Source organism: Sinohyriopsis cumingii, chromosome 8, assembly GCF_028554795.1.
Source record: "Sinohyriopsis cumingii isolate HCF-2022 chromosome 8, ASM2855479v2, whole genome shotgun sequence".
Lineage (NCBI taxonomy): Eukaryota > Metazoa > Mollusca > Bivalvia > Unionida > Unionidae > Sinohyriopsis > Sinohyriopsis cumingii.
In genome coordinates this window covers 20583473-20727651 of record NC_142968.1, presented here as the reverse complement: position 1 = coordinate 20727651, position 144179 = coordinate 20583473, and the positions used below count along the sequence as shown (strand labels likewise).

The window sequence follows — 144179 nt, the reverse complement described above, 5'->3', positions numbered from 1 at the left end:
CATTATCAAGGCAATATAGAATGTTGTATTAAAAATACCACTCACCATCTTGATTCATTATCAAGGCAATATAGAGTGTTGTATTAAAAATACCACTCACCATCTTTGATTCATTATCATGGCAATATAGAGTACTGTATTAAAATACCACCCATTATATTTTATTCATTATCATGGCAAGATAGAGTACTGTATTAAAACTACCACTCACCATCTTTGATTCATTATCAAATTCAAGGCAAGGTAGAGTACTGTATTAAAACCACCACCCACCATCTTTGATTCATTATCAAGGCAATATAGAGTACTGTATTAAAATACCACCCACTGTCTTTGATTTTTTTGAATTCTTATCAAAGCAAGATCGAGTATTGTATTAAAATACCACCATCTTTAGTTCATTATCGAGGCAAGACAGAGTACTGTATTAAAAATACCACCCACCATCTTTGATTCATTATCATATTCAATGCAAGGTAGAGTACTGAATAAAAATACCACCCATTGTCTTTAATTCATTGACAAGGCAAGACAAAGTACTGTAATAAAAATATCACTCATTGGCTTTGATTATTTATCAAGGCAAGACAAAGTACTGTATTAAAAATATCACTCATTGTCTTTGATTTTTTGTCAAGGCAAGGCCGAGTACTGTATTAAAATACAACCCAGTGTCTTTGATTTATTATCAAGGCAAGATAGAGTACTGTATTACAAATATCACTCATTGTCTTTAATTCATTGTCAAGGCGAGACAGAGTACTATATTAAAAATACCACCCAATGTCTTTGATTTATTATCAAGGCAAGATAGAGCACTGTATTAAAACGTCACTGATTGTATTTGATTTATTATCAAGGCAAGATATATGTGAAGGAGCAACTTTCTGGCGATCTATGAAGTACACATTAACTTGGTCCAGATAACAATTAATTAGATTTATGGGGACAGGCGCGTATCAAATCGCCATACTGCCATGATCGGTAATGTCTTTTCGATGGGAGAATTTTATTGTTAATTAAGTATTCGTTTATTTAGCCAACAGAAGACTGGTGGAGACAAAAGCTAACTTCGATTCCATAGTGTAAGTGTCAGAATTGAAAGATACCAGAACGCTGTTGATCACGACGTTGGCGTCTCGGGAAAAAGGCGGCAGATATATTTGATTCTGATTGGTTACGTTAAGATAAGGGCGCGTCTTTCACACGAATCTCTTTGGACATTAAATATTGTCTTCATCGAAATTCACACCAGTCAAAGCTTTTCTGCAAGAGAAAATAAGTGTAAGAAGACTCCATGAGTAAATTTGGGAGAAATTCTCTCGTAAAACTGTTGTCCAAGAGGACTGTTGTCGAGGAAAACCGACGAACAAATTTGGCGGTAGAAGCGAGGAACGCTTGAAAGCTCAAAGGGAGAAAATAGCTCCTGTAACGTATTATCTCTGAGACTTATCTTATGACGAATTATCTCTGAGACTTACTTTGAGACGTATCCTGTGACGTATAATCTCTGAGACGTATTATCCTGAGATCCAGGTATGTGTGAATCTACGTGCTACGCAGAGTTGAGGGCCGATAGAAGGAAGTCGAAGGAACAGCTACAGTGGAAGTGGAGTGAACCTGAGAAGCAGGTTATGCAATTGTACAAGGTATTGATTTCGATTGTTCACTCGATCCTATGATGAACTAATTCTATCAGTATTATTTCCAAAAGCAGAGTATATTCGTGATGTAATGAATTCTCACAGTTGTTTTATGTAATTGATTAAATTGTTTGTTTACATGTGCGGGGGCTCGTGTTGTTCTGTTCTATATATCTTCTCAGATCTCTATCTATTCCACCTATAAGTTTCAACCCTTATATTTATATTTACTTGAACCGGGCAATAACATCGAGGGCGGTCAACCTCATGATAACGAGAAACAAATTAAGCGGACACATTGAAAGAAGGTAAAATCCGCAAACCCACAAACCTCCTGCAAGAAGAGGGTACTTTGTGTAAGGTTTCTACAAAGTAGACCGTGGTCGCTTACAAGCTAAACCTGCTTTTTTATTGTTCTGCTGGCTTGCCTTTGTTTTGATTATGTACTACGATGGAAGCAAAAACTTTGCAAAGAGGTTCAGCTAGCGATTTATAGAACACATTCAAGAAAGGGCATACATTTCAAGTTTGTAGTCACATCAGTCAGTGATTTAATGTTTTAGGGAAAAACGTTCAGCAAATGTATTAATAAATGGATTTTCATCAGTCTCTTGACACATAAACAGTTATGTTGTTTCTTTCTTTCTGTTTTAAAAAATATGTGTATGTCCAGTGAATAACAAATTGAAATTTTCTTTACAATCAAAATTCAAGTGACGCTACTAATATGGAAAATAACCAGCTTGTTTCAAAACATATTTAGTGTAATAGTTGTACTGTACTTTTTGAACAATCATTATCTTTGACATTATAACATTTGCTGTTTTCTTTTTTAAAAAATCAATTAATTCCTTAAAACGTACAACGGTATCAAGGTTGGGAAGCCTTGGGCTTGCCAGTTAAAACAAGTACGCATCTTGAAAATTAATTATGTATTATGTATTGTAAATTGTAAAGGCCATTTTCATTTAACCACTAGCACCATAACGAAGCCGACGAGATGACTCATAGTTCACGTGACTGGTACGCAGAGGCGTAGCTATGATATTTTGCGCCCGGGGACGAACTATAAAATTGGTGCCCCAGCCCCCTCCCCGTTTAATCACATTTTTGAATATTACCCTTGTTTACTTATTATAATGTAACGTTGTAAGCCTCATTTTGGCGCCCCTGTACCTTGGCGCCCGGGGACATATGTAGCCCCCTGCCCGCCCCCCCCCCCCCCCCAGCTACGCCTCTGCTGGTACGTACGCAAGTCCAATGTGATGGTCAGTTTTTGGTTTTAGTTCCTAACGAGTTTTTGAAGTTTTTCCATAGTTCAGTGTGTTTCCTCTCGTTGTTCAAGAATCCCGTAAAAGACGGACTATGTTATTACTGTTTCTTTTATAATGCACTTAATGTACAGTGTTTCTTTTCTACTGCAAATTTTTAATGTACTGGTCAGCACTGCTACCATAATGTGGATGGTGCTCTGCATGCAAAACCAAAAAGCAGCACACCGTTACACATGAATGTTTGCACAGAAAAAAGTATGGCCGACCGTGCACCGTTACATATGAACAAAAGCGGTTCGTTACGGCAACTATATCTATATATCTAGTAGTGATATGGTTCATGGGGCTGTCCTTGAGTAATCTGTTGGAGCTCACGGGACTGCAGAGCAGTCATTTTGATTAGTAGGGCTAGTTTCGCCTTCTTCGCTTTGACAATCACGAGAAGGAAACGCACTGCAACTTAGTATTGATCAATCATTTCAACTATCAGGGCTGTTTTCGCTCTCTTCGTCATGAGCGACGTCACGTGACACAAGTTTGGTCGCTGCGGACCAGATAAATAACCCGTGCAAGTAAATGAACAGTTGTGGCAGTAAACAATCTGATCCCCTCCAAAACCTCTCTAGTAATGATGGCGGTAACATCCTCTAAAAAGCACACAAATAAGCAGATGTTTCAAACATAACAAATTGATGATAGCAGCGAGGAATTCTCATTGATGATGTCTCACTCGGCAACAAAATGTGGAGGGTGCTACCAATTATACCTTTTATGCAAGTACATGTATGGATTCCTTTGTCTTTATCTCCCAGCTGAATAGGGATTTACTTTCCAGTCATATTAACATCCCTGTCAGTTTCATGGCTGGCGAACAGTCGTATTTCCAGAAAGGAAAAAATTAACTTCTAACAACTGGATTTTAAAGGCTTTACTGGAATGTAAAATTGAAGGTGACTAGTTTCAAATAAAACTTTTTCTTGACCCAAGAAGGATGGTTTACAGATTAATCCGCAAAAGCAAACACAATACGTATTAAAAAAAAACTTAATTTCAGAGAGAAACGTTACAATCTGCCATCAGGTTTATGGGAAAACAGACTGTTGGTTTGCCTACATTTATTTAAAAGATGCATATTATTCTGTTCTAATTCATGCTTTATACAGAGTTTAATTATGCTGCGATAGCGTGCATGTAGTTTAACATTTACTTGCCTTTCAGGCGGGTTGTAGTCTGCTCTTCGCGTATTCGCAAATTTATTAAATCCTATTTTTACATACACTGACGAGTTTACTGAAAGCAGACACATTGATTGTGTAAAAAAATGTGCAAGACACCACATTTGGTTTACAACATTTTCTATTCATTATTCAAGTTATTATGTTTGTGGGATTCATTTTTAATTCCTTTCAGACGACTGTGTACCTTACACTGGCCAGCAGTCGCTGAGGAAAATGTCCTTCCCCATTTAGTATTTCGCTAGGTTGATCGGAAAGGTTATTAGTGAAACTGGAGTGCCATACCCGGTACACGGCCAGCGAGACCTTGACACAAGGAAGGCCTATAATTTCCCATAGGAGTGAATTGACAGTCCTATGGTTTTGAGTGACAAAAGGTCGCAAACGTTTTCACGTGTGGATTTAAAAACGTGCATTTTATAGTTCGCCTTGTCTCTTTACCTCTGCCTGACATTGTTTTTAATAGCTATCAACATCTGGTTGGGTGGATGTAACTATGATTTAGCTTATCAACAGAGGGTCATGGTCATAAGAAGAAAGGCTGCAGCACAATATTTAAAAACCGAGCTTCTTCATTTTACAATGCATCTTGCTGAGGAATTATGGATCGGCAAGTAACACTGCGCATGAACAATGCAGTTTACCCTTAGGTTCATTAATAAATTAGGGGTTTGGGCTGAGGAACATAACAATCTGGCATTTTAAAATATGGGAATGATGTAGAGCAATATATGTTTGACTCACTCAGTGTTTGGCGTCTGTCAAGTACATCGAATATGATGGAGACTGGTGTTATATCGCACAGTTTAAACTATGATTCTCAAAGCACGTTGCGGCCTGAAAGTGTCCAGGCAATTCAACGTAGTTTGGTAAATATGATGTTGACCTTTTGGCCTCAAGACCAGATTGCCAGCTGCCAAGATATATTTCATACAAACCAGACTCTCAAGCTTTGCCTGTCGACGTCATTTCTGCATCTTGGAGTAATTTCACTCTGCCATATGTGCTTTCCCAATTCAGTGTTATTCTTAGAGTTCTAAAGAAGTTGGAGGAGGGGAGGAGGTGATGATAACACCAATCTTTAGTACTCATTCATGGTTCCCCAAACTACTGTCTTTGGTGTTCGGTATATAATGCTCAGAATGTCATATATTATGTTTCTTCCACACATCATTATGCATCCATTAAAAAAGCTTCGATTGGAGGTGTTTCGGATAGGCTATGGAAAACAGAGACACAGTTAGTTTCTGATATTTTATGGTCACTTGGAGACAATCATCACGATCATAATCTCGAACATAACTCCAGTAATTGCTTTGCTTTTATGACCAAAAACAGATCTTTTCATTTTGCTCATTTGTACATTTTGTTTTGAAATATATAGTTACACTCTTTCTTAATGGTTAAAGACAGTACTATCAACTCTGATATATCTGCTACTAGCAAAGTTCTAAATTTGTCAAATGGCTCAAATTACTCGCAATGTCCATTGCTTAACGATCATAGGATATGAGTGTTTAAGAAGAGCCCTAATATACCAAGGAATGAAGACACAGGACAGGAATGTAGACACGGGACAGGAATGTAGACACGGGACAGGAATGTAGACACGGGACAGGAATGTAGACATTGTACAAGAATGTAGACACAGGACAGGAATGTAGACAGGACAGGAATGTAGAACATTAGATGTTGATATTGTGCAAAGATACTTACCATCACTTTCTCCTGTTTGTAAACTTCCCTTAAAATTCCCCTCGTACAAAATGGTTTTGCTTCTGGCCAAAGAGGTTAAACCCTTTATTCATATGATCATAGAAATTTAAATGCAAATAAGAACATAGTTATGTTTATAATAGGTGATCTTAAACAATCATATGCAGGAAATCGTTTGGGTGTAATTCGTAAAGCAGCCAACGTTCCAGTCAGACTGAACTCATTAACTGTTGTAGATATTTCGGCTGGACAAACATTATTAGGAATAATGAAACAAAACTATTTTTAAGTTATCAGGCCCCCTTTTCTGGCTGTGAAAATGGACATTATTCCAAGATGGCTAAAATTCACATTTCAAGCTGCTATAATCAATATTGATATTTTACTTTATTTAGTACAAGAAATCATTCACTAGTGCTACTTTTCCAGACAAGGTACATCTGGCTAAGACCTGTATGCTCCTGAAATATTATCAGAAACTAATCGCTGCTGTTGACATTCAGTGAAAAACTGTTTGAATCAGCCCCATTCCATCGCGATTAAATTCAATGCACGCCCTTGCCATATTCAGCTGAATTTGCCTAATAATCTCTCATGATTTACGATGCACTGTGATTCGCCCTTTCACGCTAGTATGCTTCCGTCACAGGATAGACTTAAGACATCTCGTGGGGTCCCGTAGGGAATGAAAGCTTCGATGAAATTTGAAAATTAAACGATTCTTAGCAAGTTGAACTTCAACCTGGTACCCTTAGGGATCACATCATCGTATAACGCAAATGCCGCATCAGATCTTGCAAATATATATTATGTTGATTGGAGAGCAGTTGATGCAACAAATGATGCTTTTGAGATGTCAGGTAGAGCTGCGGATGCACTTTATGTTAAGCAAACCGGTAGCACAATTGAAGATGCGATCGATATAGTTGACAATAAGATAACATCTACGTGTGTACCTGTTTCCACATCCAATCTTGTAAATAAACAATACGTGGATAGTGTTGCCCAATTGCTTGCGATTGGTGGTACAAGACGAGCTAAAACTAGTGTCGGTTACATCCGGCATCTAGAAGATACATTTTATAGTCGTTTGGGTTTTATAACGTCTGTATCAACTCATCATCAGGAAAATGATCCAAATTATGCGTTTGCGTTTAACAGTACTATATTTGGCGTATCAGAGCGGATCACAAACGGAGAAACATCAAATTTTTGGATCAAAATAAAGTGTCCAGCGGCCGTTGCAATATGGAAATTTCAATTACGAGGTCGATCAAATGTTGATGTCGGAGAAATTTATAGCTGGAGATTAGAAGGATCGAATGATGATTCAAAATGGTCTACGCTGTATACGGCATGGAATTTTAATGTTAGTATTTCTCGTCAATTTACACTTGATCATACAGTAACCAGAAACAAGTACTCGTATTTCCGGATTTCTCTTGTCAACGCTAAGGATCCATAACCAGGTTTGACGACGTTTCAGATATAAACAGCTGACGATTTAATATGATTGTAATATATAATATCTGTTTATCATCGATCAAAGTCGCAAAAGAGTTTTGAAATTCTATACCAAACCCGAAAACTGAGATCGAAATAGCTGAAGTAGATCAGATGGACCCAGAGAGTGCCGAGGAAGCAAGAGCAACAAATATAAACGTTTGAGTGAAATAAATCAACTTTAAATTCATCCGGTTTAAATGAGAATAGTGCCAACTTTGGTAGGGTTGCAGGAACGACAGGCCCTCTGCTGGAATACGCCATAAGAGACTTTAATATAATCAATAAATACTATCCTGTAACCGACCGTGAGGAACAGCGATTAAAGGTTGAAAAGTTGTTGATAAATATGTCGATTGAGCTAAATATAGAAAATCTTTTGATGATGGACAAATCTAACCTTGTAAAAACGAAATATTATGGTGGTAAAAAAAAACAGAACAAGAACGACTAAAAAGGTTCACAATGATTTTAACAAATTAGCTGAAACAAGAAAACATAAGGTTTTAAAAGATCGTAAGTTCAAGACATATTTTCTAAGCGTGGGGTATTCCGTGTGTTAGGTATCATGATAAAAAGACGTTGGAAATGGTAGATAATAGTGTTGATACTAACCTGCTAACAATATCACACCTAGTTTTAATAGACTTTCTCACCGGTAATATAAATGTATAACGTATCTCATATTAATACTGCACTAGACACAATATCAGTAATTGGGCATATTATTGAGTTATATGACGGTGTCGAACGAGATTTATTTTATCAAGAGCTTGACGATCTTACAACTGTTAAACCTAGTATTGATGAAGATTATTACGCGCATCATAGTTCTAAAAAGATTGTGTTGAAAACCTACAAAAAGAAGCTGGAAAGTTACTGACAGAACTACAATACAAAAATATCAAATAGCTGATTACTGGATACCTAAACATACCCGTTAATGACATAAATATAGAAGAAGCAGATATTCGCGGTCTTTTGAGTTTTGCAACAGCATATGCTATTCTCAGCAACATCTAGTACTTAAAAATATTAAACTGGGACAGTTATGTTATGTTGTCAGTTATATCGATGAAACAGAAGATATCTATGGTGTTAGAGTCAATGATATTACTAAAATACCAACAAATTTTGATCCTCCATTTTCATCCTCAGATCGTAAAGTTTTAATAGATAGCAGATATAATGCGATCTCATCGGAAATATAGGATAAGTACATAGCTTTTCTTGCTGATCCTGGTAATAGTAAATTCAGTGCTCTGGTTGATAAAGCTGCTGCTGAAAAATAACTTCGCTACGTCAGTTGAAATAATACATGAAAAAGTTTCATAATGACAAAATGAAATTATTGATTTCAATAATATCTCATCAGGTCTCTCAGACAACGACAGAGAGGACCTGTTCAAATACTATACATACTATCATAATAACTTTTCTGTATCAGACGGGCCAGGATATACTACTGTAAAATAATAGGCGTGCTGAATTACATTCCAATGATACTAACAACAACTAGAATTGCGTCAGCGGGCGGAACTGCAAATCCATTACTCTTGATAATGTCAGGGGCAGGTATTGTATTATCAGCAATAAACAACAAGATCGAGCCCAAATACTAGAACAAAATACGTCTTGTAAAAAAGCAATAGCTATCTACAACAAAATTCTTAATCAACTTCCAGCTTATATCAGAGGTGAGAAGTTTATTATGTTAGATCTGATGCCGTAGCTACGCATCAAAAATGGTTTGCTTGTTGATATGATACCGAATAGAGTTGTGAAATACGAAACACGATATTCATTAAATTTTATGTGAATTTCAAAAATAAGGATAGTAAACTTTTGTGTGAAATATGAAAGATAATGGAAGATATTACAGTAGAGGATACTATTTTAAAGATGAAAAGAATTCTTTACCGATGTAAGCATATGATAATTATGCTTGACAATGAAATGTACAGTATGTATTTAAAAAAATAAGATAAAGTTGTCTCCTATTCGCAAGGAGAATTCAGATTATTTTGATAAAATAAATTTGGTTACAGATTCTCTATCTGATGTTATTGATAATCTTTAAAATCCAATATCTCAGGATAAATATGCTCATATTCCCATGACGAGCTGAAAAAATTGATATGTCGATAGATCAACAGTCTCACATGGAAATTTTATCAAGATGATAGAACCTGGCTGTCTCATCAGTGATAAGATTAATTTATATTTATTTTGTCATGACGATGAGTCTTACATTATGGGTGATGCTAAGACGTTAAAAATATAAATACAATTGGCTGTGTAAAATTTTGTGTGAATGTCAAAATAAAGAATAGTAAAATTTTGTGTGATATATAAAATAAAAATCGCAGTAGTTAGCATAAGGAATCTTCTGAGCCAACCATATTTTGTTTGACGACGATGATGATTTCCTTGATAGACCATTGTCACGGAATTGTATACATCCTTTTATTCATTAAATAAATGTACTCGGGTTTCGTGTTTTTGTGTACAACTATACCTGAGGGTGATTTATATATATTGTACAAAGATTGTGATAGTGAGTTCGATTCATCCTATGCCGCATGTGCGAAGTGCTTTCGATGGGAAGAACCGAATACTTCAAGCGCACAGACGATGTAATGCGGTATTGTCTTTGTATAAATACCTCACTGTAGGTCAAAATCTTTACACCACGGAACGTTTTGTCAGTGAGCAGTCTGCTTTAAGGACTTGCACATCTTCCGCTGTAGAGGTATGTGAGTTATTAGTTTCTTGTGTATAAGTTATAACTATTGTACTACCACGTCTATTTTCGTATATTTTCTATGTAGCTTTAGCTTACGTAGTATCATGCATATTAGTAATATATAAAGTTGCATTTTTATGAAACGTTTAGTACCGTAGGATTCTTGTCGGGCGCAGTTAGGTTCACTTCTGAACTTGTGTATTGTTTTGTAATTATTGTGCAGATAATGTAATCTGTGTAGCTTACCGTATATAACGTCATTATGTTTTATCGTATGTGCCCCTTTCATGCATAGTACGCGGTGTTAGGTGTAATTCCAGCTGACCAGAGTGACCAGAGTGATTGCAGTCGCAGCTGTATAGCTGACCAGAGTGATCAGAATTATCTGAGTGATCGGAATCGACGTGGTACCAGCAGCTGAGCAAGACATAGAAGTTGACCATACCAGCTGTGAAGCTGAACGATAGCAGCTGTAGAGCTGAGTAAACAGTGTTGATGGTCGAGTAGCAGGTGAGCGAGCGGCTGACCGAGATTGGTGGGCGCTGATTACTTAATTGACCAACCTAGAATACTGACTGCTTGATTGACCAGCGTGACTGGTAGCCAAGTATGCTGGTGGAGGAGTGTGTAATTCCATACATGTAACTTTTAAGCCGTGGGCTAATCTTTGGGGTTTGTAATACCCAGTGTGTTTTTGGGACAGTAAATATACTTTGTACATCTGCCCCTATGTTTTCATCATTTTCATTATTTGAGTGAATACATTTTTACTATATGAGTAAAATACCACAGTTTTACTATCTGAGTAAAACACTCCATTCTTTCGTTGTGAAATCACTGTGAATCATTCACCCCTTGTCTTTGTACTTTGTAAGGTCATTTATTTATATTTTCATTATTTAGTTTGTGCGGATTATGTTGATTGATCCAATATTTGGATATTAATCATAATTCTTTTCTCATTCAAGTCATTCGTCATTAAACATTGTATTTGTATCATCATCAAAAGTGTTATGTTGCCAATCCGAAATCCCACCCGGTTATGTTGTTACAAATGGTGTCAGAAGTGGGATTATCTCGGGTTTAACGGAGCACTTACATTATTTCATTATTCTTGTATGAGCTTTTGTGTGTTTCAGACGCTCTTGACAAGACAGTGAGGTTAAGTAGACACATAACATTACTTTATTTTTCGTACACATTTCATGTTTTTGTTGCCATTCGAGAAGGAAAATACGGTTCGTTGAAATTATAGTAATTGTGAATTTTCTGCATAATACTACACTTTAAGTTGGTCATATCACTTTTTGAAATGTCATCAATGAAAGAACTTGTAGAACTGGGGAAACAGTTTGGCTACGAGGCGGAGTGCCTTAGAAATTTTGTTTGTGAAGAAGAGGCCAGGGAAAGGAATCAAAGGAGAAAGGAGAGGGAAATATAAAGGGAGAAATTAGAGATAGAAAAGAAATCCGAAGAAAGGAAAGGGACTTTTAAAAAGGAGAAGATATAATTAGAAAAGCGGGCTTGGAAGGAGAAGATAGAATTAGAAAAACAGGCCGAGAAGGAAAGGATAGAATGGGAGAGTGAAGCAGAGAAGGAAAAGATAGAGTTAGGAAAGCAAGCAGACAGGGAAAAGGTAGAACTGCTAAAAGAAATAGAGGATATGAAGTTACAAAGGGAAAAACAAGTGAGGTTAGACGCTTTGGAGATAGAAGATATAAATAGGGAGAGGGAGTATCAAAGAAATTCTGAGCTATTGCAAACTAAAAGGGAGTGGGAACATGATTTTAAACTGAGAGGTCCAAACTTTCCCCATTTGAGGACGACAAAGATAACATGAATAGTTATCGAAACAGGTCCGAAAGGTACTCCACTGTACAAAAATGGAAAAAGGACGATTGGTCGTTTCATCTTAACCGCGTTGTAGCATTAGACGTGTATTCGCGTTTATCCGCGGCCGATTCGCTGAATTACCTCGCGTTGAATGACGCACTTCTCAAGAAATACGAGCTAACCGAGCAAGGGTTTCGCAAGAAGTTTAAATATAGCCAACCCGAGAGAGGCGAGACATTTACCCAGTTCGTCAGTATGACGCGCAATTACTCGCATCGATGGATGGAATGTGGTAAAGTCGTTAAGACATATGAGGGTCTTATCGATTTCTTGATGCGGGACCAACTCTTGACAACTTGTGGCAAGGAGTTATATTTGTTTTTGAGGAAAAAGTCCATCACGAATATGTATGACATGGACACACAGGCGGATTTATTCGCTGAAGCTCGGGGAGGTTCGCAGAATGTGCTCTCGCGAGACAGCAAAGGTGAGAATCAGATCAAGGACCCAAAACCCAGGGAACCGGAAAAACCTGGTAGGGATAACAAGGGAAAGCATAAGGACAAGCAATGTTTCACTTGCAAGGAGTGGGGACATATCTCCCCCATTTGTCCTAATCGGAAGGGACCAGTGCAGAGAGTCGCGGTGGCCATTAAAGGCAGATGGTCGGTAGAAAGAAAACTCGATGTTCCCAGCAGCATAAACGGTAAGCAGTACACGAGCTATTGTTGCGTGCAGAGATCGGTCGTGATGCGATCCAACCAATCGGCAAGTGTATTTTCCCCGAGGCAAGGGTACCGACGGCAAAAGGCACTGTCAACGGACAAGAAGTGACCGTTTTACGAGACACAGGTTGTACTAGCGTAGTCGTGAAACGGAGCTTCGTCCGGGATGACCAATTGCTTGGGGTTAAATCACCTTGTATGCTACTAGACCAAACAATCGACAACGTTCCTGTCGCAAGGATAGATATCGAAACACTTTTCTTGACCGGGACTGTGGAAGCGTTGTGCATAGCCAACCCGATCTATGAACTTACGATTGGCACTGTACGGGGTTCTAGACTCCCAACCATGTCCGACTTCCGATTCCCGATCATCCAAGCAGTGCAAACCAGAGCTCAGTTAAAAGAGAATAACAAACATCTACGTAAATTAAAAGTACCGTGAGTCATTAATGATACCTGCCGCGAAGAATTTCTGAATGAAGAACGTGACGCGTCTTTACGTGCAACCGCGGCGAAAGCATTATTGAGTACCGTGAATAAGTATAAGAAGGGGGGGGGGGAGCCTCTAGATTTCTACATCGTAATGGTTTCATGTATAGAGCGTAAGTTCTTTCAGCTAGTTGTTCCCCATAAATTTAGGTCGCATGTACTCAAGGTGGCGCACGAATCGAGTATGCCAGGCCATTTGAGTATGAATGAAACAACGGTTACACTATAACGGGAATGTTATTGGTCCAAGGTTAATAGTTACGTAGCACGATTTTGTCGTTCGTGGAAGGTTTGTCAGAAGACGGTCTCAAAGGAATTGGACACTTGTCATTGACATAGAAAGTAGGTCCAATCTGCAGTAATATTACAAAAAAAAGACCTAGTCAAACAATTGATAAAGGGGTCTTGAACGTAGTATGTGTTGCGGTGATAGACGACGATATGTCGTGTGACGAATCGGAATTCGTCTCCAGTACAGAAACACCCATTGAATACTCTACTGACGTAAGGAAAGATGGTACTGACCAGATCAATGTAGCCCGGATTTATCCGAGCGTCAGGGTACGCAGATCTTGGAGGTGTTGTCCCAATACCCTGACGTGTTTACGGACAAACCGGGCCGTACTGGATTGATTCAACACGAGATCAAGTTGAATACCTCCGAGTCGATCAGGATTAAAGAATATCCAATACCCTTTAATGCGCGGGAGACAATCAACGAAGAATTGGGGAAAATGTTAGATCAGGAAGTGATCGAACATTCCAGTTCCCCGTACTCGTCCCCCGTTGTGTTAGAAAAAAAGACGGGACAAACCATTTTTGCATTGACTTTCGGCAACTAAACAAAATCAATGTGTTCGACGTAGAACCAATACCATACATAGAAAGTTTATTTTCAAAGTTGGCAGGTCACAAATACATTTCCAAGTTAGACCTTACCAAGGGATATTGGCAGATACCAATCGCTGATAATGCTCGCGAGTTAACGGCATTCGCGACTCCCAAAAGGTCTTGATCAATTTAAAGTCATGCCTTTAGTCAACGCCGGTGCGTCGTGCGTTCGTCTCATGCGTAAACTTTTAAACGGTATGGAAAACGTAGACAGCTTTGTAGATGATCTCTTTATTTATACATATACCTGGGATGAACATGTTATGGTATTAAGGGATCTGTTCGATATATTTCACACTGCAAATCTTACAGCTAGGCCCACCAAATGTAGTATAGGGTATTTTAGCCTAGAATGCTTGGGACATCTTGTAAGTGGACTAGGCCAGTTGAAACCTCACCCAGATAAAATAGGAGCAATCAATATTGCCATAGAGAATATAGGAGACTTGATCATGATTTCAGTCGACTCTTGCTTGCTTGTGTGAACTGAGTTGTCTAGATGTTCCTCTTTGAAAACAATGCAGACATTGAAAACGCGTTTTGAATAATAATACAAAAAAATTATATATTCTCCATCCGGGTATTTAGGTGTGGTCCTTATTTAGCAGGGGTAAGAACACAGTTGTACGCTCCAATAATGTTTTTACTTTTAAAAAAGTCGTTAGAAATTTTGTTTACCTCCAAAACGTTCATGGAGCTGCTCCAGTATTAATAATTTCATACTCTCTCTCAAAACAATTGGACGCGTTTAACAGTAAGACCAGTATATTCGCCGCATCCAATAACTTAAGGGTGTCTCTGTAAGGGAGATAACAAACAATAGCTGAGCACATCAAAACAGAAAAAAATACCCTTTTATCTTTTCAATTTCTTTTATTTTTCTTTCTTGACTTTTTAAAAAAATCATTTTTTTAAAATTTATGAGTGGAGGGATAACGTTGTACGACAGTGTTATAAAATATTATCGTTTCGCCCTTTTTAGGCTGTGTCGGTATTTAAAATTACCGAACCTGTCTAGTCGAATTATGTTCGGGGGAATTCCAAGTGTAAACGACACGATTAGAGTTGCTATATATAGAACTGCATGGAGTGACAATACCATCATTGAAAATTCATTAAATTTAGACTACTATTGAGATTGAACAGGTAAAAATGTATATATTTTGGACCCATTACATTACTTTTATTACAACTGGTTAAGATTAAAAGATTGAAGCTGACAACTTAGGAAGAGACGAATTTTTATTGAACCAGGAAGTTGGAAAAGGGGAGAAATAGTACTTGCGGTGTGTATGCTGGACACCTCCGTTTTGACGCACGTGAACACATTTCAGAAATATACTTTTTTCATAGTGATATCTATCATTACTTTAGAAATAGTCGTTATTTTAGCAAAGTTTATTTAACAAATGACGGTATATATGCCATCATACACTTTTTGGCATGCGCATGCTTTCAACCAGACGATCATTTGTCGGAAAGTTCGTGTATATCATCACCCATTTTGACACACTTCATGGAAGTACTTGTTTCCTCTGTGACACCATTACACATATTCCCCTGTAAGTAAATATGCAATAACATCCATAGCATATAGAAAAATGAAGTTTGTTGGAAAAATTACGTAAATTTAAATCAGTATTCCTAAAGCTTTTCTAATATTTTCCCCAATTTTGACTTTGGAACAGATTTTGGTGCCCAATCTAAAAGGATAAAATTGTTCACTTATAATAAAATAAATACTTGTATTTATTTTTATATAGTTGTACAGATTGAAAAACTAAACTCTCAATACTTTCTCATTGCAAGAAACATAAAACAAAGAATCTGTTCCAAACACAATGTGTTCCTACATCCACGTGCCAGACTCCAAGCATACCATTCTTCTTTATTCCCATGTGCAATTAGATTATGCTGCTCCTGTGGCCTAGTGGTTAGTGCATCTGCCTTGGATGCGGGAGGTTGTGGGTTCGAACCCTGGCTGAGTCATTATCAAAGACTTATAAAAATGGTACTTTGCATCTGTCTCGCTTGGTGCTCAACATTAAGAGGTTAGTGTTACTATTAGGATTGATCAGCCTGGTGTCCACATACTGTGACTAGGTGGGACATCATGCTACATATGTGGCATGATGTGCTAGATGTCACTATAAACTGTCACACTGCAGCTGATATCGTAATGATATGACTGAATTTTTTTAAAGCTTATTTAATGTTAAAAATGCAAATCACACACACATACACACACATGCAATTAGATTGTGGAATATGCTGTTACAGTCCTTTGTTCTACCAAGGCATTGTCAACTCTTGTAAATATAGATACTATGGCCAGGCTTTAATTCAGCTTTTAAATTTGAAAAAAAATGGCTTTTAGTTGTTTAAAGAGTTTCTTGTACACATATGTAACTTCCTTTGTAACTTCCTGTAGTGCAGATATATGGAGGCATTCTGTGAATGTTACAAGGAACTGTTTATAGTTATTTCTAGCACTGGGGCATCATGCCAGAGACATTTAGCATCATGTCCCACCCAGTCACATTATCCTGATACCATGTTGACCAGTCCTAGCACTAACCTGTTAATTATGAGTGCCAGGTGAGCAATGTTCCCTCTAAGCTGCATGTGGGCATGGTCACACAGCTGCTCAGAGATCCCCGCACAGCTGAATTGTTCTCCACTCAAGTCACCTTAATGCTTGCACAATGCAGCTGAATTGTTCTCCACTCAAGTCACCTTAATGCTTGCACAATGCAGCACGCATAGCATACACATCTACCATTCGCTTAGAGGGAATGTTGCAGGTGAGGCAGCTGCTAGTATTATTTTCACAAGTCTTTGGTATGACACTGCCAGGGTTGAAACCAGTGATGTCCTGCATCTGAGGCAGTGCTCTAACCAATTAGGCCACTTGAGTGGTCTGAGGTAGTTTTAAGAAGAATGCATACAAGATTTTCAAAGATTGGTTAAAACTTATGGTAAGCTATTTGTCCATTTTCCACATAATACCATTCCAACTTTGGATAAATATCTTAAAATCCTTAAAGAATGCAGCTATTCTTGTGCTTTTGTGAGGAAGTTCCCAAAACCTGCTGTAGTTAAACTGTCTTTTCATTACCAGACTGTTTCTGGACCATCACTGTTCTTGTTGCTGAACTTAATTACTATAGTGGTGTTGTGAAGTAAGCTGAGGATAGACCTTGTCAAGCAATATTCTTCTTGTTAGGTTGAGGTAAACCAGTTCTCAAGTCAAAAACTGTCTTGCCTAAACAAACTTCACAGGATGTTTAAATAAAATGTTTGATATCCTCATTTCCTTATATTTGATTATTAATCTGGCCTTTGTCCATGCATATTACAAACAAAATTGTCCAGATCTTATCTGTTTTATGTGAGGCACACAATATGATCTGTCCAACTTCATGTTAGGTTGAGGTGAACCAGTTCTCATGTCAGAAACTGTCTGTGGCAATATGTCATTTATGATGCCTGTACACAATATATGATTTATGATGCTTGCACAAAGTATGTGATTTATGATGCCAGCACACAATATGTAATTTATGATGCCTGTACACAATGTGATTTATGATGCCTTTGTGTGTGTGTGTGTGTGTGTGTGTGATTTGGATTTTTAATGTAGCTTTAAAGAAAATTTCAGTCACATCACTATGATGTCTGCATTGTGGCAGTTTATAGTGATGTCTAGCACTGGGGCATCATGCTGCAGAGATGTAGCATGATGTCACAACCAGTCACATTATCCTCACACCAGGTTGACCAGTCCTAACACTAACATCTTTAAATGCTGAGCACCAAGCGAGGCAGCTGTTAGTACTATTTTTATAAGTCTTTGGTATGACTTGGCTGGTATGATGCCTGTGCACATATTTTATTATAATTTATAAGGAAAAATATTACATATATATCTGAATATTGTATATATTGTTGTTTGCCAGTTATAGGTATGCTATTGTTGTTTGCCTGTTATAGTTACGCTGCTGTTAGGAAATTAAGGTAATAATCTAGTGTTGCATAAGAGGTTGGGATTTTTTTTCAAAAATGTTTTATTAATCAGCATTGCTTTTAATCATTGTTATTAATAAATTGTTGTTATTGATCAATTATTGTTATTAATCAGTTATTGTTGTGAGTCTTTGTTATTAATCATTTATTGTTATTAATTATTTATTATTATAAGTCAGTTGCTTTTAATAGGTACTTATTATTATTAGTCAGTTATTGTTATTAATTAGTTATTATTAGTCAGTTATTGTTATTAATTAGTTATTATTATTAGTCAGTTATTGTTATTAATTAGTTACTATTATTAGTCAGTCATTGTTATTAATGAGTATTATTATAAGTCAGTTGCTGTTAATAATTAGTTATTATTATTAGTCAGTTATTGTTATTAATTAGTTATTATTATTAGTCAGTTATTGTTATTAATTAGTTATTATTATTAGTCAGTTATTGTTATTAATCATTAGTTTTAATCAGTTGTTGTTATTAATGATTTGTATTAATTAGTCACATGGGACAAACTGATTATTGATGATAATTTAATGCTCACTTTAACAGCTCTAAAAATACTGACATGAGAACTGTTGAATTTAACAGTACAGTTGTTTCTTATAATGAGAAAGTATTGATACATTTGCATTTTAAATTTGTATACATATATAAAAATAACATTAATCATTTTAAATTTGTATAAATATATAAAAATAACATTAATCATTTTAAATTTGTATAAATATATAAAAAAAACATTATTCATTTCAAATTTGTATAAATATATAAAAATAACATTAATCATTTTAAATTTGTATAAATATATAAAAATAACATTAATCATTTTAAATTTGTATAAGTATATAATAATATTATTAATATAAATTGGCTGCAGATCAAAGGTAGAATTTTAAATTCAAATTGAGTTACAATTGGTCAACACCTCAGCGTTCATGAATTCCCATCATCACATGACTGGAGATTTTTTAAATGCATTGAGCTATAGCAATTATGAAATGTATTTTCAGGCATGGCTGGGGCTACTGTCAACTTGGTTGGTTTTCATGTGATAAAAGGAGACAATGTTCTGGTATCTGACAAAACAGCAACCTGGAACCCAGTGGCCAACTGGGCAATTGCTTTTAGTAAAGACCCACTTAGTGTTGGTGTGCCAGTCATTTTAGAAATAGACGGAAGTGGGCACATTGGCCTTGGAATCATTCAAAGAGATCCCAAGGTACTAAAAGATAGACTGCTTTCTAGGCCCCAGGATATCCAAGAATACTCACAGATCAACGAAGTGAAGGTCCACAAGCGTAAATGCAGTATTAGATTTACCATAGAACCAGGAGGGGAGAGGATTGTGACTAATTACAGTGGTAAAAATTACAAACAGACTATCATTCCTGGAACAAAAGTCTGGCTTGCCGTCCATGTCAAGTTTGGAGATATTACACTGAAACTGAGACATGACAGAGAAGGTATCTATAAACATGTTTTGTACTACCTCAAAAAATACTGGAACTTGTAGGATTGACTTAAAAACTCCTTGAATTTTTAACAAATCGGTGTGATCCTTAAAAAAGTATGTGAATTTGTTTAAATTTTGTAGAATTAATCTGACGAAATATAAAATGTTAGAACCACCTGAATGTAGAATTGGCCTGATGTACATTGCATGTCATCAATAAGCGGCTAAATTAGTCTAATGAATACAAGAGCCACATTTGCTCAGTGGTTAGAGTCCTAGACTTGTGACCCAAAGGGTGTGGGTTTGAATCCTGCCAAGATAAGATTGATTTAACTGTCTAGTGTGTCTTTGAGCAAGTCATCTTGAACTAATTCCTTTATATGTACACTGAATAACCTACTTGTGTTGATGTGCGATTAAGCAGCAAGCAAAACATTAAACTAAATAAAATATACCACTTCAAACTAAATAAAATATATCACCTTGGAAGTTCAGAGCTTTTGCTATTTTTTTTCCCCAAAAATAATGAATAAATAAATAAATGAATAAATAAAATGGAAATAAATTGTTTGATGCACATGATATTGATTGTTACCAGATGGAATAACATCTCGTTGCAGTCGTGGCGATTTTTACTAAATAGTTGATGGTAGGGTAATTTTTGTTTCCCCTAATTTTGTACCTAGGTAACCTATGGGTCAAGTTCAGTTTAGGATGTTAAGAAGGTAGGAAACGTGTGTACGGACCACTATTATCACTTGGGCCTGAAAGGATATTATGAAGGTAGGAAAGGTGTATAGGGACTACTGTTATCATTTAGGCCTGAAAGGATATTATGAAGGTAGGAAACCTGTGTAGGGACTACTGTCATCATTTAGGCCTGAAAGGATATTATGAAGGTAGGAAACCTGTGTAGGGACTACTGTCATCATTTAGGCCTGAAAGGATATTATGAAGGTAGGAAAGGTGTATAGGGACTACTGTTATCATTTAGGCCTGAAAGGATATTATGAAGGTAGGAAACCTGTGTAGGGACTACTGTCATCATTTAGGCCTGAAAGGATATTATGAAGGTAGGAAACCTGTGTAGGGACTACTGTCATCATTTAGGCCTGAAAGGATATTATGAAGGTAGGAAACCTGTGTAGGGACTACTGTCATCATTTAGGCCTGAAAGGATATTATGAAGGTAGGAAACCTGTGTAGGGACTACTGTCATCATTTAGGCCTGAAAGGATATTATGAAGGTAGGAAACCTGTGTAGGGACTACTGTCATCATTTAGGCCTGAAAGGATATTATGAAGGTAGGAAACCTGTGTAGGGACTACTGTCATCATTTAGGCCTGAAAGGATATTATGAAGGTAGGAAAGGTGTATAGGGACTACTGTTATCATTTAGGCCTGAAAGGATATTATGAAGGTAGGAAACCTGTGTAGGGACTACTGTCATCATTTAGGCCTGAAAGGATATTATGAAGGTAGGAAACCTGTGTAGGGACTACTGTCATCATTTAGGCCTGAAAGGATATTATGAAGGTAGGAAAGGTGTATAGGGACTACTGTTATCATTTAGGCCTGAAAGGATATTATGAAGGTAGGAAACCTGTGTAGGGACTACTGTCATCATTTAGGCCTGAAAGGATATTATGAAGGTAGGAAACCTGTGTAGGGACTACTGTCATCATTTAGGCCTGAAAGGATATTATGAAGGTAGGAAACCTGTGTAGGGACTACTGTCATCATTTAGGCCTGAAAGGATATTATGAAGGTAGGAAACCTGTGTAGGGACTACTGTCATCATTTAGGCCTGAAAGGATATTATGAAGGTAGGAAACCTGTGTAGGGACTACTGTCATCATTTAGGCCTGAAAGGATATTATGAAGGTAGGAAACCTGTGTAGGGACTACTGTCATCATTTAGGCCTGAAAGGATATTATGAAGGTAGGAAAGGTGTATAGGGACTACTGTTATCATTTAGGCCTGAAAGGATATTATGAAGGTAGGAAACCTGTGTAGGGACTACTGTCATCATTTAGGCCTGAAAGGATATTATGAAGGTAGGAAACCTGTGTAGGGACTACTGTCATCATTTAGGCCTGAAAGGATATTATGAAGGTAGGAAAGGTGTATAGGGACTACTGTTATCATTTAGGCCTGAAAGGATATTATGAAGGTAGGAAACCTGTGTAGGGACTACTGTCATCATTTAGGCCTGAAAGGATATTATGAAGGTAGGAAACCTGTGTAGGGACTACTGTCATCATTTAGGCCTGAAAGGATATTATGAAGGTAGGAAACATGTGTAGGGACTACTGTCATCATTTAGGCCTGAAAGGATATTATGAAGGTAGGAAACCTGTGTAGGGACTACTGTCATCATTTAGGCCTGAAAGGATATTATGAAGGTAGGAAACCTGTGTAGGGACTACTGTCATCATTTAGGCCTGAAAGGATATTATGAAGGTAGGAAAGGTGTATAGGGACTACTGTTATCATTTAGGCCTGAAAGGATATTATGAAGGTAGGAAACCTGTGTAGGGACTACTGTCATCATTTAGGCCTGAAAGGATATTATGAAGGTAGGAAACCTGTGTAGGGACTACTGTCATCATTTAGGCCTGAAAGGATATTATGAAGGTAGGAAAGGTGTATAGGGACTACTGTTATCATTTAGGCCTGAAAGGATATTATGAAGGTAGGAAACCTGTGTAGGGACTACTGTCATCATTTAGGCCTGAAAGGATATTATGAAGGTAGGAAAGGTGTATAGGGACTACTGTTATCATTTAGGCCTGAAAGGATATTATGAAGGTAGGAAACCTGTGTAGGGACTACTGTCATCATTTAGGCCTGAAAGGATATTATGAAGGTAGGAAACCTGTGTAGGGACTACTGTTATCATTTAGGCCTGAAAGGATATTATGAAGGTAGGAAACCTGTGTAGGGACTACTGTCATCATTTAGGCCTGAAAGGATATTATGAAGGTAGGAAACCTGTGTAGGGACTACTGTCATCATTTAGGCCTGAAAGGATATTATGAAGGTAGGAAACCTGTGTAGGGACTACTGTCATCATTTAGGCCTGAAAGGATATTATGAAGGTAGGAAACCTGTGTAGGGACTACTGTCATCATTTAGGCCTGAAAGGATATTATGAAGGTAGGAAACCTGTGTAGGGACTACTGTCATCATTTAGGCCTGAAAGGATATTATGAAGGTAGGAAACCTGTGTAGGGACTACTGTCATCATTTAGGCCTGAAAGGATATTATAAAGGTAGGAAACCTGTATAGGGACTACTGTTATCATTTAGGCCTGAAAGGATATTATGAAGGTAGGAAATGGTAGGGACTACTGTTATCATTTAGGCCTGAAAGGATATTATGCAGTTATGAAACATGTGTAGGGACTACTGTAACAGTTATCATTTAGGCCTGAAAGGATATTATGCAGGTAGGAAACATGTATAGTGACTACTGTTGGGTTTTTTAGGCCTGAAAGGATTTTAAAAAGGTAGAAAACATGAGTAGGGACTACTGTTATCATTTAGGCCTGAAAGGATATTATAAAGGTAGGAAACCTGTGTAGAGACTACTGTTATTTTTTAGGCCTGAAAGGATATTATGAAGGTAGGAAACATGTGTAGGGATTACTGTTAATATTTAGGCCTGAAAGGATATTATGAAGGTAGGAAACCTGTGTAGAGACTACTGTTATTTTTTAGGCCTGAAATGATATTATGAAGGTAGGAAACATGTGTAGGGATTACTGTTAATATTTAGGCCTGAAAGGATATTATGAAGGTAGGAAACCTGTGTAGAGACTACTGTTATTTTTTAGGCCTGAAAGGATATTATGAAGGTAGGAAACATGTGTAGGGATTACAGTTATCATTTAGGCATGAAAGGATATTATGAAGGTAGGAAGCATGTGTAAGGACTACTGTTATCACTTGGTCATGAAAGGATATTATGAAGGCAGGATACATGTGTAGGGACTACTGTTATGTTTAGGCCTGAAAGGATATTATGAAGATAGGATATGGGTCATCCATTAATTATGTCAACAAAATGGGGGGAGGGGGTTTGAAGAAGTTTGACAGTTGTTGACATGGGGGGAGGGGGGAGTTCAAGATAAATTGACGTCAACAATGTTATTTTTTACAAAAAATCAGCCACTATGCCCATTATAACAATTGAGGAACATTTGGCTTCCCTATGGGAAGATGATAGAAGCTAGAATATAAACTCTCAATTTTTTCATGAATTCAAAGTGTTATAGTCAATTTGAAATCTGTTAAACAAATAAAAAAAATGTATTAAAATTTATTTGTAGACCTTTTAATTTCCATAATTCTATTTTTAGCATATTTTTTGCCATATAAAATATTATTAGTTTGTAGGGGGGTAAAATTTTATTAAGGGGGTCACTGAAAGTTTGACAGTTGTTGACAAGGGTGGGTGGGTAAAAATTTGCCTAAAAATTGTTGACATAATTAATGGACGTCCCCATGCATGTGTAGACACTACTGTTATTTTTTGGGCCTGAAAGGATATTATGAAGGTAGGAAACATGTGTAGGGACTACTGTTAACATTTAGGCCTGAAAGGATATTATGAAGGTAGGAAACATGTGTAGGGACTACTGTTAACATTTAGGCCTGAAAGGATATTATGAAGGTAGGAAACATGTGTAGGGACTACTGTTAACATTTAGGCCTGAAAGGATATTATGAAGGTAGGAAACGTGTAGAAACTACTGTTAATATTTAGGCCTGAAAGGATGTTATGAAGGTAGAAAACGTGTGTAGGGACTACTGTTATTTATCACCTGGGCATGAAAGAATATTATGAAGGTAGGATACATGTGTAGAGACTACTGTTATTTTTTTAGGCCCGAAAGGATATTATGAAGGTAGGATACATGAGTAGGGACTACTGTTATTTTTTAGGCCTGAAAGGATATTATGAAGGTAGGATACATGTGTAGGGACTATTGTTATTTTTTAGGCCTGAAAGGATATTATGAAGGTAAGATACATGTGTAGGGACTATTGTTATTTTTTAGGCCTGGAAGGATATTATGAAAGTAGTAAACATTTGTAGGGACTACTGTTATCACTTGGGCATGAAAGAATATTATGAAGGTAGGAAACATGTGTAGGGACTACTGTTATCATTTAGGCCTGAAAGGATATTATGAAGGTAGGAAACCTGTGTAGGGACTACTGTTATCACTTGGGCCTGAAAGGATATTATGAAGGTAGGAAACATGTGTAGGGACTACTGTTATCACTTGGGCCTGAAAGGATATTTTGAAGGTAGGAAACCTGTGTAGGGACTACTGTTATCACTTGGGCCTGAAAGGATATTTTGAAGGTAGGAAACCTGTGTAGGGACTACTGTTATCATTTAGGCCTGAAAGGATATTATGAAAGTAGGAAACATGTGTAGGGACTACTGTTATCAGTTGGGCCTGAAAAGATATTATGAAGGTAGGAAACCTGTGTAGGGACTACTGTTAACATTTAGGCCTGAAAGAATATTATAAAGGTAGGAAACATGTGTAGAGAGTATTGTTATTATTTAGGCCTGAAAGGATATTATGAAAGTAGGAAACCTGTGTAGGGAGTATTGTTATTATTTAGGCCTGAAAGGATATTATGAAGGTAGGAAACGTGTAGGGAGTACTGTTATCATTTAGGCCTGAAAGGATATGAAGGTAGCAAACCTGTGTAGGGACCACTGTTAACATTTAGGCCTGAAAGAATATTATAAGGTAGGAAACTTGTGCAGGGACTACTGTTATCATTTAGGCCTGAAAGGATATTATGAAGGTATTTTCTGTTTAATATATTTAAGATTGCTTAAAATTTCTGCTTATACGATATAATCTTAATTTACTCTCCAGCTTTCTGTGCAAAAAGGGGCCATATGGCCCTTTGTATATAGGTAAAGTTTTTGAGTCCTGTTGTAGGTCAGATTTATAAGGCCCTTTGTATGTAGTCAGTTTATGAAACCCTTTGTATGTCCTGGGGCACAGCCTATTAGTTAATTATTTACTTATTACTTGCTTATTTCAGAATCATAATTACTCCTGGTATAGGTACAAGATCAAAGTCCCCATTACTCCTGGTATTGGTATCAGATCAAAGTACCCGTCACTTCCATTGTTGGTATCAGATCAATGTCCCCATTCTTATTATCATTCATTTGATCACTCCCTGTTCTGATATCAGATAAAAATCCCTAACACTCCTTGTGCAGTTGTCAGATCAAAGTCATGATCATTCATTGTACTAGGATCAAACTTCCCATTCTTATCATCATTCTGTGAACTGTCACTCCTATTACTGACATCAGTTCAAAGTCCCCATTAAACTCAGTGCTGGTGTCAGTTCAAATTATTGCTCCTAGTACTGGTGCCAATTCAAAGTCCCCATTAATCTCATTGCTGGTATCAGTTCAAATCATGGCTTCTAGTACTTGTACCAGATCAAAGTCCCCATTAATTTCAGTGCTGGTATCAGTTCAAATCATTGCTTCTAGTACTGGTACCAGATCAAAGTCCCCATTAATCTCAATGCTGGTATCAGTTCAAATCATTGCTTCTAGTACTGGTACCAGTTCAAAGTCCCCATTAATCTCAGTGCTGGTATCAGTTCAAATCATTGCTTCTAGTACTGGTACCAGATCAAAGTCCCCATTAATCTCAATGCTGGTATCAGTTCAAATCATTGCTTCTAGTACTGGTACCAGTTCAAAGTCCCCATTAATCTCAGTGCTGGTATCAGTTCAAATCATTGCTTCTAGTACTGGTACCAGATCAAAGTCCCCATTAATCTCAGTGCTGGTATCAGTTCAAATCATTGCTTCTAGTACTGGTACCAGATCAAAGTCCCCATTAATCTCAGTGCTGGTATCAGTTCAAATCATTGCTCCTAGTACTGGTACCAGATCAAAGTCCCCATTCTTATCATAACTGATTTGAATTCAGATGTTTTCTATGATCTCTAAATATGTTACTTACTTATGAAAGATTTGCTGTTATGATATGAAGTGTTTTATTTTTATACATTTTTTTTTAAAGTCAGGTTATTGCTGATTATGCAGATTTCCTGTGTCAGAGAACAATGTTTTGTATTTGGTGTAACTTAAAACAGAGGCAACATGTTTTTGATGAGAGTAATTGAGAACTTTGTCATGCTGTCATGTGACTAGTTATATGGACATGTAAAAGGTCATGTGACTGGTCACTTGGGAGTTTTAGTGTTGGGGAGAGACACAAGTTGACACTTCTGTTGCAGAAAGGTACTATTCTTAGTTTCGTTGATTGCAAATGGCTGTACCAGGTAACGATTAATTCTAGAAACAAGACAGCAATGTTTGACCACACAGATATTTACTGTTGTCGGTTTTAATCAATAGTGTTTGTTCGCCGTGGTGCTGTAATTGATGAAAATATTGACAAAATGTTCCCTTTGAAAAACATTACATAAATAAATCATAAAATGTTTACCTGATTATTCCTTCTAGATTTTAAATAATTCCTTCTTGGAATTTTTCCATATATTCCGACTGAAAAAGGTGTATGCACTTCATTTTTCAGGCAGATATTTGGCACTGCAGCATGCTGCAAACATTGACAAGCTGGACAAATTGTGGCCTCAGATAGGTTCACTGTAAAATGCATACTTGACCTTTAGTTGATAATTGGTCATTTTTTCTGAATTTGGAAGTAATTCCGCTGTGAGCAGCTACTGTACCTAGTTTAAAAATAATACTTTCGTTTCCATTTTTGTTTTCATTCAAGCTGAAGCAGATGACAATCCAGTTATATCTGAAGTAAAAGGCATGAATCTAGAATTCTGCATTGATGGCAAGAACAAGGTAAGAACAGTTTCTTCAAACCCAGCAGCCATATGTTTCATAGGCAGATCTCTGAACATTGGTCAGAAGATGAGTTTTCTCTGTGAGCCACTGATTGACAGTCAAGGTGATCTGCCCAGTCGATTTTGTTTAAAAATCTACATCACCGACAAAGAACCAAAACAGTTGCAGCAACAGTATCAGAACCTATTTACTATCACTGCCACAAACAACTCTGTACCACAGTGGGTCTGCTCTGAGGTGTTGGAAAGACAAAACTGTAGGGGCCAGGTGACCATAGAGAGAACTGTGGACTCTGTTATCTTTGCCAATGAGTTGAATGAAAGAACCAAAAAAAATATATCTTCTGATCAGAAGAGTGAATTATGGGTAGGATTGGAGCTGTATAGAGTGCTCGTGCGACGGGTAGAAGTTTGTGCTGTAGCCATGGATATGCAAGATGGGGCTGGGGATGGATACATTACTCCAGTGTTAGTGGCAGAGAGGTCTGATGAATATTTGGAGTTGAAACCAGAAGAGAAAAAGAAAAGAAAAGAAATACAAAAACAAAAAGACAAATGCTCTCCACTAAAAAGAAATGAATCGGCACAGTCTTTCATATCTGTCACAGGAGATGACTCTGATATTGATGCGGATGGGTACCTGAATCCAGTTGCAGTGACACAGAGCAACAATCCATATTTGGAGTTAATACCAGAACATCAACACAAACAGTACCTTCATTCGGAAGGAATTGAATCCATACTGTCTTACACATTTGTCACTGGAAAAGAATCTGACACAAAAGAGTCTGAGTCAAAACCAGACTCCCTGATACCAGCAGAAGACTTAGTTCGTTTTGAAGCTAGTTTTAATGGGTACTTTGTTGATTTGGTCAAGGACTTGTCTGCCCTTGAGCTGTGTGATCATTTGATATCATGGCAAGTCATTACACTGCCCGAGCTAGAAAAAATCAATAGCAAGGACACTTCTCGTGATCAAAATAGAGAATTGCTCTTCCTTTTGTGTAGAAAACCAGTGCCAAGATCAAAGTTTATAGCTGCTCTCAAAGAGTCTGGAAATGGGCATTTAAGTAAAATGTTTTTCCCAGTCGAAGCAAAACCTCATAAAGGACCATAAGCATTTTATACATAAAGAACACCTTTTCATAAGGGACAAATTTTTCTGTTCCTTTGAATGTTTTATGGAAACAAGTTACTTTTCAAAACCTCATTAAGAATCTGTACTTAAGGACCAATTAACTTTTCCTTTGATGAGCAATTTAAAAGATTCAATACAACCAATATCACACTTTTTATTGTTGGAGTCAAGTCAAGACAACAACTGATATCATGCTTTGTATTATTGTAATCAAGTAGAATCAAGATAGAAAATTAGAAATGTTTAATAAATTTTCACCTCATTTTTTTTTATTGAGGTTGGATTTCAACTATTTTCTTCCTTAATTTATGGAATAATTTGAGTAACAATGCAAATCTGAAATAATTGACTCCATGTCAAAGTGGTCTATATTTCATTTTCAGTACTTTATATTTTTACACCTAGCTCAGTTTTTCAGACACTGTCATATACACAATCATGAAATGTGATGTGTATATTTATATTGGAGAGTGCTACTCAGCTGGGAGAAAAGGAGGTCACAATGACTTATTTGTCTTGTGTTTGTGACTTTGCAAGATTGTGAAACATGTCATGGTGTAGAAGGTTAGATTAATGTGTCTTATAGTTATTTATTAAATACTTTTTAAATTTTTAATAAGAAAAATATTTCTTTATTAAATATTTCAGTACAAAAATGTGTATGATTTTTACAACTGTATGTATAAAAACAATTTGAGATCTAAAAAATGGCATAGTTAATCATTCCTGCACTTTATTTGACAAATCAAAGAACAGTTTTCTACCTTTAATTTTGCTGTCAGCACATTAACACATTGTTTGCACTGTAAATCTTTCCTTTTAATCAGATTCCAAGAAATTTCTTAAAAGCTTAAAATTCACATTTTCTCAAAACCTTTATAAAAGATATTTTTTTTCTCTACCCGTAGTTGTTTCTCAGTTCCATCTACCACAACAGCTATAACTTCCTTTTCACAAAGTAATTTTTTCTATCATTGTAGTCCAGGCAAAATAAAGTATTTATTTTGATTTCTTTATTGGTTGTGTTTTGTTAAAAACACTTTCATAGAAATTATTGCTTGCAAGAGTTAATGACCTTGAATCAAATATTTTACTGTTAGCATAGCATTTCATGTCTGTGCAAATTTTCTAAACATCCAAGTTTAGTCAAATTTGCTTTGTAGCAACACAATTTTAATATCTCACCTGATTATAAATGAGTGTTAATTTCTTTTCACTATTCTGCAGGTGTTCTTTTTCATCTTGGAATTTTGTATTGCACATAAAATTTCACTATGACTCTGTCTTTCTTTCATTTGGTGTCTTTCTGTGAGAACAAATTTTCAGACGAGGAATACTGGTGTATGTTGTTATGGTATATGTTGGCAAATGTAACTAAGTATTCATTGTTATTATCTATGGTGTTAAATGGCAGAGTTGTGGTTTGTATCATTATCCCAATGCTTTTTTTTAAAGAGGTATAGATTATGTTATCCATCCTGTGCATGCATTGTGTTATCCAGCCCATGTGTGAATTCTTTGTGTTGTCCAGCCCATGTATGCATTCACTATGTTATCCAGCCAATGTATGCATTCATTGTGTTATCCAGCCTGTGTATGCATTCATTGTCTTATACAGCCCATGTATGCATTCATTGTGTTATCCACCCCTTGTATGCATTCATTGTGTTATCCACCCCATGTATGCAATCATTGTGTTATCTACTCCATGTATGCATTCATTGTGTTATCCACCCCTTCTATGCATTCATTGTGTTATCCACCCCTTGTATGCATTCATTGTGTTATCCACCCCATGTATGCAATCATTTTGTTATCTACTCCATGTATGCATTCATTGTATTATCCACCCCATGTATGCATTCATTTGTAATTTTTATCAACTCCTTCATCACTGTTAGAGATGGAGACTTCAGACTTTGGTTATGTGAGTGGGAGATGTCTACAGATATGCACAGTTGTTTTGTAATTTGAGTCTATCCCTGGTTGCAGGGCTTGGGCTGAGTGTGAAAACTTATTCATATATGGTGTGTGTGTGGGGGATATAGCAATACTTAAGAAAAACCTGTGGCTAATGAGTCTTTGCTGCAGATTTACTCATGCTCCCTCTTTTGGAATTTAATGAGTTCTTTTATACCACTTCAGACAAAACTTGTCATGCTCCTGATTCTTTGCGAATGCTTTTTCCTTGTTAGAACTAGGTCACTGTAATCTTATATGCAGAGTTTTGATCTGATGCTTTTTTATAGTGTGCAGTTGAAATTGAACTCTGAAATGTGAGTAAAATAATTTAATGAATTTAATTTTTTTACTTTTGAATATCGATTTAATTAGGATACTCTTCTTTAGAGTTTTTTCAAAGGCAAGGCTAAAAGTTAGGTCTGAACTTTGCTCATCATCAAATGGGTCCATACATGATGAAGTCCATGGATCCCTACTGTAATTACATCCATCCATCCAGCTGTCTGGTGATAAACAATTTAATTTCAGCAAGATAACTTCACTAGGCATTTTGCATTTCAAGCAAATTTGGTAGTGCAGTTACATATTGATGGGACCTCAACAGAGTTCACTTTCCAATGATCTATGTTATAACTTAATGGAGTTCTGCACTTGATTTCCTTTCATCCTAACTGTTGTTTCCACAGTTCAACTTTAGGAAAGATTGTTGAATTTCAACTTTGATATATATGCATTATATTGTTAAAACCCTCAATGAGTTTCATTTTCAATGTTCCACAGCATTATTTACAGGAGTTGTGTCCCCTGATTACCCATTCATCTGTGAGGTTTGTGTAGTATAACATTATCAAGCTTTGTTGGATTCCAACTAGACATAAATTGATGATAAAATGAACAAATTAAATGGGGCCAAGAGTGGCCAAGTGGTCTAAAGTGCTCACCATTATGGATCACTGCCATCTCACCTCTGTGTGGGTTCGAGTCTTGGGCTCTGCTAATGTGGGTATGTGAGAAAGCTTGCTGGTGGCTTCTCGTGGGTTGGTTTTCCTGTGTTCTTCCTCCATCATTAATATTGGCTGCCATGTATAGTCTCTCTTGTGCTGAAAAATGGCGTTAAACCCCATTACAACAACAACAACAACAAATTAAATTTTGAGCATTCTACAACATAATGTACAAGAGTTATGTCCCTTTTAGTCTGTAATCTTGACTTTGTTTTCCACAGCATGACTTTAACAAGAATTGTTGGATTTTGTCTAAACTTGTAATGCAGCTACATGTAGATGAGACTTTATATTGATATTCATTTTCCAGAATTCCAGAACAGCTGAGGAATTATTGTCAATGATTTTCTGTTCTCCTTACTTTGTTTCTGCGGCAGAACTTGATTGAGGAATTGTGGATTTCAACCAGATTTAGTCATCTTTTTGGGGAATGTGACATAGTTCTGGGTAGACGTTGTGTCCTTCATTACTAATAAAAATGTACTGATATACAAACATCTGTTTCACTAAAGAACAAATGATCATGTAAAGAACACGTATTCACTTAAAGAACAAGTGTTCATCTAAAAAACAAGCATTCGTTGGTGTATAAAATAGGCACATTTTATTTTAATGCCTGCAAAGTGTTACATATATATGTTACATTGAACAGGAAAATAAAGATTATAAGCATTTTAATTGGGGGGGGGGACATTTCCAAACAAATGGATGCTTTAACATAAATGTATTTGGTACAGTGAGATGTTTCTATAGAAATTTTATGATGTAAGTTGATGACTTTGCACCAAACACATAATTATACTTTCTCTCTCATCTACAAAAGGAAAACATATTTAGATATGTATCCCTTATCTTTATTTACTTTTGTAATGCTAATTTTGGATCCTGTCAATTATTGATTTTATTTTCACAATGAAATACATTTTGTAAACAGGTGAGCCAAGAATCCAAACCATGGCATCTCTATTTGTATCTAGGCCAGTAAGTTTTTATAAACGGGTAACTACTCTGATATCTCTGTTTGCATCTGGGTCAATAAAAAAGTATATTTAAACAAATTTAAATGGAAGAAAATTTACATGCTTCTTTACATTGATAAGACTTTGAACTAGTTTCAGTTTCATCAATTTATGACATCACATGCATGTGTTATTACACATCAATTCATGACATCACATGCATGTATTATTACACATCAATTCATAACATCACATGCATGTGTTATTACACATTGATTGTCTTGTCTTTTGACTTTTGATTTCTATGGTTACCAATGATTGTTGAATTTAAGATAAATTGGGCATTCATCTTTATATTGATGAGGCCATGAATAAATAAAATTTCCAATTTTCCACTTTATCATTTGGAAGAGTTGTGGCCCATATTGTCTCACTTCCTGATTGTTTTTACTATTTTCCTCAATACTTAATGCAGGAATGTTGGATTTAAACCTAAATATTGTTTGCAACTTTGTACTGATAAGACTTTTTATCACATAGTCGGTTTAGTTTTTCTGTAGTATGTGCAGTCTCATTATTTTGTTCTCACAACGTGTTACATATCACTTTATGTGATTCTGATTGGTCCAAATAAGCCCATGAAATGATTGTGTAGTATTCTCTTTACTGATTGGCTGTGATCGTGGGAAAATATTTTTAACCTCACCATCTGGAATTTGTTTTCAATGAACATTTTGGTGGCCATTTGTTTAGCTTGACTCATGAAAGGAAATTGAGGACAAATTATCTCAGCTGTCTTAGTATGGACAATTTACCCCCACAGGGGTTTGTTATGTCATGTATAACAATATCATCATAAGAAAGACAGGAACAACAACAAGAAGTAAAAGTAAGGGTATTGCTCATTTGATGGTTGGTGTGTTGGGTGGGGTAGAGGGTGTATCTGTAACATAGCATCCTTCCTATATGTAAGAGTGGTTTCAACTTAAGAATATAAAAATATCACCTCTGTTCACAGAAGAATGTAGATGTAAAATGGTCTCCTGAGTCAACTCTATCCAACCACAGCATATCTATGCAGTAAATATGTGAAGTGATGCAAATCCAGCTCAAAAAGAAATTTGTTTAGATCTTATGTACAGTCTGCTGTTCCAAATCAAATACTGGAAATATCCGGTCACAAATACATTACAGTAAATATGGGAATTTCTGCATTCTGTAAACCCATTTCACATGAAAATCTCAACAATGTAATGTTTAGTTGTGAAATCGACATCTTAGGTTTAAACATGTACTATATGCCTATTGTATACCATATAAAACAATGTGATATCACATGCATTGGTCATTGTTTTAAAAAATGGTTCTGTCATTATAAAATGTTTTTTATCATTGAGAAGGGCGCTTGCTCTTTGATTTATAGTTTGTAAAAATGTACAATTTACTTTAACTAGTTCATCTTTGTTTGGGACTTTGTTTTATGCACAACAAATGAAAGGTACAGTGTCTGTCAGAGTGAATGAAATTATTCATTCTTCTTTCTATCTAAATAGTTTCCACTGAAATTAAAACTATGTGATGAAAAGAATCTCAAATGGTTAATGATTTAATATTAAATTTATGAAACTTATTGAATAATGTCCAGCTTTTGCTCATCAAGGCTTGCAAAAGCTGGATATTATTCAACTCATTCATAAATTCAGTATTAAATTATTACCCTATTTCTGTATGTATGAGCTGGATTTTTTGCATTCTACATCATCAGATGAGTTATTCCCCTTGAATGCCCTCTAACGTTTCTAATGCAAGTTCCTCTGTTTAAAGCCACACTTAGCAGTGAATGGGGCCTATTATGATGCACCCATCAATAATATTTCTAAATTCATTGTTTTAGGCTCTTTTCACAATGAAGCATGAATTTTCTGCACCAGTTTTTTTAGTTGATTTTTCTGCACTGATGAAACAAATTTTTAGTACCATAACTGCACAAATACGTGCTCTGAAAACCTTTTTGTTCACAGTTTCTTGTATAATAATAGGAAGCATTTCAAAGCAAGTTTATTTATTGTGTGTGAATTTTCTCATGCTATTTTGAGTGTGTTGATCCTTTCATAACTGATCTGGACTTGTATGTATTGACCAAATGCTCTGTTCCAGTTCGTATATTTTTTTAATGTGACAATACCACTACATAAAAGCTGTGATAATTCAAACATCAATCAGTTAAATAGTTGACATTATTATTTATTGACCCACTCTGTGCCAGTTATTGTTAATTCATTATTTTTCATTGGGTACAAATTTTTGTGGATTTTACAGTTGTTAACATCCTTAAACATGTTGAATTAAAAGGCTCAGCAATTAATCATTCTTTAGACAAAACCGTAAGACCCCTTTTTTGGACAAAAGAGTAAGACTCCTTTTCTAGACAAAACAGTAAGACCCCTTTTTTGGACAAAAGAGTAAGACCTCTTTTTTGGACAAAAGAGTAAGACCCCTTTTTTGGACAAAACAGTAAGACCCCTTTTTTGGACAAAAGAGTAAGACCCCTTTTTTGGACAAAAGAGTAAGACTCCTTTATTTTGGACAAAACAGTAAGACTCCTTTTTTGGACAAAACAGTAAGACCCCTTTTTTGGACAAAAGAGTAAGACTCCTTTATTTTGGACAAAACAATAAGACCCCATTTTTTGAAGAAAAAAAATAGTAAGACCCCCTTTTTTTGGACAAAACAGTTAAAGTTAGAATTTCGGTATGTATGTACATTATTAAGTACAGTAATTTTATGGTTAGAATTTTGGTATGTATTTACATTATTAAGTACAGTAATTTTATAGATAGAATTTTGGTATGTATTTACATTGTAATTTTATGGTTAGAATTTTGGTATGTATGTACATTATTAAGTACAGTAATTTTATAGTTAGAATTTTGGTATGTATGTACAGTATTAAGTACAGTAATTTTATAGTTAGAATTTTGGTATGTATGTATATTATTAAGTACAGTAATTTTATAGTTAGAATTTTGGTATGTATTTACATTGTAATTTTATAGTTAGAATTTTGGTATGTATGTACATTGTAATTTTATAGTTAGAATTTTGGTATGTATGTACATTATTAAGTACAGTAATTTTATAGTTAGAATTTTGGTATGTATGTACATTGTTAGGTACAGTAAGTCTATTCATATTTCATAATATCTTACTGAATTATAGAATATCTCTGGAAAATTAGATTTTAGGTATAACACAATATAAAAGACAATCTTATTTTAGTATCCAGTTTAAATGAAATTTTTATTGTTCAGTTTAAATTAAAATTTACTGGTCATCTTAAATTAAATTTACTGGTCATCTTAAATGAGATTAATGAGATGAGTGGACCATTTCTTTATTTTGATAGAAAAAGATTGGAAATTATTCAGCGAGTAAGATTGAGTTTATCACATAACAAACCACCGAATTCATTTTCATTACATCTTTGAAAATAACATTGTTTTATGTTAGAAGCTTTTTAATGTTTCTGTTGTGGTTTAACAATATGACACCTGTTGTGGTGTAACAATATGAGACATAGTTACAGTAATGTCATACCATTGATGTGATACTAACTTTTAGATTATACCATTATATAAACTTGATAGTCATATTGATGTGATACTAACTTTTAGATTATACCATTACATAAACTTGATAGTCATATTGATGTGATACTAACTTTTAGATTATACCATTACATAAACTTGATAGTCATATTGATGTGATACTAACTTTTAGATTATACCATTACATAAACTTGATAGTCATATTGATGTGATACTAACTTTTAGATTATACCATTACATAAACTTGATAGTCATATTGATGTGATACTAATATTCAGTTACACAATCCAAAAACTTTATCATTAGATTATTGTACGACAAAACATTACTTGTGTCTCTTCTAGACACAGATGCCATATTGAATTATGGAGAATAAGTTAAAAGAGATTATTACTAAAAATAAGATATACAAATATTTGTACCTGTATTACTATGGAAATTTGTGATTATTAAATTAAGATAGCAGTGGAATTAAAGTATGCTAGAAATTTTTATATTCTAGAAATTTATGTTACAGTTTTGTCACTGATTTTGTCAATTAATCAAGTTTTTGACTGCGTAAATAATGCTTATGATGAATATATGTCAACAGTATGTTTTTTGCTTGATAATGTTTATGTAAATTATTCATATTTCAATTAAGTGTCTTTAAATTGAGCTTTTGTTGCTTTATAAATATGAATTACTGGTATAACATAAATTGTTTTTGAATATTGTTTTTGTTACATACTGAATACATTTTGTGACCATCTTTGTCAGGAAACAGTTGTCATTCATTCATTACTGACTGTTGTTGTCATTTCTTGTGACTAAATGTATTATTCTGACTGGTGGTCATGTTGTTATTGTAAAAGCAGGTGTTCATCTGATGCCAGAATTTGATTACAGACATATTTTTAAAATCCCCTCACAAATAGGGGATGTAGCATGTTTCCTGTCTGTTTGTTTGCACATTTGTTCACTTTTTTGTTATGTATTCATTGTATTCTTTAGATGTTTGCAATACCTTGACATATCTGACCCCATTTCACATAAACTTGTCCAAATTGGTGTGTATATACATTTTGAAAAATAGTAAGTCAGACATGCAAAAAATAGCTTGTTGTGAAAGTTGTTTTAATATATGACATTCAACATTAAAATTTTCGGTGCTGGTCTTAAGACAATCAGACTGTTAGACTTTTTTCACAAATACCCATCAAAATTAGCAAGTGTTTTTAGTTCAGAAAGAATAACTCATCATTTCAAAAGCTGGTCAGTAAGGCTATATTTTTTCTTTACTGGTTATAGTCCAGATGAGCCTATTGTCCATCCTCTATTTCCCACCAGTTGTCCGTTCTCCAGTGTCCACTTGTTGCCCATCCATTAGCATGTGTTTGTTAATGCTACTCATAAACTACTGGAAGGATTACAATGAAACTGTATGCACACAATGAAGCATTGATCACCGTACAGTCACAAAGAAGTGTCACATTATGTGATTTAAGATGAAGCAAAACAAACAACCAAGTTTATTTCACAATGAAAAATAAAAAAAATGCAAATTTATCCAGGCCATGCATTATTTTTCTGCTTAGTGAATCATAGCTTTAGCTGACACTGATTACCTTGACAACACCAATAAAGCACTGATCACTCCCGTACTAAATGATTAACAGGAACCCACCTGGCTATGGTACGAATTGTACAAGGAATCCATGAGGATTTTTAATAAGATTTTTCACTAACATAAGCTCTGCCAAAGTTGAACTGTCTGGAATTAGCACTCTGCTGACTTGAGAGCTGGATCTACTGTTCCACAATGCTGTAGTAGGATTTTAAGTCCATTAATGCCATGGTCTACTTGTTTTAAGTCCATTAATGCCATGGTCTACTTGTTCAAACAGAACTAAATATGATTACTTCGTAATTTCATCCTCCGATTCTTATTTAATAGATTTGTTACAACCTTTAAGCTAGGGCTATATGGTTTTGTAGCAAATGATCCCACTGGGCTAAATTGTGATGAGAAATGAAAATTGCATGCTACTTTTAAATTGTCTTATTTTTATATTTATTATTATTGACTTTTCTACCTCTTGAAATACAACTGAAATGAGGGGTTGATGCTGTTTTTGTCCATCTAACTTGCACATTGGACTCATATTTAACACCATTTTTGGGTCCCAAATCAGTCACTGATATCTCTATTAACCCTTTCCCAGCTCCAGTAATCTCATATACTTCATTACTAAGATTAGCCATGATATGGTAAACAAAATCGGCATCCAAGAGACGAACCATGCCGAGAATCTGCTATTTTGAATATTGTAGTTTCTATTAAAAATGCCCATTTGTAAAACTTTCTTGACATAAGATTACAACAAAAGACTGAATGCCTGTTATGGGGCCCAGTGTTCCAATCAAATTTAGTTTAACCATTGATGTGAAGAAGAAGACAGCAGTTGTGTAAACATCATGTAAAAATACTCATCGCAAAAATTGCTACAATGTTTCTATCGGCTTGACTGTGTGTTGCAACAAGCACTTTAAGGGTGAATGGCTGAATAAAATTGTGTACACCGCACAGAACATTTTCATTTATGCAACTTGAAACAAACTTATGAGAGTTCTTACTCATTATCACTTTCCATGTGCGCGAATTCGTACAAATTTTGATTGCACATCCAGGGAGCATCTCTGTATAATGCTGTATTTTGCACTGCTTTGAAGTATTCATAGCAGAGAAGAAAAACAAGTTACCAGTCTCTTGTTTGTATTTTCGGTTTTGTGACAGAACAAAAACTACACGATGATATGAAATGAAACTAGTTTATTAAAATGAGCTATCAAAGAACAAGGTTCTCAAGTTTTGTAAGCATTCCTTCTTTCTTAAACAAGGTTTGTAATGATGTACTGTTAAAATGCAACAAATTCATTATTTCACAAGGAGTAATAGATGTGTAGGCAGCTTACCATGAAAATCCAGCATGGCATCCCCAGTGATCATCTTGAAATGTTTTGTTTTTACTCTTTCTGAATTAATTGGAATTAATTGTGGTTTTCTCTAAAAGACCTCATATGAAATAAAGCTGATACTAAATGAATATGCAAAATTAATGGCAATAGTGATATGGGTTTTGGCTAAAAGATTTTGCATGTAACTGGTGCTAAATGAAAATGGTGCTGATCTGACATCCAATATGACTGCCTGCTTGAAAGTCTAGTTATTGCTGTTTCACCTGAATAGATGACTGTATCAGCATGGGGTTTTCACTGAAATGATCTATCAAATTGTGTAATTGTTGACCAGTGAAATGTTTCAAAATCTGACCTCCATCATACAAGAATGACCATCTATATACCTTGTTGTTATTATTACAGCTCTTTTACAAATGGCGGCATTGAGATAAAGTTTTCATTAAAGCACTTTTTACAATATGTCATTAGTTATGAATCAGATTGGTACAGATCTGAACACCAACATATCAGTGCTTTGTGGATGAGTTTAAAATCAGACTTAATTCACCTTGCAGCCAAGTCCGATGTCAGTACTTGCATTTTCATTATACTTTATGGAGCTTATGTACGCAGTGACTTGTACATGCACATATGAATTTAAAAATGTTGCTTTCTTGGAACGTATAACACATGAATGGCTATATCCTGCCAAGTTACGTTCCTTCATGTGGACACACTAAGGCAGCCAGACTTGTCTGGTCTGGACATAGTTATTTCTGTGACCCATCGATTACTGTTCCATCACTCTGCCAAACTGAGGAACTTTGACTCCCTAAAAGTTTGTTTTTAGTTGCATTACAATAAACAAGTTGGTAGTCAGCACCCTGATATTAAGGTCAGCGGTCTTAATGAAGGATCTTTTCTGTACTAGTTCATTGTACGGATGGATTTATACCAAACCTAGATGGTGGATGTAACTAAAGACAATAAGAACTTTGCTATAACAATCCCATCTAGAGGCTCTTGTTTTAATGTGTTTTTCTTGTTCTATTTTTAAAAATATATTGTATAATAGGGTTTGATGAACTAAATTGTTATTGACAGAAAATAACATAATTCTTTTAAACAAATACAATATTCCTGATAAGTTATATCTCAGTTATGTTCTCACAATATAGATCTGTTGTGCTTATTACACAACCATTTTCACAGTTGTGCTTATTTAAAAACATATTTTGACTTTATCTTCTTTGCAGATTGTGACCTTTAACTTATGGATTGAGTGACATGTCAATAGTAACCATTGATATTTGTTTTGAAGTGCTGAATATTACATATAGGGTGATGTGGTGTGCTGTAAAATGGTTTACTATCATTTTTGTTGTTCTCAGGATATTTTCAGCAAAGGAAATTATGTTAGAAGAAAATGAAAGCCATTGCAGGGATTTCTTTAGAACATGTTTGCTGTTTTTAACCACTTTATCCCCTTGCCAGCAAATATTAGAGCAGATATAGTGCATAACTCATTGGTACAGTCCTATGTTTGTTCATTCACTCAATATATCCCCAGTTTCGTAGAACAACATTCACCTACATTTATGGAAATGGCATGTGAATGCATTGCAAATTGTGTAATTTATCCATGCAGAAAATATATAACTAATTTAAATTGCACAGTTGAGTGACTTTTGTATTTGATGTGTGGGTGCCTCTTGAAGAGAATAACTTAACCACATGAAAACTATGTCACTGTGACCTGAGTGACTTTTGCTGTATTTTCAGATACTGTTCATTACACCGTCAATATCTTAGACCCTATTCACCTACATTAATGAAAATTGGTATGTAAATCCTGAACTAGAGTAACTATGTTCATGATTTATTATCTTTTGTAATTTCAGCCATCGATTCTTGATACATATATATTACCTACACGAATGAAAATTGGTGTGAATACTGCTTGAGAAGACCAATTCTACCATACTTAAACTTGGTCACTTTGATCTGATTTCATACTTTGTGACTTTTAACTATAAATTTATTACATTCTCAATATTTTGCACCCTATATTCACTGCACTCTTGAAAATCAATGTGTGGATGCATCTAAAAATGAGAAATCTAACCATTCTAAAACTAGGTTACTGTGACCCAGTTTTCATGCTAGAGTGACTTAACACATTTTCATGTATTGATTACACATAAAATATCTTGAATCCTATTTCACCTGCATAAAAAATGGTAAGTGGATGCATCTCAACTCAACTGTACAACAACCAGGTCACTGAGACTTAAATTTTATGCCTGATTGACGTTTGTATTACAAGCTGTTTGTTTGCCACTTCCTCTTTATCTTAAGACCTATTACACAGAGACAACTTTGTGCAGTGTATCTTTATGTCTCTTTCACATTGTGGTTTTGACCTTACACAGAGACAGCTTTGAACAGTGAATAATGATGTGTCTTCACATTGTGATTTAGTCACTTGCTTACTACCAGTTGGTAATGGGTTTAATGCATGTCCAAACTATGGCATCTCTTTCTATAAGGAACCTAATTCCTATCATGGCATCTGTTTCTACAAGGGACCTAATTCCTATTATGGCATCTCTTTCTGCAAAGAACATAATTCCTATTATGGCATTTCTTTCTATAAGGAACCTGATTCCTATCATTGCATCTCCTTATACATGGAACCTAATTCCTATCAATGCATCTGTTTCTACAAGTAACCTAATTCCTATCATCCTATTATGACATCTCTTTCGACAAGGAACCTAGTTCCTATCATGGTATCTTTATCTACAAGTAACATAATTCCAATCATGACATCTCTTTCTACAAGGAACCTCATTCCTATGATGGCATCTTTTTTTTTACAAGGAACCTTATTCCTATCATGTCATCTTTTTCTACATTGAACCCAATTCCTATCAAGGCATCTTTTTCTACAAGGAATCTAATTCCTATCATGGTATCTTTTTCTACAAGGAACCTAATTCCTATCTTGGCATATCTTTCTACAAGTAACCTAATTCCTAACAATGCATCTCTTTCTACAAGTAACCTAGTTCCTATCATGACATCTCTTTCTACAAGGAACATAATTCCTATCATGGCATCTTTTTCTACAAGGAACCTAATTCCTATCATGGCATCTTTTTCTACAAGGAACATAATTCCTATCATGGCATGTTTTTGGTAAGGAACCTAATTTCTATCATGGCATTTCCTACAAGACACCTAATTCTTATCACTACACCAGCAATCCTTTATGCCAATATGTGCACTGTTAGCTTCTGTACATGTTCTCCCCTTGGCAAGGAGATTATAAATGAATAAATACATTTCTTCAGGAAAAGTCGAATTACAGAAATGATGTAAGGAGATAAGCACAACTTTTTTAAGATTAGTTGCACAGCATTTTAAAATCTTAGTGATAGAAGTAAATTGAATTAATTTTTTTCTTTGAAGCAAGAGAGAGACAATCTAATACATAAAAGAGAACATGTTGATATTTTGAAATGCCATTGAATTATTTTGTTTTTATGTTTCTGTTCAATGTGTTTCTAATTTATTAATTATTTCCGGTGTTCATATTTTGATTATTTTCTTGACATCATTGCATGCTTTGTTTTTACAGGTTTTTTCATGACATGCAATTTAAATAATAAAAGTTTTTCAAGTGAGAATACTCAGTGTTATATAGAGTACACTATCAATTAGCATCTTGAAAACTCTATTGCTGTTACGTTACTTATAGTTCTTAAAACATTTCAGGTCTTGGGATGGGACTCACCATGTGTCTATCCAGCTATTTATCTCATTTTATGTACCCTCTTCCCGTTACCCTCCATCGTGGATTCTCTTCAGCATAGAGCATTTATATTTGCACATCAACACATGAAAACAGCTTGCCCAGAGACATACAGCCTGGCAGCCGAGTCACTCTTTCAGTGTATGATTCAAACCCACACATTCTGATTGTCGTCCATTTGACCTTTTAATGGTAATGAGGGCAACAAATTACTCTATTAAAAATATCACCCATTGCTTTGATTCATCTGGTATTTAATGACTGATTCATTTGATGGTTTTACATCTTAGGGGTTTAAACTAAGTAACAAGAAAAAGAAAAAACCTAACAAGCATTCTATATTCCAAAATATAAACTCATTTCCCTAAAACATAAAGTCAAACAAAGTGAAAGAGTTAACAATAACTTACAATATGGTATGAATTCCTAGAATTTGCTAAATGTGCTATCAATTTTACAGTAATCCATAAATGTTCCGAATGAAAGTTCAAATGTGCTTATGTGCTAGCACCACAAAAGAATCACTGTTCTAATATCCAGAGGTAAATCCAATAAAATTTGAATGGCACATATGGCATTGAACGTTTCACGGTAATCCAATGAAATATGAATGTCACATATGGCATTGAAGGTTTCACGGTAATCCAATCAAATTTGAATGTCACATATGGCATTGAATCTTTCACGATAATCCAGTGAAATTTGAATGTCACACATGGCATTGAACGTTTCACGATAATCCAATGAAATATGAATGTCACATATGGCATTGAAGGTTTCACCGTAATCCAATGAAATTTAAATGTCACATATGGCACTGAATGTTTTACGATTATCCAATAAAATTTGAATGTCACATATGGCATTGAATGTTTCACGATAATCCATTGAAATATGAATGTCACACATGGCATTGAATGTTTCACCGTAATCCAATGAAATTTGAATGTCACATATGGCATTGAATGTTTCACCGTAATCCAATGAAATTTGAATGTCACATATGGCACTGAATGTTTTACGGTAATCAAATAAAATTTGAATGTCACATATGGCATTGAATCTTTCACGATAATCCAATGAAATATGAATGTCACATGTGGCATTGAATGTTTCAACGTAATCCAATGAAATATGAATGTCACATATGGCATTGAATGTTTCACAGTAATCTAATGAAATTAATAAATATCGAAGTCCTTGAATATTTTCGCAATATTAGAGTAAGGTACTGCCTCTTTAGAATAAATATTTCAGGTCTGCAATTTCAATCTTCAAAGGATAAATAAGTATAAATTCTTCTCATGGCACTCACGACACTATTCCAGCACAGAATGAGACGACTGCGTATTTAATTCCTTGATACAAGCACTTTATATGCATCAGGTAAACAACTCAGTGCGGTACTTTTTCTCTGGCAGTCCTTTCCTTCCTTCCACAAAACCTGGGCATAGATCTGGGACTGTACTGTACCCAGTCATTGTAGGTAACTGGTAGCTTTCCTAAGCACCAAATCACATTTAACAAACCTTAGCCATAGTTCTATGATGGTAGATTTATTGATATCATCGGACGTTACCAACTTGGTACAGAAAAGTGTTCACTTTAACCCCATAGAATTTGAAGCTTCTCCACAAATATACTAGTATCATTTTCTATCTCTTATATCCGTTTTATCTGTATATGGAATGCTACATTCTCTGGCCTACAGTTAACATTTGTATTCCTTCATTTGCATGATCCTGCAGTTTGTTTCCAAATCTGGGTGCATGGTTTCATCAACGGCTTTCAACTTATCATGAGAGAAGTGCGGATTTGATTCAACACGTTTGACACGATTTGTGACTAATTTGAACTTAACCTGACACAGTAAAAATCAGCAGACTGAGTTTTATAGCTGACCATTTACCAATATCTCCAAAATTCCCACATTTCAAGGAATTCTCATATTCACCAAGAACTCAGGAAAATATTGTGATTTCTGTTATTGCATATCTCAGAAACATTCATATTGAAATCTTTTAGAAATTTATCTTTTTTCCGACAGTAAATTGCATGTAGCCCGTGTTTTCGACATCGCCGATTGGTGTTTTGTTCTTGTAGTGTCGTTTAACACCGGCTCTGCTCACTTCGTAATTGACGAATATTAGATGACATTTAAATTCATCGAGATCAATATTTTCTTTAGCTTTCTCCATTATAGTATTCTACTTTCTCTAACACAAGATTATTTTTTATGTATATCTCTATGTAGTCTCGTGTTTTTATTTTTATTTTTAGATGCATTTGTTATCTTAAAGTATCTTTTTAACGCTCGTTATTTTCTTCCACCACAAGCTACACATAATTGTGACATAAATTTAACTCCGACGCCGCGATACAGACATGGTTTCGGGCCGGTACTGCCAAATCATATTTATTATGTGAACACTACAACAATCTCCGCGACTGGTTTTCCACAAAATATTATTGATCTGATCTTTAGCCATTTGCAGTTATTTTATGTCGTTGGCATAATTATAGTATATCATTTTTTCTAAGTAGAAGAAAGTTAAATTATATTAGAGAAAGTATATCATATTCTAGCAAATGACTAATTCTACTGTTGCAAAACAACTTTAAGTACAGTATTTTAGTATAATCAGAGAAAACCCCAGCTTTCCTAAGGTCGAAGATTGTACAAGAAAAATTACGGAATGAGATAAAATCGTTATTAACTGCGAATTGAGAGACTAACAAAAATAGAACCAAAGAAGAGCAGAGCTATATAAACATTTGAGGCAATAATAATAGTACATGATAAATACTGTATGTGTTGAATGTGTTATATTGAAAAAGTGCAGGTTTATTTTGATTTGAATAGAAAATGTTTGGAAAAAACAATGTTGGTGTTTTGTATCACGACAAGGAAATCCCACTCGCGTGATTACATTATTTGCCTCTCCACTCGGCAGGGCCTTGTAGGGGGACACATGATTTAACCTCGAGGTCCGCCAAGCTGTATTATGTGGCCCGCAAAATGATTGGCGTCACCAGGTGTCATGAAAGATAACAAAGGTGGTGCGGCCCTTGGGCCATCGAAAATGCACTCATGCGGTGCTCAGGGTGGTTTGAAATTGAGATCCCTGATTTAACACCTTGATTGAGATTTCCTTGTCACGATGCATAGTCTCCTGCAATTGTTTTCACGCTGCCATATTCCATAGAAATACACTGATTACACCTTTGCTTTGTGCCCTCATCATCGTTCTGTTTTCGTTAAATAACTGTTACACGAAAGATCCCATATTTCTTGAATAATAGTCTGGGTTTTGCTTTGCCAGTCGAGTTTTTAGTGACTATATATTTGTAGGGGAAAAGTTTTGACGGTCAACATGACTTCGTTGTTCTGGGAACAACCCTTTGATGTTTCCACGCCTGACTGAAATTAGCGACCAGGTATTTTCGTGTGTTAATGCGATAATTACAAGCTAGTCTCAATTTGGTATTGAAAAGCCAGATTGGTCCAAACGGTCGATTTTATTTGGTTCCTAGCAAACTTTATATTTTGGTGTATACGAGAGTTGATTAACGCCACTCTGACGCAGATATTCGACGACCAGTGTAACAAAGTTGTTATTAATGTTGGCACCTCCTACGAGCTGACCCAATACCACGCCAGTATATTTCGCAATATCGTCATCGCGTGGATGTTCAGAATCCATTAGATTGTGTAAATGTAACAATAAATCTTAAACAGACGACAGATATAGCTAAGTACCATTCCCATAGATGCTGAGTCGTTCCAATTGAATTCACCTCCGACGAGTAATGTTATCGAGACTGCACATGTGAAAGGTTATAGAAGTTTTTGTCGTTTTGTGGCATGTTGATATTGGCGAATATTTCTGCTGCCCATCATTTATTAATGTTGTCATTGTGATCCACCCGCTCCATGTCCCAGTTAAGATGAATCAGTACGATCTGGAGTCCCGTACCATAAAGGTGCGAAGTCAAAGCCATCCCGCCACCAGTGAAAGTCTGCCGGTTGTTATAATCGTCATTTATTTCCTCCACAATGTAGCCTTGCTCAGGTGTGTCGCAGAATAGAAACCGAGTGGGTTTTGGACTAAATGAATAAGACAAACAATGTGTGAAAGATGGAAATTTATGAAATGAATTAGTAAAGAAACATATATAGTGTATAAATACAACGATTCTCTCACACTCTCAACATACGATTGACCCAATCACTCTACACAAACACATTGAAAATAAACCAAAAATATGAATTCAGAATGAAATACAGATCCAAGAAACCTCATGGACTGCAGATACGTTTCAAATAATATTATACACTACAATAGAGATTCACATAACCTCAAGTATGGACTCCGATTAAGATTCAAAATAATCTTATGATATTCAAATGTTTCAAATAATGTTATACGCTATAAGAGAGATTCACATAATCTCTTGGGACACAACTAAGATTCAAAATAATCGTATGAACATAAAAATGCACCCTATTGGAACAACAATTGAACCAAACGTATGCTTCTAGACCCTTGTACAGTCGTACGGTTCATACCCTGATGAACCGCACAGTTTCACCGCGTCCTTGGGTTGGCCCACACTTTTATCGACCGCTCGCCCCTACACGGATCCACCACATATACAGTCATACGTATACACACGTACAGACAGCATAAGGCTCCCCCCACCCCCTTGAATTAGCTACGTCTACGTCCGTGGCTCCACCACATGTACAGACATACGTACATATATATCGACAGCACGCAGCCCTAAATACTCTGAAAACTCCAGACAGCTCTAAACAGCTCTAGTCAGCTCTAGTCATAGTCAGCTACAATAAAACCAAACTGGTTATAATAATAGGTTCCGTAAAATCTCTAGATATATGATAATACATTAACCGCTAATAGCTACTTGTAATTCAAAGTTCAAATCTGCGTTGTAATAAATGCATTATTACACGATATGACATTACAAACCGAATAAGCTTCGCATATCAAATGAAATATAAATTTAACACTTACCTCTATGGCTGGAGAACAATGGAGAGCGTACACTCCTTGACATGATCCAAAACGACCAGTGTGTCGGTTAGAAATTGATCTTACTTAAATCCATAGGAGAGTGAGTAATAGTCAGGGTAAAATACCCGTGCATATCATGCTTTTAATGTCCCTCGTCGCAAGTAATTTCCAGCGAGGTACATGTTAGTACAGTCGCTTACCTGGACAAACACTTATTCACCCTAGATAACGTTGTATGTATGTACAACGAAAAAGTCAAATAGTTCTGTGACAAGGTGGCCTTGCTGTCTTCACTGATCAGTATTACTTAACTGCGTCCAGTGAATAACCTACGCATAATGGCGATAGTAGGGCAGATAGCACCTAGGTGGCCTTTAGATCCAAGTATTGTTTCGTCACAGCACCAGACTCGTTGGCGTAACTTTGATAAATTTCACCGGCACGACCAGAGTCTTTGATTCCATGGTGCTTAGCAAATTCGGCATGGTTTTCCACGATGGTCCCCAAAGGCTTTAAAACAACATATTTGCAATCCATGTTAGACGTTTGCAGTTTTTCATTTCGATCTTGAAAAGTCACAAGATGGTTTAGGTCAACGAAAACAACAACCCGGTTGCTCAACCCAGCCAAATAAGCATTTCTTGCAAGCCTGGTTTAATCCATATAGGCGCCTCTCCTTCGATACGATGTGCTCTCGCGTCCATAAATGTCGATAGATATTAGATAAACGCTTTTAAGTACATCTTTTAAGTGACGTTGCAAAATTAACGAACATTTTAGGGGTCTGTCTTTTCAAAAGTGCATGCAACGCTTCAACAATGAGATGTCCACATATTGGGCCGTCTGTACGGGTTTAGATCGGCCTACATTTGAGCACCTGACCCCTGCAGGTGAGTTATTTATTAAGTTCTTGTTCAGAAGTTATAATTATTGTACTACCACATTTATTTTGTATATTTTGTATGTAGCTTCGGCTTACGTAGTATAATGCAAATATTGTCTATTCTTGTTTGTGTCTTAGCAAGAGATTTAAATTAAAAATATAAAGTGCCATTTTTGAGAAACGTTTAGTACCGTATGATTCTTATTGGGCACGTGTAGGTTTATTTCTGAACCTGTGTATTGTTTCGTAATATTGTGCCGATAATGTAATCTGTATAACTTGCCGTATACACTGTCATTACGTTTTATCGTATATCCCCGTGTCATGCATAGTACACGGTGTTAGATGTATTTTCAGCTGATCGGAGTCTCAGCTGTAGAGCTGATCGGAGTCGACGTGGTACCAGCTGTAGAGCTAACCGTAGAAGTTGACCATAGCAGCTGTATTGCTGAACCATAGCAGCCGTAGAACAGAGTGAACAGTGTTGCTGGTGGAGTAGCAGGTGATCGGGCATTGCTGACCGATTGGTGGGGGCTGATTGCTTGATTGACCAAGGAATTGAATGGTGGTAGATGACAACCTGGAATACTGACTGCTTGATTGACCAGTGTGACTGGTACCCAAGAGTGCTGGTGACGGAGTGTGTAACACAATACATGTAATCTTTTAGCCGTTGGCTAATTTTTGGGGATTAGTAATACCCAGTGTTTTGGGATTGTAAAGATATTTGGTATATCTGTCCCTTTGTTTTTACCATTTTACTATTTGAGTAAAATACTTAATTTTTTTCACTATTTGGGTGGTTATATTTTACTATATGAGTAAGTACCAATTACTATACGAGTAAAGTACCACATTGTTTACTATTTGAGTAGAATACATAATTCTTTTAGTCGTGTGAAATCACTGTGAATCACATCTCTTCTGTCCTTGTGCTGTGTAAGATCGTTTATTTGTATTTTCATTTGTTGCATTATTAAGTTCGTGCTGATTATGTTAATTTGTCCAATATTTGGATCTTATACACGCACGTATTATTCAGAATTCCTTTTCGCATTCAAGTGATTCATTATTAAACATTTTATTTGTATCAGCATAGAAAGTGATCTGTTGTAAATCCGAAATCCAACAAGGTTATCTTGTTACAGCAAAATGTTATCTCCCTTTAACCGCTATTGAGATTTACTTGCCATCGTTATTTATATTTGCTGTGCTAGCTCAGCTTCGTGGTAGAAAATCAAATGAATTAACTTTTTAAGCAATCTCAGAATGGTCTTGTTGCAGCTTTGGTGTAATTTAAAATTTACAAGTGACCTTTGGGTTGTTCTCTTATCATTTCATGAGATGGAAGTAATTAAAAATTTACATGAGGCCCAGGACTGAGTGGTCCAGAAATGTTTTCAGATCTCAGTTTGACACGTAATGATAAAATAAATTTGATCGCGCTGTAAAAAGCACAAGTGGCCTCAATCTCTGATATACCTTATTGTTTCCAACCTGTGGTAATAATCTTATGTTGCGTGTTTAGGCTCGAATAAACAGTAAGAAAAGAAAGAGTGAAAAACAACAAGCTTTGAAAAATTTAACAATTAATTTATTTTCCTGGAAAATCTCTGTAAAAATTAAAAAATAAGGACTTACGGTTTTAAGGATCAAATCCAAGAATAATCAACGAATCAAATTTTAGAAATTCTAATAATGTAATGTTTTAATGAATTCAAATTCGAGTCCTGACGAAGAACCCAAAATGGAAGGCGATGACATATACTGTATCCTTTGTGGTGCTGGATAGTCTACAGTTCTGTGTAATACACAAGCTATAATTCGGTATTTGAATTAATGAAATGTCTTTGTGCAGGAATTATGTGAGCACTCAAATATTTCCTGGAAAAATAATTAATCCTTTTGAATCCTAATAATTCGAATAAACATTTAAATAACTCCAAACTGACACAACAAAAGAACACCTTTACGTCCCAGTGATTTTAAGCCCGACTGAGAAAAGTCTCAATAAACAGTGATTATATAGTAACTCGAAACGCAAAACAAATTCCCAGATGAGGGTCAACTTTCCAGAACCTTCGAGAAGTATTTACGTATAAAAGCACGAAGCTCCAGTATGATTTTGACAAAAACCAATCATTTTACTCTAAGAATAAGATAAGCATAAAAAGTTGTTTACTTCTCTCACTGAATTTCAAAATCAAGGTCGGGAATAAGGTCAGCTTTACGCGTTTACAACCGAAGAATCAAAGTCAAACTATTTTCTGAAAAATGTGAGTTCCTAGTAAACAATACTACATTATTTTCACATGTAATGAAATTAAAAATACAAAGCTTTAAAAACTTACAAACAATTAAATTAAATCAAATATAAATTAAATCAAATATACGTAACACTTCCCTTCATAAAGAAAAAGATGTATATGTTAAGCTTTCTTTCTACCATAGATCAATTATACATGAGGTTAGAAAGAACTCTTATAAATTACACACAGTGTACATGAAATAAAACATTGTTATACACGGGAACGTGCATCTGCTATTAAATTATCTTCATATTCCTGTAACAACAAACTCCATCTTAGTAGTCTTTCATTTTTATTTTTGATCTTGCTGATGAAAGTAAGAAGGTTTGGGTCCCTATACACAAAAATTTAATAAGGAGCTGAACAAAGGTAAACTTCAAAATGTTGTAATGCCAATATCAAAGCCAAACAGTCCTTCTCGATTGCTGAATAATTTCTTTGGTGCTTATTTAATTTCTTAGAGAAACAGGACACTGGATGACCAGTACCATTTTTATCTTCTTGAATCAAAACTGCTCCAACCCGAACACCACTTACATCAACAGACAATTTAAATGATTAGCCGAAATTTGAAGCTGTAAGAACTGGGGCGCTTTTAAGTGTTGCTTTTAACTTGTCAAAAGCCTCCTGACATTTTTCACTCCAAAAGGAACTTATTTTTCTTTCTCAATAAATTTGTCAAGGGTTCAGCAGTTATAGAAAAATTGGAACAAAATTTACGATAGTATCCGGCCATACCTAAAAATCGCATCAGTTGCTTTTTATTTACAGGCATAAGGAATTCAGAGATAGCCTTGGCCTTAGCATCTATTGGTTTAACTTGTCCATGTCCCACGATATGTCCTAGAAAAGTTACACTAGCACGGCAGAACTCACTTTTGGATAAATTAATTGTCAAACTTGCATCTGTGAGTCTGTCAAAGAATTTCTGAATTGTTGCTAAATGTTCTTTCCAGGTGTCGTTGTAGATGATGACATCATCGATGTAAGCATCACAATTGTCTAGACCAGAGGTAATCATATTCCTGAGACGTTGAAAAGTACTTGGCGACCCTTTCATTCCAAATGGCATTACTTATATTGATAATGTCCATCTGGAGTCATGAATGCCGAAATTTCCTTTGCTCTTTCCGTTAGTGGATTTTGCCTAAATCCTTTCAGAAGGTAAACTTTGATGACATACTTGGCAGTTCCGATCTTATCAATATAATCTTGGGAATGGAAATGAATCTGTTTTTGTCACACTATTCACGCTCCTAAAATCAGTGCACATACGGAAAGTTTTATCTGGTTTTGGAAGAAGTATGCATGGTGAACTCCAATTACTTTTACTGGGCTCTATAAAATCATTCTCCAGCAAATACTGAATTTCTTTTTTCAAGTATTCCTGTTTGATTGGATTCGTCCTGTACGGATGCTGTTTCATAGGTTTTGAATTTACAAATTTCAACGTCGTAGAAAATTTTGTTCGTTCTTGTAGGAACATCTGGAAATACGTGCTCATATTCAATTAATAACTGTATTAGTTCATTTCTTTCTTGCTCTTGCAAATGTGAAAGTTTCTGGTACACATCTTTCGCAATTTCTGAACTCAGAAGATTTGTCACTCCAATATCAGTAGAATATGACGATATTCCGTCACTTAAAACTTTCACTGAGTGGAACAGGTTAACTAAATTAATTGCATGTTTAACCTGGCTATCTCTTTCAATATACTGGTACTCCTATAATTTATTTAGATCCCAGGAGAACTAATATTATTTAATTCATTCATTTTCTTCTTAACTTTGTAAGGGCCGTAATACCTAAACTGAAGAAATTTTTTGAAGAATGAGCAAGAGAGACATAACTCTCAGAAATTCTCTCCATTGTAGTTCTGTCAAACCATAATTTTACTTTCGAGTTGAACTGCTGAATGCCAAATTCAAGCGTAATAGGCTGCAAAAGTCTAGGCCTAAAATTATACCCTTGACCCGACTGTAGAGATTTGGGAAGGCCAAACTGAGTAAAAAAAACTTTATCAAAGTTTTTACTATTGTTTTAGATTTAATATTCATCGAAAAATATGAGTTCTTAATAAACAAAACTACATTGTTTTGATATGTAATGAAATTTAAAAAAAAAAACTTTTAAAATTTACAAACAATTAAATTAAATCAAATATAAATTAAATCAAGTATACGTAACAATAATATTATGTTTGCGGTGAGTCTAAAATTTATCTTTTATAAAATGTTCTCGTTTTGTCTTACGCTCATAACAATACCTGTCTCCAATTAGCATATTTTTCACGTTTCTTGTTAGGAATCCAAGCATGATGTGGCATCTAGAAATATAAACAATATTTTTTACATTACGATAACAAGATTAGTCTAATCGGCTAATAAAAAGATTAGTATCATTCATTTATTTACTCAAAATTAGACATACAACCATAACTTCGCTTCTAATCTAAATTATAACCCTTTCTAAGTATGAGTTGCGTGGTTTAGAGGGTGCGAAGAAAAAATATACATTTTACTGAATTTGTTAATAACCGTGTAAGAAGTGGATTTCGTTTACTTGCATGATTTTTCACCAGAAAGTACAGGCTGTGTGTGTGTGTGTGCGTGCGTGCGTGCGTGAGTAGTTAAGTGGGGTACATTAGCGACAATGGGAATTAGCATTACAGAGACCCCTGGGTCAGATTAGCGACAAGGGAAATTTAACATGGTGAAAAATCGTGGGTCAGATTAGCGACAAGGGAAATTAACATGGAGAAAAATCGTGGGTCACTCTAGGGACAATGGAATTTAACATAGAGTTTGGGACTGTCTAGGGACAATGGGAATTTAACATGGGAATAGAGTTTGGACTTGTCTAGGGACAAGGGGAATTGAACATGGGGGAATAAAGTGTGGGTCTATCTAGGGACTAGGGAAATTTAACATATGGAAATTGAACATGGTGGGTCTGTATAGTGTCAAGGGGAATTGAACATGGTGGGATTGTCTAGGGACAATGATGGTAGAGGGTCAAATACAACAGAGACAGAAACATACATACACTAGTACAAGCGTGAGATTTATATATAAAGCATTACCAAGACCTGAAATCTTGCTGGGGTGTTCAAAAATTTGCATAATTGTAATGATGCTATAAATAGCTATAATCAAGGAAATGCTCAACGACAAAATGGATGTGACTAAAAGTAACGCTAAAATGACGAAATTGTCCCAGAATTTAAAGGAAAATAAACATATCCCTGAAAATTAAGTTACAATGGTTTAGACTAAAATGGATAAAATTAGTAACTACTTACAATATCAGCTTCTGTGACGATCGTGGATAAATACCTATGTATCGATGATCAGCTGAAATTCCTATGAAATCCCACTATCTATTTATAGCTCCAACTTGTGGGTTTTTCCTTTGGAAAATCCCACTATCCTTTTATAGCCTCAGCCTGAGTGACGTTCCTGTTTATGAATTCTAGTATATATGTATAGCTACAAAATGTGGAAATCCCCAAGTCGATATTTATAGTCTCAAAATTTCCAGCGTCAGTGACGTCACTGTACTGAACACTAGGGGATAAATGGCAACAGTGTTGCAAGTGGCTGACCTGAATACGCGCTACTGTAGGTAGGTAGGTAGAGTGTATCTGATAGGGATAAAGTGAGTTTTATAGGGACAAACAGAGACCAATACACACACACACACACACACACACAACATACGCGCGCAGACTCACACACACACACTCACACACACACACACACACACACACACACACACACACACAGAGGGAAGAGGAAAAAACAAACCCCAAATATACTATCAACACAGAAGGGAGATAATACAAACCCCAAATAAACTATCCACACAAACGTACGCGAACGCATACAAACCCCAAATACACTATCAACACAGAAGGGAGATAATACAAACCCCAAATAAACTATCCACACAAACGTACGCGAACGCATACAAACCCCAAATACACTATCAACACAGAAGGGAGATAATACAAACCCCAAATAAACTATCCACACAAACGTACGCGAACGCATACAAACCCCAAATATACTATCTACACAACGTCGCTAACGCATACAAACCGCAAATATACTATCCACACTCGGGAGGAAGAAGAAGAAAAACAACCAAATATGCGATCTACACAACGTACGCGAACACACACACACACACACACACACGCACACCACATGGGGAAGAAGAAGAAAACCATTATACACTATCCACACGCAGTGAAGAAATAACCCTTTATATATACTATCAACAGAGAGTGAAGAAAATAACCCATTATATTCCATCAACACAGAGTGAAGAAGAAAAAGTTTTTTGAAAGCACCTAAACCCTCACCTGCAATGACCAACTCTGCCAAACACCTACACCCCACCCACCCCCACTCCCAACACTACAAAACTCATTTAACCCGTTATTTTATGGCATCAGTGTGTGATTTAGGAAACATCAAGACACAAAATGATGGACGAATAGACTGACTATTGTTTACGGACTTGCATGCCTAAAGAGCGTGCGTGAAGGAAAACATCCTTCCATTTCAATTCTAACTAAAACATGATCCAGAGGGATAGAGAGAGGTGAAAGAACACAATTTCATAAAGTGTGAGTAAAAACAAAACACGCCATCCTTATTATACAATGTCAAGACCAAGAGACACTTACGTTTTCTTTCTGGTCTATTCTCTTTTAGAAGGTAGTATGAAATTTCACATCAGGGCCAACGCATCGGCTCACATTGTCAATTTTTCCATTTCCATGTTTTTACTGGCACAAGTTCTTCATCATCTTCAATTTCTTCTTCTTCTGAATCCCTCTTCTCTGTTTCGTCTTGTTTTTGTTTCTTCTCTTTTCTCGTAGGGCACTCTGAATTCCAGTGTCCTTTCTCCTGACAACGACATTAGGTATCTTGAATTCAAAAATGTTGTGTTGTGTTGTGTCTCCAGTCTGTCCATCCACTGTCGACTCATCTTCCTACGAAGATGTGCTCAAGATAAGCCAAGTTGAACGAAGCCTATGTGAATTTGCATAGGGTCATGACAAGTCTGATACCGAGACCTGAAGAGATAGACAATATCATAATGTTGAAAGTCACTGAAGACCTGAAAGAAGAGCTCTTCAAGGAGGAATTCAAGAAGGAGAAAGAAGAATGGACGGAGAAGTACAGACTTCATAAACAGCAGAGAGAGCAGCAACAGCAGCAGCAGCATGAACCTGGCAGAGGCTTTGTTAACAGTTTTATCGACACCAAAGAGTTCTTCTTCTCTTTCCGAAGAAGCAGACCTTATCCTGTGAGAAAGCCTGTCGTCACAGGAGGCCGTCATCTTATAACCTAAGCGATCGCCATAGCTTCAACTTCCCAAAAAAAATTTCAGGGCTACCCCATACTCTCGAAAAGAAATCACATTCCATTGCCTATGATACGTTAGTCAGTTAGAAGAAAAAATACAGAAGTGAGTCTATCAGCACATGATTTCTTTATCTTGGTTAGAAAGTGTGACTCTAAGTTGTTCGTTTCCGTCGCTTATCAAAATTTTAAAAATAGTAATGTTCTGTAAAAAGTGAATGAGTGTTTCTTTTAGGTCTGTGCGTTTTGTTTTCTTTTGTTGGTGATAATATGGATAATGTAAGTTCGGGTACAACGAAATTTAAAGAATTAGGTCCAGAACTCGGTGTGGAGGGAAGAAATATACGCAACAGCAGCGGGAGCAAGAAATGCAGACCTAGCCAGTTAGCACTCCACCCACCTCGAGAACACAAATAACAGCTAGTCAACAGCCGACTATACCTAACAAACAACCCGTCCCGGAAAGAGTGGTGGCAAAACAAAGGTCCAATTATGTTACACAAACGGTATGGCAAACTCAAATGTAATTATCGGAGGCACTACGTTCTTTTCTCCCTCCGATACTACAGGCAATCTCAGCTGAAAGAACAACCACAACAACAATAACAGCGACAGACACCATAGCAGCGGATTTGAAACTATCTACCGCAACTGAAGAATTAGTATCAGAACGAGAAGAGGAAATTGAGGCGGTTGAGGAGGAGGGGGACGCTGACCCTCGTTGAGAAGTACACCGAAATGGGGCTAGATCAAGCATTGTAAGACGTCAACATAGCAGGGCAGTTTATTACAGCCATACAATACGTTGCCTACAAATCTCTAGACACCTTTAAACCAAGACCTTCTCAATGGGGATTAGGGGTCAGAGTTCTTCCCCAATTCTACAGACAAGCCTACACTGGATACCCCCTCAGTCAACTGGTAGAAACCGCTGCTTACATTACCGCCCATCATGGCTACGCATTTCCTGATATCAAGAATCATGAGACTAGGAGTGCGGGAAAGAACGTGAAAGCAAAAGAGAGACGTGTTACCTTCTAACAGAAAAACAGACTTTTTTTTAGGGCTCCAAAAGATTGCTTTTATTAAATAGGGAGCCATATTTGGCTTGGTATCCCTCCTTGACTAAACTATTCTCGAAACAAACTTGACCCATTGGAACACCACAACAAACTTAATTTTTTAAACCTAACAGTGACCAAACTGCTATATGTCGCTTAGACATAATAATTTAAAATAAGATCAGTATGGCTATTTTTATGTACACTAAGTACTAATATTAGACAGATATGTTAGGAAGTAGGAAATTTAACAGACTCGTTAGATTTGAACTAATTGCACAGGTGGTTAACACATTATTGGTACCTTTTATTGTCCATTAGCAAAAACGGGACTTGATTTGAAATAAGTACGGGCTAGCGTTTTGGTGAGTACTTAACATCCATGGCTGTCTTGCTGAGCACCTTTTTCCTCCTTTACCACGCTCGGACAGAAAAATGAGTGTGTGGTGAGACAATTCCCACTCATGTTTAAAGTCTTTCAGTCAGGTTGTTAAGGACTAGTTAGTCCTACACCTGAGTGGCTAAATTTAAAAATAGTCTGTGAGTACATAAAAGCCTGGGGGATGAGGCTCTCTTTCCTTCCCCAGGAGTAATTAAAAATCACGCGGTGCGTTATTAAACCAGTGATACATGCTCCATTAGAGCGAAAATCACTTTAATTCAAGTAAGCAGGCAAGCAAGTTCGGGTACCGTCTCTAGCACTCTTGATGACACCAACTGTCTGGGTTATTTTCTTTCTTGCAAGCCCCTATGTTCCACTTCTGTTTGTGATAATAACTTGTGATACTTCACATTTTCTAAAGTAGAAATCTTTACAAGCCGTACAAAATACAAAACTTATATGACTTTGGCTTTTGACACTTGCACAGACTCTTCACTTTATAAGTGTCATGAGAAAATTGTATATCCAATTTTTACCATTTTCAAAAACACGCACACACTTGCAGCTTGACCAGAAATATGTATATCTTGTTTTGTGGATAAGTCACAGACAAGTCCAAGCATATATAGGTGGTTATGAACGTTAGGAATATCCCCTCCTTTTTTCAGAAATATCAAAGCTTGTATGTGCATTTTCCCTTTTCCACTCTATATTAGTGCTTAGATTTGTTCCAAAAAAAAAAAAAAGAAAAGAAAAAAGAAACGAAATAATTTTGAAGAAAAAGAAACAACTGAATTTTGAATTCAGGTTTCTCTCGTTTGTGTGGATAGTTTATTTGGGGTTTGTATTATCTCCCTTCTGTGTTGATAGTGTATTTGGGGTTTGTATGCGTTCGCGTACGTTTGTGTGGATAGTTTATTTGGGGTTTGTATTATCTCCATTCTGTGTTGATAGTGTATTTGGGGTTTGTATGCGTTCGCGTACGTTTGTGTGGATAGTTTATTTGGGGTTTGTATTATCTCCCTTCTGTGTTGATAGTATATTTGGGGTTTGTTTTTTCCTCTTCCCTCTGTGTGTGTGTGTGTGTCTGTTCGCGTACGTTGTGTAGATCGTATATTTGGTTGTTTTTTCTTCTTCCTCCCGAGTGTGGATAGCATATTTGGAGTTTGTATGCGTTAGCGACGTTGTGTGGATAGTATATTTTGGGTTTGTATGCGTTCGCGTACGTTTGTGTGGATAGTTTATTTGGGGTTTGTATTATCTCCCTTCTGTGTTGATAGTATATTTGGGGTTTGTTTTTTCCTCTTCCATCTGTGTGTGTGTGTATGTGTGTGTGTGTTCGCGTACGTTGTGTAGATCGTATATTTGGTTGTTTTTTTTCTTCCTCCCGAGTGTGGATAGTATATTTGGGGTTTGTTTTTTCCTCTTCCCTCTGTGTGTGTGTGTGTGTGTGTGTGAGAGTCTGCGCGCGTATGTTGTGTGTGTGTGTGTGTGTGTGTGTTCGCGTACGTTGTGTAGATCGTATATTTGGTTGTTTTTTTTCTTCCTCCCGAGTGTGGATAGTATATTTGGGGTTTGTTTTTTCCTCTTCCCTCTGTGTGTGTGTGTGTGTGTGTGTGTGTGTGTGTGTGTGTGTGTGTGTGTGTGTGTGTATGTGTGTGTGTGTTCGCGTACGTTGTGTAGATCGTATATTTGGTTGTTTTTTTTCTTCCTCCCGAGTGTGGATAGTATATTTGGGGTTTGTTTTTTCCTCTTCCATCTGTGTGTGTGTGTGTGTGTGTGTATGTGTGTGTGTGTTCGCGTACGTTGTGTAGATCGTATATTTGGTTGTTTTTTTTCTTCCTCCCGAGTGTGGATAGTATATTTGGGGTTTGTTTTTTCCTCTTCCCTCTGTGTGTGTGTGTGTGTGTGTGTGTGTGTGTGTGTGTGTGTGTGAGTCTGCGCGCGTATGTTGTGTGTGTGTGTGTGTGTGTGTGTTCGCGTACGTTGTGTAGATCGTATATTTGGTTGTTTTTTTTCTTCCTCCCGAGTGTGGATAGTATATTTGGGGTTTGTTTTTTCCTCTTCCCTCTGTGTGTGTGTGTGTGTGTGTGTGTGTGTGTGTGTGTGTGTGTGAGTCTGCGCGCGTATGTTGTGTGTGTGTGTGTTCGCGTACGTTGTGTAGATCGTATATTTGGTTGTTTTTTTTTCTTCCTCCCGAGTGTGGATAGTATATTTTGGGGTTTGTTTTTTCCTCTTCCCTCTGTGTGTGTGTGTGTGTGTGAGTGTGTGTGTGTGAGTCTGCGCGCGTATGTTGTGTGTGTGTGTGTGTGTGTGTGTGTATTGGTCTCTGTTTGTCCCTATAAAACTCACTTTATCCCTATCAGATACACTCTACCTACCTACCTACAGTAGCGCGTATTCAGGTCAGCCACTTGCAACACTGTTGCCATTTATCCCCTAGTGTTCAGTACAGTGACGTCACTGACGCTGGAAATTTTGAGACTATAAATATCGACTTGGGGATTTCCACATTTTGTAGCTATACATATATACTAGAAATCATAAACAGGAACGTCACTCAGGCTGAGGCTATAAAAGGATAGTGGGATTTTCCAAAGGAAAAACCCACAAGTTGGAGCTATAAATAGATAGTGGGATTTCATAGGAATTTCAGCTGATCATCGATACATAGGTATTTATCCACGATCGTCACAGAAGTTGATATTGTAAGTAGTTACTAATTTTATCCATTTTAGTCTAAACCATTGTAACTTAATTTTCAGGGATATGTTTATTTTCCTTTAAATTCTGGGACAATTTCGTCATTTTAGCGTTACTTTTAGTCACATCCATTTTGTCGTTGAGCATTTCCTTGATTATAGCTATTTATAGCATCATTACAATTATGCAAATTTTTGAACACCCCAGCAAGATTTCAGGTCTTGGTAATGCTTTATATATAAATCTCACGCTTGTACTAGTGTATGTATGTTTCTGTCTCTGTTGTGTTTGACCCTCTACCATCATTGTCCCTAGACAATCCCACCATGTTCAATTCCCCTTGACGCTATACAGACCCACCATGTTCAATTTCCATATGTTAAATTTCCCTAGTCCCTAGATAGACCCACACTTTATTCCCCCATGTTCAATTCCCCTTGTCCCTAGACAAGTCCAAACTCTATTCCCATGTTAAATTCCCATTGTCCCTAGACAGTCCCAAACTCTATGTTAAATTCCCATTGTCCCTAGAGTGACCCACGATTTTTCTCCATGTTAATTTCCCTTGTCGCTAATCTGACCCACGATTTTTCACCATGTTAAATTTCCCTTGTCGCTAATCTGACCCAGGGGTCTCTGTAATGCTAATTCCCATTGTCGCTAATGTACCCCACTTAACTACTTGCGTGCGTGCGCTATATAATTCAACTATATGACCTATGGACAATTCAGTTTTAATTTACTTTAAATCAGTGTTTGTTTTTTATTATAAAAATTCTGTAAAATATGTTTCGCATTGTACTGATCTGTGCTACTTTTAGTGTACAGGCACGTGTAAATAGCCTGATTTGAGTTATTTTCAGTTCATAAGCACGTGTAACCAGTGTCTCCTGACTTGTTATTTCTCTTGCACATTTGGTGAGTCTCCCGATTTCGTTTTCAAGGCATACATGATAAGTGAAGGATCAAATAGTTACTCATACAGTGACATTTTTGTATAAGGGATTGTTTTTTAAATTTGTGAACATGTGTCCATCATAACGGGCACAGAGTGGTCTAAAGCGCTCACCGTTACGGTTCACTGCCATCTCATCTCTGCGTGTGTTCGAGTCTCAGGCTCGGCCAGTGTGGGTACGCGAGAAAGCTTGTCAGTAGCTTCTCGTGGGTCTATGGTTCTTTTTGAGGTTTTCCCTGGTTCTTCCTCCACCATTTATACTGGCCTCAATGTATGGCCTATCTTGTGCTGAAAAATGGCGTTAAACCCTATAACAACAAGAACGGAAATCATAACGAGCAGATTCAAAGGATTGTAAAATATACTGCACTGAGAAATATATTTGTCTTTTAAGGGGATGCAAAATTGTCCTAAAAGAAGGAGTTTAAAAAATACAAGACAAAGGAAAGGACAGAATTTATCTGAAGTGGAGAGCAAAATTATGGCCCTTTATGGACCTGACTGGAGACAGTATCTCCGAAAGTGAGATACTATATATAAGTAGGTCAAACAGGCAGTTTTCGTTTGCTTATGTCTTGTGTTTTTGTGGTAACATCAACTCAACATACATATTTTAAGTTGTATTTATATATTATTTGAGAAGAAAAAACATCTGTTTGGATTATTTAGTGGAAATATAAAGTACTCATTTTACTATAATATAATTTGGAACTATTGTGAATTATTCAAAGAAGTTTAGGACAGCGCCATTTTGACAACGTCACTATTCTTGGCGGACCAGTACATTTCCGGTTCTGAAGTTATTCAGTTGGACTTTGATATAACTTTTTTCAGGTTTATTTTCGATTCATTTCATAATACTGTAACTTCCTCTCACATTTGTTATTTATAACTTTGATAATTAAATTATTTGTTAAGTTTTACAAAACTTGCTGGTTTTGCTCCTTTCTATTACTTAGCTTATGACCAAAGAGTCGTAATAATATACATTAACATTTGGGCAGTTTTCTAAACCAGAATATACATTAACATTTGGGCAGATTATGGTGAATCAACCGAATGTTTAGTGCGGTTCTACAGAGAAATCACTATTTCCTGGAACTAAACTCTTCCGTTTGACAAAAGGGCTTTACAGATCTTAAAATATTTTAAGAGCACATGCCCATAAACCTTAGTTCTGTTTGCTGATGTCCTTCCTCATACCTAGATATGCATATGCCCCTTCCCCCCCCCCCAACACACACACACACACAAACGCACGCACACATACACACACACACACACACACACACGAATTTTATTTCATATCAACCTGTTATGCGTGGGGAGATTACCGGCCATGTTTCGTTGTACAAATTATACACATGAAATATTAACAAATTTTAAACAGAATTTAACCAATTTATACATAATTCTGCTGCTAGTGTCTTTCAAGTTTGTACGAACGCAATCTGACTAGAGTCAGACCTCCACATCGGAGAGTGGAGATCCGATTGTAATCACATTGCTACAAACGACGCCAACCAGCCATAAAATTAGTCTTTTGTTTACAAGATACAAAAAACATAAAAAAACAAAACCATTTAAATGTCAAACCTCCAGATTACACGGTTATCTTCTTTCCTCGTCAGGACAAAAGGCTGGTGCCATCAAGATAAACTATATCATCCATGTTTCGATATATTGTTGTGCTTTCATGTGTGTGTGTGTGTGTGTGAGAGAGAGAGAGAGAGAGAGTATATATATATATATATATATATATATATATATATATATATATATATATATATATATATATATATATATATATATATATATTGACGCTATACCATTTTCCTCGAGATTCAAATCCACATTATTGTTCCGGATCTAATCTGTGACGGCATGAATGCACCCAGCGGTTATCACGTGGTATGAGGGGAATCTTATATTAGATGTACCGACCTGAACGTCTGTAGGAATTTACGTTTACTCCAATGAACCCAGGGTGATTATTTATTCAAAAGTCGTCGATTCGCAAGAATTTCAGTAGATTAACCAGGTTTGCACAAATAATATACGCTTTCTTCTCAGGAAGGATTCATCGAATATTCATCGTTTGATTGGTATACAATTGAAACCAAGTGTCAACAGAATCAGTGTACTTATAAGAAGGCAAAGCTGCTTACTGAGCTTTGAGTACATAAGAACGCTCCCCCCCCCCTTCCAGTTATCATATCGTGTATTGCGAAGAATCTCAGAATTTATCCAGGAATGGCACGGATTTCATGTTCACATTGTATACCAATCCAACGATGAGGTAACCGGTGACATTTCCTAAAGAACATGATGGCCCTGCAGGTCCGGATCGGGGGTGGGGTGGGGCGGCGGTTTCAGGCCCCCTCCCCCTGCTATATACACAGACTGTCATTTGTCACTTAAAATTTGACCATCATTTTATTTGTGCGCCACCCCTCCCCATTACTTGACCTGGTCTGGAAAACATAACCAGGAAGTTGAATTCTTGTTTCACCTGTTTTTTAAAACAACCTTGTAATGCTTTTAAAGCAACGGTATCGAGGATCCATTAAGGGAAAAGTACCGATAAAAAAATAAAGCTGATGTTGATTCTTTTTGATCGAAAATTTTTCTCATACAACATTAAGTACGAAGGTTGAATCGGACCAGAATTTGTTTAGCCTGAAGGCATGTGAGATAGTAAACAGTGACAGAGAGGCGGGGGGAGGGGGAGTGTTGTAGGGAATGCTTGTTTTGTTGCTTGTTTGTTTTTTTTTTGTGTTTTTTTTTAATATTTTTGCATCAGATATTTTATTTGTTTATAGATTTTCACTTTCGTCTTAATATAACGAAGTCAGTTCTTCACAAAAATATATTGAGGATGGGGAGGATGGTGATAGCTGACATAAAAACCGTTCTCTATAGCGATGTAGAGGCGCCACAATAGAACATTTCTTCCAGGCTTCTCGAACGCTCAAGCCGCACGTTGGTAACCAACTGTTTTTGTTGGTGGGTGGATAATAAAAATTCATAATTTTTGTAATGTATGGCAAATTTTTTTAAACACTCTGTTTTGCCTGAAAGAAAGAGTGCTAATCACCCGTCCACCGCGCTAATGGTTGTTCAAGTCTAATCGAGAAGAAATCACTGTTGAAACGACATGAGAAAATTCAATGTGAGTTCATTTAGTCGTGTAATGCCTAAGGCCTAAATGTTTGATATTTGTAAAAAGAACTTATTTTAAAAAAGACCAATTTTAACCAGCGCAATATTTCTTCTAAAACTTCAGTACTTCGATTCAGTAACGGCCTTAGCAAACGAGCCCCCCCCCCCCCCCCCCCCCCCCGATTTACGCGCTGGGCTCCCTGTACGCAAGGCATTTGGAAATTAACATTTAAACAAGTTTTATATGATATTGAACTTAAACTTTCTTCCATCACTTTAAAATTACTTTCTCTCTCTATGTATAGTTTTTAAAATTACCAACGCGCGGTGCCTCTCTGAGCGCGAGGCCCGATTGGGCCAAATCGGTCTTGCTTAGTCGCAGTTCTTATTTTTCTAAACAAAAATCGAAATTCCAACTAAAGGATGTATGAAAATACATGGGAAAATACTCTATAAATAGATTTGGACTACATTTGTAGGTACTGACCTGGACGTATTAATTGTGACTCGAGTCCACATGACCATGTTCATAACAATACAACAAAACAAATAAAGTTTTCATTTTATTTTGAGTAATGTGTAATTGTGCTATTTATTTATTATACGCCAGATAACACACGGATTATTGTTATTAAGTATTATTGGACATGTGTGGATAAAGTAAATATATTGACCTCCAACATATGCTTGGATTTACAGATTATAAGTACATTGGGCATGGAATCGTTTTTACCGGTAACAGACCCTTATAACAGACCACGTTTAAAAATCAGCCGTGAAGAAAATTAGATCCCTATTGTGCTTCATGGAAATGTTTTATTTGAAAATTTAGCTGCCAAAGCCATTACGTTTACAGCTGTTTTAGTTCTTGTCAGACTTTTATATCTTAACTTACCATTGCTTTGTCTAATTAACGTGCTCTGTGAGAGAGATAACCTTTGGCACCCTAAACCAAAATATGGATCATTTACTTAAAGTGTGCTATGTGAGAGACAGCCTTATGACACCTTAAACCAAAATGTGAATGATTTAATTAAAGTGTGCAAAGAGAAAGTGAGCATTATGACACCGTAACCAAACTGTGGATGTTGTTTTAAATTTGGAAAGGTATATATCGAACATTTAATCAGCAAAATCCCAATGACGTCGGTGTTCAGTACTTTCAGGACGTCCTTATTCAATACTTCCGTTGAGTCCGTCCGTATTCAGTGCTTTCGTTGAGGACGTCAGTAATTAATACTTTAGTTGAGGACGTCGGTATTCAATCCTTTCGTTGAGGACACCGGTATTCAGCACATTCGTTGAGGACGTCCGAATTCAGTAGTTTCGTTGAGGACACCAGTATTCAGCACATTCGTTGAGGACGTACGTGTTCAATCCTTTCGTTGAGGATACCGGTATTTAGCGCATTCGTTGAGGACGTCCGAATTCAGTAGTTTCGTTGAGGAGACCGGTATTCAGTACATTCGTTGAGGACGTATGTATTCAGTACTTTCGTTGAGGACACCGGTATTCAGCACATTCGTTGAGGACGTCCGAATTCAGTAGTTTCGTTGAGGACACCGGTATTCAGTACATTCGTTGAGGACGTATGTATTCAGTACTTTCGTTGAGGACACCGGTATTCAGCACATTCGTTGAGGACGTACGTATTCAATACTTTTGTTGAGGACACCAGTATTCAACACATTGGTTGAGGATGTCCAGCAGCAGAGGGGCTGTACAGACCGAAACTTTTTGCACAATAAACCCCTCCAGGAAACTATTCCTCGATAGAGGGCTTATTTCGACGAAATAAACCCTTCTATTCAGAATACAGGACAAAAAAAAATGTCCCCCGAAAACTCGAAGAGTTTCCAGGGACAAACTCGTTGAGTTTGCACTGACAACTTGGGTTACTTCAATAAATCTGAAACAGTTTCCGTGGCGGGGTCGTTATTGAAAAATCCATGGGTCGGGTCCATCCCCTCTGCTGCTCTGGGAAATGAGTTTCCAAGGAAAAACATTTTTATGTTAGCGGAATTAAATCATTGACAAATAAATAATGGCAAATATTGGAGAAGCACATACGACTAGATTAGCTCGAGAACGTCTCGAAGCAATTCAGAAATTTCTTCCTGTCCGTGATAGTGTCAGACAAAAATTACAACTAAGACAGCAAGCACGGGAAGGCTTTGCAGAGACTACGGAGGAATTATTTAAACCCGTGACCAAAGCTACTGAAAAATCCGCAGCTGTTACCAAAGAGGCTTTAATAGAGCAAAGGAAAATTTTACAGGATATTTCAGCTGGACTTAAACCCCCGCCTCCACCCGATGAAGTTGTTGTGTCAGTACCTGCTGGTAAGCGAGTAACAGGGAGAATTACTGACCCCGCCAAAAGATTTACGCCGGATTATATTGAACTTCTTAAAAATGTACCAGAAGAGAAATTACCTGAGACAATACTGTTAGGATTGATTAGAAGAGATGTGTCTTTAAACCCAGAACACGGTTCTATGACAGATGATAATTTTATCAAATATTCGTATCGTATACGTGAAAATAAAAAACAAATCAGCAGGGACGATACAAAATACGATAGACTTGTAGATGCTATACGTAAACTTGAAATTCCACCATCGCAACCTCAAGAAGAAAAATCACCGTTGCAACACACAGAACGACAACAATATCCTTCACGGCGAAGAGCAATAGATCCTGACCTAACTCCGTTAAGTGAATACGAGGCTGCATCTGAAGGAAGTCCGCGGGGCCAAAAATTCAAACAAACTAGGTCGCCGATAATTAGCTTAACAACATCTTCTGAAAGTTTGCCTCAAGACATTTTATCCCCAAGAATTGTACCATCAACAGGGGAGGGTTTAGGATCCGGTTTTATTGCCTGCCCTAATAATATCATCGATGATGTATCACGGTTGGAAGTTCTCATCGGAGGAAGACGTGCCGGAAACAATTCTCCGGAAATTATAAATGAAGCCGCAGATATCTGTCAGAGACTATTTCAGCGTGGCATCATGGATATCAGCATCTACCGGGGGCTCATTGATGAACTCGCAGACGGTTACCACAGCGACTAATAATTAAATTTGCTAGCAAATTCAGTTAGATAAACAATAATTAAATAAAATGATACTACACGATTCTTTTCGCAGACCAAGAAGTGTCAGAGTAGTAAACTCACGATTACCAGTATACGAGGTTGTTTACGGAGATGGAGTCGGTGATGTTGTTAGGGATTTAGTCACAAGAATCGCTCCGAAAGCTGGACCGTTAGCAAAACAATTCGCGATGAAAGCCGCTGATGTTGTCAAGGATAAAGCCATTGGCACTGTTGGTAGTCTTGCCGGGAAAGCATTTCAATCAATCAAGGATCGACTAGCACAGCTGATACGAAAAAAAAACCCAGTCGAGAGGTTGGTGCCAGTAAAACTACCATCCACTGAAGCTATGCCGGCAAATGTTAGTAGCGTAGTAAATAAGGCCGTAAATCAGAAATTAGCTGAGATCGCAACAGCAGGAATTACCTCCAAAGCGTTGCAAGATAGTGTAACTGCTAATTTGATAGCTGGTAGTGGTTTCCGGTGACGATAACATTTTAATTAGATCATCACAAATAATAATAATGTTTGCACGAAAATCCAATGACGCGTTTGATATGTCCAAACCAGTACTTAAAGATGATTCTGTACGTGATTTTCAATATTATTCTTATGAAGCACGTGATCCTAACCAACGCGGAAGAATTGAACTACAGGTCCAGGATACAAGTAGATACTTCTTGCCCGCTGAGGCCTTCATCGAAGTTGAAGGTAGGCTTTTAAAGAATGATAACACTAACTACGGAATCGGCGACCGAGTTGGATTTGTTAACAACGGCATCATGGCGTTATTTAAATCCGCTATTTACATGATAGATGGAAAAGAAATTGAAACAATTCATGATAACGTCGACGTTGCCACAACAATTCTCGGGTTGGCGAGATACTCGGATGATTACACCAGATCAGCCGGACCATCAATGATGTTTGCAAAGGATATAACCGACAGCCCCGAGAACAGGAATGTAACAATGAATAATGCCGGTGACGCAGTTGCATCGATGAACGAAAATTTTAATTTGGGTTTTGCAACACGTAGATCGATGTTAAGTGGAGATGAAGAGTTCTCAGGTGTGATTCCATTGTCTCACATCTTTGGATTCTGCAGAGATGTCCACAAGGTCATATTCGGTGCCAAACACACAGTTGTACTTGTGCGAAAACCTGATGATAATGACGCTATCTGGCGAGATGCTGCTGTTGCCCCTGGTCAGGTAATACTAACTAAACTGTGGTTGTGGATGCCAGTGTTGTCTCCGTCAATCACCGAAGAACAACGACTGTTGTCTTTCATGGACACGGGCGGTAAATCACTGCTATCCTGGAAAACAACAACCACAGACGTTATTCAGGGTGATAATGGTGGGTTGTTTACATGGCATATATCATCGCAACAAGGAGTATCAGCACCACGACATATTTTCATTGCATTTCAATACCGTGCTAGAACAGATAGCCAGGAAAGAAATCCAATGGTATTTGATACACTTGGAGTTTCTGAAGTTTCGTTGAGAATAAATGGGCATCAGGAGCCATCTGAGGATATATTAATAGATTTCGAACATCATCGTGTCGCACGCGCGTATCATCGTCTGATGTCATTTATGGGGCGCGACCTTAATGTAGACACTGGCCTGCAAATATCACAGCGAGACTTTATGAGTTTATATCCGATTTATTACTTTTCGCTGGAACATCTTGATCTGGTTAAACAATCTGTTGTCGACCTACATTTCCGAGCTCGTGTAGGTGTTCCTGCTGGTGGTTACAGAGCGATTGCTGTCATACTCTCCGATAAAGCAATGCTGCTTGAAGGTGTTGGCGGACGAATGAGGGTCATCGACGCTCCAATCGAGAATATGTAACGCAATTAAAATCAAACTTAGGATATAATGTCATACAGTCATGTTAATGTCACCTTGACTTCCGGTCAAACGAAGAAATTGCAATCAAAGAACGCAAGCACGTGCGGGACATCAATAACACTAAAACGAGATCAGATTACTGGTGGTCCAAACAAATTGTCGTTGACTAATACTCAGCTTAAACATTTTAATAAGGCACTAACAGCAAAAACCGGTGTCCGACTTGATTTCTCTGCTGCAGCTATCAAGGACATGACTAAAACCGGTGGAATATTTCCTCTTCTCGCAGCAATACCGGCGTTGATTGCCGCGGCAGCACCAGCCGTAGCAAAAGCCGCAGCACTCGGTGCAGTTGGAACTGCAGCTGGAATGGCACTAAAAAAGGCAACGGGAAAAGGATACAAGAAAAAAAAGGGACGCGGTCTAAGACTACCAGGAACTCCACCATCATGGTATCCAAAAAAATTCTAACGCCGTTGAGCAATTTTGATTTACTCGATGCTGTTAAAAAATTGCGTGTAAAACATTTCAGAGGCGTATTTATGCGAGATCAATTACCGCAACGACCGAATAATCCAGAAACTGGCATTATCAATCTCGACAACAAAGATGGTCCGGGAACTCACTGGGTTGCTTACGCGATCGATCCACGTGGAATTATCTATTTTGATTCGTACGGTTTAGCACCGCCAGTTGAGTTTCTCAAGTATGTCAGCAGATTTTCTAATGTTCCAGTGTGGCAGTCGACGTTACCAACACAAACATTAATTGATCCGCCCATTTGTGGGAGGGAGGTTTTAAATGTTCTTGATGCAATCTCAAGAAATCCAGCAACTCCTCCTCATAAAGTAGTGTATGAATATACCGCATCGAGAAATGCTAGCATTTGAAAAACAGCAATAAGAATAATGGTGGATATTTACGGAAGACCTTTCACACGAGGAGGTAAACCAAGCACAGATGCTGATCTCTCAAAATATGCGACCAAAGATGAAGTCGATAATCTTTTGAATATAGCTGGAGTTGACCCAGATGAAGTTGCTATTTTCCAAGACAGGCAAGGAAAACTAAGAACGAGCAACATTAAGTGGAATGATATAATTCGCAGAGTTCTTGGAGCTACCAAGGATAACTTCGTTGCATTTAGTGATGGCGGCCGGATCAAGGACTCGAATATATCAATCGCAAGCATCAAAGACAGTATTGATAAAGGTGTTGATAAATGTGTGAAAAAAGCCGGTGACACGATGACAGGCGAACTCACCATGAGCGGCAACAAAATAACCGCGTTAGCGAATCCCGAATCCGACCAGGATGCGTCAAACAAACAATACGTGGACATCGTCAACGGTAAACTAAATACGCTGCGTGCAGAGCATGATGTTCACGTGGGCGCGTTTACAAGATTTCGAAGAAACTTCGTAAAAACTGATGAGGTCGTGGATAAGTTCTTTGGGACTCCTCCAGTCGTCGATGTAAAACTCGCTGATGTAAAGACCGACATTAACACGATCAAACAAATACAGCAGGATATCGTATCGGGTATTCCTGATATCGTTAACAAAACCAGTTTGATTAAAGTTCCCACTGGAGTTACTCCGGGGCATATCACCAACATCGTATTCACGGTATCATCGGGATTCGCAACATGGTCACGACAAAATAACACTATCAAATATACAGCAACAGCCACCGGTGTTTACAGGTTGTCTGTGTTTTCAGCCGCTAAATTTGAAATCTTCACAACATATCCTTGGAGACATTCCACCGATAAGTATTCCGGGGTTTGCACTGTAATACTAAACAGCGGAACCGAGGAAACATTTATGCTTGAAGCCGAGGACGATAGTTTAACAGCAACATCTTACTGGTTTTGTTTGGAATTCGTCGCTGCAACGCCTCAATTGGTTACCGCGTAATTGAATAATGTCAACGACGCCAGATGCTCAACAATATCGATACAATCAAGTCCGTGAGTGGCAATCTGAGTTAAAAACTGTCATCGAAGTAACTAGTCAAAAAGTAAAAAAATACAAGCGCCGCATAACAGTGCTGGATATTATGGTTTATTCAGTATCTGCCGTTGTTGCATCTGCCGGAGCAATACTATCAGCGGTCACTCCGGTAACTGCAGCAGTCGCCGCCACGATCTGTGTTTCCGCGGCCACAACAACAGCTGGAGTTTTCGGCATCATAGCAAAAAAAATATCATCATGTGCTAACACAAAATTACACGATTACACGACAAAATTAAATACAGCCACGACCGCATATCAGAAATTATCATCGCTGATATCATCATCGTTAGACGTGCAAAGTAGCGACGCTACGATATCAGATTCTGAATTCAAACTAATGTCAGATGCGTACAATGACTATTTGAAAACTAAACAAATAAATAATGTCAATAGAACTGCTTCAACAAATAGTCACAAACACAACACCGGTAAGGACCACAATGATCTCAGTGTCCTCGACGACACCAGAATTCGGTATTAATTTTCGAACTCCAATTCCAGTGAGTGAAATCGCGTTAGCAAAGCTCAGTGTGTATCACAGCTGGCCCAATGTTAGGTCGGCATCATTTGGTGGTCTGCAGCCAAATAATTCATTCGTGTTCGGGAAAAGCAAAGCCGACTCCGGCGAACAGGGTGAACTTGACTGGAATACAATTACACTTCCCACTGGGAGTTATCAGATCGAAGAAATCAATAATGAGATACAACGCCAAATAAAACGAATCACCGGCAAGGAAGCCAAAATATCTATAACAGCTCATGAACCAACGCTGTCTGCGGTCATTGAAATCTCAACGCCAGGATACGCCGTGGATATTTATAACAGCTCAATCCGAACATTATTAGGATGGCCAAAGGCCCCCGAGGTTAAACCTCGTCCACCAAAACCTGAAAAATCGGATTTTATGACCTATAAAGAAGCACTACACGACCTCGAGTACAATTATTATTTACTCCTTGCAGATCAATTACTAGCAAGAAAAAGTACTTTAATGCCCGATACTTGGAGTATAGAAGCTCCACGTGTTAAGGGGGGGCAGGAGCTCCGTGTTTACCGTCTAGATGATATAGAATCTGAATTATTTATTCCGATCAATCTAGTACATAAACAACAGCTACAACTCCTGCGAGTATATTTCCAAGATTATATTTCTGATTTAACAAGTCCGCGTGATAATATTATCACAACCATAGAAAAACTAAACAAACTCGCATCGGCCATGGAAACTATAAATCTAAGAATAATTCAGGCTTTACTGGATCTTAAAGACTATATCGATGATAATTATAGACAGATAGCCAGAGCAGATTTTGCAGTTAAATATGGTATTCAAGTGAATGATATTTCAGATTTTAAATTTCCTGGATATAACGTGCCCGAGCTGAGAAAATCAGTCTCTGATCTCATCGATCAATCTTTCGAAGATATTCTTGCCGCGTACGAACGAATAAAACCACAACCTGTTATTCTCAAGCACGACAACAGTACAGCATCCGATGGCAGACACATCTCACCCGGGATCGTAAATATCACAGATGTTATTGCGGTCAATCTTGTATGTGACGTCATCGATGGCAGTTACAGCGCATCAGATACTACGACGGCACAACAGGGGTTTATCCTGTATACGTTCACACCAAGAGACCCCCCTGGTTTTCTGATTGTGCAAGAACCAATCAATCCGGTCTATCTACGGTGTCATAACCCGTGGTTGTCAACGATAAATTTCAAACTCACCGACCAGAGGGGGAATTTGTTGGACCTGCGTGACGAGACTGTTAGTATAAACTTACTGGTGAAGTCCTAAGTCAAGGGATCCATAATATTTATAATAGTTTTTTTTTCTGCACTGATCCATTTTCGTCATTTTATCGTGCAAATACCCTATCAAAACCAGCATAAGTTATCGTTGAAAGTGCTAGCACGCATTTAAAAAAAAACGGTTGTGTATAATGTATCAACCCGAGTACATTCATGCACGAGTTCATATTCATGATAAGCAAATTCTTTACGAGGCAATAAAAACCGCATTTCAAATACAGACATTCCCAGAACAGTATTTCCCCGTTAAAATAGTTATTGACGTGTATGGTGACGAAGACTTCTTGTTAACTCCGTCACAATTAACAGAGCTACAGCAAAATCATATGATCATAGTTTGGTGTCAACGAGAACAGATTATGAACTATTCTCATTCCTGTATTGATGTTGAAACGCTTAAGCAAATCCTGAAAATCTGAAAGCGCCCTTCACTTGAGAAACTCTTTGAGTTTCCAAGGGCAAAAAAAATAATACACTTTTTTTTTTACCCGTGGAAATGTGCTTTACACTCCAAGCGGGGGGGGGGGGGGCGCTAGCGTTCTCAGGTTCTACTTTCACTTTGTGCTGTGAGTCACACGCTATGCGGTTTATACTTCCTTGTCGGCCTCGTAGTCAGAAACACTAGTATTTTTGTCAGAAATGCAAGGCATTTCCGTGTCTAGATTCTTTATATAACCTTTTAACCGTCTCACCCTGGTGCTAATTAATTTTCGAGTCTCATACTCTTGTGACAATCCAAGACGAATCTTCTCAACTGCACGGCACAGTGGAATAAATTCAGATACCTGATTTTCAGTTATCCCGGCAAGTGATCTGTAAACACGATCTTGCAAACCCTTAATGAACCTATAACGAGCAGGGAGATTGTTCTTCCCCAAGCGTGATAGCTCATTCAAGGATTCAAAATCTGACATAATTGTTTCAGTATCTAGTAAAATATTAAAACCTCGCTGTTGTAATTCTTTAATTTCAACAAGTATGGTATTTATATTTTCGTGATTCATATTATTATATATTTTTATATTTTTAATAGAAACACTTTGCATGAGAAACGCTAGCTTTCCAAAACAAAACGAGACAGTCGGAAACATTTATCCCCTGCAAGGGCCTAGATCGTCAAATAACGTTCTAGAACCCCACGAGGACTGCTTCCGACATGACAATACAACATGTAACACGAAACACTTTATCCCCTGCAAGAGCCTCTAGATCGTCAAATAACGTTCTATAGGCTCAAGAGGACGTGTTTAGTGAATTGACAAGGACAAACATATAACACGTAACTTATCCTAAGGACGGACCCCTCTGACTGCCAAGTGACTCAGAGGCACATTTATTTACAAGACGAGACAGCCCTGGCTTCTAGGATCGAGTTCTCTAGCAGGCCCGGCAAACATTTATTTGACAACACAAACAACCTTTACCTCTGATTCGAGTATCACAGCAAGCAAAGGTACAATGAACATGTAATCTTATCCTAAGAGACGGTACAGAACAGACAACCTTTACCTCTGATTCGAGTATCACAGCAAGCAAAGGTACAATGAACATGTAATCTTATCCTAAGAGACGGTACAGAACAGACAACCTTTAACCTCTGATTCGAGTATGACAGCAAGTAAAGGCACAATGAACATGTAATCTTATCCTAACTTATCCTAAGACCTTATCCTATGACGACACAAACATACACAGGTGGGTCATTTTCTACGGTCAGCAGCAGAGCAAAACCATCCATTGAATCGACCATTGGATGGTGCACAAAAGACACCCGCCATTGGCGGATTAAATTTATGGTTTTGCTTGCGCGTGCTGACTTTCGATCGACCCAAAGGTCTTAGGGAGCGATTTCGTATATAACCCAACTGTTACTTGCGAGTTGGAAATTCGCTCTAGCAGTGGGCGGGACTTGTTTAAAATATTTTAATTGTATGTTTTCTTAAGCGCGGTCATATAACAAGCACAGAAGAGCAAAACAGTCGGATATATTCAGTAAAACGAGGATATTGTTTGTAAAAAAATATATATTCTACGGTAAATAAATGATTACATGTTATGAACTCGATAAAATATTTTATCAAGGTGGCTTTCTTAGGGGGAGCAAATCCTCTGACCAGCAACGACAACTCTGCAAAGCGTTACACACTCTCGGAGGAGTTATCGTCGTTTGTGTCAACGATAAGAGTTATATAACAGAATGAAATCTTCTGTTTGAGCTTCTTTGAAAATGCTGTTTTGTAGATCCCATCTGCGACATGCTGTACAGAAGGTGGACAAATACCGAAATACCTACCGGCTGCGCTCATTGATTGAAATATTATTTCTTCACGAGTCTCAACATTCACAGATTTCACTGCTCTTCTTATAGCTGTTTTACATTTAACTCTTCCTCGTATGGTATTCTTGCTCTGAGTGATCGCTTGAAGGTTTTCAATACTGTTATCAAGTCTGTTCCCGTTAATATGATCAATGACAAGGCCTTTAGGGATCTCTCCGTTAAAAACCTCATAGACGAAACGATGACATAAATACCTCCCTTTCCTAACAGTAAATCTTAAATAACCAGCATTATCAACTGTACCAACTTGTTTCCTCAGCCTGTAGTTTCTCACTATGCCATCTCGGTTTGCCTCATAATTTGGAATAGTTGGATGTCGGACGAATTCTTGATTCATTATACTATAAGCAAATCATTGTCTAATTCATAATTTGTCTGAAAACTTATTTATGTAATCACGCTCGCATTTGAGAGCGTTATCACAGTCTGGATTTTTTTTATCATAATACCGTTTTAGTTCTCGATAGCGTTTTCCACCACACGCTGAACATAATTGCGTTTTTCCTCGTACTCCAATGCCGCATCTGATACACGGTATCGGTCCTAGACTCCCACCGCGGACCTGTTGAGCATGTTGTCCACAGTATTCGCCTCTGCAGGGTTTGCTACACGGCGCTGATGAATTTAGTTTGATCCACTTGCATTGGTTCATCATATAATATATTTGTCTATTTAAATATTTGTCTTAATTATAATAATGGGTTTTGAAAGACTATCCAGAATAAAACCCATATCAGGTTCTAGATTCGATCTTGACCGGTTAACCGCTGATCCACGACGAAGAGAGTTAGCAGAGGTAATTGGTGTTATCAAGAATGCCAAAGAAGAGTTTCGTCGTGATGGTGCCGCACACACGTGGTCTTCGTATAAAATTATCCTCGGAAACGCGAGCGTTTCTCGGGAAATGCAAAGCATTTCTCGTGACCGTATCATTGATGCTACCATGAACGATACAATCGCGCGTAACATAATTGGGTATCTCGACGATAGAAGATATTTCGTACAGATAAAATTTATTGTTGGAGTCGGCGAGGGAACGTGGATTATCAGAGACAAACTAGACCCTGTTCTTGATGCCAGAGGCGTTCGTGGAAAAACCGTTCTGTTAAGTAAAGACTCAAAACCGGGAGTACTTGTTGGGATTGATATACCATATTATGCCAGAGCGTATCCTGTGACCGCAGTTGTTTATGGAATTTATCCGATGAAGAAACCACGCGTTGATAAACTCAAACCGATGAAGGTGTCGGTGTTGAATTGTGTAGCTGAGCGAGTAATGGAACATTTTAAAAATGCAATGCGAGGAAACGGCCTAACACCGCTAAGACAAACTAAAATAACAGCGTGGGCGACACGAGTAGCGGATAAAGGAGCGTCAATAAATGATGTTGCTGAGCTAGAGCGATTACTAAAATTTCCTATAACGGTTTCATCGTTAACCGGTGAGGTATTGTATGAGTGTAAATACAATTCCCGTGGAACACCAATAACTATTATCGATCATAACAGTCACGCCTGGACTGACTCGGTTAGGATATTTCCGCAAGACCGTGTTGTGAAGTATTATCCGGAATTGCAAAGCAATTCTGGGAGCATGTTTGATTTTATTTATCAGATAAGTAAAACCGATCCAGTGTCTGTGTGGTTATTCAGAAGTAGCGAAGATGGAGAATATGATCAGTTTGTGAGACCCAACGGGGAAATATACAGAACAATGGCGTTACAGCAGGAAATGAAAAAACTCGCAGAAAAATATCATGCTGGCAACACTGATACGTTACTGACACACTGTTTTACTGTCCCGGGTGTTGTCGCGCATGTAGCCCGGGAACGAAATTCATGGAGACCAACTCCGAAAAGTTTTCTTGCTGATATCCAGCAGAGCTGTGTCGAATACGGACACGGCGGTTTGTGGAATACTCAGTATGATCACCGCGGTATGATATCCGTGGACATGACGGCGTGTTATCCAGGAAGTTTCCTTGGGCGTGGAGAATGCAGCGAATATTTTAAACGGTTTGGCCACGCTGGCAATACCATGACAAGAGTAGCTGTCAACGGTGTTTTACCCGATTTTGACTTGACCGGATTTGCTTGTGTGTCGTCGTTTAAATTCGCTAAGGATTTACATCCTGTGTGTTATGTTTGGTTTGGCAGACATTTCGTTGAGAAGCGATGGGCACCGATAGTGTTATTGCGATACATGCTTGACAGTCGAATACTGTTGTCGCTGACGGTCAGCGAAGCGATTATATGTTATTGTCGTCAAACCGAAGTTTGGTTGCCAACTCCAACGCCGGTTACGTTAGAAGAAGTCATCGAAGATTGGTCACGAGAATATCCAGAAACTTCTATCGACGCTATCATCAAGAAAGCTCCTGAAGTACTTAAAAGCAAACTCAGAAATGATGAAAGCACAGCAAAAGATCTAGGACGAAGAATAATAGGGAAATTCACTCAAGGTGGAGCGTATGATCATAAACAACATCACAGTCGATTAATCATGGACAAGACTGAATTGGATCTTATTGTCGCTGATGCAGCCACGAACAACATGTTCTGTAACCGCAAAGATGTGTTTCTGTCAAACGGGGAAAAACTAGGGACTGTTTTTAGTTATATTGACGGAGAATCATCTCAGTACATACATTTGAGATCTTCGATGCTGGCTTATGTATCCATAAATTTGTTGTCGATGATCAATAGATTCCCTGTTGCCGCAGTGAGAGTTGCAACGGATTCATTTTATATTGATAAAAAACACTCAGCGCTGTTGGATAATGTTATATCGGATGATCCATCGTGGGGCTCGTGGAGAATAAAGAATGAAATGTTACACGGATATTGTAAATCGGCTGATGTTGAAATCGAGGATGAGTATCGCAGCGCAGAAATATCTTCGATGGTTTCGTCGGGGGCAACTTCGTTGTTGCCGCCGGTGCACGATCCTGTTACAAGACACAAAACAGTTTATCTGAACGGTCCTGGTGGTTCTGGTAAAACAACTCGAGCGATTGAATTATTTAGAAACTCTGACATGATTGTGCTAACACCCACACACAGACTTGCCAGGGAGATGAGACAACGGGATGTTAACGCGTGCACGTATCACAGTTTTTTCAAATACAGCGGCGGCACGTGGACACCTGAACGAATGGGAACGAAATATATTCCCGAGAAAATCATCTGGGATGAGATAGACACTGTGCCGTTGGATACATTAAAACAGTTTCTGGATTGGCTGCTAAAGAAAAATACCGCAGTGGTGATGTGCGGCGATCATGGTCAACCACCCCCATTTACAGGTGAATCTCCACACGAGTGGCTGAAAACTTTTGTAGATTATTATGAGGAAATAACTAACGATGTTAGAGCACTCGATGAAACGCTGAAAGAGTTTAAGGCACTGATCAGGCTACAAACCAATAAAGTCCAGTGTGAGATAATGCGTGAAATAATTCCAGAGACTTCGCTGAGCGACTTTTGGGAAACGTGGAAACCAGGTGATTTAATTGTGGCAAGTAGAAAGATAGTCAGGGACACACTTCAGCAGCGGTTATTTCAGTTACATCAGAAGAAATTTCCCATGTTGCCAGTGCCGTTGTGTTATAGACCAGCTGATACGCGATTGCAGAATATTGATGTTGATATTCCAGGGCGCCTGACTGCGTCGGGTCCGGAGAAACAGAATTTAGTATTAAATGATATTGTCACAGTTGATGTTGATGCTGTTGAACAGGCACTGAAAATGAGCAAATCCCCGTGGACGCTAGGATACGCTATGACCATCCACAGTTCGCAGGGACTAACTATTTCAGATACAACAGTTTGGATTGTTGATGATCGCATCGAGTGGTCAAATTTAGTTTATTTAGCCGTGTCAAGAGTAAGAAGGATAGGTCAGTTACGAAGAATTGTATTAGATGATGTTGTCAACGACAGCTCAATCGCTGATGACACAATAAGAAAGAAATTAGCCGGTTACAAACAGAGCGACAAAAAAAATGGTAGAGAGTTTGATCCCAAACAAAGTTTGGATGTTGAATTTGTAATACAATTACAACAACAGCAGAATAATCACTGTGCGAGTTGTAATTGTTTATTGCTGTGGCAGTATTCGAAAAACGACCCAAGGCAATTCACCGTAGATAGAATAGATAGCAGTCGCGGTCATACACGTGAAAATGTGATGTTGACCTGTCTTGAGTGTAACCGACGCAGAGGTGTTGCTGCAGTTATTTAAATGATTGAATCACTTCAGTGCGGATCACTTTAGTGATCGGGGTGGTAATTGTGTATCCTCGGGAATCACCTGAAGTTGCTCGCGTTTAAATCCGCGTTGAGGAGCAGTCGAATCTAATCTGTAGATTGCGTTTCTCCCAGTTGATCTGGTTATGCTGGATATCTTATGTGTAGTAACACTCCATGTGGGATCGGTTGCTCTTTTTTTTCCTCCTTCTAGTTCGCCTGGTTCGTATAAATACCTAACGGTGACATTACCCAGCAGTGGGGACGCTAGCGTCCCTGGCTGCGTTGAAACATTTTGTTGCTGTTGTCCGCGTTCACTGACACGGGGTATATATTTTTTTGTGATTGCATTTACAGGTCTCATGTTTGTTGTTCTGGTAATTTCATTATTCAGTGCGGCTATCACGTTTGGCAGTCTTGCAACCCATTCACGAGATCTCGTATCGTAAATGAATTCCCTCGCGTACTGGTATCCGAATAATCTCTCAGCGAGTGTTCTATTAAATCGCTCAACAATTGCCTGATCCCGATGAATTTCAGTATGTCCTCGTCGTATGGTAACGTTATGCTGCTTTGTCAGTGATGACACCGCGCCCTGAAATTCCTTGCCAGGATCAACTTGTAATAATCGTGGCCAGTTTAGAGGTCCTCGTTGATAAATTCGTTTAAACGCAGAGGCGACTTCGGACGCTGTTTTAGTCGCTAACGGTTCTGCTTCTTTGTATCTACTGGCAACATCAACTACTGTTAGCGCGTATTTGTATATTTTTCTACGGACAGTATCATGAGGCAGGAATAGTATGTCAGCCTGATGAACTTCATTGGGCACACTAACATCAAAATGTGCAAAGTTGATTTGTCGAGGTGGTGGTAAGTAGATTTGCCATATTGCTTGTTTTGATAGCCAATTTTTGGCAACCTCGCGTGTTACTGATGCCGCGTTGGCGAGTTTATTAATTGCTGAGTTACCTCTCCAGTATCCGATTGGGGAATAATAAATCGCTTGCATTTTTATTTAATTATCCAGCGCCTAATACTAATTTAGATTTCATCGCTGATCTTACTAACCAATTAGCGAGTGACTCCTTAAATGATTTATTTTTTATGGCGCTTAGTGCATGAATTAATTTCACATCCGCGATATGCCTGTCTTGTAGATCTTTACTTCGATAAGCAACATCATGTATGTGACACGCTGCGTCGATAGCGTTTATCGGATACTCTCCCGGTTTTGGTTTAGATTGTTCATCAAGTCTGATATCTAGTCGGGTCCCTGGACCGCAGTAATTGTATCCTGGGAGATGTTTTTCTCCGGGATACTTTGCCCAGGGAGTTCCGGGGAGCTTTCCAAGTTTGGCTGCAATGTCACCTCCGCTAAATTCTCGCTTTTTTTTTGAAATCTAAATTTTTTTGTGCCACATCGCGTACACTTACCAGAAAGTGCTTGTCTGTTATTTTTTGTTGTAATGGTTGTTAGATCATTCGTAGGGGTTCGTGCCTTACACTTCACACAATATAGATCCATAATTATTATTCTTTATATACAAATGGAAATTACAGATTTTTCTGCGACAAAAAAGAAAGAGCCAGTTAAGCATAATTCAGTGCTACCAAACTCTATCCGCGCGATTATAATTGGGCCATCCGGTTCAGGTAAAACACAGCTGTTGCTGAACTTGATAATGAAGTGGATGAAATGGGATAAACTGTATTTGATAGCTCCATCTGTAGATGATCAACGATGCTATAACGTTATAAAAGATTTTAATGAGAGTGCAAGCGCGCTGAGTAAAGACGGTGAGGATGTTGTTGAATTTATCACTGATATCGAAGAAGCCCCCAGCGTCGAGGATCTTGATGAATCAATTAACAACCTAGTAGTGTATGATGATGTTATGTTGGACAAGCAAAAAAATCCCGCAAGAATATTTTCCCGGGGACGTCACAAAAACACTGATGTGATTTATGTTACTCAGCGTTATACACAAATTCCTAAAGTAATCAGGGATAATTGTAATCTTCTTGCGATATTCAATGGAGTTGATACACATACACTGAGAAATATTCATCAAACCTGGTGTGGTGGCGATATGGATTTAAATAAATTTAAAAATTTCTTCAGTCATGCTCAAAGAAAACCTCACGGATTTGTGACAATAAATTTACACGATCCCAGAACAAGATACCGTATTGGACTTGATACACTATTTGCAACATAAAAATGTTTTTCCTTGGAAACTCATTTCCCAGAGCAGCAGAGGGGATGGACCCGACCCATGGATTTTTCAATAACGACCCCGCCACGGAAACTGTTTCAGATTTATTGAAGTAACCCAAGTTGTCAGTGCAAACTCAACGAGTTTGTCCCTGGAAACTCTTCGAGTTTTCGGGGGACATTTTTTTTTGTCCTGTATTCTGAATAGAAGGGTTTATTTCGTCGAAATAAGCCCTCTATCGAGGAATAGTTTCCTGGAGGGGTTTATTGTGCAAAAAGTTTCGGTCTGTACAGCCCCTCTGCTGCTTGTCCGAATTAGATACTTTCGTTGAGGACGTCGGTATTCAGTACTTTCATTGAGGACATAAGTATTCAATACTTTTGCTGAGGATCTTCAGTACTTTCTCGGAGGACGTCCATATTCAATACTTTCGTTGATGACGTCGGTATTTAATGCATTCTTTGAGGATGTCGGTGTTCCATACTTTGGTTGAGGATGTTGGTATTCAATACTTTGGTTGAGGATGTTGGTATTCAATACTTTCGTTGAGGATGTCCGTATTCAATGCTTTGGTTGAGGATGTTAGTGTTCAGTATGTTGGTTGAGGATGTTGGTGTTCAATATGTTGGTTGAGGATGTCGGTATTCAGTACTTTCGTTGAGGATGTCGTTATTCAATGCTTTCGCTGAGGACGTCGGTAAATAAACGATGATGTAGATTACGTGATCAGTGTCATTCAAAATAAAATTCTACTTCTAAGCGTCATCTGGATCTAAACTGTTGTCGGATGTTAATGACATGTCGGGTGTTAATGACATTTCGGTGTCATATGATGGGACGCTGTGTGACCATTCTTGAAATTAAAACATTGCATTTTAATCAGAAAACACCCTGTTTATGTAGCTCATATGGACTAATTTATATTAGATAAAACAGCGTTTTATTCAACATTGACTTGAATGAAATTTTTCTCAAACAAGGCATCGATGTGTGCTTTTGTTTGGAAAGGGTGAGTGGGTGGGAGGGATTCCACATGATGTTCGGACCTTAAGACAAGCGTGTTGGCTAAAAGTCATGTGCTTTGAACCAGTATGACAAGCAGACTCTCTCTCTCTCTCTCTCTCTCTCTCTCTCTCGTCAGCATGCAAGACTTGGCAGATTCAAAGCATATGTAAAAGTTCCATTAGATATTAGAGGGACACTTATAACTCCATTCGTTCCTGTTTACAATAGTCAACATGTGTAGTAATTATCGCATTTTGTATTAAATAAATTGCCTAATTTCAGGCATGGCAGAGGCAGCCGTAAACTCCCTTGGATTTCACGAGATAGCGGGTGAAAATGTGCAGATAACCAAGGACACAGCAACATGGTTCCCAGTTGCAAATGGTTCATTTGCTTTTTGTAAACAGTCTTTGGGTGTTGGTATGCCAGTCACATTAGAGATGGCGGGAAGTGGGCAAATTATTCTCGGCTTCGTTACAGAAGATCCAACGAAATTTGCAAACAGAACTCTTTCTAAGCTGCCAGATATCCCAGAATTCATTATTATCAATGAAGTGAAGGTCCACAAAAGGACCTGCAGTATTGTTGCTAACCTAGAACCAGGAGAGGAAGCAGTGATGACTAAGTACAATGATAAAAAATACAAAAAGAACATCAGGTCTGGAGCCAAAATTTGGCTTACTGTGTATATCAAATTTGGAGACATCACCGTGACACTTAACAGCAAAGGTACTACTGCTGCTATTACTACTACTACTTCTAATAATAATAATGTTTATTAAAGACAATAACACATTCGGCCATGAAAGGCCCATCTGCCACGTGGTCCTCAATTTTTTTAACAGTTTATGTTTTAAAAGTCACTTTCACACACGGAGGTATGTTAGCAGACTTGCTCGTACATTTAAAATACGTAACTATACCGGTAAACAGGCACATATATGAACAATAAACTATATACAGTTACGTGTAAACACTTTTCAGCTTGTCAAAAGTCATATATACGTAGATATAATAAAATATGCACAGATTATAGCTGTAATCAATAATAAAATTAATAAAATACAGTATTTTGAAAGTTTAATATATAATTCTAGCTGGTCAAAAATAATTTCTTTAATGAGGCTTTAAGCGAAGCAAGGGAATTTGAAATACGTGTCCTCACGGGTAAAGAATTATAAATGATAGGTGCATATACAGTAAAAGAGCTTTTGAAATGATGGTTTTTGACCACGGAATCTGGAGTTGGTTGTTGATCGGAGATTACTGACAATATTTGATGATTTTAGTTCAGTTAGGTTAGAGATATAATCTGGAGAAAGACCGGTTATTGAATTAAAATAAAGAAGACATTTTGTATAGATAGTCTTTGTAGACATGAAAACAAAACAAAAACTGAGTCATAATAGGGAGTTTCATAATTGTGCCGCTTTTGGTGGAGTTTGTCAGCTCTGGATCGATTATTAGTTGATATATTTTCTCGTATGGTATAAGCGCAGTCTACCAGTGCTATTCACATATCCCTAAAATAAAGTTCAAGCGACTGGGGAGGTAGAAGCTTCGACAGTAGTTGTAAGTTTTCTTTTTAATGACCATTGCACATATGTGACCGATATGTTTATTCCAGCTGAGGCGTTGGTCACTGTAGGTACCAATACGTCTTTTTGTGTGGAATTTTAACATTCGACACGTCTAAGCCATTTTTGAGTTATAAGTAAATACATGTTAGTGGACAGGTTCGACATTGTTCCGATTGTCATATATTTCGTTTGAGATATATTAATATTCTTTATGGTTTGTTGACACCAAATTGATGTATTATTGAGGTCTATTTGAAGTCTGTTTTCACTAGAGGCGCTGCTGCGATGGCCAAGTGGTTAAAGCGTCCGCCTGGGATGCGGGAGGTCGCGGGTTCGAACCCCGGCCGAGTCATACCAAAGACTTATACAAATTGTTGTTTACAGCTGTCTCGCTTGTCCCTCAGCTTTAATAGATTAGTGTTAGGACTGGTCGGCCTGGTGTCAGGATAATGTAACTGGGTGGAACATGATGCCACATGTCTGCGGTATGATGCCTCAGTGCCAGACATCACAATAAACTGCCACACTGCAGACATCGTAGCGATATGACTTAAAAATTGTTAAAGCTACGTTAAAAATCCACAAACATACACACACACGCACACACACAATAGAGGCACGAGAATTACCAAATGTATGCAGTGTAGAATCTTTAGCAAAGATCAATGTTTGTGCACTGCACACAAGGCTACGTCATTGATATACAGTAGAAAAAGAATGGGCCTTAAAAAGAATCTTGAAGAACACCACTTAAAATATGAGATGAATCAAAAGTATATTTACGGTTTCAAACAGCCTGGGACATGATACTGAGATACGTAAATGAATTTGAAGAAAGCTTGATGGCTGAGAGTTTGTTTTTGTTGATTACCGAGTTGTCAACTAAATCAACTGCATGTTTGTGGTTTTTAAAAAGTCAAGATTTCCAAAGCAGCTTAGCGCGATTCGATCACTAATAGCCACTGGTCTGTAATGTTTGTCAGTACAGTTTGACATGAATTTATTTTTTTCAGAAAACTTGATTTATGAAGGAGTAGATTCTTGTTAAGATATCCGAAAAGATGCTTGCTGACACGTTTGTCAGTAATGTTGGAAAAAACAGATAGAAGAGATATGGATAAATAGTTAGACGAGTCTTGCCATTTTACCTATGAATTGCGAATACCTTTGCTGATTTCCATGAGTCCGAAAATGTATAGGAAGTGTTACTGCAGTTAATTACTTCTTTCAACGACTCATACATGGGAAGAGTCGACATTTTAAGAATTTTGGGGTGAATTCCATCTAGACCCGCCGATTTGCTGGTGTCAGTTTTATTGATAATATCCATATCATTTTATGTAATTAGGAGAATATTAAAGCTGACGTGATCGTGCACCCTTTCATCATTGAAGGCAATAAGTTTTTTTATATTAGTCTCTGTAAAATTAGACCTGTCAGGTGTGTGGGAAATGCAAGTATGTAAGAAACTCAGTTGGTTTGCAAGCAATATCGTGATTATCAGTATATCTAGTGTCATTAACTATAATTTCACATGAACTTCGAAGTACTAGTTTCGCAGAAATTTTCGCAAGTGATTTTAGATGGATCTGTTAACATAGATTGAGGCAATGACATCTTTAAAGCAGCGTTTGTGTTTTACAATGATTTGACTTTGTTCCGCTATAAACGATACTCGTTAAATCCTTCACATTTAGGATAGTGGTATTGTTTACCTTGCACCTCAACGATTCCATTAGCATACCGTTTGCCTTTTTTGATCGTTTAATTCTTTTGATTTGTATGGGAACGGGTTTATTTAGGATAGACAAATCACAATGCTGGTCGGGTTTAGAGAACATAAATGAGCAAATATTTTGATAAAATTCAGAGGAAATTCAGTTTGAGCCGAGTTCGTAAAACATGGGTACAGGAGTGTGAATTGCTTTGGATTGCCCGCTGTTGATTATGAGTTGCACATACAGGATTGTGATCACTAATAAAGAAACAAGGTACGTGCATATCGTAAGAGTTGTCAGGGTAGGTAGTGTCGATTTGGTCTGTCATAGTAGAAGTACAGGATATTACACTTAATGGAACACTGATTATCTGCGTAAGGTCGTAACAAGCCATGTAATATTCGAGATGAAATCAATATAAAAGTGTCGTTTGAAAAATAATTCATTCTTAAAAGCATAAGCTGCATCTAGCTCGCGTTCACATTGTTAGCCCACTGTAAATTTTAAAATTATTTTATCAGTGTTACATGACTTTGTAATTTTGATCCAGAAGCAATTCCGTGCAGCTGATAATACTAATGGGATGTAGAAAAAACAGTATCAGTTATTTCATCTGACAAATCAAAGGCATACAAATCAAAATAATTACTGCAACTGTTAGAAAATATTCACGAAATCGAGAAAAGTAAATCATTAACTTTTTTTTAAAGCTGATTATGAATGCTGGAAAGACGTTTTACTTATCCAATAATATTTTCATTTTTCAACGTGTTAGACAAGACTTGTTCCAGTTTTATAACAACTCTAATCGTGATATAACTAAGTATAGAGTTTGTTCAGCTTTAAAACAAATCTAATCGTGACATAACTAAGTTATGATACGTTCCAACTTTATAACACCTCTCATCGTGACATAACTAAGTTATGATACGTTCCAGCTTTATAACACCTCTCGTCATGACATTACTAAGTCCCGATTCGTTCTAGCTTTATAGCAATCAAAGCGTGACATAACTAAGTCAGGATTCGTTCCAGCTTTATAACAATGAAAGCGTGACATAGCTAAGTCAGGATTCGTTCCAGTTTTATAACAACTCGAAGCATGACATAATTAAATCATGATTCGCTCCAGGTTCATAACAACTTTAAGCATGACATAAGTCAATATTCATTCTGTATAAAAAAAAAACTGAAAGCCTGTCATAACTAAATCAAGATTAATTCCAGGTTTATAACAACTCTAAGCGTGACATAATTAATATTGAAATTGTTGATTGTTTGGAATTTTCTCATGTGATTGTCTCGAGATTTTAATTGATTTTATATTGTTATTATTATGTGCAAATATATTTCACCATTAAATAATTTTGCCATGATTTAGTTTTTTTTCCATATATTTCAGCCTCTCCCAACAACTACCCATTTTTCTCTGAGGTAATAGGCATGAATCTGCAGTTTGTGGGTGGCAAGAATGAAATAAAAACAAATTGTCACAATCCTGCTGCCATATGTTTCGCAAAGGTTCCACTGAAAAGTCATGAAAGAATGAGTCTTATCTGTGAGCCAGTTTCTAATGGTTCGGCTGACGTAGAACGCTTCAGATTTCACTTAAAAATATACATTACCGACACTGATCCAAAAGAGTTATATCGGCTGGAGAAGCACATGTTTAGTGTAACCGCTATTAAAACGTCTGAGATGAGTTGGATCTCCTCTGTAACGATGGAAAAGAAAGATAGCTGTGGTAAGGTGTCCATTGAAAGGACAACTGACAGTATCATTTTTACCAATGCCACAAGTAAAAAGTCAACAAAACGTATAGATATTCATCAAAGGACTGATGTATGGGTGGCATTGGAACTGTATGGAGTATCAGTGCGACAGGTGGAAGTTTACGCAGTGTGTATGGATACCGTAGATGGTGGGTACCTGCAACAAAGTCCATCAAGCTCATCGCTCAAGGATCAGTCTGAATCGAAATATTTGGAAGAGCAACACCAAAATCTAACAAGAAGCATGTCTTCGTACGTAGTTGTTACTGGAAATAGAACTGATACACCGGAGGACGTTACAGCTATCGAGAATGATGTTTCATTGCAGCAAAAACCATCAGCACCAAGAGAGGAAAAGGTTCAGTTTCAACCCAGTTACAATGGTAATTTTGCAAAATTGGTAAAGGACTTATTTCCCAAGCGACTTTGTGATTGGTTATTATCTTTGGATATAATTACCCAGTCTGATTATGATACAGTCAGAAGCAAGGATACTCATGACGACCAAAACAGGGAATTGCTATTCCTTTTATGCAAAAGACCAATCTCTAAAGCACATATTGTAAAAGCACTTACCGAATCTGGAAATACACATGTGATCCCCATGTTTTGTCCAGACTGACTGCTTTGGAAGAATCTGTCACCAGGCAAACTCCAATTTGACCACTAATTATACAGTGTAAAATTAATGGTATCGTGAACATACCTGCAATCAATTACACTTTTGGACTGATCATTATACTAAATTGTTAACGAATTATGTATAACGCTTACCTTGATTACGTAATTATGTATTACGTTTTATTGGTACACGAAAAAAAGAATGCAATCAAAGGCTATGTTTGTCGTTTTTATTATCATCTTTTCAATCCTTCACATCATATAAATTTTAGAATAATCTAAAAGGAAGGCTGCTGTCAACAAACAGCGCAACGGTACGCTTGTGCATCATTGATCTTCAGGTAGTTATTATGTTATGTTTATAGCAGTTGTATGGGTTAAATTTGCGAAACAACAGACGGGTTTCTTCAATAATAAAACGTATTTCGCCGATCCATAAAATAAATGTAGGTAACTGTTTAGCGAACCCATCTATACTATAAAAAAAGGCGCAAGGTTTTAAGTGCAACAGGCTTTACTGATTGTACACGTGGGTGTTAAATGACTGAAAAATGTTAGAGAGTACACATGGGTGTTAAATGACTGAAAAATGTTAGAGAGTACACATGGGTGTTAAATGACTGAAAAATGTTAGAGAGTACACATGGGTGTTAAATGACTGAAAAATGTTAGAGAGTACACATGGGTGTTAAATGACTGAAAAATGTTAGAGAGTACACATGGGTGTTAAATGACTGAAAAATGTTAGAGAGTACACATGGGTGTTAAATGACTAAAAAATGTTAGAGAGTACACATGGGTGTTAAATGACTGAAAAATGTTAGAGAGTACACATGGGTGTTAAATGACTGAAAATGTTAGAGAGGGATATCGTTAAATTTAAAATATGTTTGATCTGTAAAAAAAAATCGGTAGCGTGCTACAAAGGTATGAGAGCGATTTAGTACTGCACTCAGCACATCGTAATGCTTGTTACAGAATTTAAGGACTTGACCTTACAGTCACTTCGAAAGTTATCAGTGCAGACTAAGTTAAAATGTATGTTGTATATGTAATTAGACAATATGCATTATGCCTGTATTCTGGTACTAATCCACGCTGATTTTGCCTATTTGCGGCAAGGACTTGAATCTGTTGCAAGGTTAGGTTATTAGCAAAAACTAGATATACAATTTTCATAATGTTTATTGCAGTTGTAATAAACAGATTAAAGTTTTGTGCTAAGATTACAGTTTTGCTACTTAAATTACGCCCGTACCTCTCTTTTTGGTTGGGACGAATGCATGCACAGTTTATGGGAATGAAAGAAAATAAACTAGACTAGAGGAAATGGAAATAATCCTCTTTGTGTCATAATTCAAAAAAGAGTTTGTCTGTGTTTTTATTGTATCCTGGAAACCCTTCCATTTTTGTAATTTCTGTATTCTTACAGTAGTACTGTTCCAATTAATCTAGTTAAATGGATTATCTTCCCTATTAATGGGATGACTACAGAGTTTATTACAATTCACGTGACCCATGTTCGTCGGAGCATGGAGCTTAAATTGCATCATCATGTTGTAGTCGGCTTCATCGTCTTTGTTGCCAGTGAAGTAGGTATGAAGAAAAGTATGTTTTTAATGATTCAGTCTGTTTTCCAAGACGTAAGGGGCTTACACAGTCATCATACTTGTACAGCTATCAAACGTGATTTTTGCAACACCCTGAGGAATATTATACCATATAAAACAACCAGGCCACCACTATCTTATTTTCTTGCTTCAGTGACTATGTGAATCTTTTGTCTTTGGGTCAGTTTATTAAAAGTAAATTGACATGATTATATTTCAAGCCACATTTACATTTCGGTCAGTTTCTTGGACACTATTGCTCGTATAGTTGAAGATATATATCAAAGTGACCTTCATATTACTCGTAAGGAGCTGCTCACACTTTATATATTTTCGCAAGTTTTTATTACATCTATAAAACTAAACCGATGCATGTATTATGAAAAATACTACATGACCTAACCAACATAAGTTTTGCTTGTGAATATTTAAATTGTACAGACTGCAACGAATGGGTCGTGACTGAAGGTCTTCTATTTACTAAAACATTGGCGGCAACGTAGATTACAAGCGCACCATCATCTATTAGTATGCGCGTTCCAGATCCTGTACCCGACTCTGTCCCAAATACTAGTAGTCTTACTTCCCAGATCCTGTAACCGGTCCTGTCCGAAATACTAATATTCTAACGTCCTAGATCCTGTACCCGACTCTCTCCCAAATACTAATATTATAACATCCCAGATCCTTTACCCGACTCCGTCCCAAATACTAATATTCTAAGTTCCTAGATCATGTACCAGACTTAGTCCCAAATAATATTCTAACGTCCCAGATCCTGTACCAGACTTAGTCCCAAATACTAATATTCTAACGTCCCAGTTCCTGTACCCGTCTCTGTCCCAAATACTTATATTCTAACGTCCCTTATCCTGCAACCGACTCTGTCCCCAATACTAATATTCTAATATTCTAACTTACCAGATCCTGTACCAGACTTAGTCCCAAATATTAATATTCTAACGTCCCAGATACCGTACCAGACTTAGTCCCAAATATTAATATTCTAAGGTCCCAGATTCAGTACCAGACTTAGTGACAAATACTAATATTCTAACGTCCCAGTTCCTGTACCCGTCTCTGTCCCAAATACTTACATTCTAACGTCCCTTATCCTACAACCGACTCTGTCCCAAATGCTAATATTCTAACGTACCAGATCCTGTACCAGACTTAGTCCCAAATATTAATATTCTAAGGTCCCAGATCCTGTACCAGACTTAGTCCCAAATACTAATATTCTAACGTCCCAGTTCCTGTACCCGTCTCTGTCCCAAATACTTATATTCTAACGTCCCTGATCCTGCAACCGACTCTGTTCCAAATACTAATATTCTAACGTACCAGATCCTGTACCAGACTTAGTCCCAAATATTAATATTCTAACGTCCCAGATCCCGTACCAGACTTAGTCCCAAATATTAATATTCTAACGTCCCAGATCCCGTACCAGACTTAGTCCCAAATATTAATATTCTAAGGTCCCAGATTCAGTACCAGACTTAGTGATAAATACTAATATTCATATCAAAATCACTCCATATTAAGTCTTGTAGAGATTGCCAATGCTCACAGAAACACAAGGTGGACCAGATTCCGGAGGTGAATTTCAATGAGACACGGAGTTCGACAATGGATAGAAAAAGACACCAGCAGCAACAGAAAATACAGCATAATGCCGTGAGAAACAGCCCGTTATAGGCGATACTATAAAATTACCTACGGTTTTCATTTTGTCTTCAAAAACCCATTTTGATCATACTGTGCAACTTTATCCTTCTGACGACTGTTTACAAATTACTCTGTAGGATTATATACCTGATCATCATCATCACAAAAATAATCAAGGGTTACTGCAAACCAGCTTGGGCTTAAATTGCATTTTTTTTCGGAACTTAAAAATGCACAAAGTACGCAAAATTATATTTATGAGAGAGAGAGCATCAGTAAGAGAAAAAGAGAGCGTGGGTGAGGAAAGGTGAGAAGAGAGAGAGAGAGGAATTTGAAATCAAACGTCTTAATGCAAACTCGATGAGGGCCCAAGACAAATACAGCAGAGGGGATAAAATATTTGATGCATGAATATGAGGAATATTGGAAGGAGACCAACAAGTGCCCATTTAGGCTTACAGTCTCCGTCCAACATATAACCGAATTCTTGAACGAGATGTGTCCTTGTTGCTACGACCAGCCATGGAAGTGGAGTTGTCCTAAACATATTTGATCCAGGACAAACTCCAATGGACTTTGTCATGTCTACACAGAGCTCTTAAACGTGAGAGATACTACTTTTTATGTCATGCTTATGTTCACAAGCAACTCAAAACTCCATGTCTTGAGCTAGTCAGTATAGTGCGTCTATAAACTACGACTGAATGCTTGAACGAGATGTATCCTTGTTGATGACCTAACCAAGGATGTGCAGTTGCCCTGGATATCAATAAACACCGATGATCCAGGGCAAACCCCTTTTCGTGGCTGTCCAGAGCTCTAGAACAGAGAGAGAGAGAGAGAGATCAAAATAATCGTTCGTATGTTATGTTTATGTTCATAACCAACGTAAATTTATCTCCCGTCTCCAGTCCTATGCGTTTAGGTCTAATGTGTCTATAAACGCTACTACACTTAGATCCTACCCCCATTCGTGTATGTTAATACGATTGTTTGCTTGCATTCATAACGTGTCTAAGGCATTCTAACACTTTCTGCTGGTTACTCGGTGTCACGTTTACCCCGACCCAGAGTATCCCCAGTTTGAAACATGTATAATCAAGGTAATTCTGACAAGCCATTGTTTGATGTTAAACATTGCCGCAGGCTAGCACTAATCCCTTACGTAAGATTGCCGTGGCTAGAAGTGGAGAGCCAGACCTAGGAGCTGCGAGGCCGCCAGATAGTCAATTATCACCTAGATGTGGAAACGTTTGTCCAGATCAAAAGAAGTTGCCCGAAGAAGTGGGAGTGTCTTAACTTCTTTTCCCTGCAGACAGACAGCCAGGTTGAACTGGCCGCTAAGACGACTGGACAGGGGCACAGCGCCACCCAATCAGAATCGAGATAGGGGAGAGACCCTGATTTGGCTAGAATGATATCTCCGCGTCTTCCGGCAAGAATTAGTTCGCTAGAGAGATTGCCCAGAGGAGAATAGAGTAACTCCGAACAGCCATTCGTTATTGGCGGGAATATCTTAGAACAGGAAATTTTAAGTACAGACAGCTTCAAATAAGGAAGCTTTGAGGGACAGACCAGTTACAGTTTGGTCCCGTAGTCTCAGATAGAGAGACGGAGGGAAGGAGAAGAAAGGAGAGAAGTCAGTAGAAGTTGAAGTCTAGGAGGAAAAGGGGAGAGAAGGGAGGAAGAGGAAATTGGGAGCGAAATTGGAGGAGGAGATAGTCGAGAGGGAAACGGAGTCGAATTCATAAAATTTGTTGAATGGGGGCTCAGAGCTGTAAATCTACCTCGTCACTAATTTAACTTTCTAACCCCACGAGCCCGGGTGGAACTTTCATCTTAATTTGATTAACATCTATTGGAAGAACCCCACCCCAATGCGTGCAACCGTTACACTCCTTGTGAGGTTTTACTTAATATTACGACGTGTATGATAGTATGATTGTTTGCTTGCATTCATAACGTGTCTAAGGCACTCCAACACTTTCTGTTGGTTACTCAGTGTGAGGTTTTACTTGCTACTACAACGTGTATGATAGTATGATTGTTTGCTTGCATGTATAACGTGTCTAAAGCACACCAACACTTTCTGTTGGATACACAATATAGGTTTTTGCTTACTACTACGACATGTATGGTAGTACTCAAGAGGGCGTTTTGGATAGTACCCAAAGCGACAACGTAGGATAATAATCTAAACGCTAGTGTTGAATAGTAATCATACAGTTTGGCGCTGGATAGTAATCAAAAGATTTTGACATTACATTTCTTGTTGCACCACATATATATTTTAACAATGAAACGGCCTATAAATAAAACGTGTAGCAGCAGAGTTTCCGTTATGCACCAAGTGTCACCCACGTGTTAAACATACAGTTAGGTCAGCTCTAATAATATAGCAATGTAGCTACATTTCACGTCATCCACTTTAAGTTATGTAACGATGTAGCCTCCATGCTAAACTTATCTAGGTTTTTAATATTGGATTTCCCGTTGTACTCCCAAGTGTCCCCAGATGTAAACCTATGTCTTAATGTTAATTTCCCTTTTGTCTCATATTACTACTTTTATGCATTGCCTTTGAATATTGTAACAACCCCCACTCTTTGTAAAGGATGTGGGTTGATTGGCGGATTGTACCTTCTTTCAAGGTATCCGCTTTATTCGGTTCTCGTTTTCTAGGAGATGATCGCCCTCGGTGTTATTGCCCGGATCGAGTAAACTTATAGGTAGAATAAATAGAGATCTGAGCAGATATATAGAACAGAATGACTCGAGCCCCCGTACATTAAAAATCAAAATTTAATCAATTACATAAACAATGGTGATAATAAAATACATCAGGAAGATACACTTTTTTTGGGAATAAATCTTTTACCGAATTAAAAACACAAATATAATTATAAAAATAGCCGGTCTGTTTTACTCATAGGATTAGTTCATCATACAATCGAGTGAACAATCGAAGTCGTTACCTTATACAATTGCATAACCTGCTTATCTCTGGTTCACTCCAATTACACTGTAGCTGTTCTCTGTCCTTTCGCCTTTCCTTTTCCTTCATTTTCCTTTTTCTCTCCAACCTTCCTACTGTTTCGCCTCCCTTCAGCCCTCAAAGTTTGTGTGGGTAGGTGGATATGTAAGCATGTAGATATACATATATTTGGATACATCAGTGCGTAGGTACAACTGAGGATACGTCTGCGGATACGTCTGAAGAGCTATTTTCCTCTTTGAAAACAAACAGAGAACAACCTCGATTTCCTGTCGGTTATCCTACTAGGGATAGCACGTTACTCCCCTCTCGTTATGGGATCTGCTATCGGTATTGAAACAGATACCAACGGCTATTTAATCGGGCCAAGCATCGCAGACCAAAACAAACATAGTTTCATAAGATTAATGTACTTCATAATGGCTAATTTATCACTTCGCATTAACAAACGAGACTTAGAAGTTCCGCTTTCGTTTCAATTACACAGATGAATGAAATAAATTAACTACCTGGCTTTACGTTATGTTCAGCGAATACACACATTCAAGTCTTTAGCATACATGAAATCACACTGCATGGATTAACAACGTTAAATTTCAGTCAATATGTACTCAAGTCTTTATCATACGTGAAATTACCTGAGATCGGTGAATTCGCACGGATTCTAGTAACTCATATCAACTAAAGTAATACATGAAATTCTTAGAACCTAATTCATATAAAAGCAAGACGACTACTTCAGACAATTCGACAACCTTATATAAAGAAGGATTATTGTACGAATTAATATGTGTGTGTATATAATTGTAGTCAACCTGACCCAGGTCTTCGAATAACTGTTTCTGGAATTTGTCAAGTTTGACAGTTCCACTATGAAATCGAAATTAGCCGTGTCCCTAATAGTCCGTTTTGTGGTTAAGTAAACGAATGCTTAATTTAAAAATCTCTACCTCTACCGACCAGACATTAGAAAACACTGCAGTATAGCGATTTAACAAGCGCCTGTCCCCATAAATCTAATTAATTATTCTCTGGCCCCAAACTAATGTGCTTTTCGTAGATCGACAGAAATTTGCCCCCTTACAAATATGTTACACAAAAAATATTAAGTATTATGGCATAACTTTTCTTCGGCCAGTTGTTTCGAAATATAGCTCCAGCTCCTGATTCGATGGACAAAGTTTGACAAGAGATTAATTAGCATTTTGTTAGATACCATTTGCATAGAGCAGATCAGATTAAGCCATATATAAGACAATAGCCTAAAGTTTTGTCACTCTCATTGTTCCCTTCCTCCAAAGAAAGTTGAACATTTTTAAGCATGATATGTGAGAGTCGTAGTTCACAAGGTCAATCCCTAATTATCTAGTATACATACGTGAGAGACAATGTTCACAAGGTCAGTCCCTAATTCTGTAGTAGATATAAATGAGAGGCGCGGTTCACAAGGTCGGTCGGTCGGTCCTTAATTATGTAGGAGATATAAGTGAGAGACACAGTTCACGAGGTCAATCACTAATTGTGTAGTATATATACCTGAGAGACACAGTTCACAAGTTTAATCCCTAATTATGTAGTAGATATACGTGAGAGGTGCAGTTCACAAGGTCATTCTCTGTTTACGTGGCAGATATAGGCGAGGGGCTAAGTTCATAATGCTAATCTCCATTTATATAGTAGGTGTAAGTGAGAGGCCCTAAGCACAAGACAAATCTCTGGTTATGAAGTAGATATATGTCAGGGACCCAGTTCACAAGCTAATGCCTGGGCATATAACAAATACAGGTGAGAGGCTAGATCTCAAGGCAAAAGAAATTCCATATTTTATATTAAATACGTGCCATCGACCCAGTTCAAAAGCCAAATCCCTGGTTATGAGATAGATACTGGTTAGAGGTACAGTTCATAATGTAAATCGGTTAATGAGTTCTGGAAACCTCTGTCCTCCGGAAAAGCCTCTATTTTGTACGAAGAACATATTCTCATAAAATATTTCAATTCAAAACAGGGTAAGGAGACGGAAAGGTGTTGGGGGGGGGGGGGGCAGGGAAAAATGCAAAAGCGGAATGGTTATATGCAACGTTTAAAACATACCTCTTCGAGGAAACAAATTTATTTAGATTCACTTTTGTCTTATCGCTTACACAGCTGTAAAAACAAGACTTTGGGACAGACCACTAAATTTCGGGGGGAGGGGGTGGTTATGATCTTGTTAAAACTCCGACTCTTAAATAGTTTAAAGAAATATTCTTGATCTAATAAAAAAAATGAAACGATAAATGATGTTTTAACATTTTTATATCCATTAGCTTAATTGAAAAAACTAAAATAAATAATCGATCCTTAAAGGTTTCTGCATTTGTATGGGAAAATATGAACGAGTTTTTCGGATGGAAAGACTGCACGACTTTGGGAGTTGAGTATATCAATCCGACAAAACGAGTTGATATTTTCCCATACAAATGCAGTAACCTTTTCATTATATGCTCACTTTCTTGTTATACCCTAGGCCTAATTATGTAAACAAAAATACACTACTCGAAACAAAGTAACTTAATGCATGCCGTATTTCAAACTCAATGCACAAACGCAGATTCATCATTACACAACACCAACATTATTAATCCTCACATAACTCCGCCCAGATAAATTTGAACTTAGTCGCGCGCTAGACATAACTTTCGAAAGAAAATGGCGTTTTGGTCTACTTAAAACTGAAATTTTGAGTCATATTGTGAATGAATGAGCATTGCAACAACTTTTCCATTGGATCTGGAATGAACCGATTTTGGTATTTTTGTCGTTTCTACGAAATTTTATGATTATGGACAGGATTTATCTGTGTCAATTCTACATGGAGTGCATCTGGTTTCAGCGGCGACGGAGCAGCGTGTTGTCATCTGCAAGTATGTTTCTATTCTGTCATTGAATTTTTGAAATCATAATGTGGGAAAAATATGAAGTCTTTCAATTGCAATTATCAAAAAGACGCTATGGAATATAACGTTTATTGATTCTGAGTGCAGTAAGGAGGATGTAATTGCACTTGGAATTTAGTCGAAATTACAGTTCAATTTCGAAATGTGTACTCAAGCTTGAGAACCCATGACACGGCTCGTGTAATTCGGATTTGCAGAACTATGAAAGTACAGCTTAAGGGAATGAAATTCAGGATGTAAAACTTTACGTATATTTTTTACCATTCTTATTATCAGCTAAAGAAAACAGTTTGTCTTGTCACTTGCATGCTATTTGTAGTACCCAGCAATTTTTTGAAATCTGGCGTCTATCGCCCGCCTAAATCCGAAACATTGTATCAAAAAAGTTAACGCGGAATATCGCAAAGTAGCTGGTATGTGGCATTCTACGAAACATCTGCTTTAGTTCATTCAGAAACAAATTTAGTCAACCAAAACATAAAGCACCTACTGCGTGAGTGTAAGGTATTGGTTTACAAATCAAACGTGCTGGAGCTAGCGTCCCATGTTTGTTTACAATAGAACGTAGTTCCTTTATGAATGCAATATGAAGTGCGCGCGACTGCAATATCGTAAAATACTGAACGATTCTGACAATGTAAAGTTAGCGAAGAAATAAATGAGCATACAATTATTAAAGATTTATGGAGCTGAAAGTGGATGTATAATAGGCTTTGTCCAGCTTTATGTTGATATTTAATAAATATTTTCTTTGAATTTTTTCTTTTCTAGACATTTATGTATTAGTGTTCATCTCACAAAAATCAATTAAACATCTACAACACTGTTATAAGCAGCTTTCGTGAAATCAAATGGGCATCAGTAGAATAGTAAAAGTCAAGATAACTGTTTGTCAGTGGATAATCTTACTTGATGGCTTCAGTACAGACAACCGCTAACCTTCCTTTCGGATAGATCCTGCATAAAAGGTTATAGGAATCGTTATCTTATTTCTATACATTCCACTAACGTCGTGTAAACTTTATGGTGACCAACGTTTTTCTCTAGGCATCAATGATTTACATCTGAGTAATAATACTGCTTAACCAAAGTATATTTGTATGGCAGGTTCGGCCACGGACTAAGTCAGAAGAATTTCAAAAGAAGTGATTTTCGCTTATATGTATTTTGAATTTTGACTTCTGAGGTTAAATAATAATACGTATCTTAGTTCTTTATTCTGCCGGCAACTTCAATCGACAATCCGTCGACTAATATTCAAGGGTGAGGTCAAACATTGTGTGCGCGGCGCGCGTGAGCGCGTGAAGCTTATGACCAAAATAATGAACGAACTGTTAAAATACAAAAGTAGAAGACAATACCTTACAAATTCAGTGTGTGTGATCAGAATTCTTGGAATTAGTGGGGCTTATTTCAGACTCAGTGATAGAATACATTCAGATAATTAACATGCTATTTAATAACCAGTTCAAGGATTTTTATGAAGTCTTGTGGTTCAAACACTGGCTTGGTAACTTTGCAATTCAGTGATCGATCCTGAGATCTGTAATATGTGGACGATAGCTTAAAATCATTTATTGTCTCCCAGCACCCAAATCTCTCACGTCGAAAAATTTGATTGGCCATCAACCTTGTCTGCTTAAATCAATGTAAAGTTGATTTTCTTAAAATCATAATTGAGGACACGATGGGAGACAACTCTAGAAAGATGTTCAGCATTTTTATTGGATTTTTAACTCGGAGAAAATTCTGAACCTTGACCTATTTATAATCAAAGTCAAAGCCTTACAATCTCGTATAGCTCAAAAACAATGTATTTATTTTTATAAACATTATTGGGGTTTTCTACATAAAACATAAAAGTCAAGCATCTTTGGGATTTAAATGAGCTCCAGATATTCATTCCTAAATTCTACTGTTTCCTTTGGAAATTTGATTTCGTTAGAAGGGACTCTATCGCTTATTGTTAGCACACCGTCCTTGAAAAACGGAGCTGTCGGGGTGAGCGGTGTCACGGGTGGCGTTCTTGGTGGAACTTCTGGCGGAATGGAAGTTGGGGTGTTGCCCTTTCCTGGGTCTGCATATACTGGTTCTGAAAATTCATTCCTGGCAATGGGTGATCTCGAATCTTGCCGCATAGTCTTCTGTACAAAGTACAATTCATTCTTTTCTCTCTTCAACTGGTATTTGGTTCTTCTCCATAGAAATAACAATACTAGAGATGTTGCCATAGTAACGAATAGAAGAGAACCTAATATAGTAGTTGGTACCACAATATTGCTATGACCTGAAGTTTGGGAATCTTCATCCTTGAAAGCGGATATAGAAGGGTGTTTTTTCTTTCCAGAAGAAAAGCTAGTGTATTTGTTTTCAACCAGCACTCCTGCATTATTTTGATTAATAACGTAATTTTGAGAATCATAAGCACTTAACTTTATTGAAGCCCCAGTTTCAGCAAGAAATAAATTCAGTGGATCAGTTGTACTTTGTGTCAATCCATTTTGTTTACTTGTTGTGTACGACACTGTGCTTGATAGTGTCTTTTCTTGCTCAGATAGACTCGTTGTAGTCCTTGATGGTATTAGTGATGGTTTTGCTGAGAAAGTGAAACTGTCCATACTTGTATTTCTCATTACAGGGCTGCTCACTTCGTGCATAGCAGTGGTATGTTTTATGGTCTGGAGATTGTTATGTGGTTCATTGGAATCCCCTGCAATGACAAGAGAGTATTTCGGTACCAGTTAATGACAAGAATTCTTCGATATAGAATGATTAATGACTCTACCATTAAGAGATTTTTTTCTATATCATTATAGTACATAATTATTTAACGGTATTATCCACAGCTGTTTATTGCAATGTTCTATTGGTTTGTGTCAATGAATACGTCAATACTTTAAAGATTATTTACAGCCAAGGCAATGGGGATAAAGTGTCTTGCTTAGTGACTCAAAAGATAAATTGATCCGGGTTGGAGAGGAAAGGATTCAAACCCGCAAGCCACTGATTTTAAGTCACTAACGCTTACCATAGCGCGACCGATAATCCTTATTTATCACAAAGGTTAAATTTAACAAAGCATACATATATCTTCAGAGTTCAGGCACTAAGATTACCAACAATTTTCACATGAAGAATCAGATTGAAGTAAAACTTCTAATCTCTGATTAATGAGTTTCGTCATGTTCCCATGACTACTTGACGCTGAAGTCAAGTCGAACCTGTTGATATATCTGCTGAGAGGCCTTCAGGCTGAACTGTAACTGTTTTCAGCGAATGCAAGCATATTGGACCACATTTATATTGGCGTACTTTGCATTTTACCAATGCCCATGTTTTATTCCAGAAACATTAAAAATATTGGAATACACGTATATTGCCTTAATTAAAAGGTCGCATTTTGAGCTAAAGATGGGAGTTGGCACTAGTAGTTCGAATTTCCTGACTTTTAACATTTTTGATTGTAAACATTTAAGAAAATTGTTAAAGCTACGTTAAAATCCAAATCACACACACACACACACACACACATTACAAACTAGCACCTGCTTATGACTAATAGTTATAACAAAACCAACCACTGTGTATGCGATTCATGACACTTGTTTTAGAACAAACAACTGCGTTAGAAATGAGATGGCTGAGTAAGATATACAGAAATAGCTGAATGTGCTTAAGCACACCTTTGAAATCAAATTATAGACAAGACAAACAACCTAGAAACTATGTTGGATGCAAAACACATGAAGTTATACTAATGGCAAAATGAATCAGAAATAATTAAATAGTCATTGGTTAATTACTTAATATAACGCTAATGTTGCAATTAGTCTTAATGTTAAATGTTTAGTTTATTATGCCTGTTAAATCCTAAATCAGAAAATAACACATTGCATTGGGTATCCAGTACAGAATGACAAATTGCAATGGATATCCAATACAGAATGACACATACATATCCAGTAAAGAACGACACAGCGCAATGTTTATCCTGTACAGAATGACACATTGCAATGGGTATCCAGCACAGAATGGCACATTACAATGGGTGTCTAGTACAGAATGACACAATCCAATGGGTATCTAGTACAGAATGACACATTGCAATGGGTATCCAGTACAGAATGAGACATCGTAATGGGTAACCGGTACAGAATGACAAATTGCAATGGATATCCAATACAGAATGACACAGTTGAATGTTTATCCTGGATTTAATGACACACTGCAATGAGTATCCAGTACAGAACAACACAATGCAATGTTTATCCAGCACAGAATGACAAATTGCAACGAATATCCAATACAGAATGACACAATACAATGTGTATCCTGTACATAGTGACACATTGCAATGGGTATCCAGTACAAAATGCTATATGACACATTACAATGGGTATCCAGTACATAATGCTATACGACACATTGCAATGGGTATCCAGTACAGAATGCTGTATGACACATTGCAATGGGTATCCAGTACAGAATGACACATTTCAATGGGTATCTAGTATAAACTGCTATATGACACATTGCAATGTGTATCCAGTACAAAATGCAGTATGACACATTGCAATGGGTATCCAGTACAGAATGCTATATGACACATAGCAATGGGTATCCAGTACAGAATGCTATATGACACATTGTATGGGTATCCAGTACATAATGCTATACGACACATTGCAATGGGTATCCAGTACATAATGCTATCTGACACATTGCAACAGGCATCCAGTACAGAATGCTGTATGACAGATTGCAATGGGTATCCAGTACAGAATGCTGTATGACACATTGCAATGGGTATCCAGTACAGAATGCTATATGACACATTGCAATGGGTATCCAGTACAGAATGCTGTATGACACATTGCAATGGGTATCCAGTACATAATGCTATATGACACATTGCAATGGGTATCCGGTACAGAATGCTGTATGACACATTGCAATGGGTATCCAGTACAGAATGCTGTATGACACATTGCAATGGGTATCCAGTACATAATGCTATATGACACATTGCAATGGGTATCCGGTACAGAATGCTGTATGACACATTGCAATGGGTATCCAGTACAGAATGGTATCTGAGATTAATGAAAAACTTATACTTAAAACTTAAACTAATGCCAGACTCAGCTGAGTCCAATTTGTACTCAAGTTATACTACGTTTAGTCCAATTTGAACTAATGTTAAATCAGGACGATGTTGCTGATTGTGGAAATAGCGAGATGGGAAACAAAGCAAATTACTACGCAGCTAGTTTTAAGACTCATTTGAATAAACTTATAATGGATGCAGTATTGATAAACTTATAATGGCTAGAGTATTATTAAACTTATTATGGCTACAGTATTGATAAACGTATAATGGATACAGTATTGATAAGCTTTTAATAGATACAGTATTGGTCGACTTCTAATGGATATAGTATTGGTCGACTTATAATGGATATAGTATTGATCGACTTATAATGGATATAGTATTGATCGACTTATAATGGATATATTATTGAATCCTTTGTTCGAGGTTCTCATCTCTCAATTCGCTTAAAAGAGTACGAGAAGTATCAAATTGACGATTGACAAGATATAGTTTTTCCTTATGAAAATTGAAAAGTATGTCCCATTAAAAAGTATGTCCCATTATAAGGTATGTCCCATTAAAAAGTATGTCCCATTATAAAGTATGTCCCATTGAAAAGCAGCACTGCTATCGACCTCCCTGAAATGCCATGTATCGATATTAAAAACCTGACAGCCGATATTGTAGTTGTTCTGTCTATTTTCTTTTGTGTTTTTGTTGTTTATTTTGTATGCCATCAAGCCATTTAAGGATCCGCAGGTGCTTACATAGTAAAACTTGACTAAGTATATATATTGATCATTTGCAGAGGCGCAGTTTGCGTAACGGTTTGTTATAAATTGTAGGGAAAACATGCTAAACAAGTGTACGAAGAAGAAAGGTCTATAAACGCAAACCATTGGTCTTTGCTGAAGAAAACAAAAATGTTTTAGACTCAGAAATGTGTCTTATCTCTGAGAGAAAACTGGTTGATGTAAAGTTTTCCACCACAATCTTATGAATAGACTGTAATGAGTTCAATTTACATGGTAAATATGCAAAATCCTTATCACGTTTTATTCTCAATCTATACGGTTACCATGGCAACCTTTGAATTCAGAAGCTAGTTAGGCATTAACAGATAATGAAGCGACTATCATACCAAACACTGACAGAAAATATACCTGGTCCAGCAATGATTCTGTGCTTCATAGATTTATAAAGGAAAGAAAGAAAAGAGATTCCGGTGAAAATAATGATTTGCTTACTTGGCTGTTACAGATTCAAACGACATTCTTTTAAACCTATAAATAAAATGTCATCACAAAATTTACGTTAAAAGTTAAACATTTTGAAAAAATGCATCAACACTTCCGCCATATAGACATTTATCGGTAGGAATTCTTCTATAGTTTTGACAGGTTCAATGAAATATCAGTTTGACCTATCGTAAGTAATTTGTATTCTGCATTGTTCAGTTCCAGTGAAGACTAAACACACATGTTGATTTTTCCGCTACCAGGTCTAAAAATATACCTTGAAGTTGATTGATAATTTGAAAGCATTTTGCAATGTCTGTATGACAACCTGAAAGCTAACCCAACTGCACCATAATTACCATGCAAATACTATCACATGATGCATCGACAAAACCTTCAGGTATAAAGTTAAAATTATTGACAGGCTATGGCGTCAGTGGCGTCACTCGGGTTGGTGTCACCCAGTGCGGTAGCTCATGGTGTCACCCCCATGGTCTTCCTTCCGTAACAGACCATACAGAATCCTTAGTAATGTCATTTTGGTGTCACCCCCTCTGATGGTGTCACCCGGTGCAGTCCGCACCCCCTGCATCCCCCTAGCGACGCCACTGCTGTGCGTGCTAGTCATGTATTTAACTATCATCGGTTATCCGCTTATGAAATCCGACTAGACCGAGCAGTGTGTGCTCTGTAAAATTTGCAATTTTTCATTTTGGTGTCACCCCTCTGAGATGGTGTCACCCGGTACGGTTCGCACCCCCCGCACCCCCCTAGCGACGCCACTGTATGGCGTAATTGAAAGTGGAATTCTTGGTGGAATTAGTATGATCCCAGTTGAAAGTAAAATTCGTGGCGGAACTAATATGATATCAAACAGATATAAATAATGCTCACAGAGAATTATATGCTCGCAGGGTGAACAAATGACAATGAATTTGATGAAAGAATTATATTAAAAAAAGAAGAAAAAAAACAACACAAAAAAACCAACAAACCAAAATCAGATATCCCGTAATTAGAATTAATACCTTGCATGATTAGCATATGTCAGTGAAAAATTATTAGTTGGATAATATAAAAGACATAAAGTAAGCGGATACAATTTCTTTGATATGTTATTGACACGGGGTATGTATTAGGGGTGGGCTTGCAGATTTGCAAAGACCTGCATGATCATTTTAAGGACTATCCACTCGAACAAGAATATAAAAAATTGTTCCATACGAAGAAAAGAAAATTACTGAAGAAACAAGAGCAACTAAAAAAAACTGCAGAACTTACTAGTCGCTATGAAATAAAAATAACCCTAATACAAATATAAACAGTTACGTTATCCACTATCAAAATTGAATGATTAAAGTTGTTATATATATTTAATTTGTATCACTTGCTGGTTTTCTCAATGGTTATGTGTTATGTATATCAGTAATTTGTACTTGACCATTGTACAAGCAAGTTCCAGTTAATGGTGTACCTGACCTGTGAAACAATATAATACATAGCTAATATTTCGCTATGAGTATATATTAAACATTCAGAGCATTATTTATAGAAGTAAACATGTTTACTTCAATCTGGATGTAGGATATACGTTTTCGCTTGGAAATACGTAATCTGGTTGACAAGTTGAATGTTTTAGGAATGAAACTGACATACAACCTGGTACTATTATCGTGTTTTAGCATTTTATATAATCTTGTTTAATTGAAAAATTATTCATTCTTGCATTGGAATCCGAAGTAGAATCAGTGTTATTGCTGTTTTTAGTTTTTAATCTGGGCGGATTTATTTATTCAAATAATTATTCATTGGAATTACAATGTGCTCGATAATATTATTGGAATAAAACTTTAATTTGGAATCACAATAAATTCAGACAAGGACAAATTTGGATTATATTATAGTGATACATGATTAGACCGTTTATACATCACCCCATTGCAGGCAATTTGCATTGTAGCACATTCAAGACCACATGTACATCAACAAATTAAATAGTGGAACCTATTTTGGATCATCGTCGAAATTCATTTGGAACATAATAAATTTGGTCTTGTGATAGGATGTGTATGATTATTTAGGATTTAATTCACTATACTGTAAGTTATTTTTAAATTTTTACGTTGATTCTATGGAAATAAATTATTTGTTCAATTTTATAAAACTTGTCGCTTTTCGTTCTTTTCTGTTATTTAGTTTAAGAACATAGTGCCGTATCGAAGTTCAGATGCTCCTAAAACTGACAAAAATACACACACTTTTTCTTCACGATCAGCAACTATGTCCTAAATTATACATCGACCTAATACTTTATGGAGGCAAAATATCGCAATGATTTTGATAGGACATTTTTCTAAACGATGACAAACACAGTATTCCCGCAAAACAATTGATGTTGTTGTAGTTGTTGTTGTAGGGTTTAACGCCATTTTTCAGCACACGATAGGCTATACATGGCGGCCAGTATTAATGGTGGAGGAAGAACCCGGGAAAACCCCAGAAAGAACCACCGACCCACGAGAAGCTACTGGCAAGCTTTTTCACATACCCACATTGGCTGAATCCTAGACTCGAACCCACGCAGACAGAGGTGAGATGGCAGTGATCCGTAACGGAGAGCGCTTTAGACCACTCTGCCACTCGGGGCCCCGCAAAACAATTGACAAATTTAGGAAAAGAAAAACTACAACAGTGTATAAAGAAAAAGAAACATGAAAATATATACCTTTCATCTGCAAATGGAAACTAGTTTATGATCATTTGGTTCTAGACAGTATGAAAAATCTACAAATTAAACTCGCCGAATTGATGCACTAGACAGTCTGAAAAAGATAAAGAATAAACCCGCCATACCGATATACTAAATCAATATGATAAGCATAAAGATAAAAGTCACCAAATCAATACAGTAGACAGTATGAAAAACATAAAGATAAAACTCACCCAATAATTACGCTAGACAGTATGAAAAACATCAAGATAAAACTCACCAACTCGATACCCTTGACAGCATGAAAAACACGTTTACTCTGCCATCTAATTTCAGCTCCGTGGCCAGTTATCCTTTTGCATACAAATCAGTTATTTAATTTATTCACTATACCATCAAATGTTTAGTGGAATTATTTGCTCCTCAGAGAATGTGCACTTTGCGTACGCAGCTGATTTGACTTTTACGTATGCAGTTGTAAGCTCAAGTGCAGTTGTTGCATTTTTAAATAATGCTTTGCTTACACCGTTGTTATTTTGTAATTCGGACATAGTAGTACGGAAGTGGAAGATTATTGAGCAGTGGCATTTGTTTTGAATAATTTCATTTTTGTGCATTAACTCAAAGTTATCATTAGCATAGTAGCCGACTAAAATGAAGCTGCTATACTGTCTTTCAAACGTTTTGTGTTTTTATCGGTTTTCTAGCACACTTTGAATTCTAAAAACCAGTAACAGAAACAAAATCAAAATGTATTTGCGGTTGCTCTTTGATTGGCCACTTCTATACTACCAAGGTGACTGTCTTTAAGAGTGGATTTAGGAAAAAAACAACAGACTCCCCATCATAAGTTCTGCCATTTGCACAAAATGTGTTAGATAATCTGTGTTTCATTACTTTCTACGTTACCTGTTGAAACCACTTCGCACGTGCAGATGAAACACCCATTGCTGTCCTGCTTCAGACACATAAATGGGCAGCTCATTACATTTTGTACCCCTGGACACATCTGGGTTCCCTGAAGGTGATGCTCTGTTCGAATATATAAGGTAATGGAACTCACTTATCTCTCTTGTCAGTCTCTTGAGGGCGCATGCATACTTTAGAAGTTCTAGACTGCTTTTATAATTAGAAGGTTTGTTATTTGACAACAATGCTGAGCACTGAACTAAAAAATCCACACTTGACATATCTGAAACTAAGATGTGGCTACGTACATTGCAGATAATTATTTTACATTTTATCCAGCTCTAAAGAGGGTTTGGTTGTAAATGGCTTGGCTATGTGTGGTATTGTCTCCGTAAAACATTTGCGTTGATAAGTTTCAGCAATGTTTCCAAGGCTATATGATTTCGCAGACAAAAACAAGACAACTAATTTAGATTGTATCCTCAGAAAACATTCTAAACTAAAGCAATTTAAAATACTTCCAAAACAAATCAGTATCCATGTGGTTGAGGTTGCTTGTTTATACTTATGTTGCCCTTATAAGGGTAACCGTCCGCTAAAGGATCGTTATGCATGACTTCCACCCTTGGGATCCCTAGTAAAGGGTCCAAGGTTATGATAATTTCAACGATATTTTCAAATATTTTGGGACCGAACTTCCTACATACGTTCGTAGCACGAAGACGTATTATATAATTGGCGGATTTCGCATTTTAACTTATGTGTCTGTAGTGGGGCTTAATTCAAGGAGTTATGGATGGGGTGGGTTGGCTCGATGTGGTTTGTAGTAGAAAGCATGACGATTCGCGATGTTGAGGCAGTGAAGTATCTCAGGTTTATTGTTTAGTTCATGTTCAGTCCATATATTAGGCTCCACACTGTATCCATCAATTGTAGAAAAGTATGCCATAGATTTCAAGATGTTTGTCACCACAAGACACTTTGTTACAGTTGTCCTTAGTTGTTTGTATTAAAACTTCTTAAAATGAATATACATAAAAACATTGAAGTAAAAGACTAGAACAGTTTTAGAAAGATTATATTGGTCCTGGTTTTGTTGGTTCAGAACTGATAAATTTATCACAACTGCAGACGAGAATCAAATATATTTAAGCCTATGCTTTTTATGACATTATGAAGGAAAAACACTTAACAAAGTGAAGTTTGCAGACGACTAACCACTTATTTGTTGCATTGGGCTTTGGACTGGTGCTATGCCTTCCCCTGACCCAGTTCCCATCATAGTTCCAGCAACAGCTTTACAGTCTGGACTGCACACGTAACATCCATTTGAGTCCTGAACTCTGCAGTTGCTAGGGCACGTGCTGGTCCACTGAGTCTGGCCGCATTTTGCATTCATATTCATAAAGGCAGCAATGTTAGTCCACAGATTCATCAAATTCAGTGCATTCGCCTGGCTGTCTGAGAAAGCAATAAAGGGATACATGCATTTGACTGGCTGTCGGATAAAGTAAACACCTGTTTCCCGGTCTGATTTGCCCATCTGTCGCATAAAATGCATCCAAAAGGTCTGACCCCTTAATCTCATCGCCCCAATATGAATAATTTGTTCGACAGGCATTAAAATGGTGTGTCAAATGGTTGGTCAAGCAGTCTAATTTGACTACATAACATGTGCAATCTCAAGTCGTTATAACCGCGAACTTTATCGACATATTTATATAAAATTTTCAAAAATTTCTCAAATATATTCCATTGATCAAGATGATCATGTTTGGTAGAGAAAAACGCGATTTTAAGTAATTTACATCGTTATTAGTGGGCGAAGTCCTTCTCGCTAAATCCGAGAGATCATTTAGTGCATAGCAATAATAACTCAAGCAAACGATTTCACTGTATGATAGCAAAGTGCTGTCTTGCTGGAATTACTACGTTATAGCAATGCGTCACTATTATGTCAAGGTGAAAATATTTGTTCCGGCGTTTACTTATGTTTTTTATCACTACTTTGCAATAATGATCAACAATTAAAAACTACTTAGCCTTAAGGTGCGAGATACATAAAGAAAAAAAGAAATGTTTTAATTACATTATAAATATCGGTTATCTTACTGAAACTGGCTTGAAGTATTCAGATTCCGCTAAAACGAATATTCTTTACGTAGTTTTCAGATACCGTTTAAACGAATAGTCTTTGCATTTACGTAATCAGTCGTATTGACTGTTATGTTTCATTACGTCATCGCTACAACTCGTCATTTCCCTTTAATAATTTAATTATTAGAACATTATTTTTAGGACTGCTTAAATTTAGAGTTGCCGAGTTGTTGTTTTAAAACCGTCGACTATAGCTTCACAAATATAACACAATAACTTTATTGCATTATAATATTTGATTAGTATTTCTTATTTGCTTTAAATAACGTAAAAATATTTTGAAAGGTTTTAGCTTAATCTTTTTTATCATATATCGCTGTAGGTAGAAATTGCTGCCTTAAAAACTGTTTTTCGCCTCGAGCTTTAATATATGTTTACTGTAAGCTTGCGTATATAAAATAAATACCGATATTACGAAGCATGTTGCAAGATTATATTCAAAAGATATTAGAATATAAGGATATGAATTCAAGGGTCCGATAGACTTCGATATGTTTTGTGGTTTACTGTATATATATATGCTGATGAGATGACACATGCAGTTTCGAATGCATGGATTTAAAGTTTGACTTGAAAGTGCGAATTTGACTCGAGTACAAAATGTATCTGCCTTATGTTGATAGTAGGAGAAAGCCTATTATCATTTACATGCGCTAACGAGGACTCAAATCTGAGATGGCCTTAAGGTGGAAGCTACGGAAATATTCGGAGTTCGCCATTAACCTAGGATTGGTGAAGCAGACAAGTGTCTAAACGTACGATAATTTCGTGAAACCTAATTCTGAGTGGGCTTGCTTTGAAAGACTGACTATTTACTAAAGATGTCTATTCACTATATTAATGATTTGTATTCATTATACTACAGATGTCTATTCACTACACTAAAGGTGTATATTCACTATACTAAAGATGTTTATTCACTATACCAAATACGTGTATTCACTATCTTAAAGATGTCGATTGACTATACTAAAGATGTCTACTCACTACAATAAAGATGTCTATTCACTATAATAAGGACGTATATTCACTACAGTAAAGATGCCAATTCACTATACTAAAGATGTCTATTCACTATACTAAAGATGGCTATTCACTATACTAAAGATGGCTATTCACTACAATAAAGATGTGTATTCACTATACTAAAAATGTTTATTCACTATACCAAATACGTGTATTCATTATATTAAAGATGTCGATTGACTATACTAAAGATGTCTATTCACTACAATAAAGATGTGTATTCACTATACTAAAGATGTTTATTCACTATACTAAAGACGTGTATTCACTATATCAAAGATGTCGATTGACTATACTAAAGATGTCTACTCACTACAATAAAGATGTCTATTCACTATAATAAGGACGTATATTCACTACAGTAAAGATGCCAATTCACTATACTAAAGATGTTTATTCACTATACTAAAGACGTCTATTCACTACATCAAAGATGTCGATTGACTATACTAAAGATGTCTACTCACTATAATAAAGATGTATATTCACTATAATAAGGACTACAGTAAAGATGTCTATTCTTGCAGATATAATTATGGCAAGCACCTTAAAGATGAAAAGGTTTTAGGTATATACATTTCAACAATTTTGCGAGTAAATCTAAACCACAAATATTGAAAAGATAGAAATGTGTTGCTTAACAAATATGACTATAGTAAACTACAGTGTGCGTTTTTACTAAACAACTAAATTTATATATAGTTTTTAAATGTAACTATCTAATTTATTATAGGGGGCCATTAATTTTTAAATTCAATTTTTAGTATCCATGCTTATTGTTGTTGTTGTTCTTATTTTTTCCCAACAAATAGACAGATGTAAATATGCCAAGATTTCCTGTACCTCTATGTAAATCACGTCTTTTAAAACGTATTAAGTGCAATTTTTCTAATTTTGTTTTGTATTAAATATTTATATTAATTACTTAGTTTTATGTTATTCCAATTTAAAACTGTAAATGAACGTCGCTTTGTGGAAGAAGGAAAGAAAAGAACAACAACCACAATACAAATGAAATAAAATAAATTTATTCACTCAAAAGCCTACAAAAACACAAAAACCACAAAAGCATTAACCCAAAGAGCAGAAATGCATATATATAAAAGTTACTGACATTGTTACATGAGGTGACCACTTTTAAGTTCTTTTAAGTTTTTCTTCGAAATCGGATGCGGTACTTGAGCTTTGTTGATCAAAGCTCAAGTACCACATCCGATTTCGATGAAGAACTTAAAAGAACTTTCGTTGCTACAGTTCACTTAATATTGGTTCAATTCAAGAATTATGGTGGAGTTATGCGGTAAGTTTCCCATTTTGATTTTACATTGCTAGTTATATAATTTTATTTCAGTGTTAGCATATCTAAAAGTATTAAATGCTTTAAGAAATGGAATAATATCAACTTGCTTAGAAATCTAGAATTATTAAAACTTACCTTGACTTCCAACACTTACAATGATGGCAACTTCGATGAACAATGACATCATCAACCGATATATTGTCAACGGCACCATTTCTTTGGTTTTCAATCATATTTTCACATCAAAATAAGTTTGACAGTTTTTTGTTGTTGAAGACGTTTAAAAAGTCGATTCATTGACACAGTCAAAAATTATGTCCTCCATTTTTCCATTATTGATAAAACTATTTAACAAATGAGTGCCAGCTATTGTTAGCGGTTGGTTTTCTCCGTGTTCGATACTTATCATACAGCGTGTACATTTAGAATAACAGGTGTATAGTATCACACAGTAAGGTTTACTCATTCTAGGATATTACTGAATTTAAGCAGATATCATCCAAACGAAAATACTGTCGGTGGACAGATACGTAGACAGGTGGGTAAGAAGATAGGTATTTGGTTTGTTACACAGGTATGTTTGTAACGTCTGTTTGTCTCTCCGTCCGTTGGCTGTACAACTATTTTCCATGCGGTGCGAAGCTACAAATGATGCTGATTGAATATATCGAAGAGTGATAATTCATCAGCTGTATACGTTCTTTGACACATATACATTATTTACATTCATAATTTCAGACGTAATTTTATTTTGTTACATTTTGGGTTTGAGGTGTTTCTCCAAGAAAAGAGTACTTGTCTGCACGAACTCCAATGCATTGCGATTTTTGTATTTATAACCGATTTTGGTGACGAAAAAAGCGAGCATAATACAATTAACGTATAGTAGAGAAGATCTACACTCAGTTAAAAGTTGTGGTAATCCACCATGCTGCTGTACATGACTGTCTAAGGCTATCTTGCTTTGGCAGGTGCTTCAGATAATGGCAGGGAAACAGTGGACACTACATCTCGATAACACTGATAAAAATATGGAGTAATTTATGACTGACCCTTGGTATTCTTGCCAGCTATTAGTGGATATTCTAACTGTTGGGAGGTGGACTCAGTAAACTATGTCATTGGTGTTATTACTCAAGCCCACCGCATCCCACCACCGTCACCCCCAACACCCACCCCACCCCATTTTCTTTATATAGAGAAGAAAAACTAGATAATGTAAGACGTAGTGTCATATCATATAGGTGCATGTAATATCAATTAATATATATCCAGTAGCAAGGACAGCACATCGCAGTTTATTTTCGAGAGGGTAAAGAACAAAGCAAATTGAAGGCTGTGAACCATTCAAGATATTTATGTTTGATCAATTAATAAATATCACGTGACATGAGTGTTTTTAGAATGTTACCTTTTATTGGATGGGTCGTATTATATATAATCATACATGCATTTGAAAATGACTGCTATGAAATATAATCTTCTCTCTCTCTCTCTCTCATTTTCAATTTTTTGGATTCTTGAAATCAAAAGTTAATAAACAAAATTTTAGGGAATGGTTAAGACAGATACAACCGGACCTCGGCCATTCCTTGCATATATTCTTTTATATTGCTTGTGAGCCAACAATTCACAATGACTGAAATTGAAATAATTATTGCAAATTGTCCGCGCCATTAATTGTTTAGCTATCCAAAGGTCTCAGCATGCATTTACAAACATGTTTATACGTTTTCCTTGGTACAAATCACAAACTAAGAGGATAGCAGATAATTGATTTAATGTAATTGATAACATTTTTACTTTTATATTGAACACTTTTCATAAAGTCTCTGCATGGCTTAAAAAAAAAGATGGAAAAAAGAGATATGAGCTACACAATGGATCTAAGCATTTCTAGTGCATTTTTGTACCTGTAGTTCAAGTCTTAACATCCTTTTCTGTTGTTAGCAGTGAACCTACTGTATGTTTAAGTGGCACGTGATAGTTTCGTAAAATGTTCCCTATCAAATTTCCTAACCTAAGGCTACGATGTGACATTTCCAGATATTGCTCAATAGTTAAATATATAATTATATTTGTGAATGTTAAAGCGTGTGTTGTTCTTGAAATTGATGTGAGTCGTGTAACCCACCCCACCCCCACCCCCGGTCACTTTGCAGTGCATAGATAGTGAAATACAAATGTCGGCTAGAAAGAAGAGCTAGTAACCTATATCATTATACGTAGGGTTTCAAGGCGAGTAGAATATCTAAAAAAAGATCTCGATGGCAACGAGTTTGAATTCCATCAAGCTGTTTAGTACACAATGTTTTCACAATTATCAAAGGGGGAAAATTACTGCCTTTGTACTGTGAGCATCACACTGTGTCACATTTGACCTTCGGGCATGAAAAATATATGCATGAACATGTGGTTAACTAGTGCATGAACTTGTTTTGCTATGAGCTTCCATCGATGTGAATGATATTCTTATGTTTTGCTTAATTATAGCTATCCAAAAACATTAAAAGTTCAGTTGAGCAACATAAGAGTCCACTTTAAAAATAATTTAACTCATGAGCCACTGTAAAAAATTATATATATATATATATATATATATATATATATATATATATATATATATATATATATATATATATATATACAGGGCCGGCGCTACCATATAGGCAAACTAGGCAGCCGCCTAGGGCGCTGATTTCAGGGGGCGCATTTTTAATTTTTTTTTATTGTTTACACATTTTGAAATTGATACTTTCCGGGGGGGGGGCGCCATATATATATATATATATATATATATATATATATATATATATATATATATATATATATATATATATATATATATATATATATATATATAAGAATGTTCTTGCTTTACAATAAAATTTAACATCAGTTATTTGGTCACTTGAACTCGATGAGACTAGTTACTAAAGGAAAAAGTCCAGCATCATATGGCATACAAAGTACTGTACGAAAGACTTCAAATAAACCTCAAGAAAATTATACTCGACGATTGAAAGGTTAATAATTTGTTGTACCACTATTATTACAGCAAAACTCGCTTGAAATGACACCTCCATTTAAAAGATAATAATTGTAAAAGACAACCTTTCAGAAAGTCTTTCCCTAATATTTTCTGTTTGTGTTGCAAGACGAAGGGGTTCTTAGAGCACTTTTCAAAAGACCAGTGGCTTCATAATTGATGGGTGTTGGGTGGTTCAGGAAGCAGTTGAAGTGATCAGCCCACCGAATGGGAATCTTCTCCTAGTCCATGGTTGGAGCGTAGATCGTGACATGCATTCATCCATTCGACAGGGGGAGTTTCATGGTCATATGCCTGTTATTCACAGCCTTGGAAGTCCAACTAGCTTGCTAACAAACATTGACTTCAATAAAAAGCCGACTCCGGTCTCACGTCACTCCTCAATTACTATTCCGCTCCAAAAGAAGGTGTAGCCAACGCCCCTTTCACAAAGTTCGCCCTCTCTTGCAATGTGGGTTTCATTCAAGGCAGCAATGTCAATGTTGGATCTGGCTTGCTGTCTTCCTCTCAGAGCAATCCTCATCTGCGGCCTGTCAGCATCCTTTTTTGTGTCCAAAAGTGTGCGCACGTTCCATGCGCCGAAGGTGAGAGGAATGAGCTTCATATTTTTCTTTGTAGTAGCTGGCTAGGGAAGGATCGAGCAGGCAATTTTTAGGGCACCATTTCTAGCCACTTCCTGGTGCTATTCAAATGAGCAGTGCGTATCCTAAAATGGGATACTGTGTAATAGTTGCATCTCGTATTAAGTCATTGGCAGCGAGATACCCATACTTCATGATATGCACATGTACTTTACCCTTGAGTTTTGCACGTGTTTCATTTTAGCACATTCTTGCATATGCTATGTGCAGGCACAGTGATCTCAAGGTCTTGTCAGGTAGTGTCTACTTTACAGTTTACTATAGCCATAGGGGTGAGTACTTGTCTACGAAGTTATATTTGTAATTGTATGGATACCTTAAATGTCTCGCATGGATGTATAATTTTATCTTTTATTCCGGATATGTGTTATTCCGGTAAATTTTACCTTGTTTGGATATGAAAAATAGTCAGTTTGCTGTACTTTACTGTTAAGATATTTATATCGAAGTACAAAGTTAAAAGATAGTATGTATTTAAAAAGCTTGTTGCAATAACAGCGTAATGTTATATGTTGTTTATGATTCATCTGATGTAATATATTTGATCGATATTGATGTTCGAATATAATATGCTAACCAGTTTAGTTTGGTAAGGTAGCGTAGCTAGCAAAAATGGCAACTTGAATGGCACTATAGCTTCATAGTTTGTAAAAGGGCGACAGTGTTGGAAACGATCAACATATCTGGATACAGGGCGGCATTGTTGGCAGCAGAGTAACGTAGTGGGCAAGAGAACAACATACGCAGCAGCAAAAGCAAAACACCTGACAACAGAGCAACACAGTTACGTCACCGGAAGGGGCCGTAAAAGCGTTTGTTCAACGGATGTGAATTTCGAACTGTGTAATTAGATTTTGAACTGAGAGTTTAGATTGTCAGTGCATATTGTTAGGTGAACCGTACGCATCTTTATAATAACATATTCATAATATGATAAAGATAAAATTCATTAGTTGTGCATTACAACGTTGATAACGTATAATTTCTGGAATAATTATTTTATATGTATTCATAAATTTAGTTTCATCTTTTGAGGTAAAGTCATGGTATGTGAGGCAGTACATTATTAGAGTGTGAGGAAGTGCATTATTAGAGTCTAAGGCAGCGTATTATTAGAATGTGTCAGTGCATTCTTATAGTTTAAGGCTTATTAGAGTGTGAGGCAGTACATCATTAGAATGTGAGGCAGTTCATTATTAGAGTGCAAGGCAGTACGTTATAAAGCGTAAGGCAGTGTATTATTAGAGTGTGCCAGTGCATTATTAGAGTGTAAGGCTTATTAGAGTGTGAGGCAGTACATTATTAGAGTGTGAAGCAGTGCATTATTAGAGTGTGAGGCAGTGCATTATTGGAGTGTAAGGCAGTGCATTTTAGAGTGTAAGGCATTGCATTATTAGAGTGTCAGGAAGTGCATTATTAGAGTGTAGGGCAGTGTATTATTAGAGTGTGTCAGTGCATTATTAGAGTCTAAGGCTTATTATAGTGTGAGGCAGTACATTATTAGATTGTGAGGCAGTGCATTATTAGAGCGTAAGGCAGTACATTATTAGAGTTTAAGGCAGTGCATTATTAGAGTGTGAGGCAGTACAATTTTAGAGCGTAAGGCAGTGTATTATAAGATTGTGAGGCAGTACATTATTAGAGTGTAAGACTTATTAGAATGTAAGACAGTGCATTATTAGAGCGTAAGGCAGTACATTATTAGAGTGTGGGGCAGTGCATTATTAGAGTGTAAGGTAGTGCATTATTAGAGTGTAAGGCAGTGCATTATTAGAGTGTAAGGCAGTGTTTTATTATAGTGTAAGCCTTAATAGAGCGTGAGGCAGTACATTATTAGAGTATGAGGCAGTGCATTTTTAGAGTGCATGGCGGTGTATTTATCGAGTGTGTCAGTGCATTATTAGAGTGTAAGGCTTATTAGAGTGTGAGACAGTACATTATTAGAGTGTGAGACAGTGCATTATTAGAGTGTGAGGCAGTGCTTTTTTTCGAATGTAAGGCACTGTATTATTAGAGTGTGTCAGCGAATTATTAGAGTGTAAGGTTTTTTAGAGTGTGAGGCAGTACATGATTAGAGTGTAAGGCAGTGCATCATTAAAGTATGAGGCAGTGCATTATTAGAGTGTAGGGCAGTGTATTATTAGAGTGTGTCAGTGCATTATTAGAGTGTAAGGCTTATTAGAGTGTAAGGCAGTACATTACTAGAGTGTGAGGCAGTACATTATTAGAGTGCAAGGCAGTACATTATTAGAGTGTGGGGAAGTGCATTATTAGAGTGTAAGACAGTGCATTATTAGAGTGTGAGTCAGTGCATTATTCGAGTGTAAGGCAGTGCATTATTAGAGTGTGGGGCAGTGCATTATTAGAGTGTAAGGCAGTGTATTATTATGGTGTAAGGCTTATTAGAGTGTGAGGCAGTACATTATTAGAGCATGAGGCAGTGCATTTTTAGAGTGTATGGCGGTGTATTTATAGAGTATATCGCTGCATTATTAGAGTGTAAGGCTTATTAGAGTGTGAGACAGTACATTATTAGAGTGTGAGGCAGTGCATTATTAGAGTGTGAGGCAGTGCATTACTAGAGTGTAAGGCAGTGCATTTTAGAGTATAAGGCAGTGCATTATTATAGTTTCAGGAAGTGCATTATTAGAGTGTAGGGCAGTGTATTATTAGAATGTGTCAGTGCATTATTAGAGTGTAAGGCTTATTAGAGTGTGAGGCAGTACATTATTAGATTGTGAGGCAGTGCATTATTAGAGCGTAAGGCAGTACATTATTAGAGCGTAAGACGATGCATTATTAGAGTGTGAGGCAGTACATTATTAGAGTGTAAGGCTTATTAGAGTGTAAGACAATGCATTATTAGAGCCTAAGGCAGTACATTATTAGAGTGTGAGGCAGTGCATTATTAGAGTGTAAGGTAGTGCATTATTAGAGTGTAAGGCAGTGCATTATTAGAGTGTAAGGCTTATTAGAGTGTGAGGCAGTGCATTCTTAGAGTGTGAGGCAGTGCATTATTAGAGTATGAGGCAGTGCATTTTTAGAGAGTAAGGCAGTGTATTATTAGACTGTGTCAGTGAATTATTAGAATGTAAGGCTTATTAGAGTGGGGGCAGTACATTATTAGAGTGTAAGGCAGTGCATTATTAACGTGTGAGGCAGTTCATTATTAGAATGTAAGACAGTGCATTTTGGAGTGTGAGGCAGTGCATTATTAGAGTGTGAGGCAGTGCAATATCGGGGTATATATGTTTGTTGTATTTTTATATTACCATATCTTTTTTCATTACATTGTTGCATTAATTTTCATTGTGAGTTTAAGACTCACACTTTATGCTCATAATTATTTTCATTCGCATACAGTGTGTTCGGTGTTCTCACTTCTTTCATATCCATTTCTTCTTACATAGTTCACTTTGGCAAAATAAAATTTATTTTACGTGAATTCGTATGAATAGACAAAAGGAGTTCGTGTCATAATGAAAAAGAATAAATTTTCCTAAATGGATTTTAAATGAATGATCTGTTTATTGGTGATTTCATACTATCTTGAAAAGTCAAATGAGTACAACACTTGCAAAAATTATGAAAGAACCAGAAATGAAAGTCAAAAACTTTAAATGAATCATTCCTATGCTGCTAAGGACGCTATTATACTGATGACCAAGCTTAAAAAAGATTGTTTTTTAAAAAAAGAGTCAAAATAATTAGAATATAGAAATTTTCATATGTTTTGATTGTAGTAGCATCATGCAATTAACGCTAACATATACTGTCAAAAAATTCAAATATGTCAGTAATTATTTTGCTATTCACTGGAAACAAATCAAACAGCCGATCAATCGCTGGTCAAATAAAACTCTCATGAAAACATGAATCAAATCTAGTAGTATTTATTTTGTAATTCACTTGCCAAATCAAACAACTTATGTCAGTCACAATTGCTGGCTAGCCAACAGTCCGCAGATGATATCTCTGATTAATCTGTGAATATCTGATTATACATTATTGATAGGTCTGCGATCGAGCACTCGAGTGTTAACAGCAGTGGATGTTGCAAGGCGAATCGTAAACTCGTCACTCCTGCGTGTAAAATGATCGAATTGTGATGCTTGTCAGTGACTTTTATTGATTAGGTATTGTTTCGAGTAACACTACATTCACAACGCATACAGTAATGTGCGATCATCGATCGGTAATCACTTGTTTCCGATAAGACCTAAAAAAATACGCAAACGACGATAGTATTTTGACAGCATGTAAGTATTCTTTCCAAACGTTCACATGCTTTCGTGGTACTGTTTACCGCGGCTTACGTTATAATGCTCGCACATAGATCTCACGGCTGATATTAAATGCTCACACACGTGAAACAAAACCGATACGGCGCATTGTCAATGATTGTAAATTGTATCGTTATAATGTAAACGTTATAACAATGGTATGACTTGCGTTAAATTGCAATGGCCGCACGAGATTTTTGCGGCTGACATTATATGCTCGGACGCGTTGTTTGACCAGTGATATTGACTTGTTATTAGTTTTGGCATTGATATACAAATTTTATCTCTGTTTAACTGATTGTGATTAAATTTCGTGTGTAATATGCAAAATACTCTCTGTGTTTAAGTGATGTTTGTCCAGTAAACCGTCAATGCAAATGTTTGCTGATTGCTGGCCATCATGACAATTGACAATCGCAATTATGATTGATTTAGTCAATAACATTATTGTTTGGCTAATACCACTATTGTGACAAATTGCGAATTGCGTATGGCTGCATATATCAAACATATAGATCATAGATAAAACTTTCTTCTTTATAGTCGCTCCTACTTTAATAGTCCACACATAATCGATGATGTAACCTGCAGCAGCGGCCGTAGCTCAAACATGGTCAACTCGTAATACTATTAAATCGTGTAAATCGATTTTTACCATAAAGAGAGCCTTACATTTACAACAGATGCAGTTGACGTTATATATAGGTACGTGATATCTAATTTATTTTGATTGTTTTTATAATAAACTATTTTGTCTAATTGTTTTTTGTAAACTTCCAATTAGATGATAATATGATACATGGATCAGATCAGGAAATGCTCGATTATATACACCGGTAATATCTGTGAAAGCGTTTGGACCATATCATATTTGACATTTGTTCCGAATGCCCATTGGAAAATACAATTTTAAAATTTGTAAATCAAACACGCCACGCAGGATTGATTGATTCGCCATAAATGTGATGATCATGACTTGCAAATATCAAACGCATGCCACCGACACAAGCCAGTAACAGATTTATTCATTGCTGGCCAATTAAAACAATCACTGGTTAATCAAACAGTCTACAAAATATTAATCAAATATGTTAATAATTATTTTGTAAATCGCTGGCCTCATCAAACAGTCAATGGTTGGTCAAATAAAAGAATAAAAAAAATACAGGTCAAATAGAACATTCAAACAGTCAATCAACGGTCAAATAAAAGAGTAATGATTTTGTCCATCACTGGTCAAATAAAACAGTACTGATTTTGTCCATCACTGGTCAAATAAAACAGTACTGATTTTGTCCATCACTGGTCAAATAAAACGGTACTGATTTTGTCCATCACTGGTCAAATAAAACAGTACTGATTTTGTCCATCACTGGTCAAATAAAACGGTACTGATTTTGTCCATCACTGGTCAAATAAAACAGTAACTGATTTTGTCCATCACTGGTCAAATAAAACAGTTCTGATTTTGTCCATCACTGGTCAAATAAAACAGTACTGATTTTGTCCATCACTGGTCAAATAAAACGGTACTGATTTTGTCCATCACTGGTCAAATAAAACGGTACTGATTTTGTCCATCACTGGTCAAATAAAACAGTTCTGATTTTGTCCATCACTGGTCAAATAAAACAGTAAATCACTGGTCCATGTCGTGCATAATTTATTTTATCAATCGCTGGTAAAATAATAGTCATGGTTTTACAAAACATGAATCAAAGATGTTAAAAATATTTTGCAATTTACTGACCTGATCAATCGCTTGTGAAATAAAAGTCATGATTTTACCAAATATGAATTAAACAAGGTAATAGTTATTTCGTTTTGTCAATCGCTGGAAAAATTCAAACATCGTATATCAGTCAGTCAGGAGTGCGCTGATGGTAGTTCTAGTCTATTAGCCGATATAGCCTGCGCTCGGACACTGGTCTTTGTTGACAGCGATGGTCGTTGCTCGGCGATTGTGGCACCTAAATATGTCACATGTATAAATCGATTGTTGTGTTCGTAACTAGTCATTATTGGTTTGGTGTCGTTCTGTAAACAGTTTTGTAAACAACAATTGTGGCAGATATATACAATTTCTTTGAAATCACTGGCAGTCCGAAAAAAATTCGTATAATCATACAATTATAACGTAAACGTTATAATGTTGACTTTTGATTGCGCAAGCAGTCCTTGAATGAATGTCTCGCGGGATAATCGTTTTGAAATAATTTGTTGATCTCATCTAGTTACAAAACACGTATATCACGAACCGTAAATGTGCGATCATCGACCGGCAAGTAAATCTGCCGGAACAAGAAAAAATTGTTACACGGATGAAAGTATTCTATCACCGTTTACTTATTTTTCCCAAACGTTCAACAGGTTCGCGATACCTTTAACAGCGATTTGTATCATAATACTCGCACGCGTGGTGGTTGCTTTAAATGTAAAGCTTGCACATGTTTGTATGCGACTAATACTAACTGCTCTCAAAGCATATACGATGCATAAACAATCTTTGGAACTTGTATAGGTATCGGGCCTGGCCCTAGGATGTGCGGGGCCCAAGGCAGCAAGCGATGAGAGGGGCCCCCATGCCAAAAAAAAAAAAAAATGCAGTGCGGAGTTGATTTCCTGAAAGCGCGGGGGCCCAAGGCGGTTGCCTCGTTCGCCTTACCCTAGGGCCGGGCCTGATAGGTATAATGTAAACGTTACAACAACGGTATTACTAGGATAACATTGCAATGTTCGTACGAAATTATCGCGGCTGACATTATATGCTTGCACGTGATGTTGGCAAATGTTATTCATTTTGCTCATGATATATCATATAGATGATGTTTAATTGATTGTGATCGTTCGAGGGGATAATATACAAAATGATGTTTGCTTTATTGATCGGCCAAAATACGCTGCTGGCTGGTGTATTTGCATATTGTCAATTTTTGTCCGCGATGTGAAATAATACTAATAACATAAACGTTGATGAGTTTTGTCTCGTAAAAGAATGTTGATGTTACGGATCGAGGATCCCATTTTGAAAAAATGAGGATTTATTGGTTAAAAATTGAGGATCCCAATGGGATTAATATGATCAGTCGCATACATATTTTCAGTTCATCATCGTTGATTAACTAGTGATTATTGCACCAAGTACATATTATTGCGGTTCGAACGGACACAAACCATGCCATTTACAAGACATGGTCGCATTGGATCTGATAAAAACAAGTAAAAATAGCAGCTGTGGTCAGATATTATTCGAGTAAAAGTGACCGCAGACGTGTGAGAGAGGACCGAGAAAATGGCTTTGGCGGTGGTGCACATTCCGGTACAATATGATCTATTAATGCAATCACGGCATTAGTATCATCGACAACAGCAGCAAGCGCGTCTTTCTCAGCCACGTTTGCAGTTGAATCATATAACAATCGACGACAAGGCAGACAAAAGTAGCCATCCATACCGTAAGTTCCTATTCCAGTTTCACATTGATGGTATAGGCAAGGACTGAGGCCCAAATTATGTCCACGGGGATAACCTGGTCAGTAATCGCCATCATATGGACAATCGCATGACTCATAGCTGCTCTGAAATACACCTTTGCTTTTGTTTGTTGCTGTCTGCGTGGTTGTCTGAAGGGATTCAGCATCACGTTTAGTCTCGCAAATGCATTGTTTGTATATTTGAAGGTCTGTGTCAATACCACAGCGCATAATCAAAGAATTAACACATAATTTAAGAAAAGCTACTTATTTTGTCCTTGCTGAGACATATTTGGTAAAGATCGTTGATAACTCATTTTAAGTTTCCTTAACAACCAATATCTCTGAATGATTCACTTCTAAGTTTAATAATCAGTTTATACTTATTGTTTGTTAAATTTCCATAACCATTTGTACTTTTTTGTCTTTAAAGAATAGTAAAAAATCAGTATTAAATAGATAATTCATATTGAATTCCATTCAGTAAAAGCGATCCTCACATTTGTAGAAAAAAAAAATCTTTTGATCCCAGTCAATCCGATTTTATCCATCTGTAATACACAGCAAAATGTGACGCAAATAGGAAACATTATTCATTAGCATGTAATCCTGTGTGCATCCAAGGCCAAGATATTTCAGAACGCAGTACCTTTGACAAATTGCTAAATTTGGTTTGGTCTTAAACAGTCTCTCATGCGTGCCTAAATCCGTTCTATTTGTATTTAAAATATGATATTGTAATTGACTTAACACTAAAGAACGTGCGCGGGAGAACTCAAACATAGACCTAGATCGCTTGGATTGCTAAACTCGAATCAAGTGATTCCAGTAAAATTTTGTATATTTAACTTAGTTTAGAAACCCTATGTTATCCTTATATTTGTTGCATTACAATCTGATTAAATCGAGATCAAATAATAATAGATACGATATGCACCTATACGAGGTCATGTGATGTTGACGTTTGTAATTAACAAATCAAATTACATCTTTCAAATCGTTGAAATATTAAAGAACATCATTCGCACACTACCATTATTTACGATAACGATTGCTAACACGGAACTCAACACTTTGCTTGATTGGCTACAAAAACTAAGTGTACGGAGAATTCCAAAGTGCATGTGCTTTGCTTCTCTAGATCTCCATTTATAAATATTTAATATAAAACACATGTTTATTAGTAACTGATGTTAGAATAACTATCATCCACAGTTTGAGGTGTCCACACTTTTGTCGGAAAACGATAAAATAAACCTGAACCCTTGGGCTCCAGGTTAAATAATTGGTTATATGGTTGTATGTGTCAATCATGATTCATACGTAATCCTTATGCCAAAAGATCATAAACGGTTACTCTGCGAAACATACCACGTAGATGCCTTTCTTTTCTGGCAAAAAAAGCTTAAATATATCCTATCTTTTCATTTTTAATTCCCCTGTCCTTAAATTTGGACTCATCTCTTCAAAAGGTGTGAATCATTCAGTTTGGGTGTGGCCAGTATTTATAATGATGATTGGCACGGGATGATGTAGAGGTAGGCTGTCATTCTTCGCACAGTTATTATCTGTAGGGTACATTTATTTTTCTTGTAAACAAAATATATATTTCAATCGTACATGTTGCGATGGGAAGTGACATTCTCTGTGGTAAGGTCGGGGATGGTTTAAATTACCAAACAATATTTTTTGTAGCGTCACCTCCTCCCCGTCTCCACCATCACCAATCCTTTCCAGTATATATTGTCTGCCTCTTTATCGGATGAAATTTGTATGAGACATAGTATCCTAAAGCTGTACACCAGTCTTGGTGATGGTATTTTTTGTTTCCATCAATGGAAACAGACCTAATTTTTAAAATAGAGTATTATTAACTCAGGACAGAACTCATAAGTTTACTCAGAAAAAGTGTATAGGTTTTGAGTAATTGTAAAAATGTGTTTCAAGCCTTTGATACCTTTAGTGGCAGGCCATAAAGGGAACGGCTTTATATAACATTCTAAATTAACTACTATTGGATAAACGAATTAACATTAATACCTTATTTAACCTTGTAAGTTATAAATTGGAAGAAAGACGTAAGCACATCGAGAAGAATACTTATTGGCGCTCGATTACCACATATACAATAATCGTGTTCACTATTCCATTCATACATCGACAATAGAGCCCTTGTACTATTCCTTGTGATACCGTGAAACATCTGATACCGCATACATAAATAGATGCATACATACATACATACATATGAGATCTCCTGCCCTGGTGTAGCTCTCCATAGAAGACCTTCTTAGGTAGGCGTTCTACCGGTATGCGGACAACATGGCCAGCCCATTGGAGTTGTGCCTTGCACAGCGTGGTGTGGATGCTTGTCATGCCTGCCTTAGTGAGCACCTCTGTGTTTGGTACCTTGTCCTGACATCTGATTTTCAGTAGTTTTCTCAGGGAGCTCGTATGGAAGTGGTTGAGTTTTTTTTGACATGGCGGCTATACACAGTCCAGCTCTCGCAAGCATAGAGGAGGACGGAGAGAGACTTTGAGTTTGGTGGCAAGCTTAATGCCTCTTCTATCCCAGACATTTGAGAGGAGTCTGCCAAATGCTATGCTGGCTTTCGCAATCCTGGTGTTGACCTCATCGTCAATGTGGACTGCTTGTGAGAGGGTGCTGCCGACGTATGTGAACCTGTCTTCATTTTTGAGCTTTTGGCCATTGACAGTGATGGATGGTTCCAGTTAATCTTCTCCAGGAGCTAGCTGATGCAGAACCTCGGTCTTTCTGGTAGAGACGGTGAGTCCGAAGTTGGAGCACGCTGTGGAAAAAGGTCCCTGCTCTTTTGCATGCCTGCCTCCGAGCTGGAGTTGAGGGCACAGTCATCTGCAAACAGCAGGTCGCGAATGTTCTCAACTTGGACTCTGGTTTTGGCTTGAAGCCTCCTCAGGTTGAACAACTTCCCATCCAGACGGTCCTATTCCAACATCGCTGTCCTTGAAAGTATCCATCAACATTGCGGAGAACATGAGGCTGAAGAGAGTGGGGGTTAAGACGCATCCTTGTTTCACACCATTCGTAACTGCAAATTGTTTGGAATAGTTACCCTGGTCCTGGACTCTGGCAAGTATGCCATCATGAAACTGTCTCACCATTTCAATGAAGACTTCTGGACATCCAAATCTGGCCATAATCTTCCAAAGGCCTTCCAGGCTGACAGTGTCGAATGCCTTAGTCAGGTCCACGAAGGTGATGTATAGCTGGACATTTTGTTCGAGACATTTTTCTTGCAACTGCCTGGCAGCATAGATCATGTCGATGATGCCTCTCCCCTTTCTGAAGCCACACTGGCTTTCTGACAGTAGGCCATGATCAAGGTGTAATTTGAGTCTGTTCAGCAGTAGCCTGGCGAGGACCTTGCCAGCGATGCAGAGTAGAGAGATTCCTCGATGGTTGTCGCAGGATTGGCGATTGCCTTTGCGTTTATAAAGGTGGATGATAATTGCATCTTTGATTTCCTGGGGTTTGCGTTTCATCTTCCACATCCCACAGAACATATCTGTTAGTCTTCCCACTAAGGCCCACCAGACTTGTAGATCTCAGTTGGGATGGAGTCTGCTCCTGGAGCTTTCCCACTTGACAGGAGCTCAATGACCTTATGAGTTTCCAGCACTGTTGGAGGGCCAGTCAACCTATCATTGATCTCCATCTGGGGTAGACGGTTGATCGCTTCATCGTTGATTGAACAGGGTCTGTTGAGGATACCGTCAAAGTGTTCCGCCCAGTGATCAAGTATCTTCTCCTTCTCGGTTATGAGAGTGCTGCCATCGGAGCTCAAGAGTGGGGCTGTGCCTGATGTTACTGGGCCATAAACTTTACGAAGAGCACTATAGAAATTTTTCATGTCGTGTCTGTCGGCAAAGGACTGGATATCATCAGCCTTTCGGCTCAGCCATGTGTCCTGCATCTCGCGTAGTTTCTTCTGCACAGCTTGGTAGACTCTTCTGAAGGCATCTTTCTTTGCAGCAGACTTATGGTCGATGTTGTATGCACGATGGAGACGATGCTTCTCCTCTAGCAGGGACTGTATTTCTTCACAGTTCTCGTCAAACCAGTATTGGTGCTTTCGCGCAGTGACGCCAAGGGTTTTAGATGCAGTAGAATATACATACATACATACATACATACATACATACATACATACATACATACATACATACATAAGGGAGATAACTTTATGCCTAGAAGTACCTTAAGTCTATTCTTGGTTAGGTTTTTGCGTTAGCTCAGAATAATTGCACCCTGCATGAATTCCTTTATACCTGCAACTATGAAACTTAGTGAGAGAAATGCATCTTGATGAGTACTATAACCTCATCAGGAAAGTCAGTCGCTATGACATATCTCATTCTTCACTGAATTTGATTAAATTATATGTTTGACGTTTATTTCTCAAACGCTGTTCATGTTAGGCTCGTCAACATAGATGATTGAATGCGTCTCTATTAGCACCAAACCCTTATAAAAAAAAAAGATCAATGTGATCTACATTTTACTTTGTACTGGTCTAAGTTAGCACTTTGCATGACCATATAGGCATTTTGCACCCAGTTTACATACTGCTATATATTGAATAATGAAATTTGACAACGGAATGTATCTTGGTGTATATTATATATTCATCACAACAGCTGGTCACTGTGACCCATTTTGCATGCTTCAGTTACTTGAGTTCGAATTTATGGTTTATTTGTTCTCTAATTAGATGACTGCAAGCATTATCTATTTGTATCACACTCTGAGGAGAAAAAAGGAACACAGTGGGTTTTTTAAAATCCTGTATACATACTGTTATACCTGGAATCATGAATCTTGGTGAGGGTGTATACCATGATGAATGCTACATCTTTATCACAAAACTAGATCACAGCGACATATTTTACATTTCCATCACTTGAATTCAATTCAATTAATTGCTCATCCTAGAATCGTTCAAATATACGAGTGTATGCGTATCTTCTAGTACCACATAAGTAAAAGAACGAAAGTTCACTGTGACCTATATTTAACATATTATTAGCTTAGATTACCTTTGTGTATTAAATTTATTTTAGGCAAGAAATCAGCCCATCGGATTAACAGATGATCATATTTTAAAGGGATGTGAAACAATGAAGAATCCATTTTATCTTTTATCACATGGGCATTAAACGATTTAATAATTCCATTCGCATCTTATGTCATGCACTGACAGAGAGGGCAGCCGGAAGGATCGGTGACGTAACCTCTGTCACACATTTTATCACAGTCAAAGATTCCCAGACAGGAGATGACGTGATTACTTGAAGATGTTGTAAATGTCACTGGTGGATGGCTGGAAGCTGAAATTAAAATAGAAAACATAGAATTGACCCTAATTATAAAGCATACGATAGAGGTAAAAGAAATAACTACTGCAAGAGCCGCCTATTTCCACGAATAAAAATTGAAAACGGAAACAACGTTAAAGATTCATTACAGGGTCTTTTTAGCACAGTACAAGGAATGACTTGACCCGCGTAATTTCTTTATTTCTTGAAGTAATGCCGAAGAAGGATCGTACCATCCAGTATACCCAACCAAAAGGTTATGCTACTAATAGTATTTCATATGAACACATCTTAACAAGGAATATTGGTTTTCTTCATATGAAGAACATGTTATTGCAAGTAAAGTGGACTGTGTTTATGCTTAAGTTAAATTGACTGGTTAACTAGTTTTTTACACACGTACACACGAAAGGAGAAATAATGAATATATTATGCTTTTAAGATTATGACATAAGTCAGTCTCGTCCGTATTCTAAAAGTCGCCTAATCAGATTTTGTCATGAAAGGGTTCCAGTGAAATGGTTGCCACAATTTTTAAGGCTAGCTCGGTTATGAATCAGACATAACTATGATGTATATTCCGGTAACCTACTCTGCTGATTCCGGGGCGGTGTCTGGCCATTGATGCATTGGCAAACGGGGCAGCCGTCATTGTCTGTAACGTAACCATTGTCGCATATCATCGTGCAGAAAAATGTCGCGACACACGACTTTCCCAGGGGTGACGTGACGGAGGAATTCGTACTTGGGGTTGATGTAGATGTGCTGGGGAACACAGATGGTTGAGACGTACCGCTAGCGACTCCTTGCAAGTTCTGAAGGTATAACTGTAATTCTGAAAAGATTAAATATAATTTATTTGCAAAAAGAAAATCGACAATTCTTTTAATTGTATCATTGCCCCTCATTCACTTACAAATTTGAATAAAAATATATCTCCGAAGCTTTGATAATTTTCATAGGATTACTGAATTGATTCCAGGTGTGACTTGTTCTAAACTGAAACCACCATTTTTGACATTGTACACTAGTCTCTCCATTTATCCGTGTATTGGGAAACTTGTACCACACTCTGAAATATATCCGGCATTAGCGTATGAAAAGAATATATATATATATATATATATATATATATATATATATATATATATATATATATATATATATATATATATATATATGTTGTTGTTGTCGTTAAGGAAAGAAGGGGAACTAACTACAGAAACACGCAAACGGCGTCTGGTCAAATTACTTTATCAAAGATTAATTGTAATGTCTAAAATGTAATGCAGTTTCTACTTATTTCTTCTAGCTCACAAGGGATTCGTTTTTTGTTTTTGCTGCAGGTACAACTTTTGTAGGCATACACAATCGCGCGTTGAATGGCATGATGGGAAATCTTATATTTGCACATGTGAAAATCATTTTCGCCAATCAATAAGTTTCTATATCTCACACACACACACACACACACACACACACACACACACATTTATGTATGTTTAACAAAGAACGAAAATAGAAAATGTAATTTTATACATAAAGAGAGGATTATTATAACATTTTAAATGTTTTCCTTTGCAAACATCTACTATAAATTATTCAGAAAAATATTTAAAGCGAAGTCTAGCCGTGTCTTCGCTGGCTATTTGCATACAACTGACCTTGACTACATAGACACTTCACACACCCTTGCTGGCTAACGACCCTTTGACACCATGGTGGTGGAACTACGCATGTGTATGGAGCTGGGTCACAACTACTGTTTACATTCTGTACAGGGGGCGTTCCAGGGCCCATCCCGCCACTAAACAGTGATGATCCGCCCAGAATTGATGCCATCGGATTAACCTGAGCTACAAATTGATATTCAGTGTATTTGTATATTCCAACAATTTGAAGTTTGACAATGAACGCTGGTGTTCAGATACGTTTGGATTGAACATGGATTCGTAACTATTTTAGTATCGAAATGAACTTGTTTGATTCACAATTAGTCACCATGCAATTTTTATTATTTTGTTTTTAACGTTTATTCTACAAAGATGTCGCAAATGTCAGTAAAATGAATAATATTCCAAGGAGGTAACATGAAACTTTTAATGTTGGTTTCTAGACCATGACGTAAACTGTGACTAGATTGTCTTTGCATTAGACTAGGTCTTCATTTAATTGTGACTAGATTGTCTTTGCATTACACTAGGTCTTCATTCAACTGTGACTAGATTGTCCTTGCATTAGACTAGGTCTTCAAATAGATGTGACTAGATTGTCTTTGGAGTAGACTAGGTATTCATTTAGCTGTGACTAGATTGTCTTTGGAGTAGACTAGGTCATCATTTAATTGTGACTAGATTGTCTTTGCATTACACTAGATCTTCATTTATCTGTGACTATATTGTCTTTGCATTACACTAGGTCTTCATTTAAGTGTGACTAGATTGTCTTTGCATTACACTAGGTCTTCATTTAAGTGTGACTAGATTGTCTTTGCATTAGACTATGTCTTCTATTAGTTGTGACTAGATTGTCTTTGCATATTAGACTAGGTCTTCATGTAGCTGTGACGAGATTATCTTAGCATTAGACTAGGTCTTCATTTAATTGTGGCTAGATTGTTTTTGCATTAGACCAGGCCTTCATTTAGTTGTAACTAGGTTGTCTTTCACAAGCAAGGTCTTCGTTTAGCTGTCACTAAGTTGTCTTTGCATTAGATCTGTTGCGAGGCTTCTTTGGTAACTTTGAGATTTTGGGGCTTTTATCCCATATAAAATTAAATACATATTTTATATCTCTGTCACCTGAAAACGACTTTATCATTAAAGTGAACCGTAACCGTAACAGGAAACAGTAGATTTAAAATTGCAAGCGATAGCACATTTCCGTGTGACATGAATGGAAATGAGATAAGAATAAATTAACCAACATTAATGCAGCTGCAACAAGATTTAAGTAAAAGCAAAGAACATTCACTTTTCTGTGTGAAAAGGGAATCGTCATAGCCTAGGTGATTCACTGTGAATGCAAAGGAAAGACATGCAAGCTTAGAAGAACCGTATCTTGACAATACTTTCAGGTACATCTGAACTATATCTTCTCCGTAATAACAATTCAAGCGATAAAGGGTTATCTCACTTTACATCTCACCATGAAAAGAATGCATTGAAAAATTATTAGACCTGAGGTCATGTGGTGGAAGATATCCGATGTGAACGATTGCTCAATATTTGTTTTTTACTACTCGGTCAAGAACTGTTTAACCATGTACTTGAAAACAAGCAAATTACTCATTGTGTTATGTTATAGGAATAACACAGTTCAAAGAAGATACATGCGTCCATGTTTACTGAACATTTTACACGTTGTACATATATGAATGAAACTTGAAGAATGCACACAACACACTACTTTGTTGTTAAGGAAGCGCGAGCGTAAATGGGGTGATTCTGATTCAAAATTGATTGAAACTAAGTTTGTTAGAGAGAATAGAATGTCATGAAGCCCCCAAAATAAAACGAAATATTGAAATTCGAAAAGAAACGAAGCAATACATTTATGAAACCTGTAGGTACCGTTATGAAAAGAAGAGCCAAAAAAAATCAGTCTTAGGCTACAGCGTCGATGGGATCGTCTTAGTACTATTTTCATGGCGGCAGGTAAATGTTTGAAAGTGAAGTGTGCGACATCACTGTTGTCAGTGTACTGAAATCTGTTGGTCATGGATAATCCCTCATAAAAAAGATATAGATTCGTGTTAGAGTCGCTTGTGTTTCATTAAATTCCGAATAAACACTAACATAATGCCATTCAGAGTGGATAAAAGTGTGTTCTGCTTAACTGAAAGGGAGGTTGTTGACCTATATTCCTATCAAAGTTCAGTTTGACCCCTCCCCCACTCTCTTTTGACCATTTGTCGTCCATTTTCAATATTGATATGTCATATTTATTTCGTACCTTTCATTGCACTTTAAATATTTAGTATTCCGAGTTTCTTTTCTTTTAAAATTTGGATGAGTTTTATTTGGATCATAGCTTGATCTACTGATTCCACAGCACTGGTGTCGCCATCTGGTGTCAGGTAGAAAGGTGGCAGTCTTTGTCGCCATCTGGTGGCCATCCAGATTTTACATGGTCAGCGTTCCACGTTTCCACGAGAATTTAGCCATTACCAGAAGTAGTTCATTGATTACGGACACGTGTTTACCATATAAGGAATCGATGAATAATTTTACTTAACTATGGTCAATGCCGATGGATATTTAACTGTAGCACGAACGTTAATCTAATGAGATTGCTTATGAAGTATTTATTAAGCTGCCGAATACTCCAAAGTTAACGTTTCGATTTTGTTTTATTTCTTTAAATAAATTCCTCAAACTCTCCAAAGAATGATGCAAAGTCTGTAGAAATAACTTCTGCGCAATAATTTCGGTCTCCAAATCCACTTCGTTCCAAGTCAACCCTTAGGATGTGTAGTTAGTCAAAGCAATGGTAGGTTCAAGATCCCTCTTGCTGCCCGAAGCACGCAAAATCAACTGACCATTGCAAGAGCTAGTTGCACATTAGACATTTAATATGACAATTCACGTGATGTTCATACGTGTTTAATCCAAAGGAAAATTGTGTACGCGAACATTTGAAATTAAAGATACGATCATGCTTCAAACGATTATCTGCATCTCAACAATCTTCTAAATACAAGGAGAAATTTGATTGGAGCGGTTGATTCAGCCGCATCGCATCGAATCAGAGAGCTGAGCGGATGCACACTGTTTCAGTTAGCCATATATGTACAGAGTGGATGTGGGGCGAAGTGGACGATGATTCTTGGCGAGCACAAAATGGTATAAATAAACCTTTAATATTTTAACAAAACAAGAGCGCCGTCCTGGAAATAGTTCGGCTTTGCAAATAGCGACTTTGAGCTAATGAACATATTGCTAGATATGCGAAGAAATAGTTCCACTTTATATAAATAACACTTGATAATATATCAGTCAACAATGGTTGTTAGATTATATATATATATATATATATATATATATATATATATATATATATATATATATATATATATATATATATATATATGTACGTATATGTGTGTGTGTGTATGTGTGTGTGTGTTATTATATATTACCGGTTTCAATTATCGACTGAAACATTATCCAGTCTTATTTTCATAAAGTAGATATATTTCTTCGCATATCTAGCTTATATATATATATATATATATATATATATATATATATATATATATATATATATATATATATATATATATATATATATATATATATATTTGATTTTGAGAGCCTGTTTCAGAATTTGGATTTATTACTTGCAACAAATAAGTGTTAGAGCAGCATATAAAAAGCAGAAACTCAAGCTTACCTCCGAACATCTGCGATAGGCCCATCAATGATATCTGTCCACGTTGATAGTCTCCTAAAGCTCCAAGCAGCTCTCCACTCAGGGGAGAAGTGGGGTGGAAAGGGTTACGTTTGAATATTTCTAAATTCTCTGGAGCTTTACTTTCTTGAAGAGAAAAGCACTTGGGAAAATGGAAACCAGTCACCTCAAGCAAAATGATGGCAATAATAATATGAAGGCAAAATGAGTAACAGAAGCTTGGAAAATAATGAAGCCGGTTATGACAGGGGCAGAGGAAAGGAAATTACCAATGAAATTCAGCTATATCTAACAAACTAACCTTTTACAGAAGACCTAATTAATTTTTTGTTATCACTATTCACTTCATTTTAGTGTATTTAAAAATTAAAATCCGAATTCACGAAAGACTCAAATTGACTTTTTTTTTAGCTCTGTAAGCACTGGGTTTCTGTCTTGCCTTACAGCTTTTTTCCTTGCATTAAACACCAACTATTTACTAATTGTTTTGAAACAATATGGTGTTTGACATTACTTGTTATGTAGAGACGAATTGTCTTACCTGGGTCAATGTGATGTTGAACTTTAATGTCTAACCTAACATATAGTTCATTCTGTCCATATCAGAGTTTGTCGAAGTTTTCCCCTGTACACTTTAAGCTATTACACAAAAGTTTCGTTCCATTTGCTTGTCTGACGGTGACCTTGACCTTGATATTTGATCCCAATTAATAGGTGTATCTCTTCAATGTGCAATCTGTTCACAAAGATTGGCAAGATATGAAGTTTAGAACTGCACTTAGTCGAAAACATGTTTTCTTTTTCATGAGTCAAAATAAGTTTCATCTTTCACACCAAGTCAACAAGTTATACGGGGGGGGGGGGGGCCGGGAATAAATCCCTGGAGCCCTGGGCCCACAAGGGGGCCCGAGCCGAACAATATAAAAGAAATATTTTGCTTGAACAAGATCTAGGAGAGGCCCGGGTGTTTGTTACCCAGGGCCAGTGATTGCTCTTCACGGCCCTGCAAGTCAATAGGTTTATTTCTTACCTAAGCGCATACCACCTGCCACTATAAGTTAATGTATGGACTCCAGAGCTAAACGTATAATACATAAGTCATATTTAGGTTTTGTTGTACAGTAAATTTGACTCTTGACGGAGACCCCGGGTTGCCGAGTGGTATAATGTGCACCGTTACGGATCACTGCCTTCTCACCTCTGTCTGCATGGATTCGAGTATCGGTCTCTGCTAATGTGAGTTCTTGAGAAAGCTTGCCAGTAGCTTTCCATGGGGTAAGTGATTATTCTTGGGGTTTTCCTGGGTTCTTCCCCTACTAGTTATACTGGTTACCTTGTATAGCTTATTAAACGGATTTAAACCCCACAACTACAACAACAATGATTTTTGACCATTTGACCCAAGCATTTGATATGTTTTCTTATTTTAATTGGTTTTAACAGGCAATTTTACGGCTATATCATACCGTGCAAATGAGTACAGAAGCTTTTGTTGTTGTTGTTGTTTTGTTTAACGCCATTTGTCAGCACACGATAGGCTATGCATGGCGGCCAGTATTAGTGTTGGAGGAAGAACCTGTGAAAACCCCAGAAAGAACCACCTACCGACGAGAAGCTACTGGCAAGCTTTCTCACATACCCACATTAGCCGAATACAGAGGCAGCCAACCCAGGAAGACCTAGGTTAGTAGCGCCAGCCTTGGATTTCGAGCTAAACGCTCAGACCCACCTGAGCTACCGTGTCTCCCCCAGAATGTAAAGGTTTCTTATCCAATATTTAAGTCATCCAATCTTTAACGTTACTGTGAGTGGTAAAAAGACTTCGTTGAATGCAACAGAACAATGGAACCGCTTGATGGTTCCATTGCCCATTGGGACCAAGGGTTGCCGAGTTGTCTGAGGCGCTCGCCTATATCGATCACTGCCGTCTCACTTCTGTCCGCATGGGTTCGAGTCTCTGGCTCGGCCAACGTGTTGGTTTGTGAGAAAGCTTGCCAGTAGCTACATTCAGGTCGGCGGTTGTTGCCGGGGGTAGTTTTCCGGGCTCTTCCTCTACCCGTTATGTTCTGAAAATTGGCGTTAAACCCAAAACAACAACAACAACAACAATTGCCCTCTTGTCAATATGAATCAATGCAAAATATAAAGAAACAATCAATATTCAATTTAAAACTTGTAGTGGTCATCAAGACATTGCACAGGAATTACATCTATTTGCGTTGACTTTGGAGCGAGACAAAGACCATGTTTGAATTGGTCATACAGAGAGCCCACTCAAAACTAAATTGAGTTTAAATGTATCAGTGACACATTTTCGGACAAACTCGACATCAATCACCCCAAGATAATCCCTTTCGTGTAAACTAAATTCCGATTAGGCCTTTATGTTATAGGGAAGTGACCTTTGATCTTTTGACCATAAGATCAACAAATATTTTTCGTACCCCAAAGACAAGTCGTACCCCAAGTCGTATTTTGTGTGCCTCAAAGACAAGTCGTACCGCAAGTAATATTTTTCGTACCCCAAAGACAAGTCGTACCCCAAATCGTATTTTTCTTACCCAAAGACTAGTCGTTCACAAAGTTTATTCAACTTGCTTATATTAGTTTGTTAAATAAATTGTGTGGGGGAAAACTCTTCTTTGATTTATAGAGGTCTTGTCCTTTCACACTTTGAACCCCAAATTGGCAGTTGTTTTATTCCAATCACAAGGTATCCACATACTTTGGTTAAGATATATGGTCCGGAAATAAAGTGCGGAATCCCAAAAAGCGATAGACAGGCAAACAAACACAAATCTAACAATGGCCAGAGATTGAAACTATTAGCTTAACTCCAGCTTGTCCTAATAAATTATTCTTTTGTTATTTTACAGTATTTGGATATAAAAGCGGTTCTAAGAATATATATATATATATATATATATATATATATATATATATATATATATATATATATATATATATATATATATATATATAATATCTGAGTCGATGTGTGTATTAAGTTAGTGCAGTACTACTGTACAGGACAATGGTACAAGAAAGTACAGTTTTAAATCTGCAATCGCTAGAAACTCGCAAACAAATTTTACAACATTCAATATAGAATAAGAATAAATATGTTTTAATTTCGCTATGCAGGTTTTATTCAGTGCATTAAGATAATCAAAACGTTTTGTTTAGTTACCCATTTGGGAACAGTCACACTTTGCGCAGCCGCTTTCATCCACTATACGACGACACCATGGTGCTGGAAGACATGAAACCGAGCCTGTCATGCAGTTGTTTCCAGTCCCTTTCAGTAGGCTTGCAAAGAAATTAGGAAACTGGCCTGAAAATAAGATACAATCCAAAAAGAAATCTCAGTGTATGAATGTTGACATACATGTATACATGAATGCATGGATTTTTTGTTTGATGTTTATGTATGTATGTATGTATGTATGTATGTATGTATGTATGTATGTATGTATGTATGTATGTATGTATGTATGTATGTATGTATGTATGTATGAATGAATGTATGGATTTTTGTTTGGTGTGTATGTATGTATGCACGTATGTATGTATGTATGTATGTATGTATGTATGCATGAATGTATGGATTTTTGTTTGGTGTGTATGTATATATGTATGTATGTATGTATGTATGTATGTATGTATGTATGTATGTATGCATGAATGTATGGATTTTTGTTTGGTGTTTATGTATGTATGTATGTATGCATGCATGTATGTATGTATGTATGTATGTATGTATGTATGTATGTGTGTATGGATATGTATGTATGTATGTATGTATGTATGTATGTATGTATGTATGTATGCATGTATGTGTGTATGTATGTATATATATATATATGTATGTATGTATGTATGTATGTATGTATGTATGTATGTATGTATGTATGTATGCATGTATGTATGTATAGATGAATGTATGGATTTTTGTTTGGTGTTTATGTATGCATGTATGTATGTATGTATGTATGTATATATGTATATGCATGTATGTATGCATGTATGTATGTATGTATGTATGTATGTATGTATGTATGTATGTATCTATGTATGTATGTGTGTATGTATGTATGTATGAATATATGTATATGTGTGTATGGATGTGTGTGTATGTATGTATGTATGTATGTATGAATATGTATATGTGTGTATGGATGTGTGTATGTATGTATGTATGTATGAATATGTATATGTGTGTATGTATGTATGTGTGTGTGAAGATAAATGGTAACTAGATGTAGCACTACCTGCTGTAACTCTAATGTAATAGCTTGAAAAAAAAATCTTTCATATCGATGCGTTTACAAATAATGAACAATTAGCATTTGAAAATAATATATGCATTTTGAAACAAAAAAACATGCTTGGTCGATCCTACCTCAACAAATTAGGGTACATACCGTAAGAAGAAGCCAGCAGCAGTGTCAAAATGAGCACTCTAGTAAACATGTTATATCCAGTTGTATGAAAATATGTCTACCTGAAAGTATGGCACCTATCTGGCTGTAGTTCGACCTCTCCTTGAATCTCACCTGTCAGCAGGTGCGATGTTTGGAAGAACGGGACTAATAACAATAAGGTACGTTTTGGTACTCACTTTAGTTGAATACAGAGATAACAATGGATTTTGAGTCGTAAGGAATGTGTTCCTTATTTGCGGTTTCACGTACGTCCTTCTTAATCCATTTATTCCCCTGAGAATATCAGCAAGGATACAATTTCATTAAATAATAAATTGAGGCCATTTTGTCAAGCTTTGTCCTTATTTTCTATTACTGTATTATATGTTATGTTATTGTTTGTTTTTGTGGGATTTTTTGCTCAATACCAATATTAGAAATCACAATATTTCAAGTGAACTTCATATGCAGCTTTGATTTCGTTTTTCTTCAAGTTTTTGTTTATTTTATATCATCAGTCTGTAGAGTTATAACCTATTAATACTGATAGGTCCCATGTATTTCCGCAAAGGTCACATGCTTACGACCCTACTGAGCAAACTGTAGCAAGAGAAACCCTTTGCCACGCAGTCCTGGATAATAGCTCTAGACTGTATGATTTCTTGCACAAAGAGCCGAATAGACTACTTTTGTCATCACACAAAGCACCGAATACACTACCTTTGTCATCACACAATGTGCCCAACAACCTACCTTTTGTCATCACACAATGTGCCCAACCACCTGATCTTTGACGTCACACAATGTGCCCAACAACCTATAATTTGTCATCACACAATGTGCCCAACAACCTGACCTTTGTCATCACATAATGTGCCCAACAACCTACCCTTTGTCATCATACAATGTACCCAAAAACCTACCCTTTGTCATCATACAATATACCAAACAACCTGACCTTTGTCATCACACAATGTGCCTAACAACCTACCCTTTGTCATCACACAATGTGCCCAACAACCTACCCTTTGTCATTACACAAAGTGCCCAACAACCTACCTTTTGTCATCAGACAATTTATCCAACAACCTACCCTTTGTCATCACACAAAGTGCCCAACAACCTGCCCTTTGTCATCACACAATGTGCCCAACAACCTATAATTTGTCATCACATAATGTGCCCAACAACCTACCCTTTGTCATCATACAATGTACCCAAAAACCTACCCTTTGTCATCATACAATATACCAAACAACCTGACCTTTGTCATCACACAATGTGCCTAACAACCTACCCTTTGTCATCACACAATGTGCCCAACAACCTACCCTTTGTCATTACACAAAGTGCCCAACAACCTACCTTTTGTCATCAGACAATTTATCCAACAACCTACCATTTGTCATCACACAAAGTGCCCAACAACCTGCCCTTTGTCATCACACAATGTGCACAACAACCTACCCCATGTCATCACACAACGTACCCAACAACCTACTTTTTGTCATCACACAATGTGCCTAACAACCTACCCTTTGTCATTACACAATATACCCAACAACCTACCCTTTGTCATCATACAATGTACCCAAAAACCTACCCTTTGTCATCACACAATGTGCCCAACAACCTACCCTTTGTCATCACACAATGTGCTCAACAACCTACCCTTTGTCATTACACAAAGTGCCCAACAACCTACCCTTTGTCATCAGACAATTTATCCAACAACCTACCCTTTGTCATCACACAATGTGCCCAACAACCTACCCTTTGTCATCACACAATGTGCCCAACAACCTGCCCTTTGTCATCACACAATGTGCACAACAACCTACCCCATGTCATCACACAATGTACCCAACAACCTACTTTTTGTCATCACACAATGTGCCTAACAGCCTACCCTTTGTCATTACACAATGTACCCAACAACCTACCCTTTCTCAACACACAATGTACCAAACAACCTGACCTTTGTCTTCACACAATGTGCCTAACAACCTACCCTTTGTCATCACACATTGTACCCAACAAACTACCCTTTGTCATCACACAATGTGCCCAACAACCTGACCTTTGTCATCACACAATGTGCCCAACAACCTACCCTTTGTCATCAGACAATGTACCCAAAAACAAAACCTACCCTTTGTCATCACACAATGTGCCCAACAACCTGACCTTTGTCATCATACCATATGCCTAACAACCTACCCTTTGTCATCATACAATGTACCCAAAAACCTACCCTTTGTCATCATACAATATACCAAACAACCTGACCTTTGTCATCACACAATGTGCCTAACAACCTACCCTTTGTCATCACACAATGTGCCCAACAACCTACCCTTTGTCATCAGACAATTTATCCAACAACCTACCCTTTGTCATCACACAATGTGCCCAACAACCTACCCTTTGTCATCACACAATGTGCCCATCAACCTACCCTTTGTCATCACACAATATGTCCAACAACCTGCCCTTTGTCATCACACAATGTGCACAACAACCTACCCCATGTCATCACACAATGTACCCAACAACCTACTTTTTGTCATCACACAATGTGCCTAACAACCTACCCTTTGTCATTACACAATGTACCCAACAACCTACCCTTTGTCATCACACAATGTACCAAACAACCTGACCTTTGTCTTCACACAATGTGCCTAACAACCTACCCTTTGTCATCACACATTGTACCCAACAAACTACCCTTTGTCATCACACAATGTGCCCAACAACCTACCCTTTCTCATCAGACAATGTACCCAAAAACAAAACCTACCCTTTGTCATCACACAATGTGCCCAACAACCTGACCTTTGTCATCATACCATATGCCTAACAACCTACCCTTTGTCATCTTACAATGTACCCAAAAACCTACCCTTTGTCATCACACGATGTACCCAACAACCTACCCTTTGTCATCACACAATGTGCTCAACAACCTACCCTTTGTCATTACACAAAGTGCCCAACAACCTACCCTTTGTCATCAGACAATTTTTCCAACAACCTACCCTTTGTCATCACACAATGTGCCCAACAACCTACCCTTTGTCATCACACAATGTGCCCAACAACCTACCCTTTGTCATTACACAAAGTGCCCAACAACCTACCCTTTGTCATCAGATAATTTATCCAACAACCTACCCTTTGTCATCACACAATGTGCCCAACAACCTACCCTTTGTCATCACACAATGTACCCAACAACCTGACCTTTGTCATCACAAAATGTGCCCAACAACCTACCCTTTGTCATCACACAATGTGCCCAACAACCTACCTTTTGTCATCAGACAATTTATTCAACATCCTACCCTTTGTCATCACAAAATGTGCCCAACAACCTACCCTTTGTCATCACACAATGTGCCCAACAACCTACCCTTTGTCATCACACAATGTGCCCAACAACCTACCATATGTCATCACACAATGTACCCAACAACCTTCTCTTTGTCATCATACAATGTGCCAAACAACCTACCATATGTCATCACACAATGTACCAAACAACCTACCCTTTGTCATCACACAATGTGCCTAGCAGCTTACTTTAATCAACATACCAAATACCTAACAGCCTACCATTGTCGTCAACGGGTGCACAATAGGCTACCTATTTCATCATAGTAAATAGAAAGTTTCAAGTAGTGTACGGATTTCTTTCATTAATAAAACTCTGCTTTCAGCACGGTAATTTCGATTTGATCAAGTCCATCCGTACGTACCTTTGTGTGGTCTTTCATCCCGTGAAACACGTTAGGATGACTGCATAAACAAGAATTTGACTTAATCTGCATAAGAGTTTGGCATCATCATTTACATGTGCTAATTTTATTTTCACGCTGTTACATCATTTTGTTTTGGTTAAAATCTCTTAAACTAGTTAAACTTATCGGAAGAAAATCGTGGTAGCACGATTAAGTAGAAATCATTCGACGTAAACTTATGACATTAGTACCTTTCTGCCGATAAAATGGTCAAACTTTTATGTCATTAAACAACTGCGTCTGTATTTTGAAGTTGCTCAAGTCTTTTTTATTTGAAGTTTTTGTTTTACTTTGGTAGCATACTTCTTCGACAAACACAGGTCAATTGGTTTAGCTCCTCACATCCATACTTTGTGTATAAACATGCTGATATGTGGTTTTGCCCGTATCATGATGGCTGTACGTTATATTTGGGTATGTATGCATCATGAAAGTTATATGTTATCTATAGTTATGTCCAAATAATGAAGGGTAAACGTTATATGTGGGTATATCCGCAAAATGAAAGTTATACGTTATATATGTGTGTGTCCGTATAATGAAGGGTGTATTTTATATGTGGGTATGAACGTGAAATGAAGGCTATATGTTAAATGCGGGTATGTCACTGTAACGAAGGATGTACGTTATTTATCGGTATCTCCGTATTAAAAGGGTTGTATGTTATATGTATATATGTTTGAATAACGAAGGTTTACGTTAAATGTGGGTATGTCCGTAAAATGTAAGTATGTATGTATGTATGTATGTGTATGTATGTATGTATGTATGTATGTACGTACGTACGTAGGTACGTAGGTACGTACGTATGTATGTATGTATGTATGTATGTATGTATGTATGTATGTATTCACTCTAGATATTCTGATGCATGTGGTGTGTTCAGTGCCGGATTACCAAATAGGCGGAGTAGACACTGGCCTTAGGGGCCCCGCGACAACGGATCAAAATAATACTGATACAACTTATTTGGAGATCATTTGCGAGGGGGGCCCAAGATTTCGACTGCCTAAGGGACTAAGGGCTTCCAAAGGGTTTAATCCGGTACTGGG

The 144179-nt window shown here is 37.0% G+C and overlaps 4 protein-coding genes across 6 annotated transcripts; 2 read left to right on the top strand and 2 right to left on the bottom strand.

Annotated features, from left to right (window-relative positions):
• The first annotated feature begins 15110 nt into the window (after window positions 1-15110).
• LOC149793105 (uncharacterized) lies at window positions 15111-29556 on the top strand. Of its 2 annotated transcripts, none has more exons than XM_089967015.1 (3): window positions 15111-15203; window positions 19103-19555; window positions 27359-29556. In XM_089967015.1, exons 2-3 carry the CDS (start codon window positions 19105-19107, stop codon window positions 28552-28554), a joined length of 1647 nt encoding a protein of 548 aa, XP_089823141.1. In that variant the 5' UTR covers window positions 15111-15203; window positions 19103-19104; the 3' UTR covers window positions 28555-29556. The 2 variants fall into 2 exon arrangements, with proteins under 2 accessions (XP_089823141.1, XP_089823140.1); XM_089967014.1 differs by lacking the exon at window positions 15111-15203 and adding an exon at window positions 15549-15619.
• Window positions 29557-63489: 33933 nt separating this feature from the next.
• Window positions 63490-89255, top strand: LOC149793104 (uncharacterized). Of its 2 annotated transcripts, none has more exons than XM_089967012.1 (3): window positions 63490-63613; window positions 83629-84075; window positions 88047-89255. In XM_089967012.1, the coding sequence occupies exons 2-3, from the start codon at window positions 83631-83633 to the stop codon at window positions 89036-89038; spliced, it is 1437 nt and encodes a 478-aa protein (XP_089823138.1). In that variant the 5' UTR covers window positions 63490-63613; window positions 83629-83630; the 3' UTR covers window positions 89039-89255. The 2 variants fall into 2 exon arrangements, with proteins under 2 accessions (XP_089823138.1, XP_089823139.1); XM_089967013.1 differs by having other exon boundaries at window positions 63491-63559.
• A 10877-nt stretch (window positions 89256-100132) lies between these two features.
• LOC149793103 (uncharacterized) lies at window positions 100133-112991 on the bottom strand. Its single transcript, XM_089968950.1, has 4 exons — window positions 112820-112991; window positions 109420-109662; window positions 108202-108324; window positions 100133-100962 (listed from the first exon to the last, which is right to left on the bottom strand). The coding sequence occupies exons 1-4, from the start codon at window positions 112896-112898 to the stop codon at window positions 100133-100135; spliced, it is 1275 nt and encodes a 424-aa protein (XP_089825076.1). The 5' UTR covers window positions 112899-112991.
• Window positions 112992-128986: 15995 nt separating this feature from the next.
• Window positions 128987-139475, bottom strand: LOC149793102 (uncharacterized). Its single transcript, XM_089966290.1, has 5 exons — window positions 139325-139475; window positions 138091-138234; window positions 131153-131344; window positions 130081-130323; window positions 128987-129500 (listed from the first exon to the last, which is right to left on the bottom strand). The coding sequence occupies exons 1-5, from the start codon at window positions 139371-139373 to the stop codon at window positions 129355-129357; spliced, it is 774 nt and encodes a 257-aa protein (XP_089822416.1). The 5' UTR covers window positions 139374-139475; the 3' UTR covers window positions 128987-129354.
• Window positions 139476-144179: the final 4704 nt, after the last annotated feature.

Coding starts and splice junctions, on each gene's coding strand:
- LOC149793105 (XM_089967014.1), top strand. CDS start 15,574: ATGGAAGTACTTGTTTCCTCTGTGACACCATTACACATATTCCCCT. Junction 15,620..19,102: donor ACCATTACACATATTCCCCT/GTAAGTAAATAT, acceptor ATGTATTTTCAG/GCATGGCTGGGGCTACTGTC. Junction 19,556..27,358: donor ACTGAGACATGACAGAGAAG/GTATCTATAAAC, acceptor TTTTCATTCAAG/CTGAAGCAGATGACAATCCA.
- LOC149793104 (XM_089967012.1), top strand. CDS start 83,631: ATGGCAGAGGCAGCCGTAAACTCCCTTGGATTTCACGAGATAGCGGGT. Junction 84,076..88,046: donor CGTGACACTTAACAGCAAAG/GTACTACTGCTG, acceptor CATATATTTCAG/CCTCTCCCAACAACTACCCA.
- LOC149793103 (XM_089968950.1), bottom strand. CDS start 112,898: ATGGTGCCGTTGACAATATATCGGTTGATGATGTCATTGTTCATCGAA. Junction 108,325..109,419: donor CCCAATGCAACAAATAAGTG/GTTAGTCGTCTG, acceptor ATATTCGAACAG/AGCATCACCTTCAGGGAACC. Junction 100,963..108,201: donor GTGCGAAGTGGTTTCAACAG/GTAACGTAGAAA, acceptor TTGTCATTGCAG/GGGATTCCAATGAACCACAT.
- LOC149793102 (XM_089966290.1), bottom strand. CDS start 139,373: ATGTTTACTAGAGTGCTCATTTTGACACTGCTGCTGGCTTCTTCTTAC. Junction 131,345..138,090: donor GTGTGACTGTTCCCAAATGG/GTAACTAAACAA, acceptor ATCAATTTGTAG/CTCAGGTTAATCCGATGGCA. Junction 130,324..131,152: donor GAAGTGTCTATGTAGTCAAG/GTCAGTTGTATG, acceptor TAATCTTTTCAG/AATTACAGTTATACCTTCAG.